Consider the following 144179-nt stretch of genomic DNA (forward strand, 5'->3'; position numbering starts at 1 on the left):
CCCTGTTTCCACATGTCCAGCTCCCCCTGTTTCCACATGTCCAGCTCCCCCTGTTTCCACATGTCCAGCTCCCCCTATGTCCACATGTCCAGCTCCCCCTGTGTCCACATGTCCAGCTCCCCCTGTTTCCACATGTCCAGCTCCCCCTGTTTCCACATGTCCAGCTCCCCCTGTGTCCACATGTCCAGCTCCCCCTGTGTCCACATGTCCAGCTCCCCCTGTGTCCACATGTCCAGCTCCCCCTATGTCCACATGTCCAGCTCCCCCTGTTTCCACATGTCCAGCTCCCCCTGTTTCCACATGTCCAGCTCCCCCTGTGTCCACATGTCCAGCTCCCCCTGTGTCCACATGTCCAGCTCCCCCTGTGTCCACATGTCCAGCTCCCCGTTTCTACATGTCCAGCTCCCCCTCTTTACCAGCTCCCCCTATGTCCACATGTCCAGCTCCCCCTGTTTCCAGCTCCCCCTGTGTCCACATGTCCAGCTCCCCCTGTTTCCACATGTCCAGCTCCCCCTGTGTCCACATGTCCAGCTCCCCGTTTCTACATGTCCAGCTCCCCCTGTGTCCACATGTCCAGCTCCCCCTGTTTCCACATGTCCAGCTCCCCCTGTTTCCACATGTCCAGCTCCCCCTGTGTCCACATGTCCAGCTCCCCCTGTGTCCACATGTCCAGCTCCCCCTGTGTCCACATGTCCAGCTCCCCCTGTGTCCACATGTCCAGCTCCCCGTTTCTACATGTCCAGCTCCCCCTCTTTACCAGCTCCCCCTATGTCCACATGTCCAGCTCCCCCTGTTTCCAGCTCCCCCTGTGTCCACATGTCCAGCTCCCCCTGTTTCCACATGTCCAGCTCCCCCTGTTTCCACATGTCCAGCTCCCCCTGTGTCCACATGTCCAGCTCCCCATTTCTACATGTCCAGCTCCCCCTGCGTCCACATGTCCAGCTCCCCCTGCGTCCACATGTCCAGCTCCCCCTGTTTCCACATGTCCAGCTCCCCCTGCGTCCACATGTCCAGCTCCCCCTGCGTCCACATGTCCAGCTCTAGTCTATTCCTAAAGATACAGACTGCCTGTGCAGTCTGTATCTTATGCTTTTACCTATAGCTGTGTAGCGGAGCGGAGCGGAGCAGTAAGGCCGGGGGCGGCCATCTTGATGACGTCACAGTGGTGCGTTCCAGCGCTGGAACGCAAGGGACGTCATCAAGATGGCGCCCGGCTTTACTGCACCGCTACAGAGGACTGGGTAAAGTATAAGATACAGACTGCACAGGCAGTCTGTATCTTCAGAAATAAACTTCATGAAGATACAGACTGCCTTTGCAGTCTGTATCTTATACTTTACCCAGTCCTCTGTAGCGGTGCAGTAAAGCCGGGCGCCATCTTGATGACGTCCCTTGCGTTCCAGCGTTGGAACGCACCACTGTGACGTCATCAAGATGGCCGCCCCCGGCCGTACTTCTCCGCTATACAGGATTAGGTAAAAGCATAAGATACAGACTGCACAGGCAGTCTGTATCTTCAGGAATAGACTTAGGGAGAGAAAATTCAATAGCGATCTGAGTGGGCCCCTGCCAGAGTGGGCCCGGGGACGGCCGCCCCCCCCTGCCCCCCATCAAATTTCGCTACTGGTCACCACGGATGCCTCGTTCTGGGCTTGGGGTGCCCATGTAGGGAAAAGGTGGATCCAGAATGCTTGGTCCTCACAAGAGAGGATGATGTCATCAAACTGGAAAGAGCTGCACGCAGTCAGATTGGCGTTACAGCATTTTCTTCCTCTGATTCGCCATAAAGAGGTCTTGGTGCAGTCAGACAACATGGCAACAGTCTTCTTTCTGAAGAAGCAAGGGGGAACGAGATCCAATTCCTTGATGTGGGAATGCAGACTACTATTCCAGTGGGCAGAGAAGAACATTCTTTCCATTTCAGCAGTTCACATAAGAGGGGTCCTGAATGTGACAGCAGATGCCCTCAGCAGGCATCGCCTGATGCCGGGCGAATGGAGCCTGAACCCCAAGATCTTCAGGGAAATAACCCAAAAGTTTGGTCTCCCAGAAGTAGACGTGATGGCCACCAGTCAGAATGCAAAACTCAAGAAGTTTTGTTCCCTGGTCCGTCATCAGAACCCCTACGTGCTGGACGGGATGTCCATGTCTTGGAAGACAACTTTTGTCTATGCCTACCCTCCGGTTCCTCTGATTCAGAAGGTTCTAGAAAAAGTCAAACAAGAGAGGGCCAAAGCCATCTTAATTCTCCCGTTCTGGCCTCGCAGGGCCTGGTTCTCGCTCGAGAGGAAGATTCTGGAAGCTACCACCTCGTCCCGACCTCCTTTCCCAGAGGGGACTATACCACCCAGATCTCGAGAGACTCCACTTAACAGCCTGGTTGGTGAACTAGATCAACTTCGCCAAGAAGGTTTCTCAGAAGAAGTCATACAAACCTTAGCGAAAGCCAGGAAACCAAACACGCTCAAGACATATGAAAGAATCTGGAAGGTCTTTAAGTCTACCATCAGCCCTTCTACCTCAGAAGTTTCCCTCCCTTCAGTTCTACACTTCTTGCAAGAAGGATTGAAAAAAGGTCTGAAACTAAATACTTTGAAGCTGCAATTCACAGCGATTAATGCACATCTTAATGGGAAATTTTCGAATAATCCGATGGTCAAGACTTTCTTCAAAGCTGTGAAGAATATAGTACCTGCAGTAAGAAGTCCCTTGCCTTCCTGGGATCTACTCCTGGTGTTAAAGCATCTGGTTCAAGAACCATTCGAACCACTTGAAACGGCAGACATAAAATATGTGTCATGGAAAACACTTTTTCTGGTCGCTATGGCTTCAGCAAGAAGGGTGAGCGAACTCCAGGCGCTGTCATCGAGGGAACCTTACCTGAGAGACCTGGGTGACTGTTTAGTATTACGTACCCTTCCGGGGTTTCGCCCCAAAGTATCATCATCCTTCAACATGAATCAGGAGATCGTCCTGCCTTCCATTGACTCTACGGATCCTGCAGTGGCACTACTGGATGTGAGGAGATCAGTCTTATGCTATCTGAGCAGAGTCAGTGCAGTAAGAAAATCTGAACACCTCTTCCTTCTTTTTTCTTCATCAACAGAAGGTAATAAAGCATCCAAGCCCACCCTGTCCAGGTGGATTAGAGACACTATAGCTTTCTGCTACAATAAAGAAGGTCTTGAAATTCCAAGTCATCTCCGAGCTCATTCGACGAGATCTACTGCCACCTCCTGGGCCGAATCCAGATACGTTCCGCTGGAAGAAATCTGCAGAGCGGCGACGTGGGCAAGTCCGGCCACCTTCATCCGACATTACAGATTAGACATGTCTACCTACTCAGCCTTCGGCAAAAAAGTGCTACAAGGGGCTGCAGAGAGTATTTCCCCCCCTTAAAAGGCTTCACAAATCCCATTGTTGTGCTGCCGGAGGACGTCCAGGAAGGAAATAAAATTTGTCACCTGTAATTTTCTTTTCCTGGAGTCCGAAGGCAGCACAAAGGCCCCCCCAATAAAGTTGTTTTTTGCTGCATACTACTCATTGTGTTGGTGGTCTCTCTGCGGTCTTATAGGAGCTTAATTATCTTTGATTGTTAATTACTGCTAATTAGTCTCTTCTGACTTGTTCCAGGGAACCTGAACTTAACCCATTGTTGTGCTGCCTTCGGACTCCAGGAAATGAAAATTACAGGTGACGAATTTTATTTCCTTCCTTTGGCGCTTGGTCGGCTGTTGCTTTTCATGGCATAGCAACCCCATTTTTTTACACATGCCCCCATTCAAATGGCATTTCTGTAGAAACAGCACGGTGGCTCAGTGGTTAGCACACTAGCCTTGCAGCGCTGTGGTCCTGGGTTCAAATCCCACTAAGGGCAACATCTGCAAAGAGTTTGAATGTTCTCTGTGTTTGTGAAGCTTTCGTCTGGGTACTCCGGTTTCCTCTAAGACCAAACATAATACATATGTATTGGATTGCATAGCATTGTGTTGGCGCAGGGGGCGGGGCCTACCGCCTTAAGCCCAGTACTGTTGGCAACATGCAATGCTTACTGCCACCTCTTCAGCAGACGCAACACTTTTTTTCTTTCGGTGCTGGGGCCGCTATTACTTCTCATGGCATTGCACTGCCATTTGTATTTTTAAACAAGCCCCCCTCAATGGGGGCGGGGCTTACCGGCATAAGCCCGGTACAGTTGGCAACATAAAGTGCATGGCATTGCGTCTGAGCCGGGGGCGGGGCTTAACGCGATGGGGGCGGGGCTTACCGGCATAAGCCCGGTACAGCTGGCAACATGCACTGCATGGCTTAGCGTCGGAGCCGGCGGCGGGGCTTACCGCGATGGGGGCGGGGCTTACCGGCATAAGCCCGATACAGCTGGCAACATGAACTGCATGGCATAGCGTCGGAGCCGGAGGCGGGGCTTACCGCGATGGGGGCGGGGCTTACCGGCTTAAGCCCGGTACTGCTGGCACTGCCATTTGTATTTTTAAACAAGCCCTCGCAATGGGGGCGGGGCTTGTTGGCATAAGCCCGGTACAGCTGGCAACATGCACTGCATGGCATAGCGTCGGAGCCGGGGGCGGGGCTTACCGGCATAAGCCAGGTACAGCTGGCAACATGCACTGCACGGCATAGCGTCGGAGCCGGGGACGGGGCTTACCGGCTTAAGCCCGCTACTGCTGGCAACATGCAATGCATTGCATAGCGCCGGCGCGGGGGGGGGCGGGGCTTACCGCTTCATGCCCGATAAAGTTTGCAACTATGGCAACATGCAATGCTATCTGCCACCTCTTCAGCACACGCAACACTTCATTTCCTTTGGCGCTTGGTCGGCTGTTGCTTCTCATGGCATAGCAACCCCAGTTTTTTTACACATGCCCCCATTCAAATGGCATTTCTGTAGAGACAGCACGGTGGCTCAGTGGTTAGCACACTAGCCTTGCAGCGCTGTGATCCTGGGTTCAATTCCCACTAAGGGCAACATCTGCAAAGAGTTTGAATGTTCTCTGTGTTTGTGAAGGTTTTGTCTGGGTTCTCCGGTTTCCTCCCAAAAACAAACATAATACATATGTATTGGATTGCATAGCATTGTGTCGGCGCAGGGGGCGGGGCCTACCGGCTTAAGCCCAGTACTGTTGGCAACATGCAATGCTTACTGCCACCTCTTCAGCAGACGCAACACTTTTTTTCTTTCGGCGCTGGGGCCGCTATTACTTCTCATGGCATTGCACTGCCATTTGTATATTTAAACAAGCCCCGCAATGGGGGCGGGGCTTACCGGCATAAGCCCGGTACAGCTGGCAACATGCACTGCATGGCATAGCGTCGGAGCCGGGCGGGCTTACCACGATGGGGGCGGGGCTTACCGGCTTAAGCCCGGTACTGCTGGCAACATGCAATGCATTGCATAGCGTCGGCGCGGGGGGGGGGGGCGGGGCTTACCGCGTCATGCCTGATAAAGTTTGCAACTATGGCAACATGCAATGCTATCTGCCACCTCTTCAGCACACGCAACACTTCATTTCCTTTGGCGCTTGGTCGGCTGTTGCTTCTCATGGCATAGCAACCCCATTTTTTTACACATCCCCCCATTCAAATGGCATTTCTGTAGAGGCAGCACGGTGGCTCAGTGGTTAGCACACTAGCCTTGCAGCGCTGTGGTCCTGGGTTCAAATCCCACTAAGGGCAACATCTGCAAAGAGTTTAAATGTTCTCTGTGTTTGTGAAGGTATGTCTGGGTACTCCAGTTTCCTCCCAAAAACAAACATATTATATATATATATATATATATATATATTGGATTACAAAGGATTGCATAGCATTGTGTCGGCGCAGGGGGTGGGGCTTACTGGCTTAAGCCCAGTACTGTTGGCAACATGCAATTCTTACTGCCACCTCTTCAGCAGACGCAACACTTTTTTTCTTTCGGCGCTGGGGCCGCTATTACTTCTCATGGCATTGCATTGCCATTTGTATTGTTAAACCAGGCCCCTCAATGGGGGCGGGGCTTACCGGCATAAGCCCGGTACAGTTGGCAACATAAAGTGCATGGCATTGCGTCGGAGCCAGGGGCGGGGCTTACCGCGATGGGGGCGGGGCTTACCGGCATAAGCCCTGTACAGCTGGCAACATGCACTGCATGGCATAGCGTCGGACCCGGAGGCGGGGCTTACCGCGATGGGGGCGGGGCTTACCGTCATAAGCCCGTTACAGCTGGCAACATGCACTGCATGGCATAGCGTCGGAGGCGGGGCCTACCGCGATGGGGGCGGGGCTTACCGGCATAAGCCCGGTACAGCTGGCAACATGCACTGCATGGCATAGCGTCGGAGCCGGGGGCGGGCTTACCGCGATGGGGGCGGGGCTTACCGGCTTAAGCCCGGTACTGCTGGCAACATTCAATGCATTGCATAGCGTCGGCGCGGGGGGGGGGGGGGGGGGGCGGGGCTTACCGCGTCATGCCCGATAAAGTTTGCAACTATGGCAACATGCAATGCTATCTGCCACCTCTTCAGCAGACGCAACACTACCCTTTAAGGGTAGCTTCACACGTACCGACTCGCAGCATTAATAACGCTCCCAGTCGGCTAGGTCCTGGCAGATCACTTTCATTACATACACACAGCGGTCTGAACGACCGCTGCGTGTATGTAATTCTGCCGGCCGCTTAACCCCCTCAGCTGCGCCTGGCGCCTGCTCTGTATACATTACCTGTCCTCGCTGCATGGGGTCCCGGCATACTGCTCTCCACACATACATAGAACAATACAGACAGATAACATCACACATACATTACACACCACACATACATAGAACAGTACAGATATCACACATACATTACACATCACACATAGAACAATACAGACAGATAACATCACACATACATTACACACCACACATACATAGAACAGTGCAGATATCACACATACATTACACACCACACATACATAGAACAGCACAGATATCACACATACATTACACATCACACATACATAGAACAATACAGACAGATAACATCACACATACATTACACACCACACATACATAGAACAGTACAGATATCACACATACATTACACATCACACATACATAGAACAGAACAGATATCACACATACATTACACATCACACATACATAGAACAATACAGACAGATAACATCACACATACATTACACACCACACATACATAGAACAGTACAGATATCACACATACATTACACATCACACATAGAACAACACAGACAGATAACATCACACATACATTACACACCACACATACATAGAACAGTACAGATATCACACATACATTACACATCACACATACATAGAACAATACAGACAGATAACATCACACATACATTACACACCACACATACATAGAACAGTACAGATATCACACATACATTACACATCACACATAGAACAATACAGACAGATAGCATCACACATACATTACACACCACACATACATAGAACAGTACAGATATCACACATACATTACACATCACACATAGAACAATACAGACAGATAACATCACACATACATTACACACCACACATACATAAAACAGTACAGATATCACACATACATTACACATCACACATAGAATACAGACATATAACATCACACATACATTACACACCACACATACATAGAACAGTACAGATATCACACATACATTACACATCACACATAGAACAACACAGACAGATAACATCACACATACATTACACACCACACATACATAGAACAGTGCAGATATCACACATACATTACACATCACACATACCACTGCACATTGTACACATACAGTACTGTACTTACTACTTGTGTACTTGGGTACTTCATTCCATAGATGACATCCTGCAACATACATTGAATTAAAATATGCTAGCAAGCATCCAAGACAAAACATGCAGGCATACCAGCTTACTCAGCTACCTTGTGCTGAAAAACAAGTGGATGGAATGCTCTCCTCAATGAGCCGTTTGTGCTGACAGACAGGTCTGCAGACTGCTGTGATACACCAACGTGCTGTCTCCTCCAAGAAAAATGCCACACAGCACCATACTGTGGGCATGTGGGGTTTAAATAGGCGTCCTTGGCACCAATGCTGTAAGCCCGTCCTGCTCCGGCTCCGTCGGGTTACACTGTTTCCCCCCAAACGGCCTGAAAAGGAAGCGGGGCACAGCACTGCTGAATACTGCTGGTACAGGGTCCCCAACCACCTGTAAACCCAGCCTGAAGTCACTTACCAGCGCGGTCTCTGCTCGGAGCGGTCGCGCACACCGGAAGTGAACCACGGACACCCGTGACGTCACTTCCACCGATACAGAGAAGACGCTGGAGATCGCTGAACACTGCAGGCTCCCCGGTAGATGCCCGCATTACCCCTGCAGAGGTCCTAGATGCAGCCGAAGCTGGTTAGTGTCATCTAGACCCTCAAGCAGGGCGCCTGAAAGTATATGAAAAAAACGCCAGGATAGGCAGCCAAAATATCCCTATGGTGGCCAAAAGAATAAAAACATCATGCACAGCCACATGCATAGCTGTGCAATCCCTCCATGCTACAGGGACAAGAAAATACCGGAGGGGGTGGAGCCTTGTTTTGTTGTGACTCATTTTGTGACCCTTGTCCAGATGGTACACAGGGGCGGAGACACCCCATTTGTGCTGCCAATATGGACGATAGGGAAACATGGCCACTTTCCTCCAGACACAGCCCCACTCTTGTCTCCAGCTTGGGCGGGGTTTTGCTGCTCAGTTCCATTGAAGTGAATGGAGCTTAATTTATATCTGCACCTGAACTGGTGACAAGAGTCGTGTTGTCTCTGAAAGAAAGTGGCCATGTTTTTGTAGTACTGGATAACCCCTTTAACCCTTTGAGGACCAGGCCCAAAATGACCCAGTGGACCGCGCAAATTTTGATCTTAGTGCTTTCGTTTTTCCCTCCTCCCCTTCTAAGAGCTCTAGCACTCTCAGTTTTCTATCTACAAGCCATGTAAGTGCTTGTTTTTTACAGGAATAGTTGTACTGTGTAATGGCGTCATTCATTTTACCATAACATGTATGATGGAATTCCAAATATATTATTTATGAAGATATAAATAGGTGAAATCGTAAGAAAGAATGCAATATGGTAACGTTTGGGGGGTTCCTGTGTCTATGTAATGCACTATATGGTAAAAGCAACATGATACCATTATTCTATAGGTCAGTCCGAACACAACCATATGCAGGTTACACAGATTCTCTAATGTTATATATATTTTTTTTTATGAAATCCTTTTTTTTGGCAATTAAATATTAATAAAATGGGCCTATTGTGACGCTTATAACGGTTTTATTTTTTCACCTACGGGGCTGTATGGGATGTCATTTTTTCCGCCATGATCTCTAGTTTTTATTAATACCATATTTGTGAAGATCGGACGTTTTGATCACTTTTTATTGATTTTTTTTTAATATATAATGTAACATAAAATCGGTAATCTGCGCACTTTTTCCCCTCTTTTCGTGTACGCCGTTTACCGGTCGCAATGACGCTTGTTATATTTTAATAGATCGGACAATTACGCACGCTACGGTATATTATATGTTTATCTATTTATTCATTTTTATATGTTTTATTTATATAATGGGAAAGGGGGGTGATTTAGACTTTTATTGGGGGAGGGGTTTGGGGGTAGTGTGTTAGTGTTTTGAACTTTTTTTTTTTACACATTTGAAGTCCCTTTGGGGGACTTGTACATACATTAGTTTGATTTATACACTGATGAATGCTATGCCATAGGCATAGCATTGATCAGTGTTATCGGCGATCTGCTCATTGAGCCTGCCTGTGCAGGCTCAGTGTAGCAGATCGCCGATCAGACCGCATGGAGGCAGGTAAGAGACCTCCAGCAGTCCGTTTCAACGATCGGGACCCCCGCAGTCACACTGTGGGGGTCCCGATCGGTAAGTGACAGGGGACTCCCCCTGTCACTTATACTTAAACGCTGCGGTCGCGCCGCGATCGCGGCGTTTAAGGGGTTAATGACACGCGGCAGCGCGATCGCTGCAGCGTGTCATTACCGGTGAGGTCCCGGCTGCTCACTGCAGCCGGCCCCCACCTCCTATGAAGCGCGCTCCGGAGCGGAGCGCGCTTCATAGCGGGAATACCACCCATGACGTAAGGTTACGTCATGGGTCGTCTGGGGACAGACTTCCATGACGTAACCCTACGTCCAGGGTCGTCTAGGGGTTAAAGAGGCTTCAGCATCTATTACTCTAGATTCCAAGTCACTCACCTTTTGTGTGTTAGCACTTATTTGGGCTATGGCTGTGGTGATAGAGGCATGAAGGAAATCAAGTTTTTTGTCAAGCAGGTGCATGATAAGCCTAGTGACCTCTTGGGCAACCGAGGTAGCTTGCAGCTCTGTCTCATCTGGGTTAGTAGGCAAGATGAGATGGCGGAATTGTGTTATATGGCAGGACTTCAGTGTCCATGGATATGTTTGGCACTGGAGGTGGATGATCTTGTTCCTTTGTGCCGGCCTTATTCCTTTTAGGCCCTTGAATGGGAGATGGTTGCTGTGTGTCACTCAGTTTGGAGCTTTGCTTTGTTCATGCCTCCTGTGGTAGTAATAATGAATTTGTCCATGACATGAATAAAAGAGTGGGTATCCCCCAGTGAAATGAGATATGACTCCAGGAAAATTGCTGTGCTGTTTTTACATCAGAGTTTTAATGTTACTATGGTAATGTGTGTGTTATACGTTGTACGGCAGCAGACACTTTGTAGGGTTCTGCAGGCATCCTCAAAAAAGAAAGTGGCCAGAGCGAAGTAATGGAGACTTATAACTTGTGAAAGGGTTTTGCTACCCTATAGTGGTAGAACAGGACTCAGCAGTAGGAGCTGTGTAATGGAGTTTTATAATTTGTGGAAGGGTTTTGCTGCCCTCCGGTGGTGGAACAGGAAATCAACAGTAGATGTTTGATCAGTCCTATAAGTAGAGATGAGCGGAACTTTCGGACTTTCAGTCCGAAAGCCGCTCACTCCAGTGCGATGCCTGCGATCCTGGGTGCATAGTTGCGCTCCCAGGAATCTGTGGCCGGGATCCTTCAGGGAATTCAAGATACATTCCCTGGAAATCCAGGGAATGTATCTTGAATTCCTTGGAAGATCCTGCCCGCAGATTCTCGGGATCGCAACTATGCACGGGATCGCAGGCATAGTAATGGAGCGAAGATGCCGTCAGACCAAAAGTCCGACGGTTCGCTCATCCCTACCTATAGGTTGCCAATGTGTGTTTTGGTGGGAATCCTGGGCGCTTCATGGGGGCCTAGCGGCGCCGCAAGAAACAGACATGTCAGTTTTCTGCGGCCGCTATTCAGTGAATAGCGGCCACAGAGAACCTTTCATTGCACACAATGAAGCGTGCGGCTCCACCATCCGAATTCAGTGGCAGTGAAGATCATCTGGCTGGCCAGTGTTTTACAACGTGGGTACATGGCCATAGTCTGTAAGCGTCATCGAGCAGGTCTCATGTCCCCTTTTTATTTTTATTTATTCTACTTATTAAATTTTCTACTATGTAAATGTAAACACTGCAGAATCTGTTGGCGCTATACAAATAAGCCCTATATGAACACATGTACCCACATGGCCACTATGTACTATGCCACCGTCTCCCCCTCATATAATGTGTTATCGTTTTATCTGTTGCAGAACTACCACTTGTGATATTACCCCACACAACAACCTGCATATTACCCCACACAACATGCTGGGGGATGTAGTTCTACAGCCTACCCTATACACCATGCTGGGGAATGTAGTCCTGCATATTACCCCACATAACATGCTGGGAGATGTAGTTCTAGAGACTAACCTATAAACCATGCTGGGAGATGTAGTTCTACTGTGCCACAGCTTCCTCCTTCCTATACGGTGTCATCCTCTAATATGTTGCAGAACTTCAACTCCCATTATGATCTGCATATAGGGCTTGATGGGGGTTGTAGTCCTGCACCTGAATGTCCACAGACTGCAAAACTACAACTCCCACCATGAACTGTTAGTTCTCTGGGGGTTATCTCACCTGTCCTAGTTCCTGCTCTGTCCTCCTCTGATCCTGTGTGGCTGTTGCCCTTGTTTGGTGGGGTGGGGGAAGGGAATGAATGGCCCTGGGACACTGTGGAAGAGGGGGCTCTGGGGACGATGGGGGAACATGCTGGGTATGCTGTGTGTGTGTGGGGGCGGGTACTGCAGGGGATGCTGTGTGGGGGGGGGTACTGCAGGGGATGTTGTGTGTGGAGAGGATGAGGGGTGCTGTAGGGCATGCTGTATGGGGGGGATGGGGTGTGCTGCAGGGGATGCTGTGTGGGGGGCTGCAGGGGATGCTGTGTGGGGGGGGCTGCAGGGGATGCTGTGTGTGTGGAGGGGGGCTGCAGGGGATGCTGTGTGTGTGGAGGGGGCTGCAGGGGATGCTGCGTGTGTTGGGGGTGCTGCAGGGGATGCTGTGTGTGTGGGTGCTGCAGGGGATACTGTGTGTGTGGGGGGGGCTGTAAGGGATGCTGCGTGTGATTTTTTTTGGGGGGGCTGCATGGGATGCTGTGTGTGTGGGGATGGGGGAGGCTGCAGGGGATTCTGTGTGTGTGGGAGGGGAGTGTGGGTACCGCTGGTGATGCTGTCTTTGTGTATTGGGGGGGTGCCGCTGACTGTCGGGGGGGGGGGGGGGAGGTAGCCGATGTGTATCTGGAGAGTGGGGGGGATGATACTGCTGTGTGTCCAGAGGGTGGGAGGATGGTGCCGCTGGGGACGTGCGGGGGGGGGGGGGGTGAGGGGGCTCCGGTGGGGATGTTTTGTGGGGGGGGGGGGGAGCATGCGGTTGGGGACATTCCAGAATGGACATGCAGCACCCGGGAGTCCCGCTTGGTGATTAGGTGCTGCAAGTGTGTGCATCAGGGGGCCCGGTCCATGGCAGGATTGGCCAACGGGCCCTCTGATGTGGCGGGCCCCGTAGCAACCGCTACAGCTGCTAAGGTGGTAGTTCCGCCACTGCAGCTGGGCAAAGTAACGCACTCTCACCAAAAGGGGATAAAGGAAAATCTATTGCGTGTTTTCCCCTATAGATGTCACTGTGGTTTTTATTGGATGTACTGTACTGAGCACAGCTAAAGGTCTCATGGGTTGACTGTGTTTTGTCACCTTGACACAAGTTATCTTGACACAATAGGGCAAAAGGCGGTCAGATCAAAAGTATCGATACGTGAGTATGAGTAGCTTCTTCTTCTGTTTTCCACTACGCCATAACAGCAGAGTACACTACTACATTGGACAGGGCCCTCAAGATGCTCCTCTACTCCATTCTACCCTGACTGCACAAAGTCTACTCCAGAGGCCGAGAGGAAGCGCTGTGATAGCATGAAACGATCGTAGCCATCCTGCTGTGATTTGTTTGTATCCATGACCATGTGAGCACAATAAATTCACCGCATGAGTGGTGCACCTTCTTTCCTTTTTGCTTTCTACAAAGTCTACTATACCTAGCTCTTGCCTGCACCTGCATGCCAAAGTCTTCTTATTATCCTGTATTGCACTGAAGATTCTAAATAAACGGCAGTTCTTCTTGTTAAGTCATTGGACTTTGGTCTATTCTTTATTGCACCTGCACCTATACACCAGTTCACATTTCGACTACCCAAACTTCAAGTGCAGTGCCCGTTCATACGGGAGTGGGTTCCAACACCCCTACTGCCCACCGTGCTTGTTATAAAAATGGTGCACCTATACAACCTTGGCTGGGACAAGAACTTCAACTCCCATTATGATCTGCCAATAGGGCTTGATGGGGGTTGTAGTCCTGCACCTGAATGTCCACATACTGCAAAACTATAACTCCCACAATAAACTGTTAGGAGGACATGGTGGGGGTTGTAGTTCTCTGGGGTTTATCTCACCTGTCCTAGTTCCTGCTCTGTCCTCTTCTGTTGCCGTGTGAGCTGCCCTTGTTTGGTGGGGTGGGGGAAGGGAGTGGATGGCCCTGGGACACTGTGAAAGAGGGAGCATAACTAGTATATAGCCATGTGGTTTTGTTTTGTTTTTTTCTTCTAGTTTTTACTGTCAACAAAAATTACATATGCCCTGTTTCCAGAAAATAAGAGATCCCCTAAAAATAAGATCTAGTGAAGGTTTTAGTAGTTTTAGTTTGAAAGCATGCCCACCGAACAGAGCACCGGGGCATGCAACTTTGATTCTTTTTTCTGTCCCCTACCTTCACCGTCCATTGCAGAGCAGCAGCATGCAGGACATAAAGAACATCACCTGCCGCCAACCCTGATGTTGCTGTCCGCGGCTGTAACTTGTAAATGTGCAGGCAAGGTATTAGGAGGCCCGTAGCCTGCCGCCATCCTTGTTGTCCCCTACTGTCAGATTTAGAGCTCCACACATAGTCTGCCGTTATCCTGTTGCCTGAAGCCATACTGTACACTGTCCCGGCTGTACTGCACTGTCCCTGTTGTACAAGTGGTCCAGGAACTGCTGTGGGAGATGGTTACAGTCTCCAGACTGTACAGTATATAATAAATGTTAATTTTTGGGTTCAACAAAAAATGTGAATTCTTCATCGTGGAAAAATAAGACATACCCTGAAAATAAGACCTAGCGTGGTGTCCCACCACGGGTGTTGCTATTAGTTACACCCTTTGTAAAAGCCTGTACTTGGTGATGTAAAAGCCTTTAAGTAATGATGTAGTAGTACCATAATTTTGCCATAAGGTGTCGTTATTGCAAGTATGTATATCTAGTTATTGCATAGCTGTAGCATTTAAGGGGTTATTGTTTGTTTGCGTGTCACATGGATCTTTCTTCTCTTCACCTATCATCTCTCTCTTTACTTTTCACATACGCACTCCTCACCCACTCACAGCACACTTTACAGGGGCTGTAGAAAGGAAGTCACGTGGGTAGAGGAAGTGTAGGGTCTTTTGACTTTGTAGAGGAAGGACACAAGCCAGAACGCTCTCTACGTCCCTGCTAGGTCCCCAGTCTAAGTTGTGCAGTCTAGACGTAGACCAGAGCACATGCAGTTTTCTACAGTTTCTTCTCAAGCAACCTCACTCAACACTATGCAGTGTTAAACCTTTACTAGAGAGGACATGTCAGGGATCACCCTAACCCACGCCATGGACAAGGAGAGACACAGTGCAGGACAGTAGCCATAAAGAAAGTAAAGGAACTGATCCGGATAGAGCAGTGCTTCTCAATTCTAGTTCTCAGACCTTACCAACAGGTCATGTTTTGAGGATTTCCCATACAAAGAACACCTGTGAAAATACCTGGTGCACTGAGTATAATTATATCACTAATACTAAGGAAATCCTCAAAACATGACCTGTTGGTGAGGCCTGAGGACTGAAATTGAGAAGCACTGGGATAGAGCAAAGTTGCTAGAAGCCTATGAACTCTTATCTTGCAGCGCAGGTGTAAGCAGGAAACCCTCAGCATTCTGCTCATCCCAGGTAACAAGGTCTGGGGCTTGTGTCACCCTCTAGGATGGGTCAAAACACAGGCACAAGTATTCTCTCTCTTCTCAAGTATTCTTCTATTTCTACCTCCGAAGTTCCGGCAGAGCACAGTACTACTTGAGTTAGGACTCTCTCGACATCCTCCTCTCTACTCACCTGATCCTCTTCTATATCTATCAGTGTCTTATCAAGTGTAAAGTATTTTATCAAGGCAAAGCTGTATTATCTCCTGCCTACCTTAAGTATCTCTTTATGCTAAAGAGATTCCTCTTCAAGCACCAACACCCAAGTAACCCCGCAACAACCCGGCAGGTCACTGTCCACAGGGGAACAAGGTATAGCCGGCCCCTTAAAATAAAAGTAGTTGTGCCACCATACCTGTGTGCCCAACCGGCACTGGCGTCATGACATAACATCACTGGGCACGGCTATATTTCGGCCACCCACCATAGAAGTGGCGTCACACCTAACCATCTGGCAAGTGACCGGCCGCACCTCCTCCCTACCACCAGAGGGGTACACCACACTAGCACATCTTTGGGAGAAAAAATTAATATAAGACACTGTATTATTTTCAAGGATATATATATATATATATATATATATATATATATATATATATATATATATATATATAACAATGCATTTGTGTTCTTTATCATGTTTATTCACCTAAGTATGGGATCACACAAAGGGGGATATTTATCAAGATGCTCCCCTGATGTATGACAACTGTATCCACCGCTTGCCTGATGGGCAGGGAGTGTGCGACAAGGCGAGGAAGAGATGTGGCCTCCTCCCACGCTAGACTTCTCATGATTTATGTCAGCTTGCAGGCGTAAATCCTGATACAGGGAGCATGTATAGATTTTTGTGCAGAGCCAGCTGGCTTTATTAAGATGTGTACACTTCTAGTAAATCTAGCTGGGGGAAAGGGGCAAGGTTTTATTTAAATTGTCACTGTCGTGCTAACTTTCAAAATCTAAATCAACAGTAGATGTGATATAAAGCAAGTTTGCAATTTACTTTTTTTTTTTTATCATGGAAAACTCGGCACTTCCTGTTTTCTGACTTTTTTTTTTCTCAAAAAACAGGAAACAGTCTGAAAACAGGAAGTCCTGTGTATTCCAGGCTGAGTGCTCACAGAGAGAAGGTAGTCATGTGGTTGACGGACACATTCTGTACTGGCAGGAATTCCTGTGTTAAAGTAGTTTTTTTTTAACCAGCACAAGTCAGAAAACCTGCCTTCTTGAGACTGGACCTGGATTTCTGGTAAGTTCAGCTTTGTTTTACAGCATGATAACAACAAAAAAAATAATGGATGTATAACTGCAGACTTGCTTTATATCACATCCAGGGGCGGGCTGGGCCGGGGGGCAGGGGGGCACATACCCCCCGGGCCGCTCTTCCCCCAGTTGTCAGGGCCGCATGGCGGCTGACAGCTGGCTGGAGTCCTCAGTGCCTCCCCTGCTTACAGCCCCGGCCCTCTTCTGTCATATTTACCTGTGGCTGTGGATCCGGACTGTGATGGAAGCGGCCGCTGAAGCCCCGCCCCCCATGATGTTAAGCCCCGCCTCCTTTATGGCCATTATGCTTTCCTATAAGCCTATGAGGCTTATGGTAAAAAGCAAACTGCTGTACGCAGTATCTTCCTCCGGCCACCAGAGTGCGCTCTCTCCTCCCAGCTGGTTCTCCTGTGTCTGGGCTAGAAGAGCCTGAAGACCGAGAAGATGGTGTCTGCAGGAAGCCAGGTACCTACACAGCAGGACTTCTACACAGCAGGCCATAGGGCAGGGGGAGGGAACCAAGGCTCTCCAGCTGTTGCAAAACTACAACTCTCATCATACCTGGGCAGCCATAGGCTTACCATAGATGATGGGAGTTGTAGTTTTGCAACAGCTGAAGAGCCAAGGTTCCCTATTCCTGACATAGAGGATACATATATACAGGAGACCTACACAGGAGGATACATATATACAGGAGGAGACATACAGAGGAGTATATAGAGGATACATATATACAAGAGGAGACATACACAGCAGTACATAGAGGATACATATATACAGGAGGAGACATACAGAGGAGTATATAGAGGATACATATATACAAGAGGAGACATACACAGCGGGTACATAGAGGATACATATATACTGGAGGAGACATATATACAAGGGTACATAGAGGATACATATATACAGGAGGAGACATACACAGGAGTATATAGAGGATACATATGTACAGGAGGATACATACAGAGGAGTATATAGAGGATACATATATACAGGAGGAGACATACACAGGAGTATATAGAGGATACATATGTACAGGAGGAGACATACAGAGGAGTATATAGAGGAGACATATATACAGAAGGAGACATACACAGCAGTACATAGAGGATACATACAGAGGAGTATATAGAGGATACATATATACAGGAGGAGACATACACAGCAGTACATAGAGGATACATATATACAGGAGGAGACATACAGAGGAGTATATAGAGGATACATATATACAGGAGGAGACATACACAGCAGTACATAGAGGATACATACAGAGGAGTATATAGAGGATACATATATACAGGAGGAGACATACACAGCAGTACATAGAGGATACATATATACAGGAGGAGACATACAGAGGAGTATATAGAGGATACATATATACAGTAGGAGACATACACAGCAGTACATAGAGGATACATATATACAGGAGGAGACATACACAGGAGTATATAGAGGATACATATGTACAGGAGGAGACATACACAGGAGTATATAGAGGATACATATATACAGGAGGAGACATACACAGCAGTACATAGAGGATACATACAGAGGAGTATATAGAGGATACATATATACAGGAGGAGACATACACAGCAGTACATAGAGGATACATATATACAGGAGGAGACATACACAGGAGTATATAGAGGATACATATGTACAGGAGGAGACATACACAGGAGTATATAGAGGATACATATATACAGGAGGAGACATACACAGCAGTACATAGAGGATACATACAGAGGAGTATATAGAGGATACATATATACAGGAGGAGACATACACAGCAGTACATAGAGGATACATATATACAGGAGGAGACATACAGAGGAGTATATAGAGGATACATATATACAGGAGGAGACATACAAAGCAGTACATAGAGGATACATATATACAGGAGGAGACATACAGAGGAGTATATAGAGGAGACATATATACAGGAGGAGACATATATACAGGGGTACATAGAGTATACATATATACAGGAGGAGACATACAGAGGAGTTAGGGCTGGGCTATTAATCAAATATATTTGCCCAGAAGGTTATTATTGATTTCGATTAAAATCATAAATTAAATTTTCACAAAAAATCACTGCAGACAGAGCAGCGTAGAGTGATGGGTTGGCGGCTGGGCTGGAGTTGCAGGTCAAGCAGGCGGCGCGGAGGTGAGGTGCATGGCGGGCGGCGGTGCGTGGAGTGTCGCGCCGGAGGTGAGGTGCAGGGCAGTCGGGCAGTCTGCCTAACAGAGCCGCGACTGACCTGCCCCAGCTATACATATCACATCCAGTTCCCCTCCCGGCCACAAGTGCAGGTCCCTGGTCTCTGGAGGAGGCTGCAGGGACTGTAGTGGTGATAGCGTCGCTTCAGGTCCTGGAGCTGAACAGCGGGATCTGCATCCCCCGATCCCGCTGTACAGCTCCAGTAATGGCAGTGACGCTATCACCACTACAGTCCCTGCGGCCAGGGCCGTATTTACCACTAGGCACCTGTGGTCCGATGCCTAGGGCAGCACCTTGCAGGGGGGCAGCACCAGGGAGCAGGGGGACAGAAAAAACTAATCCTTTTGTTTTTATTTTTTTAGTTTCCCTTCTCCCGTTCAGACTTGCCAGTAAATCTGGTGTCTTTTCCAGGGGGGTGGGGGGTATGGTGTTATTGGTCAGGTCTGGTCGCCAATAGGTGCGTGAAGATGGGGCGTCTTCAGGTTTAGTGCCTAGGGCAGCAGCAGCTGTTAATACAGCTCTGCCTGCGGCCTCTTCCAGAGACCGGGGACCTGCACGTGTGGCCGGGAGGGGAACCTGTGTGCCGGGGTGAGAGGAGGAGGGATATGTGCACTCCTGCCCCAATCACGCCCAGCTGCCCCAGTTTCCCCCAGTATGCCCCTGTCACCTCTCATTTATACCTTTATTACTACTACACCCCTCATCTTTACCTGTACTACTACTACTACTTCTACAACACCCCTCATCTATACCTGTACTACTACAGCCCACATCTATACCTGTACTACTAATTCCCCTCATCTTTACTACTAATACACCCCTCATCTTTACCTGTACTACTACTAATCCCCCTCATCTGTATTACTAATACACCCCATATCTATACCTGTACTACCTCACCCTTCATCTTTATCTCTACTACTACTACTAATGCCCCTCATCTGTATTACTAATACACCCCATATCTATATCTGTACTACTACACCCCTTATCCACTATACCTCCACTACTACACTCTACCTAGATGGAGGCACCATGTGTCCCGCTATCCCCACCCCCACCCCCACCCCCTCGCTTATCCCGGAAATGCCCCTGCCTGCATGTGTCCCTGCTACATAGAGGATACATATATACAGCAGTACATAGAGGATACATATATACAGGGGGAGGCATATATACAGTAGTACATAGAGGATACATATATATACAAGAGTACATAGAGGAGACATATTTACAGGAGTACATAGAGGAGACATATATACAGAAGTACATCGAGTGATATAAACTATTGTAAAAATACAGTAACCCCAGCTTTCCCAGCATCTTATACTCAGTATGATGGAGGTCACCCAGCTCTCCAGCATCTTATACTCAGTATGATAGAGGTCACCCAGCTTTCCTAGCATCTGTCTATGGGACCGTTTCGTGTCATCACTGAGCCGCCCAATAGACTTATACAGGAAAGTGAGTTCTGACCCTTTCACAGGGCACAGTAGGATATTTGGTCACCAATGACTGGAAGGACCGAAGATGTTATAGGTAAGAGGTTAGAGGCCAGAGTGGTCCTTTAAGGATGGGCCGCCAGCCTGCTACTCATGGGCCAGTGCTGTGTACTTGCCCCCCGGGCTAAAATTTGCCAGCCAGCCCCTGATCACATCTACTGTTAATTTAGATCTTGAAAGTTATTACAACAGTGAAACGTTAAGACTGGCGTACGAGTACGCCATTCTTTATAAATGTCCTCCAAAGTACATTGTAAATATCTAATTTGTGTGTGTAGTAAAGTAAAATTGGTCACTTAAAACTATATACAGAAGCACAGAAGGTTATTGTCAGCAATATAGGTCACTGACCATTTTGGGGAGCAGTAAAAAACAGCCATACACAAAGAAGGTACCAACATCACACCTGTGTGCTGGACTAGCACTGGCGTCTCGACAATCACCATCACTGGCCGACTACTATACCATCATCTTATAACATCCAGCCAACACATCTATTAGAGCCTTCACGATCTGCAAACTGTCCGCAAACCTTCCACTAAAAATGCTGAACACAATACAACTAGTTGAAAACACTTTACAATTTCTGGTTATCAGCAAAAAACATGGATGCTATGGATGTGCACTGCAGATGGTTTTTTTGCAGATTTCGGATGCCAAAATGCGTACACAAATTTAAGTCAGCAAAAATATACTGACATGTAAATAAGGCCTTAGGGTATGTGCACACTACGGAATCCCGGCGAATCACCTGCCGCAGATTCCGCAGCTCGCAGATGCTGGCGAAGAATGAACCCACTCATTCTTTGGGCAGATGGCGGAATCTGGCAAACCATAGAATGAAGCCTATGGACCAGTGGAAGATCTGTCGGGATTCTGTAGTGTGCACATTACCTAATCCTGGTTAAGTGCAGGACTCTGTGTTCATTTGTTGCACCTGCACCCACACACCCAGTGCTACCTTTACAAAGCCGAGTGCTAGTATAGTGCTTCATCAACGACTACCTGTTATACATGCTATCTATATATACACTACATATAAAAAATATATAATAAAATTGAATATTCTAACATGTCACACTATATATGACCAGGGATTTATAATGACACACAGTTTACACTGGACTGCATACAGTGTGGCTTTGTTCACACATAGTATTTCCCTCAGTCTTTTGGTCAATATTTTTTTCAACCAAAACCAACAGTGGGTTAAAAATCTGTGCAAATCTTTCCATTAAAATTTTGCCCTGTACAGTTCCACTCCTAATTTTGGTTGGAAAATACTATGTGGGACATTTATTAAAAGGGGTAGTGCGGCGGTAAACAATTATTCACAGAATAACACACTTTACAAAGTTATACAACTTTGTAATGTATGTTATGTCTGTGAATCTCCCCCTTCCCCGTGTTCCCCGACCCCCACCTGTGTACCCGGAAGTGTGTTGCATTATACATACCAGTCACGTGTCTCCGATCTGTCACGTGTCGACCCCCGTCAGCCGCCAATCACGGCTGAGCATCTGGTAACGCTGCAGAGGGCGGCCGGCACTAGGGACAGTCGGAGCTGTTTGGCCGGCTGGCCGGCCGAAGATGACGTCCTGGCACAAGATGGCGGACGGTTGCGACACAGATCAGGTATGTATAATGCACCACACTTCCGGGTACACGTGCGGGGGCGATTCACAGACATAATATACATTACAAAGTTGTATAACTTTGTAATGTGTGTTATTCTGTGAATAATTGTTTACCGCCGCACTACCCCTTTAAGTCTGGCCTTTTTAAAAATAGTAGTGAAAGCTACACCAAATCAGTACTGTAGTAGGTTTTACCGGACACAGGGGCTGCATCCTCTGTCCCGCCCCCTCCCCACAAGCGCGTGCAAATAAAATTATTCATCTCTGGCCCCTCTGCACCGGAAAATCACAGGCACACCAGATCATGACTGTGACTCCCCCAATGTGTGAACATAGCCTATGAGTGACCTATATCACAGAGGTCAGTAGTAAAATCAAGACAGGAAAGCTACAAGCTAAGGGTGCATTCACACTAAGTAAAATCAGGGTGATTTCTTTGGCAGAGCTCTCCACCACGGTATCCCGCCTGCCTCAGTGTCAAACAGAGCCACGGAGAGTGGAGGCGTGCCCTCCCATAGACACACTGTTTGACACTGAGGCAGGTGGGATTCCAAGGCAAAGAGCTCTGCCACAGAATTATGTAGATTTTTCTCAGTGTGAACACACCCTTAGCTTGTAGTTTCCTGTCTTGATTTTACTACTGACCTCCGTGATATAGGCTCTCTGCCGCGGAATTTCGCAGATTTTGCTCAGTGTGAACATACCCTTAGGGTACAATCCCACACACCATATACGCAGCAGATATGCAGCAAATACGCAGCAGATTTGGTGGTGCAGATTTGATGCTGAGTTCAGTTATTTAGATCTAATCTGCTGCGTATTTGCTGTGTATTTGCTGCGTATTTGCAGTAAATATGCTGCATATACGGTGTGTGGGTTTATACCCTTAGGGTGTTTAAACAGAGGAAAGTAACAATAATGGTCAGGACAGTGAAAGGACATAGAACAAATAGGGGAAGCACACATGAAAGTATTGGAAAAACACACATGGCATATACGCTGCATATTTACTGCTGCGATACGCAGCAGATATGCAGCAGATTAGATCTAAATAACTGAACACAGCATCAAATCTGCACCATCAAATCTGCTGCGTATCTGCTGCGTATACGCTGTGTGTGTTTGTACCCTGAAAGTTTTTTTTAACCATGATTGCTTCCATTGTGCGGCAACGTGTATACTGACAGAAGGGGGAGGTAAGCCACACTGGGCGGAGATAGGGCCTGTGAGAGTAGGGGGAGGGGAGCCAGCCACACTGGGCAGAGCTAATGTAACAGACTGGAATGAGGGGAACACAGGGAGGATAGAGGTTATGCTGAATAAAAAAAGAACTATTCTGTCACAGGCCGAGTGGTAATAACTCTCTCCCATTATGAGGTAAAAGCTGACACAGAGCTCAAAGAGAGGGACTGAACCGAGGTGGTTGGTGATGATGGTACTTGTAGTTCTCCCTGGGGCTTCTCTATTACTGCTGCCTGAGGTGTTAAAGGACAACTCTGGCACTGATAAAAAAAAAAATTAAAAAAACTGAACTGAACTCCAGTTGGGTGTCTTAATTTTTTCTTCACTTCCTGGTTTGGGCTTTCCCATGATGCACTTTGTTTCCTGTAATGTCTAACTGACTCTTTAGAACTGTTAGATGGCTTACAGCTTGTTCAGCCAATCAGAGCTGAGCAACCTGAGTCATCTGACAAAGGGAGGCTGGCCTAACAGGGCTTAGACCAGTTTCCCTTTTGATGATGTTATTTTCACAAAATGGCTTCCACAGAGCAGCCTGGGGTCAACAGTCACTAGGTAAGAATGAGTTTACTTCACTTCCTGGTGGGGGGTTGAGGGGGGGAAAGATAGGGAAGGGGGGCAGATAGGTGATTAAGGCATATTACAATGTTATATAACTTTGTAATGTGTTTCAATTAATGGAAAAAAGCTTTTCGCCTGAGTTGTTCTTTAATGGTGAAGCCCTTGATGGTGATGAGGTGCAGAGAAAATCAGACAACAGGGAGTCGAGGCTTTGAGGTGCAACATAGACTTTTACTTGCACATGAAGCATAGAACTAGAACAGTTCCTTCTAAGATCTCTTAAAATGGCTGACGAACAGAGATGGGTCACTGTTATTACAATGGAGATTAGTGAAGTATATTGAGTCGCCCTTTGTAATACTGGTAGTAAACCATTATCCGGTGGGATGAGAGTCCTACAGGGTATCTGGGCTGGGCTGGGCCATAAGCCACAACTTTCGGAACCCAGAAGTAAGGGCACTTTGAGAAATTATCTCTCAGCATAAAACAGTACCCAGTAGAGGGAAATGGTCAGGCTCCCTCTATGGTCAACAATAAGAATAAGTGAGATTCTTAGCTTCATAACTCCCATCTGTCACACTGACTCCGTCTTTAGTTAGGTGGCTACTAGAAATCTCCTCATGGATCTCCTCATAGGTTGGTAGGCCCCTCTGTTAGTGATGTTACTCCTACCACAGCTGCACTGGACTGACTCAGGACTTTTTGTCACAACTGCCTCTTAACTAGTTTCTCCTAACTAGTTTAGTACAGTAAGGAAGCATCTGGTGGTGCTGTTATCTAGCTCCCTGATTTGGTGTCTGTGTAAGTAAGGAATAGAGATGAGCGAACCTCGACCATGCTCGAGTCCATCCGAACCCGAACTTTCGGCATTTGATTAGCGGTGGCTGCTGAACTTGGATGGACCCGGTTCGCTCATCTCTAGTAAGGAACCATCTTTAACGCAGCTCTTCTCTGTAGTATAATACAGAATAACTAACAAAATCATAAGGCCTTATTCACACGTTCCGTAATTTACGGATCCGTATTTCCGTATCCGAGTTAGTGCACATTGAAGTCTATTGGGCTATTCACACGATCAGTAGCAGAAATGGATGAAAATCAATCCGTAAAAAAAAAAGGACATGTCCTAGTGCGGACCGGGTGCGGACCCATTTTTTTTTGCGGATCCTCTCATTGAAATCAATTGGTTACGGATTGTTTACGGATTGTAACATGTTGGCATCCGTATTTCCGCAAAAAAATCCGGATGAAGTGCATTGAAAAGCAATGAGTAGTAAAAAAAATGGAATTACGGAAATACGGATGGAATATGGATGGAATACGGATGTCCAATCTAAATCTATATCAATATAACACAGGGTCCATTCTCTGCTTAACCTTAGGGAAAACTTAAAAGGGAAGTCCAGACAAAATAATTTTAGGATATGTTATTGCCCAAAAAAGTTATGTAAATTACTTAGGGTACAAACCCACACACCGTATACGCAGCAGATACGCAACAAATATGCAGCAGATTTGCTTGTTTAGATTAGATGCTGTGTTCAGTTATTTAGATCTAATCTGCTTCGTATTTGCTGTGTATTTGCTGCGTATCGCAGCAGTAAATACGCTGTGTATACGGTGTGTGGGTTAATACCCTTATACTGCGTTTACACGGAATGTTTATCGTGCGAATTCGCACTATAAAGTTCGAATTCGAACGATAATTGTACGTCTAAACGCTGTGAACGATCAAGCGACGAGCGATAAATCGTTCATTTTGATCTTTCAACAAGTTCTCAAATCGTTGTTGATCATTCGCAAAAAATTCGCAGATCGTTCCGTGTAAACAGTTGTTCACCGATTTACCCTATGTGTGAGATGGGCTTAAGCGATCGCAAAACGAATTTTCCGTAAGATATATTGTACGCTGATCGTTATGAAAAACACAACGTTACTTCGACATCCTTAATCGTACGTTCAGGCGAATTATCGTTCTGTGTAAACGTAGCATTACACGTAGCATGTAAACTTAAAATTATTCTGCCTGGACTTCCCCTTTAACTCCCGTACACTGCACTAGGACCTGTGAGAGCAGAGGGAGATGAGCTGGCCACACTGGGCGGGGCTAGGACTTGTGAGAGCAGAGGGAGAGGAGCAGGGCAGAGCTAGGACCTGTGAGAGCAGGGGGAGGGGAGCCAGCCACACTGGGCAGAGCTAGGACCTGTGAGAGCAGGGGGAGGGGAGCCAGCCACACTGGGCAGAGCTAGGACCTGTGAGAGCAGGGGGAGGGAAGCCAGCCACACTGGGCAGAGCTAGCTGCAGCTGCTAATTCTGCATGCAAACAAAAGACTGGAAGTAAACAACAAAGCAAAGGCTTGTATAGGGGTCACAGAAGTGACAAATTAGGCAGGGTTCACCCTATGTTTTTGCAATCCGTTTTTTTTTTTTTCATCCGTTTTTTGGAATGTGTTTGCATCCATTTTGATCAGTTTTTCCATTAAAATCCATTATTTAAAAAATGGATCAAAACTGTGAGGTCAACTACGTTTTTGTGTACGTTAAAAAAATGGATTCGTTTTGAGACAGAATTCAATAGAAAAATGTATCAAAACGGATGCACACACATGCATCCATTTTTTTGCAAAAAATGGATTGCAAAAGCATAGTGTGAACCCAGCCTTACAGATTTTTTTTCACATAGTGTTTTAACAAAGTTTTTTTGGTGTTTAAGTCAAGAAAAACTCTTTAAAGCGAAGGAACTATGTAATTTTTTTTTTCAGTACCTTATCAGTTATGGTACAGGAATCCTGGTGGCCCACTCCTTTTTAAAAAAATTCGCCGAGTTCCTGCACTCAGCGGTTTTCTTTTTGTGCACTGGGCCGTTCTGTACATCGGAGGTGTGCCTAATGTCCCCAGTGTTGGCAAATTGCCTGCATTTATCCAGTTTATTTATCTTCAGTAGTATATTGTTTGTACCAATATTACAGGTTCATATATACATATCCTTTGTTTCACTTGTTTGTGGGTTATTCATTTTTCTTATAAGACAGCTCTTGGTTATTCCAACTTTTTTCCTTGGGGGTGTGTGCAAGGTTGCACATTGAGCCATATTGGGCTCTGTGCTTGATTCAGTTTATGGTTTTAGGTTTTTCTAAATAATTGTATTGTTTGGTTGTGTAAGATAAACTTTATTCATGTTCTTGCTTATCCAGGGGCGTAGCTACAGGCTAATGGGCCCTGGTGCAAAATTTTAGCTTGGGGGCCCCCCCATCTCACCCGATCAGTCAAAGTCATATCTAACGTTATATCCAATTACTCTAATGTGCCACCATGTTCTAATGCCCTGTCACTGCCTCCACCTCATGTACTGCACTACTGCCCCCTATAAATACTGGACTGTACTGTGTCATTGTCTAATCATTGTATTCCAATCTTTGACTCTCCAGCTGAAAAACTGCAACTCTCATCATGAACTGCCAGTTGGATATGATGGGGGTTGTAGTGCTGCAACCTGAAGAGCCACATGCTGCAAAACTACAACTCCCATAATAAACAGTCAGCAGGGCACAATGAAGTTTGAACTTCTGCAACCTGGAGTCAGTCACCTGATGACGCCTGCAGTCCTATGTAACACCACAGATAACACCGCAATATCCCTCTGAGTACAGATAATGTAGTAGCTGTCACCTGCAGTCCTATGTAACACCACAGATAACACAGTGGTATCTCTGAGTACAGATAATGTAGTAGCTGTCACCTGCAGTCCTATGTAACACCACAGATAACACAGTGGTATCTCTGAGTACAGATAATGTAGTAGTCACCTGCAGTCCTATGTAACACCACAGATAACACAGTGGTATCTCTGAGTACAGATAATGTAGTAGCTGTCACCTGCAGTCCTATATAACACTACAGATAATATAGTGATATCTCTAAATACAGATAATGTAGATGTCATCTGCAGTCCACTTCTTCTCTCCTCCGTGGTGTAAGTGGTTCCCGCAGGGTTGAGGCTCCTCCCCCCACCGGATCACAACATTGCTGTACTCTCTGATACTCTCTGATGTTACTTGCCGGCTGTACAGTGATGTCATCTGACCTGGGGGAGGGGCCTCAACACTGAGGAGAGGTGGATTGCAGCTCAACCCCCGTAAAGGTACGGCCATAGGACACAGCTTGGGCCGCCAATGCAGATGTCTGGAGGAGGGGGCGCTGGTACTTGCTGTCATCTGATTAGGTAAGAGGCCCAATCAGATGACAGCATGTGCCAGCAGGCGCAGCGGGACAGATTAGTGCAGTGCTTCCCAACCTTTTCCACCTCGGGGCACCCCTACTAAATGATGTTCTACAAAATAAGAAAACCGTCATACAGTGAGTCACAGGTGACGTCTTCTTTGATCTGAGGCTTCACTTTCCCTTTTCCTCTTCATCCAGTCCAGTCCTCCATGATGATTTCTTCGGGAGAAGTTTCATCTTTTCAGAACCTGCGAGACAAAAAATTTAGGCTCCGCACATTTCTAGCAACTTCCTTCCCTTCCTCCCTCCTGTAGGCTCCCAAAGTAACTGCGCTGTTTGGTGTTATGTGCAGTAAAGCGAGTAGGAATGTGGGATCCCCTGTATGTAGGATCCCCTGCTGTGCCCTCATGAGCTAAAAATGCCCCCAGAGGTGCCCAAATGATCTAATAATGCCCCCAGAGGTGCCCCCATGAGCTAATAATGCCCCCAGAGGTGCCCCCCATGAGCTAATAATGCCCCCAGAGGTGCCCCCATGAACTAATAATGCCCCAGAGGTACCCCCATGAGCTAATAAGGCCCCCAGAGGTGCCCCCATGAACTAATAATGCCCCCAGAGGTTCCCCCCATGAGCTAATAATGCCCCCAGAGGTGCCCCCATGAGCTAATAATGCCCCCAGAGGTGCCCCCATGAACTAATAATGCCCCTAGAGGGAATACTAATAATGCCCCCAAGAGGGCAAACATCCTACTCACCTAATCGGCGCTGTGTGGCTGCAGGCAGCAGCTCTCCTCCTCTTCTGGCTCTATCTTGCGAGCCGCAGGGATGGGACCTCCGGCAGGCGTGATGACGTCACATCATCACGCCTGCCGGAGAGGTCACGTCCCGGCGTCCCATAGGCTGCTGGCATGAAGTGCCGACAGCCTATGGGAGGGAATGCAGGAGCAGGATGCTGACAGGTCGTGCTCCTGTTTTCTGATCGCTTTAATGTTCAGCCCGCTCACTGTGCAATTCAATAAATAAGTTCAAGGGAGGCCTGGATGCTTTTCTTGAACAATATAATATTACAAGTTATGGGCATTAGATTTCCGGTGATACGTTGATCCAGGGATTGTTCTAGTTGCCATTGAGTCGGGGGGGGGGGGGGGGTTTCTGTGATGGGGTGGTTGTCGTCTGCCTCGTGGGGGGTTTTGCCTTCCCTGGATCAACACAGTAGGATTTCCCTAGGTTGAACCTGATGGACTCTTGTCTTCTTTCAACCTTATTTACTATGTTACTATGTTACTATGTATGTAAAGCGATCTGTGCATCCCGAGAAGCTGCGCGGCCGCAGCTTCTCGGGATGCTTAAAGAGACAAGTGGCAAGGGGGGCCGTGCGGGCCCCCCTAGCGTAGGGGCCCGGTCTCCATGGCGACCGCTGCGACCCCTATAGCTACGCCACTGTGCTTATCATATATTGAGGTGCAGCCTGTTTTTTCTATACTCATTTCTGTGTATTTGTTTAACGCCCCCAGTGTAACGATTTCCTCTTCCCTTGGTGACGCGGTCATGCTTGATTCTAATGGAGGCGTGTCAACAAGGGGAGGGGATATGGTTAAAGTAAAGGCGCTAGGCCCGCCTCCAGTTCATAGAACAGGCCGCTGCACAAGAAGACAACTGTAGCCAGCGTGGGAACCGGGCAGCATTCTGAAAAAAGAACATGCCACCAGGATCTCTGTAGTCCTGATGGTACATTTGCTTGCAGGACACATTACGTACCCATGGTCCCTAAGGGGGTACAGAAAGGGGTACAGCAATTAACCATTTAAATGCTGCTGTCAAAGCTGACAGCAGCATTTGAATGGCGCAAAACACCACTACCTGAGACAATACCCCAACCTCCCCCCCCCCCCCCCCACAAAGCCCCCGCACAGTATGATCGCAATGGGCAATCCTTCCTACTTGCCGGCGCAGGCCTCAGCAACGTAATTTTAATAATGAAAATAAATATATTTTCTATCACCACGTGCAGAATCACCTGAACTATTAAATTATCTCATTCCTGATCTCACACAGTAAAAGGCGTAAGCGTAAAAAATGCCTGGAAAAATTTGAATAAAAAGTGATAAAAAAGTCACATATACCCAAGCAAGGTACCGATAGAAAATGCAAATCATAGCCCAAAAAATTACACCAAATAGCCTCATAGACTAAAGAATAAACATCTTATAAGGATGATATAACAAAAATATATTTAAAAAAGTAGCTTCCAACTGAATTTTCTGAATTTTCAACAAAAGAAAAATAAATTTAGCCTACAATATTTTAATTTCTGGCACAAATTGGATGCAGAATTCAATTACAACATCCAAAACCAGAAGAAAACTCCCAGCATCATCCTTGGTTGTTTAAATCGCTGTGTCGGTACAGTAGCATGAAGATTTAGTTTCAGAGCTCCATCATAATAAATGATGATGCTGGGAACTTTGTACAGGCTCGGACTGGCTTACTGGGGAATTGGGGTATCCCTTGTTGGGCCCAGAGCTAGAGTGGGCCCCTTCCCAAAACGCACACAGGACCAAGTCCACAGGCAGGGACTGAACAACAGGCATCAACACCTGGCGAGAGCCCCCTGGTGAGCCCCCGGATGATGTTGTAGCGGCCGGTCACTTGATGGAAGTGTGACGCCACTACTGTGGTGGATGGCCAAGATACAGCTGGAGCTTTAGGTTTTGCCACGTGACGCTAGTGCCTGTGGGCACACAGGTGTGATGGCATGCCTGCTTTTAAGGTGTTAGGCCGGTTGTACCCTTTTCCCCTGTGATCGGTGTCCTGTCGGGTTGCTGCAGGGTCCCTTGGGATAGTATTGCCACAGGTGGTCAGAGAGGTGTAAGGACCCTCCTGGATGGTAGTAGGACCCGCCACCCACAGAAAGGGGAGATGTCCCAAGGTTGCGGTGTAGGTGCTGTGGAGGTGGTAGTGAATAATCACAGACTCAAGTGGTAACATTGACTTGGTTTACTACTACTACTACTAATAATAATAATAATAATAATTTTTATTTATATAGCGCCAACAGATTCCGCAGCACTTTACAATTCTGGGGGTACATACATAGACAAAAAATCGACATTACAGAGATACATATAATTAACCATACATAAGGAGTGAGGTCCCTGCTCGCATGCATGAGCTTACACACTATCAGGAGAGGGTGCGAGACAAAATGGCAGAGGGGCAAAGTGCATCATTGTTCTTATGGTCCGGCCATCTTTATGAATAAGGCAGTGCGGGTAAGGGGGGGTGAACCTGTCACCAGCCAATGCCTGCATGCACAGGTCTAAGTGCTTAAATGCTTGGTGTGTGTGTGCGCGTGTATGTATGTGTCTGTGTGTGTGTGCGTGTATGTATGTGTCTGTGTGCGTGGTGGAGGTGTCTGTGTGTGTGTGTGTGTGTGTGGAGGGGGGGTTGAGGGTTGAGTCAAAATAAGGGAACCTGGTAAGCCTGTTTGAACAGATGTGTTTTGAGGGCACGTTTGAAGCTTTGTGTATTGGTGGTGAGTCTGACAGTCTTGGGTAGTGCATTCCATAGAACTGGTGCAGCTCGGGTGAAGTCCTGGAGACGGGAGTGAGAGGTGCGGATCAAGGTGGAGGTTAATCGTAAGTCATTAGAAGAGCGTAGGGCACGGGTAGGGCGGTAGGCAGAGATGAGGGAGGAGATGTATGGAGGTGCAGCACTGTGGAGAGCCTTGTGGGTGAGCAGGAGGACTTTATATTGTATCCTGTGTTTAACAGGGAGCCAGTGTAGTGACTGGCACAGGGGGGAAGCATCAGTATAGCGGCTGGACATGGGGATGAGCCTGGCCGCTGTATTGAGAATGGACTGGAGAGAGGAGAGTTTAGAGGAAGGAAGGCCGATTAGTAAGGAATTGCAGTAGTCAAGACGGGAATGAATCAGAGCGACAATGAGAGTTTTAGCAGATTCGACAGGAAGGAAGGGACGGATTTTAGAGATGTTTTTTAGATGCAGATTACAGGAACGTGAAAGAGATTTAATGTGAGGAGTGAAGGACAGATCTGAGTCAAACATAACCCCAAGGCAGCGGGCTTGCTGTGTAGGGGCTATGGTCGCACCACAGACAGAGATGGAGATGTCAGGTGGAGGGTGTTTAGCAGAGGGAGGGATAACAAGAAGCTCAGTCTTAGAAAGGTTTAGTTTTAGGAATAGGGAGGACATAGCGTTAGAGACGGCAGCCAGACAGTTACTGCTGTTCTGTAGAAGAGCAGGGGTGATATCACGGGAGGAGGTATACAGCTGGGTATCATCAGCATAGAGATGGTACTGAAAACCAAACTTGCTGATGATTTGTCCGATGGGTAAAGTGTAAAGTGAGAAAAGGAGAGGGCCCAGGACTGATCCCTGAGGAACCCCAACTGTAAGGGGGAGAGAAGATGACGTGGAGCCAGAAAGTGATACACTAAAGGAGCGGTCGGAGAGATAGGAGGAGAACCAGGAAAGAGCAGAGTACTTGAGGCCGATAGAGCGGAGCGTGGAGAGGAGGAGCTGGTGGTCTACAGTGTCAAAAGCTGCAGATAGGTCCAGGAGGATGAGAAGTGAATGGTCACCTTTAGATTTGGAGGAGAGGAGATCGTTAGAGACTTTAGTAAGGGCAGTTTCTGTAGAGTGGTGAGGACGGAAACCGGACTGAAGGGGGTCAAGGAGAGAGTTGTCAGAGAGGTAGCGGGTTAGGCGGGAATAGACCAGACGTTCCAACAGTTTGGAGATAAAAGGAAGATTAGAGACAGGTCGATAGTTGGCAGCACAGGAGGGGTCTAGAGAGGGTTTTTTCAGTAATGGAGTGATAATGGAGTGTTTGAAAGCCGAGGGGAAGATGCCAGAGGAGAGGGAGAGGTTGAAGATTTTAGTAAGGTAAGTAGTGACAACAGGAGAGAGAGACTGGACAAGGTGTGAGGGAATAGGGTCACTAGGGCAGGTGGTGGGGCGAGAAGAGGAGAGGAGTCTGGAGACTTCCTCCTCTGTTACAGGTTCAAATACTGAGAGGGAAGAGGAGGAAATACAAGAGGGAATGGGATCAACACTTCTTTGGGACTGGGAGGTGATCTCCTGACGGATGGTATCTATCTTTCCATTCGTCCCTTCGGCAGCACAACAGAGGGTTAACATTATTTCTCTTTTCCTACTAACAGAAGAACCAATCATAGTAATACAAGTATACTAGCAATTAAGAGTAATTAGCACCAGGCACCTCCCCCTTAGCTATATAACACCCTAGAGAACACACATCAGCGTGTTTTTTTCTTCTGTTTTTTTCTGCTAAGAAGAACCTTCGCTTATTCAGAAACCCCTGGCATACCGAGGGGGTCCTCGGCTCAGCCGGTCCCTGCACATACCTCTGATCCTGTTGAGGTCTAGGAGGTAAGGGTATTGCTCCCGGCTCTACTCTCTGGGGAGGGTCTCCGGTGATGCAGTGGCTGGGCTCTTTCTACAGCAGGGTTGCTGATAGTCTGTCGCCCCGCAGCCATGCCGTGTATTTGCAGGGGGAGGGGTCCGGCACATGGAGTATCGCTGTGTGTGGGACATACCCTCTCCTGAACATGGCGCTGCGCCACAAACTTTTGGATACTCCTGGCTGACTATACGTGCGGTGGGCTCCGGGAGGGGGTGGGGCTTGGCTCCGGTCCCCGCACTTGTAGTATCGGCGGGTGCGGGGGTCTTTCCGGGACTAGGCTCTGCTCACTCTGGAGTTCTCTGCCCCACTTCCTGTCTCTATGGCTTCACTCTGCTGAGTGTCTGCCCCACTTCCTGTCTCCATGGCTGCACTCTGCTGAGCGTCTGCCCCACTTCCGGTCATGTGGCAACCTGACTTCCTGTGGTGACGTCATCAGGGCCGAATACCGCGGTTGGCTGGTTTTTGGCAAGTCCGGCCTCCTCATTTGCCCGGGAAGGAGATTTAAAGGTGCTGGGGACTAGGATTAGCTCCCAGCACTCTGCCAGGAGCGCCTACTTTGTGCACATTAGGTATGTCAGCAGGATTAAGGCTGATGTTTTTTTACCTGCCTTTTTATCTATCTGTGTCTTCTATCCGCTTATCCTACTGCTTGCCTCTTAGGATGGACAACCAGCGGGACCATTCCTCATCGGGGAAAAGGAGACGCAAGGACAGACACAGGATGTGTCGCAGCTGCAACCAACCTCTGCCAGACGACTGCGCTTCTGATGTCTGCCAGAATTGCGCTGCCCCGGTTCCTCACGGTAGCATGCAGTCAGAAGCCAAAGAATTCATGGGATGGTTTAAAAACCAGCTTTCCGGAATCTTCAATGAGGTACAAAAACGTCATCATGAGGTACCGATGTCTCAAGCCCTTGTCCCGGCTTCTGTTCTCTCCTCACCATGCCAGTCCTCTCAGGATGAGGAGGACTCGGTCTCTGAGGCCGACTCTGACAAAGGTACCCCGGATCGAGGTCTCCCTGATGATTATTATTTGCTGCAGAAAGATCAAGTGGCTACTCTGATCAGTGCAGTTAAAAAAACAGTGGAGGGCGAACCTAGTTCTTCCAAGCTTCCAAAAAAAGAGGCTCTTTTTTATTTTTCAGAGAGTTCCCATCACGCCCTGCCCAACCAACCGCTGTTGGACCCCCTCATGCAGGCCGAGTGGGCGAAACCAGAGAAAAAGGCGGATCTAGGTTCCAGGTTTAAGTCGGTCTATAAGTTAGACCCTGGGTGTTCAGAAGCGTGGGATTCCACTCCCAGTGTTGATTTGGCGGTCGCCAGGTTGTCCAAAAAGTCTATGTTTCCTTCTGACGAGTCTGCGCTTTTGAGAGACCAGATGGACAGGCGGGCAGATGGTTCTCTTAAGCGGATATACCAGGGGGCCGCCCAAGCTGTTAAAGCTTCTATCGCTTCTGTGTCGGTCAGTAGAGCACTCAGGGTCTGGCTGAGCCGGTTGTCCAAGGATCTCAAGGATGGGGTCCGACGGGAGGATATTCTAAAAGATATCCCTGATATGAAACTGGCTGCCGAGTTCCTGTCGGACTACCCCCTGGACATGATCCGCCTTAACGCTAAGTTGTTGGCCTCGTCCACAGCGGCAAGGAGGGCATTGTGGTTGAAGGAATGGCAAGGGGATGTTTCTTCCAAGAACCATTTTTGTTCCTTGCCATTTCAGGCTGGGAACCTTTTTGGCCCTCAACTTACCCCCATCCTGGAGGGTATGAGCTCTAAGAAAGGGGTGGATTTTCCTCAGCCCCCAAGGAAGCCTAGGTTTCGTCCGCAGCAGAAGCCCTTTCGGAGGTCTCCAGCTAGAAAAAGGTTTCAGCAAAAGTACAAGCAGAATAAGTCCAATTACCAGGCCAATACATCATCCTCATATAAGAAAAAGCCCTCTTCGGGAGGAACAAAGGGCTCATCCTTCTGACGCCAGGAGGATCGTGGGGGCCAGACTCGCTCAGTTTGCTGCAGTCTGGTTTCAAACATCATCAGACTCCTGGGTCCGCTCTGTCATCGGCAGGGGCTACTCCCTAGAGTTGGCCAGTATACCCCCAAACACCTTCTTCCGCAATCACAGCGGTCCTCATGTCCTCGGCCTTGTTCAAGATTTTGTGAAGAAGGGAGCCCTCGAGGAAGTTCCTCGACACCAAAGAGGCTTCGGCGTCTACTCACGGGTTTTCGCCGTCCCCAAAAAAGGGGGTTCTTGGAGGCTGGTAATAGACTTAACATTCCTGAACACCTTCCTGGTAAAGAAACACTTCAGGATGGAGTCAATAAGATCAGTCGCCGCAGTCCTGCATCAAGACGACTATATGGCGACCCTGGACCTCAAGGACGCCTATCTACATGTGCCGATCCTCAGAAGTCATCGGAGGTTCCTAAGGGTCGCAATTTCATCAGGAGACCAGACGCGTCACTACCAGTTTACCTGCCTCCCTTTCGGCCTGTCGTCCGCTCCCCGGGTCTTTACCAAGGTTGCGGTAATCTTGGCTGCCCACCTCAGACTCCGGGGAGTCTATATCATACCATACTTGGACGACTGGCTGGTCAAGGCCTCCTCTCCAGCAGTTTTGATTCAACATCTACGTCTGACTCAGGAGACTCTAGAGAATCATGGCTTCATCGTCAACAGACAAAAATCGTGCCTCACTCCAGCAAGAGTTTGCAGGTTCCTGGGCTTCAACATCAACTCGATCTTGATGAAACAGTTTCTCTCTTCGGAGAGATCGGAACGATTGGTGACAGAAATCTCTCACTTGCTTCGGGGACCAGAGGTGACGGTTCGCTCTGCCATGAGCGTTCTGGGGCTTATGACGTCTTCGCTAGACGCGGTTCCTTGGGCCAGAGCTCACCTCAGGCCACTGCAGCTCGACATCCTCACGCAGTGGAACAGGAGGCCTTGGGGGCTGGACAGGTTGTTGAGACTATCGCCCCCCACGAGGTCAGATCTCACATGGTGGCTCCGGCCAGACAAGATCTCGGTGGGGAAGTCTATGTCCAGTACCCCGCGTCTGGTACTGACCACAGATGCGTCAGCCATAGGTTGGGGGGCCCACTTGAACTGCAGGTGGGTCCAAAAAAGGTGGTCCAGACAAGAAGCCTCGTACTCGTCCAACCGCAGGGAACTGCGAGCGATCCGCCTAGCCCTGCGTCATTTCGCTCCTCTGGTCCATCACCAATGCATCCTAATTCAGTCGGACAACCTCCCTGCAGTGTTTTATGTGAACAAGCAGGGAGGCACCAGGTCCCCAGGTCTAATGGAGGAGTGCAGTCTCCTAATGTCGTGGGCAGAGGATCATCTCCTAGACCTTCATGCAGTTCATATCAGAGGGTCTCTCAACATTCAAGCAGACCTTCTGAGCAGAGAGCAGCTGAATCCAGCGGAATGGAGTCTTCATCCGGAGGTGTTTTCTCATCTAGTCAACATGTTCGGGGAACCTCAGCTGGACGTAATGGCGACGAGACTCAATCGCAAGACGAGAACTTTTTGCTCAATATACTGGGCAGACAAGCCAGACTTTCTGGACGGTCTATCAATCCCTTGGAGTCAAAAATTCATCTATGTCTTCCCACCATTTCCTCTGATCATGAAAGTTCTGACCAAAGTCAAAGGGGACAAGGCCTCAGTCCTGGCGATCCTACCTTACTGGCCCAGGAGGGCATGGTTTCCCCTGGCTGTGTCTCTGGCCAAGGGGCGATTCTGGGAAATCCCGTTGAGACCGGACATTCTCTTACAAGCAGGCCTTTACCATCCATGTCCGGAGAGACTGAGACTGACGGCGTGGCTACTGACAGGCTAACCCTTCAGTCTATAGGGTTATCGGAGGACGTCATGCACATCCTGTCGGCCGCACATAGGCCCGCTACGGTAAAAGTTTACAGCCGTATCCTGAAGAAATTTAACTCTTGGTGTAATCTCCGTAATATCCTCTCTCCATCTGTTTCGCATGTCTTGGAATTTCTCAAAGAAGGTTTCAACATGGGCCTCAAGTTTAACACTCCAAGAGTCCATTTTTCTGCGATTAATCATCATTTTGACGGTGCTTTCTCTAACTCGACTCTGGTCACAAAATTTTTTAGAGCTCTAAAGAATCTTCGCCCTCCGGTCAAGAGTCCTTTACCTTCCTGGGACTTGCCATTGGTGTTAGAGGCTCTGTCTCAACCTCCATTTGAGCCTTTTCAGACAGCGGACATCAGATCTATATCCTGGAAGACTCTATTTTTGGTGGCCATCACCTCAGCCAAGAGGGTAGGAGAGATACAAGCTCTCTCAGCGGAACATCCGTTTCTGAGAGTTATGCAAGACTGCCTAATCCTCCGTATGAGACCCTCTTTTCTCCCTAAGGTGGCATCCCTCACCAATATCAATCAAGAGATTTTTCTGCCAGATTTTTTTCCAGACCCCCAGAATGAGACTCATGCCAAACTCCATACCCTAGATGTTAAGCGTGCTGTCTTAGGCTATCTGGATAAAACAAAGGACTTTAGACGCTCGGACTGTCTTTTTCTCCAATATGCTGGGCCCAACAAGGGAAAATCAGCGTCCAAAGCATCATTAGCCCGGTGGATTAAGGGCACCATTGCCCAATGCTACTCGTCCTCAGGTCTATCGGCACCAGAAGGCATCAGAGCCCATTCAACCAGATCGACAGCTACTTCCTGGGCGGAACTAGCACAAGTGTCCATGGACCAAATCTGCAGAGCAGCTTCATGGTCATCAAGCACTACAGGATAGATGTCCTTCCTAACAGAGAGGCGTCCTTTGGCAGGAGTGTGCTGGAACTGGCGACTACGTAAAAACCCTCCCTCTATTTCCATTGCTTTATATGTCCCTCTGTTGTGCTGCCGAAGGGACGAATGGAAAGTTTAGATTTTACTCACCGAAATCTCTTCTTTCCATGACGTCCCAAGGCAGCACAAGCTACCCACCCTCATTAAATAATATTGCTGCATACTTCACGCTGATGTGTGTTCTCTAGGGTGTTATATAGCTAAGGGGGAGGTGCCTGGTGCTAATTACTCTTAATTGCTAGTATACTTGTATTACTATGATTGGTTCTTCTGTTAGTAGGAAAAGAGAAATAATGTTAACCCTCTGTTGTGCTGCCTTGGGACGTCATGGAAAGAAGAGATTTCGGTGAGTAAAATCTAAACTTTTCCTTGAAGTAGGATGCTAGGTCTTCAGCACAGAGGTTAGTTACGGGTGTCTGAACTTTGGGTTTGAGGATGGAGTTGAGGGTATCAAAGAGACGTTTTGGGTTATGGGATAGAGAAGAGATGAGAGAGGTAAAGTAAGATTGTTTAGCAGAATGAAGAGCGGAGTAGTAGCTTCTAAGCACAAATTTTTAATGTAGGAGGTTTGCATCAGTTTTAGACTTCCTCCACGAACATTCAGCACACCTAGAACACCGTCTAAGAAAACGAGTTGAAGGTGTGTGCCAGGGTTGTGGTCGTCTGCGTTTTGCTGATTGAGGTGTGAGGGGTGCCATTTTGTCAAGGGTTGTTTTGAGGGTGTCGTGATAGCATTTGGCAGCCAGATTGGGACAGGAGAGTGAAGAGATAGGAGGCAGTGATGACTGTACAGAGTCTATAAGTTGTTGGGTGTTGATGGCACGTAAGTTTCTGTACATGACCAAGGTTGGGGTGTCAGGAGGAGAATGAGTATTAGTGATTGAAAAGGAGAGAAGATTGTGGTCTGAGAGCCCGGTAGGAATGTTATTAAGGGGAGAAACTGGGCAAAGTCTGGAGAAGACAAGGTCCAGGGTATTCCCACCCTTGTGGGTTGGAGAGTCAGAATGCTGAGAGAGGCCAAGGGAGCAGGTTAGGGAAAGAAACTGAGAGGCCGATGGGGAAAGTGGTTTGTCAATAGGGATATTAAAATCGCCCATGATGAGGGCGGGAATGTCAGAAGATAGAAAGTAAGGAAGCCAGGTAGAAAAGTGGTCAAGAAAGCGTCGTTGTGAACCAGGGGGGCGATATATGACTGCGACTCTCAGGGAAAAGGGCCGGAAGAGTCTAATGGTGTGCACCTCAAAAGAGGAGAATGAGAGGGAGGGCTCAGGGGGAATGACCTGGTAAGTGTAGTCCTGAGAGAGAAGTACACCCACTCCTCCACCATGTCTGTTATCAGGTCTAGCAGTATGGGAAAATTGAAGACCTCCATGGGTCAGAGCAGCAGGTGAGGCTGTGTCTGACTCTTGTAGCCATGTTTCTGTGAGAGCCAGCAGGTTGAGCGATTTATTGAGGAATAAGTTGTGGGTTTCAGTGAGTTTGTTGCAGACAGATCTAGAATTCCATAGAGCACAGTTAATGGAGATGGGGTCTGGCATGCAGGGAATCTTAATCAGGTTAAAAGGGTTTCTGTAGGTGGCCGATGAAGAGAAGCTGTTAGTAAAGGTTGGAGGACCAGGGTTAGGAGAGATGTCTCCAGCAGTAATCAGGAGCAGAGATAGAGATAGCAGGTGTGAGTAAGAGAGGGAGGGAGGATGTTTGGAGGGAATGGGAAGAAATGGTTTATTGTATGGGAAAAAGACAGCAGGGGGGGTTAGATCAGCAGGTAGAAGGGAAGGAGAGATAAATGTACTATTGCTTGATATAGGAGTTGGGGGTTTGGAGCAGAGTTTGAGTATTAGGGAAGCAAAAGTGATAGCAAAGGTGAACATTTTTGGAGAGCAGGGGAGTATATGGAATGTAGTTCCCTTCAGTTCCCTTCTGGTTCAATTCTGGTTTAATTCATCTAGACACTTAGGGCCCTATTCCACCGGACGATTATCGTTAGCATAATCGTTAACGATTAACGATCTCAAACGACCGCTATTGCGAAAGACCTGAAAACGTTCACTCATTTCCATGGAACGATAATCGTTACTTATGATCGTAATTGCGATAGTTTCTTCTTCCGTATTTCTTCGCTATTGCGTTCGTATCTATTGCGAATGACCGAACGATGTCTTATTCAATGCGAACGATTTGCGAACGAGCAACGATAAAAATAGGTCCAGGTCTTATAAAGCGATCAACGATTTCTCGTTCAGTCGTTAATCGTTAACTGCATTTCAACCGAACGATTATCGTTTAGATTCGAACGATTTAACGATAATCTGAACGATAATCGTCCGGTGGAATAGGGCCCTTAGAGTGATCAGCAATGACCATGGTCAGGAATGACCAGAGCAGTTCACTATATAGTTAGATAACTAGCTAAGAAGTACTACCAGGTGTGAAACATGGGGTGGGTGGGGAAGAGATGGAAGAGGGCAGGGGTAACTGATAGAGAGAAGATTGTAAACAAACAGTTTGGGTTCACTGCTTAGAAAAGAGGGCAATAAAAGTCAATGCTGAGAAGAGTAGAGCCAGATATCATACCATGAAATTTAAACAATGCAATGGATAATGGGGGTAGGAGTAGATAGTTGAAGCCAATTCATACCATGAAGTTTAAACAATGCAATGGATAATGGGGGTAGGAGTAGATAGTTGAAGCCAATTCATACCATGAAATTTAAACAATGCAATGGATAATGGGGGTAGGAGTAGATAGTTGAAGCCAATTCATACCATGAAATTTAAACAATGCAATGGATAATGGGGGTAGGAGTAGATAGTTGAAGCCAATTCATACCATGAAATTTAAACAATGCAATGGATAATGGGGGTAGGAGTAGATAGTTGAAGCCAATTCATACCATGAAATTTAAACAATGCAATGGATAATGGGGGTAGGAGTAGATAGTTGAAGCCAATTCATACCATGAAATTTAAACAATGCAATGGATAATGGGGGTAGGAGTAGATAGTTGAAGCCAATTCATACCATGAAATTTAAACAATGCAATGGATAATGGGGGTAGGAGTAGATAGTTGAAGCCAATTCATACCATGAAATTTAAACAATGCAATGGATAATGGGGGTAGGAGTAGATAGTTGAAGCCAATTCATACCATGAAATTTAAACAATGCAATGGATAATGGGGGTAGGAGTAGATAGTTGAAGCCAATTCATACCATGAAATTTAAACAATGCAATGGATAATGGGGGTAGGAGTAGATAGTTGAAGCCAATTCATACCATGAAATTTAAACAATGCAATGGATAATGGGGGTAGGAGTAGATAGTTGAAGCCAATTCATACCATGAAATTTAAACAATGCAATGGATAATGGGGGTAGGAGTAGATAGTTGAAGCCAATTCATACCATGAAATTTAAACAATGCAATGGATAATGGGGGTAGGAGTAGATAGTTGAAGCCAATTCATACCATGAAATTTAAACAATGCAATTGATAATGGGGGTAGGAGTAGATAGTTGAAGCCAATTCATACCATGAAGTTTAAACAATGCAATGGATAATGGGGGTAGGAGTAGATAGTTGAAGCCAATTCATACCATGAAATTTAAACAATGCAATGGATAATGGGGGTAGGAGTAGATAGTTGAATCCAATTCATACCATGAAATTTAAACAATGCAATGGATAATGGGGGTAGGAGTAGATAGTTGAAGCCAATTCATACCATGAAATTTAAACAATGCAATGGATAATGGGGGTAGGAGTAGATAGTTGAAGCCAATTCATACCTGTGAATGGAAGAAGAAGATCAGGTCAGGAGATAGTGATATTCCATAATTAATTAATTCTTTCTGGTTTAATTCATCTAGACACTTTGACTGATCAGCACTTAGAGTGATCAGCAATGACCATGGTCAGGAATGTGCAGCAGAGAATACAACAGATCTTGACATACACGTGATACAGTTCCAATAAATACTCGAACATCCAAATCTGTGTGATAAGCGCTGAGTAGGATGTAGTGGAGTTGATAAGGCTGTACTGAGGTAGTGTAGTAGAGAGAAGGGTGCAGTGAGAGTCTTAACCCAAGTAGTAATGTGCTCTGCCGGGATGTTAGAGTGTAGAGAAGAATACTTGTAGAAGAAGAAGAAACAACAACCTGTGCCCATGTATTGACTTTTCCTATAGTCTTCATACCACCTTATGCCCACTAGCTTTGGCTGAACCGTACTGATGGGTGACACAGGCCCCAGACCTTGTCACCTGGGATGAGCAGAGTGCTGAGGGTTCCCTTGCTGACACTCATGTTGCGAGGTGGAGTTCCTAGACTTTCCAGTAACTTTGCTCCACCCGAATCAGTTCCTAGCTCTTTGGCTTTGTAATGGATACTGTCCTGCACTGTTTAACTACTAGTCCACGGCGTGGGTTGAGATGATCCGTTGGTTAGTCCTCTCTTGAAGGGTTTAGCACTGCATATTGCCGGTGTGGTGCTTCAAGAAAGAAGTTTGTAAGAGAGCAGTGTCTTGCGTCCAACCCATGCGGGGTACTGACTAATGGTGCTTTTACGCAGAACGATTGTTGTTCGAATTTTCGCGATAACAATCGCATTTGAGCAATAATTGGCTCATGTAAACACAGCAAACGATCAAACGACGAGCGAGAAATCGTTCATTTTGATCTTTCAACAAGTTCTCAAATCGTCAGTGGTCGTACGCAAAAAATTTGCAGATCGCTTTGTGTAAACAGTCTTTCAACGATTGTTATGTGTGAGATGGGCTTAAGCGATCTTAAAACAATTGCAATAACGATTTTTTAAACGATCTATCGTTCTGTCTAAACGCTGATCGTTATAAAAAAACATTGTTACTTCAAAATCGTTAAACAATCGATTGGGCGAATTAGTTTAGGGGGGGGGGGGACCTGGCAGAGGGCCAGGGCCGAGGGAAAAACAACTGTGGAGAACTATCTGAGCTGCGTCCCTCACCCAAGGGACTAACTTCCAATCCAGCATATAAGACGTGCTGTGGTTGGGTGGAAAGGGTGCAAAGGAAGAGCAGAAAGGGAAGTGGTGATAGGACAGAAGAAAGGAAAGATCCTATTGGTCTACAGAATCTGGCATACATAAATACAAAAACCTTTTTCAGGCCCTTCAGCTGTGCAGCTTCCACACTTCAGTTATACAATACAGTGACATCTAGTGGTCATCTTTAGTAACCCTTCAGCTGCAATAGGACTACAAAAAGTACAGACTTTTATGAAGGGTGTGGATAAAAGGAACACCCCTAGTGGGACACAAACATTCAGAAACAGCAGAATATGTGAAATTATAAGTTACTGTACAGTAATGGAGAGGATGGGAAACACAAGGGCTGACAGAGACTGCAGGGAGCATGAAGGAATGAGCAGGACATATGTGGGCACATACATACAGCACTCTCTGTCTGAGGAGCTATGAAGAGACCTCCACAGTCCTGTCCCCTGATGTAAGCCCCAGCCTGAAGTGGATCTGCTATGATTTGGAAGGTGAGGGAGACTTCCTGGGTCAGAATACAGGGCTGTAGACCCTGCTATGCAGACCAAACCCCTCCCCCACTCGCCCTCCCACCCAGTACAGGGAGCTCTTAAACCAAAGCAATGCTCTTAAACCAAGTCACAATTTTGAAAAACTGAGGGCTCTTAAACCAAAATGCTCTTAAACCAAGTTACTCTTAAACCAAGTTACACACTGTATTCTGTATTCACTGTATTCTACTTGGTAAAGCTTATAGAGGGGTGTACAATCAGGGGGCTTACTTACTTTTTGGATTCCTACTGGCTATTTGGGGGTTGGGGGCAGTGCTTACTTCTAGGAGGCTACCTATATGGGGGGATATTTACATGGGCTTTCTTGGGGGAGCACAGAGAGGCATATCTACTATATGGAAGCACCGCTGAGGGGTCTAACTATTTTATGGGGGCACAAAGGGACCTATCTACTAGATGGGAATCTACTGAATGAGGGCACTGAGGAGGCCTATCCACCAGGGTGCACAGATGGGAGCTTTTCAGGGCCTCTCTATTATATGAGGGAACAGGGGGGGCCTTAGTGCTACATTGGGGGCTCATAGGGGGCATTGTTACTGTGTGGAGGAATTCAGATGGGGACTTTGTATAAAAAGGGGGGGGGGTGATGCAGGAGTGAGTAGCTTAAAATGTTTGGCAGAATTTGTGGAGACGAGGCATCACTAAGAGAAGGCTTCATGATGGCTGTGCCAAATAGAGAAGAAAAGGAAAAGTGAACAGGGGAGAAGATGCCCCCTGTGAGTCACTATATATAATTACATTTTAATCATTTATATGGTGTTCAAAGCCTGTGTACCATTATGGGTATACCTCTTTATGGGTCAGTGTTTAAAAAGACGTCCGTTATTGCCACGATTTAACTGACTACAATGCAATAGATTGAAGTCAATGGAATGATGAACGTCCAATGCTCACAGTGTATAAAATGACGGACGTTACCTGCGTGAACGTCACAATAATGATCATGTCAATTATTTTCCGACGTCTTTTGCAAACAGTGGATGTTATTTGTTTTTGTGTTTTTTTTCTTCACAGTTTTTCACAGGTTTTTTTCTCTGTTTTTACTAATAAATTTAATAGACTTTTCAATTAAAGACACAACCCAAAGGCCAATTAGTCCACCTAAACTAAAATAATGTACCAGCAGGTGTTATTGCACTGACGGGCAATAACAGAAACTACAACCCCCAGCATACCCAGAGAGCTTTATAAGTGTATATTCTGAGAATTGTAGCTGTTGTTATTCAAAAGGAAGTTGTAGAGACAGATCCAGATTAATCCAGGATTATAGTATTGCCCCCAGAAGTTTTACAAATCGCCAATATACACTTATTACTGTAAATGCTTATAAAGTGCTTTTTTTCCCTGCACTTACTACTGCATCAAGGCTGCACTTCCTGGATTACATAGTGATGTCACTTCCTGGATAACATGGTGATGTCACTTCCTGGATAACATGGTGATGTCACTTCCTGGATAACATGGTGATGTCACTTCCTGGATAACATGGTGATGTCATGACCCGACTCCCAGAGCTGTGCGGCTGTGGCTATTGGAGAGGATGATGGCAGAGGGATGCTCAGCCACAGCCCGCACAGCTCTGGGAGTTGGGTCGTGACATCACAATGTTATCCAGGAAGTGACATCACCATGTTATCCAGGAAGTGACATCACCATTTTATCCAGGAAGTGACATCACCATTTTATCTGGGAAGTGAAGCCTTGATGCAGTCCAGGAAAAAAAGCACTTTATAGGCATTTCCCGTAATAAGTGTATATTGGTTATTTGTAGAGATTAGCGAACCTCGAGCATGCTCGAGTCCATCCGAACCCGATCGTTCGGCATTTGATTTTGGATAAAGCCCTAAGGCTGTGTGGAAAACATGGATATAGTCATTGGCTGTATCCATGTTTTCCAGACAACCTTAGAGCTTTATCCAACTTCAGCAGCCCCAGCTAATCAAATGCCAAACGATCAGATTCGGATGAAGTAGAGCATGCTCGAGGTTCGCTCATCTCTAGTTATTTGTATAACTTTTTTGGGGAAATAAAATATTTTAATAAAAAATTTTGCCGGACTTCTCCTTTAAGCCTAATTTACGGATTGTGCAATACCCTTTCTTATTTAGAGATAAACCCCAATTTTTAAAGTGCATCTATTTATTAAAATGCAAAAAGTTTCCTTTTATAATTGGAAAATACAATAAATCTATATTTATTTCTTACATTCACTTATAAACAATGTATTTCAGAACATCCATATTTTTCCAGTATCATTGATGTATTTTGTGCATGCCACCATCTATAAACTGTAGCTTCTACTTTCTTATAATTAAGGCTTCCTGTGACCTCATTTCACTGAGCTTTTATTCTGAAATGATCTGTTAAATAAAAAAAGACCATTTACTTTAAGGGGAGCAGACAAAATGGAAGCAGTTTTAATGTGTTACTGCCTCTTTAAGAGAATGTTGCTGCCGGGCTAATGGCTAGGAGTGCGCATGTGCAGAGCCCTCCTCCCCACGCATGCCTGTCTCGTTAGTTCCCGCCCTTCAAGTTCGCGCTTGCGTCCTTTCCCGGGTCTACGGACTGTACCATGACATCAATTGGAGTGGGGAGTTTCAGACCGAGTTTGTAAATGCATTGCGTGTCCTCGGGCGTGCGTTCTGCGTTCCCTGTATAATTTTTAGGCCGGTCATGTCGCTGACGGAGCCCGGCAATCACGTCTTCTAGTCATCCTGTCTAAACCGGCAGGTGTGTGAGCGCAACCTGGCAAATGTTCTCTTCCCCTGTAATTGCTATGGAACTGTCTTGACCCGCCCACCTCTCACCCCCCCTGCGGAGTGTTGCATTTGGACGGGTCCGGGGCCGACATGGCGGAGCGGCGGGATACAGAACCCGGGTTGGCCGGGGGGTAAGGACCGGTGTGCGGGGAGTGGCCTACCGGGAGGGAATTGGTGCTGTAAAAGGGCGGGATGCAAACCTGGGCTCATGTATGCAGAGCCCCGTGTGGCCGTGTGTGTGACCCGCGCTGCACTCCTCCGTGTATTCGGTGCAGCACTGGGCTCATTGAGTTGTGAGGGGAGTGTGTGCGGCTGGTCGCCTCATGTGCAGACATTGTGTGGGGCCGCAGAGAGTGCTGCACATGGAGCAGCCCCTGGGCATTGTATGTGGGGATCCCCTCCTGAGTGCCCACAGCTGTGTCCATGCCTGGCCCCTGGGCACACTCTGCCCTATTGTATTGTCAGATCATTGTTGGACAGTGACCCAGCATTGATTTCCCTAGTGATGGGGTCATCCTCCAGTCCTGTTACTATTGGCAGCTTCACATGGAGGCGTCTGCAGGATTGTAGGCTGAACGTGTATCCTAATAGCGTATATATGTATCCTGCCGTATAATAACAAGGATGCTTCTCTATAAGAAGCATTGGTCTCATTGGTGCAGAGCTCTGTTCCCAGCTTCTAATCCCTCACCCACATTTCCGGGCTTCTCACAGTAATGCCCAGTTCACATTAAAGGGGTATTCCACCCAAAGTAAACATCAGAAAGGCTTATTACCCTTCGGCGTGTCAATTCCTTGTCTGGACTATCCTGCCTCCTCTTCGGAGATGGACTCGTCTGGCGGTGACTGACTGCACAGCCAATCACTGACCGAGACGAGACAGCACTGAGGTCACTGATTGGCTGAGCGGGTTGTCACCCCCCCCCGAAGGTGGGATCGTTCAGCCGGGGACCCAAACATGATATAGGAGAACAGAGTTGTAAAAATATAGTTATGTTCTCCCCAAGGGACGCTAAATATTTAAAGGAGAAGTCCCACCAAATTGTAAAAAGGGAGGAAAGCAGTAGGGATATAGGAAAATAATAAACCTAAACTCACCCGTCCCTCCCTAGCGCTGCTCCCAGGTCCTGCTGACGGCCGCCGGAAGTCATTTTCTGCTGGACACTGGGTACGTCACATACCCGGCTCTTCCAGCTACAATGTCGTGGCCCGGCTAAGCGATTGCCAGGCGGCTGTTAACTCGAACAGGGAATGGCGTCACGGGGGCACAAGGAAGAATAAGATTACTTTGTTTATTAATTGCCTGCACCCTTTGGCTTTAATTTTTTTATTATTATTTCACGGGACTTTTTTAAAGTTTACTTTGGGTGGAATACCCCTTTAAGGCTGTCATCACACACAGCAGTTTTTTCCCCTCTGGAAGGACTTCCTGCTGGATTCCCTTCTGACTTTGGCTTAAAAAGTGCTATGTGTGACTGCAGCCTAAAGGAGTTTTCAGTGACAGGCTGGGTGGGCATGTCTTGCCAAATTAAATCTCTTGCTCCATCACTGCCTCGGTAAGGGTGCGTTTACACAGACAGATTTATCTGGCAAATTCTTGAAGCCAAAGCCAGGAACAGACTATAAACAGGGAAAAAATCATAAAGAAAAGGCTAAGATTTCTCCTCTTTTCAAATCCATTCCTGACTTTGGCTTCAAAAATCTGTCAGATAAATCTGTCCGTGTAAACGCGCATTAAGCGTTTGATTATGTGATAAGTCATCAGTTTGGCCAGTGATTGGCTGTAATTGTTATGTTCCGTATCAACACATAATTGGGGGAGCCAAGGAAGCATGGGGATGGGTAATGTGAGTATTACTCCTGTTCTATAAAATTATCAGCTGCCCGTAAAAATAAATAAATATGGAATTGGATAACCCCTTTAAGCTGACCATAGGTGTAAGGGGCATTCACATGTTCTGCACGACACAGTCCGCAATTACAGACAATGTGCAATGGAACAGACATTCTTCATTCATTATGGTGGCAGATGCTCTGAAACAGTTTTAAGATCATCGTTTTTTTTCTGTACATTACCTGGTCAGCGCCTGCGTTTAGATCCTGGTCAGGGCTCCAGACTAAAAAATTTACCTGGGAGCCATTGGCTCCTAACCTGAAAAATTTAGGCGCCAAATAGAATATTTGGTCGCCAACATTTTAAAACATGTAAAATTAATGTTATGTTAAATGGGACTTACTGTGTGCAGAGGCCACGGCAGCCTCCTCCTCCTTTAGATCCTTTCTTTTCTTAGTTTGAAAACGTTTAACATGGAAACTTGCAACTTGCAGTGTATACATACACACACACACACACTGAGGGAAGTGGTACTGTGCAGTGTATATACATACAGACACTGAGGGAAGTGGTACTGTGCAGTGTATATACATACAGACACTGAGGGAAGTGGTACTGTGCAGTGTATATACATACAGACACTGAGGGAAGTGGTACTGTGCAGTGTATATACATACAGACACTGAGGGAAGTGGTACTGTGCAGTGTATATACATACAGACACTGAGGGAAGTGGTACTGTGCAGTGTATATACATACAGACACTGAGGGAAGTGGTACTGTGCAGTGTATATACATACCCCCCCCCCCCCCCCCCCCCCCCGCACTGACTACTGCACCTGGCCGCCATCACAACAGACACTACCAATCAGCCGCCCAGGCCGCGGTCCCCCCACACAGATTAGTGGCCGGCCGCCACCCCTGCAGTCCCTCCGGTTGTACTCACACACACTATCCACAATCTTGGTGCCGCTGGGGTGCACTTGAAGAACCGCCGGGTGAGGAGAGGCGGTAGAGAAGCGCTGGAGGAGTGTGGCGCCTCTGCGGCCGTCCGTCCAATGAATGAAGGACGTGCGGGATGACGTCACTGGAGAAGCGTGTCCCCGCACACGTCATCCAGCATGTCCGTCATTCATTGGACGGACGGACGCAGAGGCGCCACGTGCTTCGGTGCAGCGTGCGGAAGTCCTTAAAGAGACAGCCGCCGGGGCCAGTCGCAAATGGCGCCCAGATTAATAAATCTGGGCGCCATTTGCAAGATATCAGTCGCATTGGCGACCATTTTGGTCGCCATCTGGAGCCCTGCTGGTGGTGCAGTCCTTTTCTCAAAACGCTGAATGGTTCCCGCGCTCATTCTCTTCTCGTGCACCATCCCAGCTCTGTTCACTGTAGTCGGGCCTGACGCCCTCCAGTGTAATGATATTCCCTCCCCTCAGCGAGGTGTCACAAAATGGAGAGGAGACTGCATCGGCGCCAACCGGATAATGTTGGGAAAAAAAAAATTATGTACCTGATGGTACATTTGCTTTAAATCTTCCTGCTACAGTAGTGTGAAGATTTAAACTGTTTCAGAACTTGATTTTGAGAGTTTCAAATTCCGATCCGTAGCACATTGTCCGTGCATGGACCGTAAGTGCGGAATGTGTGAACACCCCCTCACATAAATGTCGGCCTAACCTGCTGATTTTATGGACCAAGAACAACAGTGTAATGCGTCTGGAGACAGCCACCCAATCCAGATAGGGTGAGGCCTGTTGAATTTTTAAGTGTTTGGTGGACATGAGATGGCGGTTAGCTGGATACTCATTTGGATGTATGTGGACACAGGTTGTTATCGGAAAGTATAAGAAGATAGGTGATGGCTAGAGATTACCGAACTTGAGCTTGTGGCATTGGATTACTGGTGGCTGCAAAACTTTGAAGGGTTATCCAGCGCTCCAAAACATGGCCACTTTTCCCCCTCTCTTGTCTCCAGATTGGGGGGGTTCAAACTCAGTTCCATTGAAGTAAATGGAGCTTAACTGCAAACCCCACCTGAACCGGAGACGAGAGGGGAAAAAGTGGCCATGTTTTTGTAGCGATGGATTACCCCTTTTAATTGCAGCCCTAAGGCTGCCTGTAAAACACGGATACTGCCATAGGCCACAGGCTTTACCAAATTTTTTTACCAGATTCTCTAGGAAGGCATTCAAGTTCTGCAGTCACTGGTAATCAAATGCTGCATCGCTCTGGTTCGGCCATCTCTAATGATGGATAATCACTTGTTTTAAGAGCATTTGTCACCTTGATTTTCTTTTACTGATTTATTGCTATTTAGCGTCTTTAATTTTTTTGTTTTTACTTATTTACTTGTACATTTTTAAGGGGGCAGCCATCTTGCCTGAGCTGTTTTAAAGGGGGTGTGTCATCTAGATTTTCTTTTACTGATAAGAGTCAAATACCAAAACTTGAGTCAATATTTTCTAATTTTTCTATTTTCTGATCAATTTTTTTTTTATTGACATGCTTTACAGCAAGCCTCATAAGTATAGATGACAATAGACAGACTCTGTCCCCTTGAGATGAATGTGAAACATTACTGAGCATACTTTGTGACCTTTTAGGAGATCATTCCACTTGGAGCTGCTATTGTCTCCACTATCTACTAGTGTCACCTGATGCTGCAATGCTGTACAGATCACTTTGCAGCAGCCTCCTGTTATCACAACAGGAAGTCTCAGCTTAGGTTTTTGCCCCAGTGGTGAGAATGAAAATTGCACGATCTCAGGATTATTTTATAATATAGATAAAAGAATAAAAAAATGAGAAAAAACATCACCAAAAAAATCTTAACCTCTTAATGACCACAATAGGTCTTTTGTCTGCCGGTTAAAAGCAACCTGGCGGCGGTCTCCTGTGCAGAATATCATAGAAACTAGGATGTTGCATAACAGCAGGGCCCCTGCTCAAGCGATCAACCTTTAATCTTTGTAGTTTATCCCCTTGGATACTGTAGTCAAAATGTGATTGTGGCATGTAAGTGGTTTAAATGCAAAATATTTGTGCCTACTCAGTATTGTCCCAGCAAGGCTGGTTAGGTCACCTATCAACAGTGTAGTGACAGGATAATACACTGCACTATACTAGTAGTATATACTAGTGTATTATATTAGCTGAAGATTGAATTTTAAAGTCCCTTTGTGGGACTAAGAAAAAGTAAACATTTAAAGGGGTATTCCAACTTTAAACCCAGCTCCTTTGTTTAGAATAGAACCACTGGAATGAAACATGACACACAGCTCTATTCATTCTCTATAGAGCTGCCCGAAAATTTCCTACTTGTCACTTATCCTGGGGATAGGGAACAAGTTTGTTTAAGTTGGATTACCCCATTAAGTTTTGGAAAATGTATTTTTAAAAAAAATTCCCCGCCCTCCTCCCAAAAAATACAACTACACATTCTCCTACAAAATAATTTTAAATAAAATGTAAAAAAATAAAAACATACACATATTTGATATCATCACATCCATAACAACCTGAACTATAATATTATCTCATGGAGAATGTTAAAAAAATAAAAATGAAAACACAACACCAGTACAAACACTACTTGCTGTATTTTGTTAATTTGCTTCCAAAAAGAAAAAGTCATATGTGCCTAAACATTGAGCTAATAGAAAGTGTGATACAAAAAGTCTTCATATAGGTATGTCGACTTAAAAAAGGTTGTGGCACTTTGAAGTCAGCAATGAAAAAACTTAAGAACATTGCTTGGTCATGAAGGGTTAAACAATATGTTTAACCTAGAAACGTGATTTAGGGTGCCTTCACACACACCGGATCCGCAGCGGATTTTACATTGCGAAGTCTTAGTGAAATCCACTGCGGATCCAGTGCCTGTGAGAATACATCCCGCTGCGTGTATTTAAGTTAACCCTCCCCCCCCGCCCCCCCCCCCCCCCGCCCCCCCCCCCCCCCCCCCCCCCCCCCCCCCCCCCCCCCCCGCCAGCTTGAGCATACAATACCTGCTCCGCAAGCCAGAGTGGAGAGGAGCTAATGTATGATCCGGCCGGCGGGGGGTGTTAACTTACATACACGCAGCGGGATGTATTCTCATTGGGCACTGCATCCGAGCGGATTTCGCTGAGAATATGCAGCGTGAAATTTGCCGCGGATCTGTTGTGTGTGTGAAAGCACCTTTAACCCCTTAACGACATCGGGCGTATATTTACGCCCTGATGCCGGTAAGGACGTTCTGAACCCCGGCGGTCCCGGGTGCCGCATGTAGCCCGGGACCGTAGGTATTAGCGGGCACGGTCCGATCGCCGTGCCCGCTAATACAGTAATCACATGCAGCTGTCAAACATGACAGCTGCATCCGATTACCGGATTCAGCTGTTCCCTGGTGTCTAGTGGCGGAGATCGCTCCCCCGGGATGTTATCCCGGAGGAGCGATCTCCGTTTCTGAAGCCGGCCGGGGACCGCTCCAAGATGGCGCCGTCCCCGGCTCGGCACTCGTTTACTTCCGGCTGCAGCAGCCGGAAGTAAACGAGTGCCTATCTCATGGATCTCTGCAGCATATCTATGCTGCAGAGATCTCTATGAGAGATCAAAGCACTTATACTAGAAGTCCCCTAGGGGCGCTTCTAGTATAAGTGTAAAAGTAAAAAAAAAAATGTTGTTAATAGTAAAAAGCCCCCTCCCCTAATAAAAGTCTGAATCACCCCCCTTTTCCCAGGTTATAAATAAAAGTAAATAAATAAATAAACAAACATGTTTGCTATCGCCGCGTGCGTAATCGCCCGAACTATTAATTAATCACATTCCTGATCTCGCACGGTAAATGGCGTCAGCGCAAAAAAATCCCAAAGTGCAAAATTGCGCATTTTTGGTCGCATCAAATCCAGAAAAATTGTAATAAAAAGCGATCAAAAAGTCATATATGCGCAATCAAGGTACCGATAGAAAGAACACATCATGGCGCAAAAAATGACACCTCACACAGCCCCATAGACCAAAGGATAAAAGCGCTATAAGCCTGGGAATGGAGCGATTTTAAGTGACGTATATTTGTTGACAATGGTTTAAATTTTTTACAAGCCATCAGATACAATATAAGTTATACATGTTACATATCGTTTTAATCGTAACGACTTGAGGAACATATATAACAAGTCAGTTTTACCCCAGGGCGAATGGCGTAAAAACACATTTCCCCCAAATAAAATGCTTTTTTTTTTTTTTTTTTTCAATTTCACCACACTTTGAATTTTTTTCTGGTTTCGCAGTGTACTTTATGCAAAAATTCAGAAAAATGCAGAAAATTTCAGAAAAATGCAAGTGCTATGGCCTTTTAAGCACAAGGAGGAAAAAACTAAAACGCAAAAATCGAAATTGGCTCTGTCCTTAAGGGGTTAAACAATAGTATTCCTTCTGATGATACATTCCCTTTAAAGGGGTACTCCAGGCTGGGAGTGTTTAGTGTAACCAGGGAGGTAAGTGAACGTTGTTGCCTTCATCCATCTCCTCTCCGGACATACACGAAAAACACCCCCAGCCCCAGTACCGCTTAACCCCTTAAGGTGAAAGCCAATTTTCGTTTTTGCGCTTTTGCTTATTTCATTTTAAGTTTAAAAGTCAACAGCGCTTGCATTTTTTCACCTAGAGACGTATATGAGCGCTTATTTTTTGCGAAACCAATTGTACTTTGTCATGACAGGCATTATTTTTCCATAACATATGCTGCGAAACCGGAAAAAAATCATTTGCGCTGTCAAATTGAAAAAAAAAACTAATTTGTTTTGATTTCGGGGAGTTTTGCATTTACGCCGTTCGTCCCATGGTAAAACTGACTTGTTATGCATGTTCCTCAAGTCGTTACGATTACTATGATATATAACATGTATAACTTATATTGTATCTGATGGCCTGTAAAAAATTCAAACCGTTGTTAACAAATATACGTTCCTTAAAATCGCTCCATTCCCAGGCTTATAGCGCTTTTATCCTTTGGTCTATGGGGCTGTCTGAGGTGTCATTTTTTGCGCCATGATGTGTTCTTTCTATCGGTACCTTGATTGCGCATATACGACTTTTTGATCACTTTTTATTACATTTTTTCTGGATTTGATGCCACCAAAAATGCGCAATTTTGCACTTTGGAATTTTTTTGCGCTGACGCCGTTTACCATGCGAGATCAGGAATGTGATTAATTAATAGTTCGGGCGATTACGTGTGCGGCGATACTAAATATGTTTATTTATTTGTTTATTTTATATTTATAAAATGGGAAAAGGGGGGTGATTTGGACTTTTATTAGGGGAGGGGATTTTTTATTAATAACACTTTTTTACTTTTTTTTTTTTACATGGACTAGAAGCCCCCCTGGGGGACTTGTATATAGACAGCACTGATCTCTCATAGAGATCAATGCTGTGTATATACACAGCAAAGATCCATCAGATCGGTCATAGATTACTATGGCATGCCGCAGGCCATAGCAATCTATTGCCGAGCCGGGATCAGCGTCATTCCGACGCTGAGGCCCGGCACGGGCAGAAGAACGGATCTCCCCCCCCCCCGCGATCGCATCGCGGGGGGGAGATCCGACCCACTAGACACCAGGGATAGTGTGCATAAAGCACTTCAATGCAGCTGTCAGGTTTGACAGCTGCATTGAAGTGCTTAATTAGCCGGCGCGGCAACGGGACCCGCGCTGGCTAACAGAGGCACTGCCCGGCTGCACGTGTCAGCGCCGTTCAGAGCGGGGTCCCGGCGGGACCCCGCTCTGAACACCCCCCCGCGGCACCATGACGTATCAGATACGTCATGGGTCGCTAAGGGGTTAAACAGCATTTGGTGACATGCTTTACAGCGAGCCTCATGAACATAGATGACAATAGACAGAGCTTGTCTCCTTGAGATGTTAAACATTACTGAGCGCGCTCTGTGACCTGTGAAGAGGTCATTCCACAGCAAGCTGCTATTGTCTCCACTATCTACTGGTGTCTCCTTTCACTGTAATTCTGTACAGATCACTTTACAGCTGCCTCCTCTTATCATCACAGACAGAAGAGGAAGTCTCAGCTTAGGGCCCTATTACACCGAGTGATAATCTGCTGAATCAGGTGGATTTGGGCATATTATCGCTCGGTGTAATAAACACAACGATCAGCCGAAGAAACCATCATCGGCTGATTGTGGTCTTTTAACATGTTAAAAAATCATCAGCCACTGAGTGTGCATCTCTACGTGACGTGCGGCTGACGGCTGAAGAATGTGTAAAGTAAAATTATAACCTTAGAAGGTGTCCTTCTAACTTCTCACCACAGCCGCTGCTGTCACACCTGAAGCCATCTGTGAAGTGACAGGCCGCTTAGCTAATCACTGGCCATGGCGCTGTCTCATCTCTGTCAGTGATTGGTTGAGCTGGCTGTCATTTCTGAAAAAGCCTCAGCAGTGCCAGCTGCGGGGAGACGACAGAAGGACACCAGGAAGCGTGGACAAGTAAAGTATATACTTTATTATTCACTATATACAGCAAGGGCTGCACTTACATCGCTAACAATATAATATATATATATATATATATATATATATATATATATATATATATATATATATATATACACACACACACACAGCCCTTGCTTCACTATCATTGAGCCGTCTAATAGGCTTGGTAAGCAAGCGCCGATCTCTCGCTTACATTAAATGTCGGCCTATGTAATACAGCCCTTGGTTTCAGATCTAATGGTGAAAATGAAAACTGCAAGACTTCAAGATTATTTTATAATATAGATAGGAAAATGGAAAATTAAAAAAAAAAAAAAAAAAACAGAATATGTTTACCATAAAAATGTGATTTAAATAATAGTTCATGCAAAAACATGGACAGGCCCTAATTCACAGCTATTTTTTATATACTTGCCTAAAACATACTGAGGTTCAGGCAGTTTCTGGGTTAGACAATCCATTTTCATGTACCCTATTAGGGAATTTTATATGAACCAATTGTCAACCATCTTTTGACTGGACAGTCTGGCTGTGCAGAGAGAATGCAGGAACACTTTTTGCTGTATACACAGCACTCAGTGAGCACTTAGTAGACACCAGCAGGGGCCATAAGGCTTCCTGTTTCAATCCTAGTAATCATGTGATCCCTAAGTGCCATGTAGCTACGTAGCTACAGTGAGCAGAACTAGATCAGCTCTGCAGAGGGGGACGGGGGATTTTCTCTTTTTGGGTTTGTGCACACTGCAGAATAGCAACGTATAACCAGTCTCGCATTCCTCAGCTCGCACCTGCCGGCAGACTGTGGCGGGCGCGCGCGTCTCCGCCCGTGTCATTCTTTGGACAGGTGACGGAATCTGCCCGTGCATAGGATAGAGTCTATGACACGGGCAGAGATGCACGTGCGCCACAGTCCGCCGGCGGATGCGACCTGCGGAATGCGCAATGGGTTATTCGTCACCATTCCGCAGTGTGCACGTACATTTTCAGCTCTGGAGTAATTCAAGCAGAAAATTTTAGCGGAAAGCAGAAATTCTAAGTCTTAATGACTTCTATTGGATTTCTCTAGCGGAATCCACCCAAAGAATACATGTAAAATTAAGCACGGATTCAGCTTGAAATTCCTCGCCTATTCCTGAGTGTGAATATACCTTAATATAAATGTCATACGTGGAAACATCTATAATAGAGAGGGCACACATTTGTCGTCAGAAAATTACTTTTTGTTTAAATTTAGTTGTGGGCACTGTCATAAAGAAAGTTTTTTCACGTGTCAACAGTTTTGATCGCGCAGCGATTTCTCTCTTGGCTCTGTGTCCTTTTCCTACCTGGTCGGCCCCATAGACACATTATTCAGCTTTCCAGAAGAGGACGCACTGCACGTGGACTTCTCCAGGCTCCTTCCCCTGATTGGTTGCAGTCTGAACACTCAAACACTGACTAATCAAAACCTTTGACATATTAAAAGTTTTTTAAATATTTTTTCAGTGCTCTCTTTTTAAGTTTATATTTTGGGATTGTTTTTCATTTTACTAATTATTAATAAAAAAAATCTTGAAATCTTGCAGTTTAGACCACTAGGTCTAAAACTAAGCTGAGGGTTCCTGTTCTGTCTGGTGTGGCTGCTGTAAAGTGATCTGTGCAGCATTACAGCATCCTGTGGAATGACCTCTTCATAGGTCACAGAGTACGCTTAATTATGTTTCACATTTATCTTAATGGGACAGTTTCTGCGTATTGTCTTCTATGTCCATATAAAGCATATCACTACATGCTCTTAAAAACAGCTCAGGCAATATGGCCGCCCCATAACAAAGTACAGAAAATAAAGTAGAAAAAAAAAAAAGAAAAAAAAAAAAGAAATTGGATCTGACTCTAATACGTATAAAAAAGAAATCGAATATATTTCCTCCTAAACAAAGGATTTTAGTGGCACTTTAAGTTTTAAGTTTTATTTTTCCTCCATATTTTTTATATTATCTTGTTTAGTATTCTCCCCCTAAAAGTTTACCAATATAAAATGACATAAACATAAGCCCTGATGTATCACAGAAAAAACAGTGAAAATATTATAAGAATAACCAAAGAAGAAGAAACTTCTCTAGGACCCGATTGCATTCATTATAGAGGATGTATGTGGATGTATTCTGATACATAGGTCTTTGACTTTTGATGCATGTTAATGCATACGTGTATTCATTTTTGTTGCCATGAGGTTGGTCAGTATGGATGTTTGAGTACGTAATTTTATTTTATTTTTTGAGTGTTCCTTTATCAGTATGATGACTTCTTGCCAGCGTTTGTGCATTTAAGGAATAGTTTCTGGTGCAGGTCTCCAATTGCGGTGCAGTCGCTCTACCAAGCTACAGACATAGTGTCATGTTAGAGAAAGTGTTTTCTAATTTCTAATCTGTTTTATATGTGTTTGAGTAAAGGTATGTCTTAACCTTTTTTTGTTCCTGTAGTGATGAGTTCAGTCCAAATTGCAATGTTTGCATTGCTTATGACAAGTATAGGTAGGTAGGTCTGAAATAATTTTTCAGCAATGAAACCTATGTCAGCTGTCTAATACATGAACATATATTGGTAAATAAAGTTATTTTATTACATTTCTATAGTCTTTCATGCATTCCTTCTGATGCAAACTGCCTGCTCTGTTGTACTTTCTGTTCCTGCTGTATACACTAGCCAACTCTTCTACTTTATATGTCCTTGACTACACCCAGAGGAGCCTCCTGCATGGTTGGCTGAATTCCCATCTAGAATGTACAGCAGGAAGACCATTACAGGATTCCCACTAGACAGAAAGATTCTTAAGAAGAAGAAAAGAGACACAGAAAGTTAGGAAAATTGCCTTTTTTGTGTTTTTAGATTTTATCATTGGAAAAAACCCTTAAATTTTTAAGGACCAGACAAATTAAAATCTTTACATTTTTATTTTTCTATCTGCAAAGTCATATTAGCTTGTTTCTTGAACCTTACATTTTACCATAAAGCATACAGCTAAAATGGAAGAAGAGATATTTTTGTAGAGAAATTGTTTGTTTTTACACTGATCACCGTGTCGCAAAACTGTCATGGTATAACTATTCTTTATGTCAGGATGATTACAATGATCCTCAGTTTATATAGTTTTTATATTCCATATTATTATTACCATATTCTGATATTTATATTTTAATATTTCTGACAATCCCGCTCGCGGCTATATGAGATATGTTTATTTTTTTTATTTTTTTTAATTTGGAAAAAGTGAGTGAAGTGGAAGTTTTGTCATGTTGTGTTTATATATATATATATATATATATATATATATATATATATATATATATATATATATATATATATATATATAAAATGTTTCTTTTTATTGTATTAGATTGCTAATACAGTTCCATTGCGTAAATCATTTAGCTTAGTGCTCTGCTAGCACAATCTGACTGCAGAAGTGACCGATCTGACACCTGTGATCGGACACCTGACAGGCGCAGTACCTGTCACTTGCACATCTCAGTGCTGTGATTACCGTTGGTCAGGGCGTTTAAATGATTAAATATCTGACATTAGCGGACACTCACCGACTCCTAAACCTGCTCCATAAACCTCTTACCCCGTCTTTTAATAATGTTTTGCAGTCAGGAAGGGGTTGATAAATAAAAGAACATTAAAGCTGTTAGATATTGTCCACATACAGGCTGTACAAGGCATGGGATGACCTTATGGCATTAAATAGTCTTCCTAAAAAGGTATTGTAGTTATGTATACATTCGAAATGAACTAAACTTAAGTTGTTAGGGTACTATTACACGGCCCGATAATAACTGTAAACGAGCGACGATCTGCTAGATCGGCGCTCGTTTACTGGGCCTTTTACAAAGCTCGATAATTGTTTAACAAGGGCTGCATGGACATCGTTACCGATGTCCTTGGAGCCCTTGCTTAAATTGCATACATTACCTATCCATGGTCCAGAGCTCCTCTTGTGGTCCGCTTCCCCCCGGGTCCCGCAAGATGCAGCTTCAGAGCGGCCTGTCTTAGCTGACAGGCCGCTCAGCCAATCACTGGCCACGGCGGTCGCGGCTAGTGATTGGCTGAGCAGCCTGTCAGCCAAGACAGGCCGCGCTGGAGTGGGAGGGACCCGTGGAGAAGCGGACTGCAGGAGGAGCCCTGGACTATGGATAGTTAATGTATGCACTTTGCAAATTGTCACTTGCCGGACGCGCACCGCCATTACACGTAGCGATGTGCGGTCGGTGCCTGATAATTACAGGTCCAAACCTATATCAATGATCAGCCGATGATCGTCGTCATTGGCTGATTGTTGTTTATTACACGGAACGATAATTGGCTGGATAGGGTCGATTATTGTTCCGTGTAATAGGGCCCTTAAACAAAAAGGGTGAAGGGATATAATTAGCTAATTAGTTACTCAAAGCGCCTTTGTGTTTATGTACGTCCATGGGGCACCATTTCATAGAACGAAGTGCATTTTTAAGGACCCCTCCAGTGTTGAGCTCTAAAACAAAGGACTGTTCCCTTTTGCTGTGTTTAAAGGGAATGTGTCATCAGAATATTACTTATTGTTTAAATGATGTCTACATGTGAAACATATGTTTTTAAATAAATTTTGGTGAAATTTTTTCCATTTTTCTAACTATATTATAAAACAATCTGGAAGGGATTCATCTCAAAGGGACGGAGTCTGTCTATTTTCCTTTATGTCCATGAGTGTTGCTGTAAAGCTTGTCACTAAATGCTGTTATAAACAGGCCAGGCAATATGGCTGCCCCCATAACAATGTACAAAAAAAAAATTAAAGTCAGAAAATAGAAACAGATTAGAATAAAAGAACAAGTTTTAGTGTCTGATTCTAATCAGTAAAATAAAATTTAGGTGACACATTCCCTTTAAAAGGGGTTATCCAGAGGTCAGAGAACCTCCTACCTGCTCTCTGGTGCGGCACTTACCTCTCACTGTCTCTGGTGATACCTTCCGAGAGGGTGTGTATGTGTGTGTGGCGGGGGGGAAGCATTCTTTGGGAAATCATCAATTCTTCCCAATGTTAAGCCCCTATTCCACGGGTCGTTTAAAGGAGCAATATCGTTCGTATTCGGCCGATATCGGCCACTACGAACAATATTCGTCCCGTGGAATAGAGTGCAACGATCAGCCGACATCGTTCATGTCGGCTGATCGTTGCAGTCGCTTGTTTTTCAACATGTTGAAAAACAAGCGACTGATATAGCAGCGATCTGCTGCCGTCGCTCCGTTGAATAGGAGCGTCGGCAGCAGATGCTGCTATATCCTATGGGCTGCCCGGACGATCAGCGATCCTCCGAGCAGCCCCTCCCGCACTCGCCCGCTCGCTGCACCCGCGTTGAATAGCGGCGGCAGCGAGCGGGGAACGAGGAGCAAACGACCGCTAATAGCGCTCGTTTGCTCCTCCAAACGACTCGTGGAATAGGGGCATTAGTGATGTTGTGGTGACATTAGGCAGCTAATGGACATTGCATAAGGTGGGGGGGGGGTCCCATGCCCCTCCCCCCCACATTTCAGAAGTTAAGATGGTCAGAGGGGGAAGTAGAGAGAAGAGCTGTGTCAGTACTGTAATAAGGAGAGTTAAAAAGTTTCTGAGCTCCTGGCATCGTAATGAATGATGATGCCAGGAGCTCTGTATTCTGTTCCGTAGCACATCCTCCATATTCACGGAGCATGGGCGGAGCGCTTGAATGCACCCTAAGCAACCTGTTAGTGTAAGAACAGTAAATAATTTTATATACTAAAAGTTACAATTGTTTTTCTACCATATAGATTGAAGTATGGACGCCAACATTAACAACAGAGAAAATCCTGTGGTTTTAGCAAACTCGTACAAGAAGCAGACTACAAAGGTACCTGAAGAATCTCTACTGGATGAGAATTATTTCATGAACTCAGAGGTGCTGACGGGAATTTCAGGTATTGCTAGTGAGGATGAGCAGGATTATTTGCTGACGGGCAGCACTTCCTCCACACTACACTCCCTACAGAGTATGGAAAAAGAGAGGACTACTACAGAGCACAAAACAAAAGGTGAAAGGGAAATTCATATCAGTGACTTGAGACTAACAGATTTCCTCCCTCAGCTAAGCAGAGAGTCCATGCTACAAACAGTCTGAAAAGAATGAAAGGGGTTATCCAGCGCTACAAAAACATGGCCACTTTCTTCCAGAGACAGCATCACTCTTGTCTCCAGTTCAGGTGCGGTTTGCAATTAAGCTCCATTCACTTCAATGGAAATGAGGTACAAAACCCCACCCAAACTGGAGACAAGAGACGGTCTCTCTCTGGAAGAAAGTGGCCATTTTTGTGTAGCGCTGGATAACATGGCTGTATAGATTTAACAGCAGTCAGAGGTCTACCAAGTGACTAATCACAGCTGGGGCAGTCACTGGACAAGCTCTTTTTTTTTTTTAATCAGAATAATCTTTATTGAAAAAACTTTTTCACAAAACAGATTTTATCCCCGTACAATCGCAAAAACCCTGGAGGGTATACCCTCCAATCACCCCCTCCCTCCCCCCCCCCCCCCCAACCCCCATACCTCCCTCCCACCCCTTAAACCGTCCAACTCCACACACTATGTAAACATAAATCAAGTGCAACTTTCCGAGAACCTTATGTGCCCATGCACACCGTGAATGTTCTTGAGCTGTAGTTCAAAAAGAAAATAGTTAGAAAATTCTCTGAACTCAAATGTACAGAACGCCCACTGACAGGTGGTGAACACAGGGTAGCGATATATACCATTTCTCCCATCTACGCGCGGTTCAACGCAACCTACGTGCGGGACCCTGGGGGTGCGAGCTCAGGCACAGCCATCCACCTACCCCAAATCTTATCAAACTTTTTGCTAGCTTTTCGCTTCTCATATGCATATTTTTCTATACCAATTAACCTTTCTCACAAATTCCGATACCGAGGGAGGGGCTTCATCAAGCCAGTGTTGGGCAATAAGCTTTCGTGCCATAAACAGGATGCGAGCTACTGCAGTCTGTTCCCCCACATTCAATGCCAGATCCTCCACGTAGCCCAATATATACACCAGCGGAGATTGCTGTAATTCTACTGAATAGGCTTTATGTATGGCCGACGCCAAACATATGTAAAAGACCCCCTTCATGGACATGACACCTGGGACACATGGGTGTATCTCTGACATTAATACGGAAAAGGAATTGTGGCGTGCGATACACACGGTATAGGTGTGAGAGTCGGTGATGCTCCCCCAGGGACAGCTTAGGTGTCATTTCTAGTATTTCTTTCCATTGACCTTCTTCTATAGGGCCAACATCCGCCTCCCATTTTTCCCTCAATGTAAGTGGGCACCTATCTAAATACTTGGAGATAATGTGGCGGTATAGACAGGAAATAAGTCCCTTAGTGGAATCCGATTCCCCAACAATATTCATAGGTGGCAGATATTGTACCCCCGACACAAGAACCTCCCCCTCCGCTTCACATGCATGACGTAATTGTAGGTATTTATAAAATTGAGTATGGGGCAGAACAAATTGGCTCTGTAATTGATCAAAACGCTTCAACTGCCCTCCATCATATAACTGCATTATTTTCCGAATCCCGGCATCTCTCCAGGTGGCAAATCCCTCTAGGAAGTGTAAGTCCCCTAGCCACGGAGTGTCCCAGATGGAGGTGTACGGTGTATACCCCGTGATACCATATAGATCTCTAAGTTTCCACCACATCTTATGGATGAGCAATAATGTTGGTATTTGTGGGGAGAGCAGCAGTATCCTTTTGGCCTCCAGAGTTTCAAACAGGTAGTCAGAGTGTAGGTGATGCCTAATCAGTACTTTATTTCTCGTGCGTCTTATTGGGGGACACAGATACCATGGGTATAGGCTGCTGCCACTAGGAGGCGCTGACACTAAGAGAAACAAAGGAAGTGACTCCTCCTGAGCAGGATATACCCGCCCACAGGCACTGAGCTAAACCAGTTTAGCTTAGTGTCAGTAGGAGGCAGACACAGGTCTGGGTTCTCCAGACCAGTTTCTTCCTTTATGTTTAGTTAGTTGGTTTTTCTTTTTCCTTCCAGGTCCTATGGATTCTTGGGCACGGTGGGTTATCTAAAACTCACCCTGATCCCCCCCACTATGCGACCAGGGAACAGACCATAAATGTAAATGGGCTGTGACCCCTCGGTCGCCACCGGCCGGCAACGTGACACCAGGGCCCCAGATCAGTCTGGTCGCCTTTCTGCGGACTCTGTATCCGCACAGCCCCTTCCCGCCTCGCCCCCCAAAGCTTGGCGCGTAAGGTGAGGCACCCACCGGCTGAAGACAACAATGGTGAGTATGTGCTCCTATATGGTGAGTATATTCCCCCTGCCCTCCCTCCCAGGCCGCCATTTTACTCCACATAGGCAGCTCTCCCTCTCCAGTCACTTGCAGCCCTCCCCAGGCAGATACTCCTCTCCCCTCAGTCGGTAGCAGGCCAGCCCTCTCCACCATTTTATTTTACTGTCTCTCTCTGGGTGCCATGGGGCGCACTGTGAGGGATGTTCCTCCCCTGACTGGGTGCTGCGCAGCTTCCCGCACTTTTCCTTTAATGTGGCTCTAGAGACCATACTAAAGGATGCTCCGCCCCTTTTCCCTAAGCCCCGCCCCTTACCGGGTGCCGCGGCATCCCGCCCTTTTTTCCCTACATTGTGGCTCTCCAGAGTACACACAGGGCTACCTCCGCCCCCTCCCGATATGCCCCGCCCCCTTTCGGGCGCTGCGCGGCCCGCCTCATTTCTACTTATGTTTGGCTCTCACTGGAGCCTGCTCTGAGGATGCCCCGCCTTCTATAGGCCCCGCCCTCTATAGGCCCCGCCCCTTCCGGGTGCCGCACGGCCCGGAAAATTGCGCCTTTTTTTTTTTTTCAACTGTGGAGCCTGCACTGGAATGCTCCGCCCCCTCCCGGTAGGCCCCGCCCCCTTCGGGAGTCGGGTGGGCCGCAGCATCCCACCTTAATCTTACCTGTGGCTCTCAGTGGAGCCTTCACAGTAAGATGCTCCGCCCCCTCCCGGTAGGCCCCGCCCCTTTTCGGGTGCAGCGCGGACCGTGGCATCCCCCCTTTTGGCTCTCTCCAGAGCCTGCACTGAGGGATGCTGCTTCCTCCTCCCCCTGCCATGTGTGTGCGGTCTCCTGATGGAGCTACCACACACACTGCCCTTCTATTCCAGCAGCTTGGGACACTTGATGCACCTCTCCTGCCACCTACTGGTGGAAGTGTGTTATTACACCATTACATATATGAGAATGGCTTGCATCATGTTTTATTATGGCCAATGTTCCATATAATGTTCCAGCAACCCTTGGTCTGCAGATCCAGCATTTTTGGTGCTGGTTGACCCCTCTGTGTCAGATTTTATATATATATAAGATTACATTAATACTTATATACAGACACTCTGGTTCCCCTCCAACCACATACGCACAGACACATTCCCCATCACCATACAGTGTTTCTGTGCCCTCAGTGAGATCCTTCTGCTCCATGGTGTCACAAGTAGGACACGGCACCAGACACGTTACTTGCTACTAGACGGAGTTTACTGTGCTCTGAGCAGAACCCTCTGCTACATGGTGTCACGAGAAGTTCATGGAACCAGACACATTACCCGCTATCCAGGCGGTGTATCTGTACTCTGAGAACCCTCTGCTACATGGTGTCACGAGAAGTACATGGAACCAGACACGTTACCCGCTATCCAGGCGGTGTATCAGTGCTCTGAGCAGAACCCTCTGCTACATGGTGTCACGAGAAGTACATGGAACCAGACACGTTACCCGCTATCCAGGCGGTGTATCAGTGCTCTGAGCAGAACCCTCTGCTACATGGTGTCATGAGAAGTACATGGAACCAGACACGTTACCCGCTATCTAGGTGGTGTATCTGTGCTCTGAGCAGAACCCTCTGCTACCTGGTGTCACGAGCAGGACACGGAACCAGACACGTTACCTGTTTCCAAACAGTGTATCTGTGCTCTGAGCAGAACCCTCTGCTACACAGTGTCACGAGGAGTACATAAACCCAGACACGTTACACGTTATCAGGGCGCTGTATGTGCTCTGAGCAGAACCCTCTGCTACACAGTGTCACGGTAAGTACACGGAACCAGACACGTTACCTGTTTCCAGACAGTGTATCTGTGCTCTGAGCAGAACCCTCTGCTACACAGTGTCACGGTAAGTACACGGAACCAGACACGTTACCTGTTTCCAGGCAGTGTATCTGTGCTCTGAGCAGAACCCTCTGCTACACAGTGTCACGGTAAGTACATGGAACCAGACATGTTACTCGCTGACAAACGATCTTTGAGCAGAACCCTCTGCTACATGGTTTCACAAGCAGGACATGAGACCAGACACATTACCGTTCCTAAGGGGACTACTGTGTTCTCGAGGCAGAATCCTTTGCTAAATGGTGTCGCAAGCAGGACATGGAACCAGACACATTACCTATTACTATGCGGTGTTCCTGTGCTCTCACAACAGAACAGTCTGCTACATGGTTTGTCAGACAGGTTATGGGACCAGACTCATCACCCATTGCCAGTCGTTGTTCCGGTGTTACTCAGAGCTTCCAGTCCTGTCACTCACATCACCCATTAGCGGGCGGTGCTTCAGACCTGCCTCTCATCTTCATGACATAGATACCTTTACTACATGATGTCACGAACATAGAACTGGACATGTTACCCCCTCCCAGGTGGTGGTACAAGGTTATTCAGAGCTCTGCCCTCTGCTGCACGATATAGCTCCAACTACATTACCTGTAGTTCGGTGTGCGCAGATTGTGGTAACCTGTTACACGATGTAATACACCACCTTCAGGTCTGCTCACTATCCTGGTGATGCTGGGCAGTTCTCGTATCCAGTCCTCATTTACATAGGGACACAGTCCTGTTCTCTTCCCTGCTCCCAGAGCACACACTGTAGGCTTCTGTTTACAGGTCTGACCAGGCACGTTACCTGCTTCCAGTCCAGGTATTTGTATCTCTTGAATGCTGGTCCTCTGTTACTTACTGCTTGCAGCTACTCTGCTCGTGTTACCCTGTATATTACCTTTCATCCTCGTAGGACTTCCATGATCTGTGCCTGTCACTTCAGGAGATCATCATAGGGTAACTTGTTACTACACCATGTTGTCTTCTATATGTTTCCACTAACAAGTCTCATTACCTGCTCTCAGGCAGTGTAACCTTGTTGTATTCCTCTTGGGCTGTATCCTTTCTAAAGCCCAAGCATCCTGCTACGTGTCCCACTACACAAGGTACAGGACCCCTCATTTTACCTGCCCCCGGACTGTTGGACTCTCATACAGGGTGGTTCTTTCTGGTCCTCTGAGTGGCCGGCAGCATACAGATCCGGTCACTTTCATCCTGGTACTGTCAGGGTGGTTCTTCTGTCCTTGGTCTGGGCATAACTACCATGTTCTGGCATTTGTCTCGCTGGCCGTTCCCCAGTAGTATGGCTTGTATTGCTTAGGCCGTCCCCTCTTTGATCTGGGTGAAGTGAGGCCTCTCGGCTCCTCAGGTAAACCAGTAAAGGGTTTCTTTTACCCCTGGTGTATGTATGACATCAATTGCCTACATGTCTATCACAGTGCTACTTTAGGACTTCTCCTTCTGCATCTGCCTATGGCCAACATGGCAAGTATTTAGTCTTCTCTCTTAGGCAGCTGCAGTCTCACAGGGTGAGGATTTCCTGTTTACTGCCTGTACGGTTTCTCTACCGTCCTAAGCATAGGTGTATGGTCTCTTCGTGGTCTAGCTTCTCCAGGTGTCCTTGCTTGGCCATACGGACTATGAAGCATTGTTCTCAGTTCAGGGTTTTGCAGTGCTCCCGCTTACACCATTACTCCTTCTCCCTGGAGTAATGCACTGTTGTGCATGACCCCCCCCCCTATCCTGGGTTTGGTTTTTTACCACTCAGTCAGAAGATCTTCAAGCAGCCCTTCCCTCCTCCAGGAGGATGGAATATTTAGTATAAGTATCCTCCAGACGACTGTTATTCCGTAATTGCTTCTTCCGACAGGCGGGTGTGGGTTTCTGACCCTCACTGGCCTCTATAAGCACTCCTGCTTGACTTCCTTGTCCTTGGTCTTCTTGTTGACCGGCCATGCTCTCCAGACGGGGCTCCCAGTCCCCCTCCCTTATCTTGTCTCCCATGTGGATTCCTTGAGAACTTATTCCCTTAAAGGTTTCCTCTCCTTGGAAACAGGGTTGTTCACTGGCCCATGTCTGGCCCTACCTTTTATCGTCTCCAAACCTATCGCATTCTGGCAGGACTTACATTTGCTGTTCTGCTCTTACCAAGCAACGTCTCCGCTCACCCTTTGAGGCGTTGGTTTCTGGATCTAGTTTACATATGGACTCTAGTCTATGTATTACCTGTTGTGCCCATTGTCCTGTGACAACTCCCATGCCCATCAGCCTTACCTTGACCTCCCTTCACAGTTTTCTTCTGGGACTCCAGGCTCTCGAGTACCTCTAGGCTTGTACCTCTAGGCTTCTTGGAGCGGAGTGTTTTATATGATCGACCTCCCTTCTAAGGCTCTAACAGCCCATGGAGTTGTTTTTTCCCCGACTTACCAGCTTTTCTCTGCTCCTCTTTTCTGTTGGGCACTGCGGGATACCAGGTACTACTGTACTCCTTCCAGGACAACTTACTCAAGATTCTGATCGCGGTTTTTCCTTCCTCCAGCTCCTTCCTTCCCTGGACTGCTTTATGCTTGGACAGCTTTATTCTTCTTATTAACATGTGTTTCTCAGATGGGATAACTCATATCATAGGCCATGGCTTCTCTTGTGCTCAAGTTTTGTCTTCTCAGTGAAGACTGTACTCCTAGGCCTATGGAGTTTCCAGCCTGGCCATTCTTGCCAGCTCCATAGTCAAGGACGCAGCTTCTCCTGCATCTCATGTGGCACCTTCTATGAGAGACGCTCAGTCCTCTCTCCTTTATTTGACGCCTTAGACCTCTACGTGCCATGAAACATTTTCCAGTCTCTCCCGTCTTGGTTGTATTTGCCTTTTATTCTGTTTTACCTCAGAGTAAGTCCCTGCTGCCTGTGGTCACCCACTTGGTTGGGCGTCTGCTTTTTTCCCCCACATCTAGCCTACTAGTTCTGTTGGACTCAATGTTACATCATGTCGCTGGCTTCCAGGATGGACACAACCCACTCTTGTCTGCTGTGCAGCACATTGCTCCAGGGAATAGACACTCTTTTTTTCCTTTGCTGCGGACCTGTAGGGGTTTTCTCTGATGCATTCTGCATCATCCCTTGCTCTCTTCCTAGTTGATGGTTGTGTTGGTGCTATTCTGTGCCTTCTCGCCAAGCGCTCTTGTCTAGCGGTTATCTTTCCCACCCCATGGACTGCTTTTGGACGTCCCATGGTATCTGTGTCCCCCAATAAGACGCACGAGAAAAGAGGATTTTTTACTCACCGTAAAATCTCTTTCTCGTAGTCTTCATTGGGGGACACAGCACCCACCCATTTTCTTTTGGGGTTTTTCCTCGGTATGGTAGTTTTCTCCGTTTTTGGTGTTATTTCTACTTTACCTGTTCTTGACTTCTCCTACTGCTCTTGTACAAACTGGTTTAGCTCAGTGCCTGTGGGCGGGTATATCCTGCTCAGGAGGAGTCACTTCCTTTGTTTCTCTTAGTGTCAGCAGCCTATACCCATGGTATCTGTGTCCCCCAATGAAGACTACGAGAAAGAGATTTTACGGTGAGTAAAAAATCCTCTTTTTTGGTCCCCTCCGTCATCCAGCTCCCATCCCTTCAGGTGTTGTAGTTGAGCTGCCAGGAAGTACATGGCAGCATTAGGGATCGCCAAGCCCCCGTCAGTCTTGGATCGCTGTAATGTGTCTAATTTGATGCGTGGATGCTGGGATCCCCAGATCAGGGCGCGAAAAATAGCATGTATCTTATGGAAAAGACGAGATGGAAGCCACACAGGAGAGTTATGTAAAATATATAGTAATTGCGGCATCCAAATCATCTTCACCAAATTCGCCCTTCCCACCACAGACAAAGGCAATTTGCGCCAGACAGCTAGCTTTTGCTGAAATTTATATATCAGGGGCGTCATATTAAGTTTTTCATAGGCCCTAACATCCCTAGAAATAGTAACTCCCAGGTATTTAAAGGTGTGGACACACCTCAGTGGGATGGCAGGACCCAGCTGCAAACTATCCTCTGAGTCTATGGGCATGATAACTGATTTGTCCCAATTTACAGTAAGGCCTGAATAAGTCCCGAATTCATTTATTATGGACATTGCAGTAGAAAGGGAAGAGGAAGAATCACTAAGGTACAGCAATAAATCATCAGCGTATAACGCCAATTTATCCTCCCTCGATCCCCTCCTAAAGCCAGCCACGCCAGGGTGCGAGCGCAATAGGGAGGCCAGGGGTTCTATAGCCAGCGCAAACAGTAGCGGGGAGATCGGGCAGCCCTGCCGTGTCCCCCGGTGAAGCGGGAAAGCCGGCGACAGCCCTCCATTTATCCGCAGGCGCGCCGGACAAGCTCTTTAAAGCGACTCTGTACCCACAATCTGACCCCCCCAAACCACTTGTACCTTCGGATAGCTGCTTTTAATCCAAGATCTGTCCTGCGGTCCGTTCGGCAGGTGATGCAGTTATTGTCTTAGAAAAACAACTTTTAAACTTACAGCCGTGGCTTAGAATATCTGTGCCCTAACTTTGCACCACCCCTCCGTCCCTCCTCCCCACCCTCTTCCTCATTAGGAATGCCACTGGAACTTTTTCTCCATGCTGAACATTTGCACAGTGTCTGAACGATACAGCCCATGTGCCGGGCTGACACAGCTGACGAATAGTAGGCAATCTGCCTGGAGCATTCCTAATGATGAGGAGGGTGGGGAGGAGGGACAGGGAGGTTGTGCCAGCCTAATGCATACACAATCTAGGCCACGCCAATTTGAGTTTAAAAGTTGTTTTTTTAGTTATATAGATTTGTAATTTACTTCTGTTTAAAAATCTACAGTCTTCCAGTACTTATTAGCTGCTGTATGTCCTGCAGGAAATGGTGTTTTCTTTTCAGTCTGACACAGTGCTCTCTGCTGCCACCTCTGTCCATGACAGAGCAGAATCTGTCCAGAGCAGTAGTGAATCCTTAGAGAAAACTTCTCCTGCTCTGGACAGTTCCTGACATGGACAGAGGTGGCAGCAGAGAGCACTGTGTCAGGGTATGTGCACACTGAGGAAAAGGCGAGGAATTAGGTGAGGAATTGAAGAGGAATTTCAGCTTGAAATTCCTCCCGTAAAATATGTACAGAGCAAAGTCCCATTGTGTTCAATGGATTTTCTGCTCTGTTGCTCACGCTGCAGAATTTCGGAGCAGAATTTTCTGCTGTAGATCTGCTAGAGGAATCCTATAGAAGTCAATGGGGGGCTTAAATTCTGCTTTAATTCTGCCTGAAAACTTTCTGCTTCAATTCCTCGAGAATTGCTCAGTGTGCATATACCCTCAGAATACACCACTTCCCGCAGGACATACAGCAGCTGATAAGTACCGAAACACTTGAGCTTTTAAAATAAAATTAAAATACAAATACAAACTCTCTGACACCAGTTGATTTGAAAGAAAAACATTTTCGCCAGAGTACACCTTTAGCAACAGATGTACAATTATATCCTAGTTGCCATGTTCTTATTGCCTTAGGTTGGGTTTACACCAGCATTTAACCCTCTGCCACAATTCTGTTTCTCTTTTCCATTTTGATTACAGAACCTAGCGGATCAGTCAAACTCACCATTAATTTCAATGGATTTTTATTGTGCTCTGTTTTCATCAAATCCGTCAGTACTCAGTATTTTAGTACTGACATAAAATTTGTTCAGATTTGTTTTGCAGAAACCTTTTGTATACGTGTAAAAAAAAGAAAAAAAGATAATTCCGTTTGTCTGTTTGCAAGTTATCTGTCATCATGTTTTTTTTCACTGAGCATGTGCAGAAGAGATGAGAAACCAGGAAGGAATATAAACTGATAGGCAGACGCATTTTGCAATCAGTTTACTCTTATCCACTCATTTTAATATGGATGGATTCGTTCTTGAGTGAGACAAATGCAGGTGTGAACCTAGCCTTAGAATATAATAATGAGGTCAGTGGATGATGCTAATGTCAGTGCTATCAGCATTGGGTGCTAGCTGTAACATACAGTCAATTTCCCCAGTTGTCTCTGATCCCAGCCGTTTAATCCCCCAGGCTTATTCTTTGCCCTATGAACGTTCACAATGTGCCAAAAAATAAAAATTGTGCATCTGTAGTGTATCCATAGTGCAACCGCAATCCATATTTTCTTTTGGATCTCTAAAATCTGTACTGTACTAGTTTAAATAAAGTTAATCCATTGAAAAAAAAAAAGATGTAATCAGTGTGTCTATTGCAGCTCCACATCTTTTTGCGGATGATATGGATGCTAAAAGGTTACAATCTGTAAAAATTGCAGATCCCATTGACTTCTATTGGTGAATCTGTAAAAAAAAAAAAAAAAAAAAAAACAGATCTGCACTAGGACATGTCCCTATTTTTTCTGTACTCAAAAAAAGCAGTTTTGTAGGTTTTCGGTGTCCATTATGGTCTGTTGGGGGGTGGGGGGGGGGGGGGAAGAGCAGGTAGAGTAGAGAAACATAGTAGTAGAGTATAGGAGACAGTACAGCAGTCTTACCTAGTTCCCAGACCAGCCCTGAGCAGTCTGACCTGTGAATCCAGTGTTTTATGTGCCCAGTCTCAGTCTCCAAACTGCACAAGCTTTTTGTCTGCTCTTCCTGCTCACTCATCCCCTTTGGGCCCTCCCCCCTCCATAATTTATCACTTTGCTCCTCTGTAATGTAGACGGCTTTGCCTGATAATGAGCATATAAGAAGTTTTTTTTTGGGGGGGGGGGAGGCTGCAAAACAGCCTTTTGAGTACAGAAAGTGGCTTTTTCGCCTCATAAAACCTATTAGAGTTTCTTAAAATCGCTTGTACTATTGATTTCTGCAAAAAATATTTTAAATAACAGGTACACGTTAAACTATGCTATTCCCTGTGGCATAAAATGGCATACCAGCCATACTTACCGCCCTAATCCCCCTGCTGCTCCCTCTGTCTGTTTTTCCAGTCCTGGCTGTGTTCCTGGTTTGGTGGCTTCCACTGACTCTCTGATTGGCTGAGCAGTGAGTGGGACATCATTGGAAGCTGACAGCTGCTGCTGTTTTTGTTATCAGCACGTGTCACCTTTCGCAGCAGTGCTATACAGATCACTTTCCCATACCCCCCTTACTTTATTACAGTAGGTCATTTTCTGATGCAGTGTTCCCTTTATTTTTTTTTTCCTGGATCACCTCCTTAACTCCATAGTGCTCTAATCTGTAATATTGGACATTAATAGTAAAATATTGGTGTTGGCATACTCAGCAGGATGTGATGCTAAAGTGTTTAAAGGTGTTTGTTTCATTACTTCAAGGAAGATTTCAGGCGAAATTTATAAAGGTTTTATTTATTGTCCTTTAGGTCAAATGGACGAGTCTTCGCGAGGACAGTTGGCAGCACAAGCCCCAGATAGTAATTTTAGGGTAAGGTGTTATCTATCTTTATATATTTACTGTATCTTTTGTGTGTATACAGAAGAATTAGAAAATAGCCAACCATTTAACTCCTTAATGACCACAATACATCTTTTGTCAGCAGGGCAAAAGCAGCCTGGCTCTGGTTTCTTGTGCGTGCTGCATGACCTGAGAAACCTTCAATCCTTGTAGTTTAACCCCTTAGATGCTGTGGTCAAAGTGTAAATATGGCGTTTAAAGAGGATGTATCATCAGGTACATTCTCTTTAAAATTACACATAAATCAAACTGCGCCGGCACGGGGAAGCTGGTGGTGTGTTCCTTTTTCTTGAACCGCTGCCCAATTCCTGCGCACGGCGCCGCTCTATTCATGGCCGTGGGTGAAGCACTGGAGGGGGGCCGGCCCGCCCCCAGTGGGAGGGAACCCCCGCCCCTCCATGAAGCGGCTTTATTAGAATCAATGGAGCCGCGTCATAGAGGGGCAGGGGTTTCTTCTTCACCCCCGGCGCCGTACGCGGGAACCGGGCCACTGTTCAAAAAAAGGACCGCGGTGCTCTCGTTGTTTTAAAGAAAGTGTTACCTGACGGTACATCCTCTTTAAGTGGTTTGTGGACTTGTTACCCCATCAGCGCTGGGGTGCAGATTATTTTCTATAGCAGCAGGTGGCCTAATGAAGGTTCCCAGTTACACCAGGTATTTGTGCCTACTGGTTTTTTTTCCCCCCTCTAGCAAGGCCGGTTAGGTTGTTAATCAACATTATGCTGACAAGATAATACACTGCATTATACTAGTATTACAGTATATTATGTTAGTGTTCTGAAGTCTGCATTTCCCTTTGTGGGACTAATAATAAGTAAAAAATCAAAGGACAAGTCCGGCCATTAAAACTTCCCCCCCCCCCCCCCCAAAATGCAGGGGCATTGAGAACATAAACTATCCAGACTCGCCTCTCCAGTGTCTGATCGCTGCTCCGAAACCCCTGCCAGATCTCAACCGGAGCCAACATCACTGCTGCTGGACTTACCGCTCAGCCAGTCAGTCACTGGGGTGGGACGCCGCTGCAGTCACTGATTGGCTGAGCGGGCTGTCTATCAGTCAGGACAGGCATTCTCCCCCAAGTCATGATGTTATCACAACTTTGGCCGGGGGGTTCTGGCGGGGGTTCCGGAGCCGGTCACATGGCGGATCGCGACTGCGGGGAGAGGTTGTTATATTCGCCCATGCCCCTGACGCCTGTCAGATTTAAGCCAGGGCTAAAATTATTATTTTTTATTATTATTATAATTATTATTTTATGCCATTTTACTTAAACACTAATTCATGTGGTGATTTCTCAGAAGTGTGAACTTGTCAGTTTGTGACCAAAGGTGGTTTGCATTTTTCTTAAAGGGGTACTCCTGTGCGTGCGAATGCACCCTATAGGGTTTTTGTCACGAAGAAAACTAGGTCTATACTGATGCATTATGTTAATTGAAACATATTTCCAATGTACAAGCATTTCTTAAAATGTATCATTTGAGAGATACACACTAATCCCCCACATGCTGCTTTGTTTTGACAAACTGTTGCCCTTGGTTACGGCCCACTAGGCATCCACTCTCCTGGGTCACTCATGCTCAGTTCAGTCACAGTCACATGATCTGTCCCACTAGCACTGGCAGTTGGTTTTCACTTCACGTACAGGCAAGGGGGGTTGTGGGAAAGTGTCTGCACTGTTGCATGGCAACAGCAGGGTCACAGTTCAGAGAGGAACCAGGAAGTTATCAAATGCATAGGGAAGAAAAATGGTACATGGATGTAATCTCATTCACTGAAAACAGCACATTTGTTCTCCTTTGCATATATGTATGTGGTACACATCTGATTATACCTTCTTTGCTTCATAACATAATCCCTTTAAGGCTAAAAGCTTCCTGCTTCAGCGAATAGACCTATATCCCCTTATATTGTGCTGGTTTGTTTTGTTATAGGAACCTGGTTACAGCTTCAGTAGCAAGTCACCAATGGGGGAAAATTTGGGAAACTCGTATTCCTCAGGTGTGAGGATAAAGGAGGAGCCAATGGATGAAGACTATGATAGGGCATTGGCACCTCCACCCAGCTTTGTAGACAAGGTCAAAGATGAACCAGACAACTCTGAGGTAAATAAGACTTGAAACATTCACATTTTATGAACAAATAATGAAGTTGGCACATGTCATTACATCTGTTTGGCTTGTCTTAGCTTTTATATGCAAATATCCAATACCTCTTGGTGACGTTCATGCAATTTGACAACAGTATCGTGCAACAGCTGCAAATCGTTTAATTTGTCTATTTCAGGAATATTCTCAGCAACCAAAAACCTCTGAAGGGGAACTTAAAATAAGTGCAGTGTTTTCGGTCAGCGGCAGTCCTTTAGGTGAGTGGCATTGACAACTGTATTATAATAAGAATGGAAATACTATAATAAAAATGGAAATACTAAAAGGGCAGACTACATGGACCCAGTGGTCTTTTTCTGCCGACAATCTTCTATGTTTCTATTTCGAAAGTATGAATTTTAACATTTAAAGGGGTTATCCAGCGTTAGAAGAACATTTGGGTGCCCAAGTTTAGAGTTTAATAAATCAGTAGGTGATGTCATATCCTTACAATTAGAGATGAGCGAACTGAATCTTATAAATAGGGTCAAGTTTTGAACTACGGAACCAAATTTTTTGTAAAGTTAGTGCTACCCTGGTGTCTTTCCACTGTCTCCGGTGTCTCCAGCCGCCTCCAACCTGCTTAGCCAATCACTGACTGAGACAGGACAACACCACAGCCACTGATTGGCTGAGCAGGTGTCATTTCAGAGAAGAGAGTGACAGCCCGCTCAGCCAATCACTGTCTGCCCCTGGAGAGCACAGACCGGTAGGTAGAAATGAGCCAACAGCTAAACCGCACTGAAACGGCTAATTGCTGATAATCGTTTAGCTGTGTTAGGGTCCATTTACACAGATTATCTGACAGATGATTTGCCAAAGATTTGAAGCCAAAGCCAGGAATGGATTTGAAAAGAGGAGAAATCTCATGCTTTCCTTTTTGACCTGATCTCTGTTTATAGTCTGTTTCTGGCTTTGTCTTCAAATTTTAGGCAGATAATCTGTCAGATAATCTTTCTCTGTAAATGAAACCTAAGTGAGGTTCCTCTCTACTTAAAATATACCATAAATTTTTAGCTTTTATAGATTAATCTCTGCAGACATTTTCTTAAAACAAGACCAACTGGCAATAATGCAGATGTCAGCCAAGAGGTCTATGGGCAGTGTGTTGTACAGAGCAAACCCTGGTGGCTAGGTTTTGTACCAAACCACCATGATTTTGCTATGTAGTATTTGTCAGCACAGTATGTACAGGTGAAACCCTTGCTAAATGTGTTTAACCTTTACAAGCCAATGCAGGTGATAACCGCAACACACAACCACAGGAATTTGTGGTAAACCGCACACTGGTTTTGCCATGTGGTTTTTGCCTGTGCAGCACATGACCTCCTCCCAAACACTTATGCGGACAGGTTGTGTAAAGTTGTATGTCGCTTTTATGGAGAAAATGGCACTTCATGCTAACCGTATGGTGCTTTGTATGTCCCCTGTAGCCCCTCAACTTTCCAGTGGAGTGCAGGCTCCACAGAGCTCCCCAGGAGCAAACAAATCGGCCCCGGCAGTCCCTGCTGTCCCTCCGCCTTCTGTGAGAGTTTCCTGTTCAGGCTGCAAAAAGGTTCTCCAGAAGGGACAGACTGCATACCAGCGTAAAGGATCTACACAGCTCTTCTGTTCCACCCTTTGCCTTACTGGCTACACTGTACCGCCCGCCCCCCGGCCAGTTCCAGTTCCTGCTGCCGCCAAGAGAACCTGCTCCAGCTGCTCAAAGTAAGCTACACTTCTTATATCATATGAAGCCTTTTTCTGCTTTTAGGACATAGTTTGTTGCTTTGACAGCAAAGCAAACCAGCATTGGATTCTCATTAGGATGACCATATCAAATAGTATCATCGTGGATATATATATGTGTGTGTATGTGTGTGTGTGTATATATATATATATATATATATATATATATATATATATATTTCCCACTGAAATCAAATTTACGATTTTCCCCCAAAAATCTAATTGATTGTCAAATTCTGGGGGAATTAATCAATTTGATTAATTGCCCAGCCCTACATTGAGCCGTGACTTCCTGCATTTCATCTTTTGTTTTCAACCAGCACAAGACTAAAAAGCATCTGGAGACTGGACCTGGATACAGGTATAGCTTTGTTTTATAGCATTAGAACTAAAAAAAAAATAAAAATAAATGTAAAAAATGTTTTATATCACATCCCCTGTTGATTTAGATTTTGAAAGTTATAAACAGCAGTATATTAAAAAAAAGGCTCTTTTTGACGTTCCACTGTCATTTATGACATGAGATACTTTGCTTTATGCCACAATTTCTATTAGAATATACAAACACACACATTTTTAAAAAATTGTCAAAAATTCTTGTCATTGCCGTTTATAACTTTCAAAATCTAAATCAATACAGGATGTGATATAAAACATTTTAGAAATTTACATTTTTTTTTTTTTTTTATTTTTTAGTTCTCATGCTATGAAACAAAGCTATACTTGTATCCAGGTCCAATCCACTTGATGCTTTTTAGTCTTGTGCTGGTTGAAAACAAGAGACCAAATGCAGGAAGTCACAGCTCAATGTAGGGCTGGGTGACTAATCAAATTGTATTTATTCGCCCAAAATTTGAGAATCAATTCGATTTTTTTTTTTGTGAAAGTTGTAAATTTGATTTAGTTGGACAATGCGGGCAGGGAATGCATGGGCGGGCGATACCGGCGGCCTCCAGCTGCTAAAGCAGAGCCTAGGGAGGGAGAGCGCCCAACAGTGTCCCCTGTCCTCGCTACTGACCTGCCCCCATAGCGGGACAAGTACACGAGCTCCCCTCCTGGTCGCACATGGAAGTCCCTGGTCTCTGGAGGAGGCTTCTGGGACAGCTGAGTTTGGTTGACAGAGGTGATAGCGTTGCTGCTGGTGTTGGAGCTGCACAGTAGGATCGGGGGTCTGCACTGCAACCCCCGATCCTGCTGTACAGCTCTAGTAAGCGCAGCAACGCTGTAACACTATCCTACAGAGACCGAAGACCGAAGACCTCCGTGTGCGGCTGGGAAGGGTTCCTTGGGTGACAGGAGGAGGAGTTGTGTGCCCAGGTGGAGGGGTTGGAGGAGGGAATACTGGGTATTTGCCCTCCTGCCCTAGTCAGCCACAGTCTGCCCCAGTCAGTCACGGCCTGTTACAGTCATCCGCAGTCACCCCCAGTCTGCCACAACTTTAGATTTGGCTGTCCAGGCATGATGGGGGTTGTAGTTTTGCAACAGCTGGAGAGCCATAGTTTCCTACCCGTAGGATAGAGCAGTGCTTCTCAACTCCAGTCCTCAGGCCTCACCAACAGGTCATGTTTTGAGAATTTCCCATACAGAGAACACCTGTGATAATACCTGATCCACTGAGTATAATTATATCACCTGTGAAATTCTAAGGAAATTCTCAAAACATGACCTGTTGGTGAGGCCTGAGGACTGGAATTGAGAAGTACTGCGATAGAGGCTAGCAGATCGTAATGAACTACCCGTTTCCAGCTAGCACTCTATTTATTGCCAATGGGACCTTTAACATTCCTGAGTTGAGCGGCAAGAGGAATTTATTCTACTTCAATTTAAAAAAAAAAACTATTTTATTTTTCTACCATTTTTATATTCAAAATTTAATTAAAAGGAAAAAAAAAATCATACAAAGCAAAATATGTTCCATCTCATGTGTGTTCCCCCCTCTATGGGAATTTCTCTGACTGCTTTGTGTCCTTTCATCAGGGTTATTGCAGAACCCAAGGATGTTATTACAGCCCAGTTTGACAATCCTAGCGGCAGTAAGGACTTCTGCAGCCAGTCCTGTCTTTCATCCTACGAGTTGAAGAGAAAGGCCACAGTTACAATTCATACCAATAGCATTTCTACTAAGTGCAGTGTGTGTCTGAAAAATGCAGTGGTAAGTAGGCAACACATAATATTTTTTTAAAAAAACAGCAGAGGTGCCTAGTAGAGATGACAGTCAGATCAATCGCATTTGAATACCGGTGGCTGACAAAGTTGGATGCAGCCTGGGGAAAATTGCTGTATCCATGTTTTCCTGGACTCCCTAGGGCTGAATCCACCTTCCTCTTCCACCAGTAATCAAGTGCTGAGCAATGCGACTAAAGCATGCTCGAGTCACGCTAGTCTCCTGTGTCTGGCTTTCTAATGTTAAAGTTATTTTTTTAAGATATTTTCCTGTTTGTTTCAAACAAGCAGAATAGGACCTCCTGGGCCTTAGGTAAACAATATATAATTTGCTTTCAAGGATTAGTATGGAAATAAAACAATCTGTTTTCTGTCCAGAAACAGGATCTCCCCCCCCCCCCCCCCCCCCCCAAAGGTTATGTTTTGCATTGCAGCACAGCTCTACTTATTTTAAAGGGGTATTCCACCCAGAATTGAAGTGTCAAAAAACTTTTGACATGTTAGACACATGTCAAAAGTTTTGATCAGTCTGGGTCTGAGTATTCAGACCCTGGCTGATCGGAAAAACGAGCCTGGAAAAGTCCATGCGCAGCACATTCCTCTCCCGGATCTGTGTCTCCTGATCAGTTGGGCTCCTAATGTAAGCCTGACTGATTAGCAGGGAGCGCTCTCACGATTGATCCGGGTCTGAACACTCAGACCCGGATCAATCAAAACATTTGACGTGTCTTATTGACATGTCAATAGTGTCAGCTGTCATTTCAAAAACTTTGTTGCTGCCCAGACGCAGAACATAACAAACAGGCTCTTCTTACTCTTCTGTGCTTCCCTGATGTCGTTCTGTGACATCTTTGGTCCCCAGTTGATACTCGTCTGGTAGTGACATCCTGCCCAGTCAATCACCGGCCGCAACACTGTCCTGTTTCAGTTAGTGATTGGCTGAACAGGCTGTCATTGCCAGATGAGTCTGTCTTAGGGTGCCTTCACACGTACCATATCGCTGCATTTTTAACGCTGCGTTTTTTACATGCGCGTTTTGATTTTCACATGATTTTCATGTGAAAATCAAAACTTGCATGTAAAAATCGCACCAAAAACGCAGCAATACGGTACGTGTGAAGCTACTCTTAAAAGTAGAGGCTGGGATTGTTCAGCCGGGGAGCAAGGATGAAGTAGAACGACACCGGGTGAGCACGGAAAGGTAAGAATAGGCTGTTTTTTTACATTCTCACCATGGGCAGCAACATTAATACCACTTTTAATGAGACTGAACTACAATACACAACAACTCATGGACAAGTGCAGCCCTTTCTCTCTCTCTTGGGGTTGACGTTCTTTTTTTTCCTTTTGAAAAGTTTGCAGTGGTGCTTAAGATTCTGAATTTTTACTTTTTAGATCCGACATGAAGTAAACTACCAGAATGTAGTTCACAAGCTCTGTAGTGATGTCTGCTTTTCCAAATTCCGCTCTGCCAACAACTTGACTATGAACTGTTGTGAAAATTGTGGGGGATATTGCTATAGTGGCTCTGGACAGTGCCACCTGATGAACATTGATGGTCAGTGCAAAAAGTTCTGCAGTTCCTCTTGTGTAACCGCCTTCAAACAGGTAAATACAGCAACTTTCCCCATTCTGGTTATTTATGTCTTTAGTTCGATTTATCATAGCGCGTTTATGGGAATCAGAATATGCTGAACACCATGGTGTCAAAAGCACAGTGAAATGATTTACTAGTTAAAAGGTCAGAGACATTTATTTCGAGGTATGATACACGACAGATACCTCAAGATATAATGTATCCATACCACACAACTGTACCTCAATAGTTTTTCATTCTAACTATTAAGAATTATAGTACGATGCATTTTTGTTTTTTTATTATGACACTTTTTTCCTCACCAGAAATCTGCTAAGATCACTCCATGTGCACTATGTAAAACATTGCGTTCATCAGCAGAAATGATAGAGAACACCAACACTGTGGGCCGCACTGAGCTGTATTGCTCTGTAAATTGTTTGTCTGCTTACAGAGTCCAGACTGTCACATCATCAGGTATATGTCAACTTTTTTTCAGTCCAAATAACATGTCTAAAATTTAACTTATTGAAAATAATGTTTTACCACTTTAGGACTGGGGTAGTTTCCCCTCTTTATGACCAGACAACTTTTTATATTTAAAACATGGGGGTTTGATAGGTATAAAAAGTTATTGAAGGAAAAGTCTGGGCACAGACTTTTTTTTTTTTTTTCTCCAAAACAGCTGGGAAGGAGGTGGGTGAACTAAACAACGCAAATTTAACTCCCCGGCTCCATCGCTGGAGTCCGCTATCCTCTGTCCCTGTTCCTGGCCGTTTCCTGGTCTAGAGAGGGGACTTGGGACGTGTCAAGCTCACTCAGCCAGTTAGCAGCAGAGGCGGGACCCCGCTATGGCCACTGACTGGCTAAGCGGGCTTGGAAAGTTACTTCCCAAGTTCCCTTTCTAGACCAGGAAGCATCCAGGGACCGTAACAGAGGACAGCGGACCCCAGCGATGGAGCCGGGAAGGTAAGTTTGTGTTGTTTAGTTCACCCATCTCCTCCCCAGCGGTTTTGAAAAAAAAAAGTCTGTCCCTTTTTTATTTCCGGTAATTGGTTAAAATTTGTAAAAAAAACTGTAAAGGGGAGTACAGCCTTATATTTACTGCTGGGCTGATCTAGCTACCAGACATTCGGAAATCACGTGATCGCTGGGAGAAAGGGCTGTCCGCCGGGAAGGCAGTAATGGTAGCAAACAGTCTCTGCTTTCACTTTAGAGAGTCTAGGTATTGTAAACAGGACACTTTCCCCTCGTGCAGCTGCACAATTTTCATGCAGCTGGAGATGCATGAATGCCTTGAAATGGCCTTGCTAGAGTCACACACAAACCAGCCAGATGGTTTTTAGTTGTTCGGCATTGTACAAGTGATTATGCCTAAGGTAGGCATAAGTTTTCTTCCTCGTTACGTGAGGTGAGAGACTTCCTGAAAATATATTTTTGCTTACTTTAAAATATTTACTTTTTCCCCTTGGAGACATTGGAGGAATTTGTCATTGTTTGTTTAAAGCGATTTTTCACCCTGTTTTGTCACTTGTATATCAGCACCATATTTTTACAGAATGGTACATGCTCTTCATAAGTAGCTCAGGCTGGGTTCACACTTTGTTTCCATTTAACGTATACTTAAAAAGTATAAAAACTGAGACATTAATGGATGGTAAAAACAGATGTTGTTGCAGAATCTGTTTCCTATTGACTTGACTTGCATTATACAAAAAAACATATATATTGAAACAAATCTTTTTGACGTACACAAAGATCTGGTTGACCACCTTTTTCTGTACAATGAAATTAAACCGTAAAATAGACAGAAAATGCAGTGTGATTCTATCCGGAGGGCAGGGACACATCAGCATTCTACCCTTTGCCACAATTTTGTTTCTCTTTTCTGTTTTGATAACTGAGGAACTGAACCTGGCAGATTCATTAAACTCCCCATTAATTTCAGTGGGTTTTATTGTACTTCATTTTCCCTTAAATCTGTCAGTGTTCTGGTTTTTGGACTGACATAAAATATGTTCATGCACTAATTTTTTTGTTCATCATAAAAGAACGGAACACGAACGGAAAGTGCACATCCATTATTATATATATATATATATATATATATATATATATATATATATATATTTTTTTTTTTTACAGTATAGTCATTGATGACTGATCTATATGGAAGGTGTTTTCGTTCACGTCCGTTTGCAAGTTGTCCGTCTTTACCAGTTTGAGCATGCAGAGAAGAAGTGAGGAACCGGGAAGCAATATAAACTGATGTGCAAACTGATGTACAAGAGTCAGGTTTTTTTTAAAAGCTAAAATGCCAGACCATAAAAAAAAAAAAACGTGATCATTTTGCGATCAGTTTGTGCTTTTCCGTTCATTTAGCAAAATTGTTGCATTTCACAAATCAACCTATAAAATGTCCAGAAAACTACAGAAAGCACATGAGAATAATAGTATCGTTTTATATCCTCTGTGTTTACAATCTTTATATTATGATAAAAGTGCAACTAAAGTGATTACAGTGGTCCTTTTATTTCTAATTTAAAGGCATACAGATCCAGTGTAACAGCTGTAAAATGATGGCTGTGCCCCAGTATCATTTGGCAATGTCTGATGGGAGCATCCGGAATTTCTGCACCTACAACTGTGTGGTGTCATTTCAGGTGAGCCTTGCCAAAAAAAAAAAAAAAAAAAAAATTTTTTAAATGCTTTGCCATTTGGTGATAAATCCACAAGACTACCATACATTATTATTATTATTCAGCTTGTATTTCATTCATCCTAACAGAACCTATTCAGCAAGCCTACAGGCATGAATTCCTCTGTAGTCCCCCTGTCCCAAGGCCAAGTGATTATGAGCGTCAATGCTGGGACAGCAACGCAAGCTGGGAATAGCACGCCATCTGTAGTCTCGGCTACATCCACGGCCTCCTCCTCTACAGTTAGCAGTTCGGCAGCTGTGGGTCTGCAGAGACTAGCTGCAGCACAGTCACAGTCCCAGCAACAAAATGCCTTCTCGCGTATGTCTGTGAAGCTGAGGTGCCTGCAGTGCAGTCGACTATTTGCCAATAAGCCTGAACTTTTGGATTACAAGGTAAAAAGCAGTGTATAAAACCAGTGATCAAACAGATTTGTACATCCACTGTCATGTTGGTGATGGGGAAATACACTGGTTGTATCAGCCCTTTCTCTACTCTTACCTCTGCCTCCGCATTATGTGGTGGAGGAATTCGTTCAGACCTTCTCACCCCCAAAATGTATCACTGTTTTCAAAATTTTCCCAGTGCATATTCAAAACCCAGAACTTTACCTTTTTGCTCTATGGACTTTTTAGACCTAGCTTTCTGGATTATGATGTTTGTCCAGTGGTATTAATGACTGTGGTCCATACCGATATTTGGTCTTTTCTCTGTTAAAAAAAAAAAAAGACCAAACTCAGTGCCAGTCTTTTGTGCACTCACGCAAGGAAATACATCTGTTCATTATGCAGGTTGTATATCAACTGAGGTTTTGGCATTGTGTGCGACAGAAGAGCTGACCATACAATGCAAGCACCCCTAGGATTCTCTGTTACTGAATGTGGAAGCGCAGCATTTGTACAGACAAGCGCAGTGAAGATAGACACCTAGTGGCCATTTGAATGAACTTGATTTAAAAAAATATGTGTGGGGATGTGTGTAAACTAAAGCAAGAAGGGAATTCTAGCAGAAAACAACCAGCGGGTAGGTAAAAGTGGGAATCTGAATGTTAATCTGATCCACCTTCCCTCAAACACATGACTGCAGTGAGGAGGAATTTGAATAGGACAATGGTTAAGTGTGCTTGTCTGACTGCCACTTCATTCAAACTCCCTTATTTATCCCTTATGCAGTGGATAGGTTATAAAAGTTTGTGCCTGGAATAACTTTAAAAGTGTAGATTCAGACTGTCTGACATTTAAATTTGCCCATTGCTTATCACTTGCTACTTGGCAACACAATGCTGAATCAGCTGCTGTATATCCTGCAGGAAGTGGTGTATTCTTTTCAGTCTGCCACAGTGCTCTCTGCTGCCACCTCTGTCCGAGATAGGAATTGTTCAGAGCAGGAGAAGTTTCCTATGGGGATTTGCTGCTGCTCTGGACAGTTCCTGGCATTGACAGAGGTGGCAGCAGAGGGCACTTTGTCAGAATGGAAAGAATACACCACTTCCTGCAGGATATACAGCAGCTGATAAGTATGGGAAGAATTGAGATTTTTAAGTAGAAGTAAATTACAAATCTATATAACCTTCTGAAACCAGTTGATTTAAAGGAAAAAGATTTTCGCTGGATAACCCCTGTAAAGATGGCTTGGTGGTAGGGAAGCCAGAAACATCCGATGTGCAAGAGTTGTGTAATTAGTGTAACTTCCTTTGACTTTAGGCTACACAGTTTGCGCAACGCCCATTGAAGTCCATGGAGGTTACACAAAAAGAATTTAACCTAACTTATAAATAAACCAGGTTATAAATATAATAATGAGTTAGTGGTAACCCGAGTATACTATTTTTATTATAAAAAAATTATATTTAATTATAAAAAAGTTATTTAAAAGTTAATTTATGTTGTATTTTATTTTTAGGGTAAAATGCATCAGTTTTGTGGCAAAGCATGCTGTGATGAGTACAAAAAAATTAACTTGGTTATGGCCATGTGTGAGTATTGCAAGATAGAGAAGACCATCAAAGAGGTTGTACGCTTCTCAGGGGTTGAGAAGGTGTTCTGCAGTGAAGGTGAGTCTAGACGATAACATATATTTTTTTTTAGTACAATCATTTTTGTAATCACTTTTTGATTTGTCTTCAGACATGTCAAAAGTTATTGATCACAGCAGGTCTCTTCCCATCTGTCAATCAAATTCAACTTTTTTCCTTAATTACAGTCTATGAAGCAAAAGAGTTGGATTTTTAGTTGGCAGGGGACTGGAACACACTGCCACACTCTCTCAGAATTACAGTGGGTCTCAGCAGTGAAACCCACTGCGATCTGTAAGTTTTGACATGTCTGGTGACACAAAAGTAATTACACACAACAGTAACACTTTATTCCTATTCTCCATATTAGAGTTTGAATTTAATGACATTTTTACCAATTGTTTCTGCAGGTTGCAAGCTTCTGTATAAGCATGACCTTTCTAAGAAGTGGGGCAATTACTGCAAAATGTGTAGTTATTGCTGCCAGACATCCTCTAAATTGGTGCGGAACCATTTCGGGGGGAAATTGGAGGAGTTCTGCGGGGAAGAATGCATGTCCAAGTATACAGTGTTGTTTTACCAGGTTAGAGTTTAACCAAAAAGTTTTATATTCTTTACTCGGGTTGCAACCTCAATGATTTAGTAGCATCTCAGGCTTCCCAAAGAATTAAAAAAAACTCATATATTATAAAGTTGATATGTCATGTGTCTGTTATAGATGGGGAAATGTGAAAGCTGCAAGCGACAAGGCAAGCTCAACGAGTCTCTGAAATGGAGAGGGGAGATGAAACACTTTTGCAATCTGATGTGTGTCCTAGTTTTCTGCAGTCAGCAAACCACGGCGGAGCCAACACCAGTCAATAATACAGGTTTGTTTGATAAGCACAGCGAACTTTATTATTCAGAGGTTTATACCATGTAACTACTAAAATACGCATGGTTACAAAATGGATGGTAAAATGACTCAATGTTATTGTTGGGCTGAGAGGAATTAGTGTAGCAGCACCTTCTTGATAAATCTGGCACATATTGCACCTTATTGCTTGTGGCCATAGGTAGCAGAGCTGTAATGCATATAGATTCCAGATGGATAACTGGCTTATTCTGGAAACAGAAGATTGCAGCATTTCATATAATATATGTGTAGACTTGCACCAATGTAGTTGTGTTATGAAGCGTTTTAGTGAGGTAATGCTGTGTTCCTTTCAGCATCAAATGTCCCCATGGTCCAAGCAGTACCAGCCTCCACGGGCTCCTCTGGAGCTAAGGATTCCACTCCAGTCATTGCCAATGTAGTGTCCCTTGCAAGTGCTCCTGCAGCACAACCCACAGCAAACTCTAATACTGTTTTACAAGGTAAGTGCACAACGTGTATATTGTTCCAGATATATTTGCAAGTCGCTCATTATTTCAGTAAAATATATACATATGCCAGGATAAGATTTGTTTAGCAGGATTAGCTTGTCTCCTTTAAAACAAAACTCTTTGGCTCCAGACTTTGTTAATCTTTTATAGAGGCACTATGGAACTGAGACGAGTCTGTGATGACACTGTTCTGTGTTCGCCGGGCCTTGTCCCTCCCCCTCCTCCCCCCGTTCCCCCCTCTTTATTTCTCTTTTCTTCCTTCTTCCTCGTTCACTTCTCTCTATCTTTGATTTTCTCCTCTCTTCTTGCCCTTGTTGTATTGCCTTTGGGCTCTTTGTACATTGGCTATATCCTAATGGCCTACCAAGGGCACTCTGCTCTTCCATACTTTTCTTTATAAAAATTATAGCACCTAAGGGTGCTTTGGTTTGCATATTTCTACAGTGCTGATGTGTAGCTATAGTGTGTTACATTATTCGTTTTACTCTGTTTCATATGTTATGGAAAACATGTTGTGCTATGTATCGAGGTTGTACTTTATGCCTTTGTAACGTACCTTCTGTTCATTGATTTGAGTTGTCAAATTTATTTGCTGGCTTTCTACTAATAAATTCTGAGTAAACATAAAACAAAACTCTTCATCTAATCCCAGTTTTCATGTAGCACAGGATTAGGGAACATTAGCTCTCCAGTTATTGCGAAACTACAATTCCCATCATGCCTGGACAGCCAAAGCTTTGGCTGCCCAGGCACGATGGGAGTTGTAGTTTTGCAACAGCTGGAGAGCCAAGGTTCCCCACCCCTGATGTAGCAGGTATGAAATTCTGATTTCCAATATTTCCAGCTGTGATTTTATGCTTTTACAATTCCCAGGTGCTGTTCCAACAGTGACACCAAAAATAATTGGAGATGTAAGTTTTTGTTTTTACTCCCACTTCCTGTTTGTATATGCTTAGTTGCCAATTTTATCTGCTTTGTCATTAACCATAATTTATTTGGGGGTTATCTTCCAGGCAAGCACTCAGACAGACGCCCTGAAACTTCCTCCCTCACAGCCCCCGCGCCTCCTGAAGAATAAGGCCCTGCTCTGCAAACCTATCACACAAACCAAGGCAACCTCGTGTAAACCACATACCCAACACAAGGAGTGTCAGACAGGTAGTCTCAGGGGTTGGGCTTTTGAGTCATTTAAGTGCCCCAACTTTCAAAATCTAAATAAACAGTAGAATTAAAGAAAGTCTGCAATTTACATTCATTATTAATATTTTTTTTTATTATGCTGTAAAACAAGGCTATACTTACCTGTATCCAGGTCCAGTCTCCAGAAGCTTTTTAGTCTTGAGCTGGTTTATAAAAAGGGACTAAACACATAAGTCTTGGCCGGTACAGAGTGTTGCGGCTTAATGCGTCCATCAATCACAACTGCCTTCTCTGTGAGCGCAGATGACCTGGGAAACACAGGACTTCCTGTGTTGAGACTCTTTGAAAAAGAAAAAAGAGTCAGAACACAGGAAGTGCTGTGGGGTTTTCTATGATAACTAGAAAAAAATTATGTAAATTGTAAACTTGCTTTATTTCACACCTACTGCTAATTTATTTCTATCGGTTGTATAGTGGGGGTCCAAAGACCCTAGAAATGCTACAAAGAGCAGCTTTGTCTTTGCAGAAACCAATAGGCAATGAAAGTGACTCTATGTAAATGGTAGAAGTTTTGGGGAATATTTCCATGTCTTTTTGTTCATTTTTTTTTCAATTTAAGTATTTTTATTTATTATTTAACCTGTAGAAGATGATGGGAAGCCACAGATTTTGGTGCTACCTGTACCCGTGCCAGTGTTTATTCCTGTTCCCATGCACTTGTATACTCAGTTTGCCCCAGTTCCACTAAGCGTACCACTCCCGGTAAGTTTTCATTTTTAAAGTTTTTTTTCCCCTCTCAATAATTTATTTTAATTTAACTTAATTTAATTTTGTTTTTTCTACTTGTAATTGAAAAGGTCCCTGTCCCAATGCTGATCCCCACCACCCTTGACAATGCTGATAAGATTATAGATGCAATTGAAGACCTCAAGGAAAAAGTCCCATCTGATCCTTTTGAGGCAGATATACTTCAAATGGCAGAAATGATTGCTGAAGATGAGGAAAAGGAGAAGACACTATCTCATGGAGGTCAGCAAAGGCAGCAGTCTTCCATTCTCTGTATCATAATCTATTATGTATTGGTCATTTTATTTCTTTTGAGTTTTGACTATAAAGAAGAACAGAGAAGTCTATTTTCACCTAGCAGTTCTGTCTTTACAGTGTCTTAACCATCACATGATTACCAGAATTAATAAAATACAATGCACGTCTACATCCAGTATTGTATACAGATAGTTTATTGCACACTAATGCTGAATATGCATTGCATGCAGCTAGTCACTGTCCACTTTTCACCTCTACTACTAACTGCATAGAATATATGTATACATGCTTACAGAGTTATATGCAGGCTACTAAGATTTGTGTGTGTTTTACAGATCAGGGGAGCACTTATAGTGGAGACCTGGAATCTGAAGCTGTATCTACACCACATAGTTGGGAAGATGAATTAAACCACTACACTTTAAGATCCAACAACCTGCAAGAACAAGACACAGAGATCCGGCAGATTTCTAGAGTGGGAATTGAGCAAGATCTGGAATTAGACTTCCCAACAGGTTGGTGTTTTTTATCAGTAGTATCATCCAGTTTAAAATATTGGTATAAGTACAAGTAATCTGCCTGTAACGATACTGTATATAGGTCATGTAAAGGTCTACATTGCCTTTACACGGCACAACACACTGAGCTGCCAGGCTGCAGGAACAATCTTTCTATGGTTCCATGTGGCCATGGAATCTGACAGCACAGATATATATTTGTATATATGCGTGCTGTCAGTTTTCAGACCACAAGCAGTGCATACATACCTTCTACGCGGCTTGTGATCTGGCATCCCTCTCTCCAGTCCAGCTCCGGCCTGACGATTCAGTGGCAGCCGGAAGATGGGAGGACCGGATGCCGGATCACAAGCAGCACAGAAGGTTTATATGCACTGCTTGTGATGTGGAAACTGAAAGCATGGTTATATGCATATCTGTGCTGTTAGTTTCCCTTTGCTATTGGCCGCATAGCCCCAGTTTACACAGTAAGATGTGTGGCGGATAAATGATACATTTTGAAGCCTGCTCTAAAGATGCAATTACGCGAACAGGCTCTTCATCTGATGGCCGTCACTTTAACATTGGCCGATTATCGGCCGCAGAAGTGTTCTTAGCAACACTCGCAGCTTGATAATCAGCCTGTGTAAGAGGCCTTAAGTCATGTAAATTACCAATCATTTCACCAGAAGATGTGTTAATGACATGAAATTTGTAGTGTGGGCTTTTTGAACGTTTTTAGGTATCTTAATTTGTTTACTTGTTTAATTTTTTAAATATTGTAGAACAGGGGTGGGGAACCTTTTCCATGTCGAGGGCCGGTCGGGCATTAATAAAATCATTCGAGGGCCGCATACCGTGCGCGGCAGTTAGCGGGGGTTTGCAGCACCCAGGACAAGGCATAGTATTGTTCCCCTAGTGCCCCTGCTATTGTAGTTAACCCCCAGTGATGCCCCTTGTAGTCTAGTTAACCCCCAAGTCATGTCCCTGGTAGCCTAGTTAACCCCCATCAGGCATGCCCCTGGTAGCCTAGTTATTCCCCCCCCATCAGTCATGTCTCTGGTAGCCTAGTTGTCCCCCCCATCAGTCATGTCCCTGGTAGCCTAGTTGTCCCCCCCCATCAGTCATGTCTCTGGTAGCCTAGTTGTCCCCCCCATCAGTCATGTCCCTGGTAGCCTAGTTGTGCCCCCCCATCAGTCATGTCCCTGGTAGCCTAGTTATTCCCCCCCATCAGTCATGTCCCTGGTAGCCTAGTTATTCCCCCCCCATCAGTCATGTCTCTGGTAGCCTAGTTGTCTCCCCCATCAGTCATGTCCCTGGTGGCCTAGTTATCCCCCCATCAGTCATGTCCCTGGTAGCCTAGTTGTCCCCCCCCATCAGTCATGTCTCTGGTAGCCTAGTTGTCCCCCCCATCAGTCATGTCCCTGGTGGCCTAGTTGTCCCCCCCCCCCCATCAGGCATGTCCCTGGTAGCCTAGTTATTCCCCCCCCCCCCATCAGGCATGTCCCTGGTAGCCTAGTTAACCCCCATCAGGCATGTCCCTGGTAGCCTAGTTGTCCCCCCCCCCATCAGTCATGTCCCTGGTAGCCTAGTTATCCCCCCCCCCCCCCCATCAGTCATGTCTCTGGTAGCCTAGTTATTCCCCCCCCCCCCCATCAGTCATGTCTCTGGTAGCCTAGTTATTCCCCCCCATCAGGCATGTCCCTGGTAGCCTAGTTATTCCCCCCCCCCATCAGTCATGTCTCTGGTTGCCTAGTTATTCCCCCCCCCCCCCCCCATCAGGCATGTCCCTGGTAGCCTAGTTATTCCCCCCCCATCAGTGTCATGTCTCTGGTAGCCTAGTTATTCCCCCCCCCCCCCCCCCATCAGGCATGTCCCTGGTAGCCTAGTTGTCCCCCCCATCAGTCATGTCCCTGGTAGCCTAGTTGTCCCCCCCCCATCAGTCAAGTCCCTGGTAGCCTAGTTGTCCCCCCCATCAGTCATGTCCCTGGTAGCCTAGTTGTCCCCCCCCCCCCCATCAGTCATGTCCCTGGTAGCCTAGTTGTCCCCCCCATCAGTCATGTCCCTGGTAGCCTAGTTGTCCCCCCCCATCAGTCATGTCCCTGGTAGCCTAGTTGTCCCCCCCCCCCCCATCAGTCATGTCCCTGGTAGCCTAGTTGTCCCCCCCCCCCCCCCCCATCAATCATGTCCCTGGGATCCTAGTTAACCCCCAAATAAAAAAATAAACATCCCACTCACCTTACCTCCGCTCCCACGCAGTCCAGGTCCTCTTCTCTCCCAGGTCCTCTGTGCCGGTCTTCTCCTGCAGGCGGCGCGCGATGAAATGACGTCATCGCGCGCGGCCCGCAAGAGACTAAAGACACGTGCTGGGGAAGAAGCCGGCACAGACAGCATCCTCCGGTGTCCGCCAGCTGTCACAGACAACGGAGGATGCGGTGTATGCCGGCTTCTTCCCCAGCAGAGCGGCGCGCATCACAGGGGAGCTGCGGGCCGCATCGGGAGGTCTCAGGGGCCGGATGCGGCCCGCGGGCCGGAGGTTCCCCACCCCTGTTGTAGAAGATCATTTTAAAACCTGTATGTTTTTGCCAATCACAGAAGCATTTGACCCGTTAAGTAAAGGTTCAAGTTTCTTTGGTCGAACCCGAGGAAGACGAAAACACCGTGATGGTTTTCCACCGCCGAAGCGCAGGGTAAGTGAGAAGTTTAGTTTTATTACAGAGTTATGGTATAAAACAAGAACAGTTAGGCCTCATTCTAATGTTTGCAAGATTTGTCAATAACTGTGGAATGATTTAGATCCCACTGGTTTCTGCGTGCCTTTTAATACATTTGCAATTTTTTTGCATCCGCAAAAAAAAGGATATGTTCTAGTGTGGACTGCAACTGCGGCATAGACACGCCAAAAGAAGTCTATGGGATCCACCTTTTTCCGGATATCACAGACCTCCGTAACGTCCGCAGAAAATGCAGATCTGCAAAAATATACTGACGTTTGAATGTTCAGTAACTTTTCAGGTCCGAAATTCACGTTCAGTAACTTTTCAGGTCCGAAATTCACAAAAAAAATTCTTCCGTAGAGCCACTGCGATCTGTACTTTTTGCGGATTCGCTGATAGCTTTAAATTAAGTTGATCTTTATTTTTTTGCGGACGTTAGATTTGTAACGTCAGCAAAACTGTGGATCCCATAGACTTATATTGGCTAATCAGTTCAGCAGTTATGGTTACAGATAGTGTGAATAGCCCTAAAGAAATCAGTGGGCTGGATCCGCAATTTCGGATAAATTTAGGTACTGACTTCTCAACTGTATATGATTTTATTATCATAAATTTAATAAATATGTCTATTGCTATGCTAATGTTGGTGATTGACAGTCAACTTTTTGTAGAAATACACTTATTAGTACATGATAATAGCCATATATCAGGCTGGTAGATGAAAACCCCAATTGCTACATTTCATGTATTTTATAAAACAAATGATTATCTTTTTTTTTTTTTTTTTTTAAGGGTCGCAAAAAGTCAGTAGTAGCTGTGGAGCCACGAAATCTTATGCAAGGATCTTACCCTGGATGTTCTGCTTTGGGTTCCACATTAAAATTCATGTATGGGGTCAACGCCTGGAAAAATTGGGTACGATGGAAAAACTCACAAGATGAACCTGAAGACCTCAAATTTGGAGGTAAACTTTATTTGTAACAAAAATCTTAAAGAAAGGAAAGTAGCTTCATCACACCGACTTGGGAAGGTGGCTTTTCCTTCAAGTCTTTAAGTCAAGTATTTAATTTCAGCTCGGAGTCTTAGGACATTGACTATATTCAGAGCCTAAAATCTCTCCAAAAGGAATAGCTATCCATCTGCAGACAGCTGTTTCCGAGACAATTTCCTATTGTCAGTTCAGAGAAGGGTGTTGGCTGGTTATTGAGAGACTTATTATCGTGGGACAGGAGGGATGGATTTAAGTGTTTTAAGAAGTTGGTGTGGGGGATCTATTTTGAATATGCTTTCTTCTTAGGATACAAACAGTTTTTCCAATTGGCAGTGGCCATTTAAAGGGGTATTCTGAAAACGCGAAAATTTTTTAATTTCATTTCTTTTGGTAAAACATTGCTTTAATAAAATACCTAAAGAAAGCCGCATCTAAAATTAAATGGACCGCCTACAAATCAAGAAAAAAATGTGGCATATTCACAATCCTATTAAAAATACAATTTTTATTAAATATATGACAATCAATAACTTATATTATATACCCATAAAAACAAGGAAGGAATATATATAGAATCACTGGTGAGGAAGCATATATAACAAATATCAGTTACAGAAATATGCTGCATATGTAGGGAATAACCAAACAATATAAAAAAATCCCACATGTGGTACTTAAAGGGAAAATATCAGCAGGTTAGAAAAATCTAACCTGCTTATATTTCCCTATAGTGCATGGGGTCCTGAGTAGGAAGGTAAGTTTGTTACTTTCATTCTCACCACCGTTTCTTTGCTATTAATTTAAAGCGACCCAAACCACATGTACCTTCAGATAGCTGCTTTTAATCCAAGATCTGTCCTGGGGTCCGTTCGGCAGGGGATGCAGTTATTGTCATAAAAACAATTTTTAATCCAGCAGCGCTGTGTCTTACGGCCGGGGCTTACATTTTTATATGCATTAGGCTGGCACAGCCACTCTGTCTTTCCTCCCCACCCTCCTCATGATTAGGAATGCTCCAGGCAGATTGCTTCCTATTCCCCACCTGTGTGTATAATGAACATGGTCTGGATCGTTAATACACCTGTGCAAAGCTCAAACAGCAGTAAATGTTCCTGGAGCATTCCTAATGATGAGGAGGGTGGGGAGGAAGGACGGAGAGGTGGTGCCAGCCTAATGCATATACAAATGTAAGCCCTCGGCCGTTAGACACAGCGCTGTAGGATTAAAAGTTGTTTTTTAGGACAATAACTGCATCACCTGCCGAATGGACCCCAGGACAGGTCTTGGATTAAAAGCAGCTATCTGAAGGTACAAGTGGTTCGGGGGGGGGGGGGTCAGATTGTGGGTACAGAGTCACTTTAACTTCTATGCTTATAAGTCATTTTAGCGCACTGGGAGACAGGGCTACCCCGCGCACATTTCGCATGTAGTTTTTTTTAATGGAATTTAAAATAGATTTACAAATATATAAAGTTTATATAGATTTATGTCTATTTGAAAATCTCAAGTCTTCTCTTACGTATGATACTTATGTCCTGCAGGAAGTGGTGTATTCTTTCCAGTCTGATACAGTGCTCTCTGGTGCCACCTCTGTCCGAGACAAGAACTGTCCAGAGCACCAGCAAAGCCCCATAGAAAACCGTTCCTGTCTCAGACAAAGATGTCAGCAGAGAGCACTGTGTGAGACTGAAAAGAAAACAACACTTCCTGCAGGACATACAGCAGCTGATAAGTACTGGAAGACTGGAGATTTTTAAATAGAAGTAAATTACAAATCTACATAACTTCAAGCCCCTTCAATTTTGTATTGCTTACTTCATTGTTTTTATGTGTATGTACTATATTGAGTTGATTATCATATATTAAATAAAGTTTATATTCCTAATGGAATTGTGCTTGTCCAGCATTTATTCTTGCTTTGTATATCATTTCTTTTAATAAAGGTGTATTACTCTCTAATATAACTGTATTAAAATGTATAGCTTTTTTTTTAGCTACCATTCAATTTTTGTTGTGTGAGAGCAGTAAGGGGCGACACAGGCCTATCTGCTGCCACAAACATTTATATACAGTGAGCAGTGATTGCAATCGCCACTTGCTTAGATATCCCCGTAGTTCCCAACACAAATGTTTGTGGCAGCAGGGGGGCCCGTGCCGCCCCTTACTTCTGTCACTCAACAAAAGTTTTATGGTAGCTAAATAACAATTCATTTATTTAAAAAAAAAAAATTGTAATGATAAACCTTAAAACATGTTTTCATGCTTATTTTCTTACTAATGACCCTGATCTCTCCTAGTGCGACCTGTAAAGCTGAAAGAAGATATTCTATCATGCACCTTCGCTGAACTTAGTTATGGCCTGTGTCAGTTTATTCAGGAAGTACGTCGACCAAATGGAGAGAATTACAGTGCAGATAGCATACTGTACCTGTGCCTTGGAGTTCAACAGGTAAATAGAATAGAAGATTGTGCAAAGATTAATGCCTGATCCTTCATGGCCTAAACACACTGTTGTTTTTCAGACATTTGCTTAATAGTTAAAATCATACAGTTACAGGAAGGATGAGGCATATATTCTCAGCAACACATGCTCTGCTCCTTCATCTCCGCTCTATACTTCGAGCAGTTTACGGAATTATAATGGAGGCCTTTGGAACTTCCAGCAGTTCTGTATACTGGAAGTCTCATAGGCTTCCATTTTAACATAGAGCGCTCATATTAGCAGTTTAGAGTGGAGACGAAAGGGTAGAGCACATTCTGCTGAGCACATCTGCCGCTTCGTTCTCATGATTGGTGGGGGTCTTAAGCAGGAATAAGAGAACTGCTGGATTCTAAGTACCATTTACATTTTAACATTTCTGAACCCAGCATAGTTCTATATTCACACATTGTCTCTTTCTGTTTTTCTAGTATCTGTTTGAGAATGGAAGGATAGATAATATTTTTACAGAACCCTATTCCAGATTTATGGTGGAACTAACAAAGCTGTTGAAGAGCTGGCACCCGCCTGTATTACCCAATGGTAAATCAGTATGAGTGTGTGAAAATATGACACATAAGGCCGGGTTCACACTGAGCAAAACTAGCGGAATGCCGTTAGCCTCCCTCTCATAATGGGAGTCTATAGGAGGTGCGCGCTGCTGTTCTCACAGCGTATCTCCGCGCTAAGGAATGAACATGTTCATTCTTCAGCGCGGACAGAGCAGGAGCACGCGCCATTATGAGAGGGAGGCTAACGGCGTTCCGCGGCAAAATTCGGCTAGTTTTGCTCAGTGTGAACTCGGCCTAAGGGTGCGTTAAGTACAGGAGCCGCAGTAGATTTGATGCTGTGTTCAGTTATTTAGTAAAATCTGCTGCAGATCCTGTACGTGTGAAGCTACCCTAAATGTACTATTAAAGCATGTCTGCCTCAGCTGACTGTTACACTTGTGTTCTAGGTTTCATGTTTTCAAGGATTGAAGAGGAACATTTATGGGAGTGCAAGCAGCTGGGTGCCTACTCGCCTAGCATCCTTCTCAATACCCTGCTCTTCTTCACCACCAAATTTTTCCAACTGAAGACCGTGGCTGAGCACCAGCAACTGTCCTTTGCCTATGTCATGAGACGTACAAAGACTCTAAAATACAACACCAAGACAACATATCTGCGTTTCATGCCTCCTTTCCCAAAGTCAGAACTGGAGCATGGTGCGTCCTAAATGAAGAGGTTTTAATGCCTATTTATAATGCAGTCCCGTGGAGGTTTCTTTTATTGTACCTAAGGCAATTATTTAAAAAATTATATGGATAAAATACTAATCAATCCCCACAAAAACACAAATAGCCTTCAGAGTCACTAGGCTCTCATGGTGACACTCAATATCAACCAACGGGGATAGGAAACAAAATCTGATCTCACCCATCCAGTTGTGGAGTCGTCATGGTTAAAGGTCACTCCAGTGGTCAAGCAGGGAGTAAATGCATCACATATATAAGAGGTGACAACCTTGCTCGATCAATCCCTAAGCCACGTGTCATCTTTTGGGCAGTCTCATTGTTAACAACTTTAAATTGTAATGCAGTTGACATGGTCTTACAACTGTATTTTAGTCAGAAATATCTGAAATTGTGCTCAGGCAGGTGGAAAACAAGTCACAGTGCACATAGATGGATGTGTTTGGGTTGGTACTTCCCTCTCAGCCAGTCATCAGCTGCAGCCCAGTGTCCCACCTTGCACTATATCACCAAACACAGCAAGTGCTGTGTGTCAAAATTTTCTCCTTGAGAATGGTGGAGAGAGCAAAGAGGGTGAGTATATTTTTTATTTTTCCACCTGCCTGAGCACAATTTCAGATCAAAGTTCATGCTTGGTATATGCCTTTAATCCACTGGTAGACTGGAGATTTCAATAGGTATGTAATTCTCACAGCTCTCTTAGTAAGGGTCAGCATTAGGTCATAATTTTTTTTATTAAATTAGACAAGATAAAACCTAATTGGACACATTTGCTTTTTGCGTCGCTAACAGAACTGGTTAGATACCCATTGTGTTTCGGTGGCAAATTGAAAGACATGGAGCAGAAATAGTAAAATTTTACAGCAATTGAATTTATTGTCCTTTTTATACATTCTGGAATAATATGTAAATAAATGTTTTACAGAAAAATCATCAGGCGGGAAGAGGAAAAGATTAGAGGACGAAGATGGACAATTTGTAATGGAAATGGCTGAAAACACAGATAACCCACTCAGGTGCCCAGTCAGGCTTTACGAATTTTACTTGTCTAAATGGTAAGTGACTTCTTTGCAACATCTGAACTACACCTCCATACGAATCACTTTAGATCCATCAACTTTATTTGAAAGAGAATCAAACTATGTCCTATGTTGACAATTGTGCAAAGTGGCTAATAGAAAAGATATGCAGCCTTATACGGCCAATAATCGCTTGGTGTAATAGCATTTAACGATAACGAGGGTCTGCTGGCCATTGCTCCGAGTATCTCCTATGGTCTTAAGATCTTAAGGTCTTACAGGGAGCCCCTCCCGCAGCTCCCCATTACAGGCGCTGACAGCAAGCTTGGAACGAGGAGCAAGCGAGAGCTTGTTCTACTGTAGTCCGGTATATTCTTTAATTGCCATATGTGCCTTAGCTTAAGGGAAAATATTATTTGTACCGTTTATAGGAGAGCACTGACCTGCTATTTTTTATAGCATGTAGATAGGAAAATACAGTTAAGTACAGGGAATCGATTCATACCACTGCAAAAATGCTTTGTGTGTGATGCAAAGCTGACAGCTCAAATCATGCTTTTTCGCTGTCCTACATGGTTTTCAACCCCCTTTACAACATATATGTTCGTCATGGCTGCTTGAGCCTTCAGGTCATGTGATGTTACATGTATGTCATAGTGCTGCAGTTAGTCTGTGAGCGCGGGACTTTAGAAATGTAAGATTACGGTGTAATCAAGAAGGGCACAGAGGGTACAGATGTACCAGCACGTTTCCTTATCATTAGGGGCATTTTCGCTGTGATTCGTTCCCTTTAAAAATAAAGCTATACTTACCTGAAATCCAGGTCCAGTCTCCTGAAGCTTTTTAGTCTTGTGCTGGTTGAAGAGAGTAAACACAGAAAGTCACGGCTCAGTGTGTCCATCAATCACATGACTGCCTTCTCTGTGAGCGCTTATCAACTGCTGTGTGTCCCACAGGAAGTAGCGTTTTTTCCCCCCAGTCTGACACAGTGCTCTCTGCTGCCACCTCTGTCCATGTCAGGAACTGTCCGGAGTGATACGGTAGCAAATCACAATAGAAAACCTCTTCTGCTTTGGTCAGTTCCTGACATGGACAGAGCAATGCGTGCTTTGCCCTTTCATCGAAAAAAGCTGGAATTATAATGAAGACTATGGAACTTCCGGTAGACGTGAATATAATTATAATTCTATCTTTTGCTACTTTAGCTTGAAGAGAGCGGGGATTAGGTGGCAGAGCATGCGCTGCTAAACTCTTCTGCCCCTTCATTCTAAGGATTGGCGGGGGTCTTCACACCCAGACCCCCACTGACACTTCTGACATGTCGCTATTACATGTCAGAAGTTTGTAATGACAGGCACTTAAAAGCCAAGTCTTTACTAGGTTTGAATCTAATTCTGTATATTTTAAACATCAAGTCTTTATTTAAACTTTTTTTTAGCATACGAATTATGTAACTATAAAATTTAAAAAATTTAAGATGAAGTGCTTACAGTTGTTGCTGACAGTATTAGGACAAATCCGGCTACAGGACATTTTCTTTCAAGTCTCAGAGCAGACAGGGAACTTAACAAAGAATACTAACTTACCTCTCCCTGTGCCTCTCCAGCGATGGATCGCTGCTCCGGCACCCTTGCTGGGCTCTGGAATATGCAGCAGAGCCAACTTCCCATCCTGGCTGATGGACTAGCCCCTAAGCCAGTCAGTGACTAAGTCAGAATGCCTCTCCAGTCACTGATTGGCTAAGCGCCCAGTCCATCAGGCAGGACAGGCATATCCCCCCGGAGTCGTGACGTCATCACAACTTAAGAGAAAATGCCTTCCAACGGGGGTCTGTCGCGGATGGGGGAGACGTAAGGAATACATGATTGTTATTTCTCCCCTGCCGCCTGTCAGAAGTTAGCTGGGGCCAAACTTTTCCTTTAAATGATGGTTTTCCAATCACGTATGACAGCAAATTCTGATTATTGCTATTGTACAATAAGTTGATTATCTCCTTTGTTCTCCCACATACAGTTCTGAAAGTGTGAAGCAGCGGAGTGACGTCTTTTACCTTCAACCAGAACGTTCTTGTGTACCCAATAGCCCCATGTGGTTCTCCACAATGCCCATTGACCCAGGCACATTGGACAGCATGCTGACTCGTATTCTCATGGTTAGAGAAGTTCATGAAGAGCTGACCAAAGCAAAAGAGGACTCAGAAGGGGAGCTTTCTGATTAAAGCGTCACAAGATGCCCAACTATATAACTTCAAAAAACGTTCAAATGGGGCAAGAGCGAAACTGTGAATATAACATTTTTTTCACTTCAGACTTGTGCACTGCCCTCCTTTGCCGCTAGAGCCCATCATCGTGTATAAATGGACACAGGAAGTCTTGAACTGCTGGGACTGATGGGAACGTATACTATACAGTCCAAGATTTCTATGCCTAAAGATTGGGGCCCAGCGATGAGCAAATGACTCTTATGTTCATACACCTAAAATTAGGTGTTATACCCACAATAGAAACTGTAATTTCTTTTTAACTGGAGAAAAGGGGAGATTAGCTCTTTCTAACTTGTCTGATAATGCTATGTAGGAAACGGCAGAAAGGGGTTTACAAAAAAGTCTCTTCTATACTCGTGTTGAATGACACTGAAAATGGGTGCGTTAAGGTGCCGCCTACATTATAATATTGAAAATTATGTATAAACCGTGTTGAAAGCCCTTGGACCTTCTTTCTTCCACTCGGAACAAAATGTTACGTTAGAAAGAAGCCTGATAATTTGTAGGATCGAGTAAACCATTCACCACATTGAAGTCCTTCCTTTGGTTTCTTCCACTATCCAGAGCAGGCCACACAGCACTAAATATAGTGGACATTTCTTTAAGCCCAGATTAGACCACAGAAGCAGTATCACACCTGACGTAGTGGACGTGCACAGGCACTTGTGTGTATTTTAAGTCAAGAGGCCTTTTTTTTTTTCATTTGAGTAGTTAGAATCCTTTGTTGTGACTCATTGTGGAACTCTCTTCCATAATGTACAATACACACAGTTGCGGAGTTGGGTCAAGATATCAGCTGGAGAGATTTGTTTCTCTTCCCTGTACCCAGTAGTGTGCAGTGTTCGACCCCACTAGTTACTGCTGCATCAATAGGGTCAGATAAAATCCAGTAACAATGTACATTTAGTGTTTTTAACATGACGACGGTTTGAGTAGTGATGTACTAAAAAGAAAAATTTTGAAGTTAACAAACATCATCTAGTGTTGAGGTGACTGTTAGAATGAAAGAAAAAATACCACTATAGCGGTTTATTTTAATGTATCGTGGTCTGCTTTCAAATAATATCTTCCATCTTAGAAAGGACCTTCTCAAAACCTTATCTAGACCTTTTGATCCAGAGAAGAAAAAGTAACCTAGAATTCGATCTGCTTTGTAGGATTGAAGGAAAAACTGTGGACTTTATAATGTTTATAAATACCAGAAAACCGTATCCCTCCAAGCACAGGTCACTCGAGAGTAATATGTGACTGGGGTAAAGCAAGAACTCTGTATGTTACTGTTAATTCATTACACTCTTTTCTATCAGAGGGGACCCAGACATGTTTGTAGTGTTTTAAGTTCCTATCCCCTTGTATTTTAAAGGGTAGTAAGGATTATCATTTTCCTTTTTTTTTTTTTTTTTTTTTTTTTTTTTTTTTACTTTTTTCCCTTTTTTCTTGTTTTAGCAGTTACAGTTTAATATTAAAGACAAAGTAGTCCCATTTTGTGTATTTGTTCTTATCCTGCTTGTACAATAAATCACTGATTTGTGTTTTTAATGTTCAGTGATTTGTGTGGCTACCCTGGGAAAAAAAAACATAGGTACTTTGGGAAGTTATGGTGACCTTGTGTATGACATGAAAATAACGTGAACATATTGTTAGATTCTAGGCCCCTTATAAAGAAATTTTATATGATGGTCAAATGTAGATCAGATGTAAAACACAATCTGCATAAGCAAGCATGTATAAAGGAAGCTGTACCTCACACATCGCAATAAATACATCTTTACTAAAGGAGAAGCCTGTTAATTTTTAAAATTTGTCAGCTGGCAGTGAGGAGCATAATAAACAGTCACTACTTAACTATCTCCGTGCCCCCAAAGCGCTGGGTCATAGGCTCCGGGACACCCGCTGGAAGGCATTTTCCCATGAGTCCAAAACTCAGGGGTAAATCCCCGACCTGGCTGATGGATTACCGCATCAGCCAATCAGTGACTGCAGCGGTGTCCCACCCCAGTGACAGACTGTCTGAGCGGGCAGTCCATCAACTGGGTTATGACGTTCTGGCTGAATGAGATCTGGAAGCTTGGGGGGCTAGAGTGGCATGACAACGATGCAGAGGCACAGGGAGAGGTAAGTACTGATTGTATACTATGTTCCCTCTGGCCCTTGCCAGCTGGAAAATTTTATAAATCACTAGACTTCTCCTTTAAACAATACATGAAGATAAATATTTCTGTTTATACAAGAAAACAGGAATGGACTAGAACTACACACACATTATACACCATATACAAGTGTAGACAAGGACAGATAAAAAAATAAGCTTATTTGGGATAGGCTCCCAAATACTGTGTTTGACTTCTCCCCAGTCATGGCTTAACGTGTTGGCTTAAGTGTCTTTGACTATGGGAAAATTGTTGGAAGCCAGAGGTGTGGTGTCTGTATTATTGAAATAGCCGCACTTGGAGTAGAAAGAGTACCAAGACTGGATAAACCATGGACATCCGAAAAAAGATCCCACAGTGGCAGGCGTCATGTGGTTGATCAATAAGGAAAGCGTTGTGTGGCACATTTGGTATATCGACCAAAATTTACCACAGTGAAACATAGAAGATTGTCGGTAGATAAACACCACCTGGTCTATCTAATTTGCCCTTTTAGTATTTCCTTTCTTATTATCTTAGGATAGATATATGTTTATCCCAGGCAGGTTTAAATTCTGTTATTGTAGATTTTCCAACCACATCTGCTGGAAGTTTGTTCCAAATATCTACTACTCTTTCAGTAAAAATAACCCAGTAGTACAACAGCAAGTAAGGCAAACTTCTACAGTAAAGGTATGTTTACACTGAGAAATAGAGGAAGTTTTCTGCTTGCAATTTCCTCTTTCTTGTGCCTGTCATTGGGGGACACAGCACCAGTGGGTATAGGCTACTGCCACTAGGAGGCGACACTAGACAGAAGAAGTGACTCCGCCTGGCAGGCTATACCCCCTACTACAGACACCAGGCTAACTCCGTTTTAGTCTAGTGTCCGTAGGAGGTAGACACAGGTGCCATGCACCTCTTTATTATTTTAGTTTTATTTTTCTCTTCCTTCCTAGGTTATCAGGGGGGCCATCGGCGTGGGCTGCCACACCAGACGTAGCTTCCCCCTGAGGGTGCACTGGAAGTTTTTAGCTTCCCATGCGCCGGTCACCCGTCCCCCAATGCCCGCTCCCTGCGGCAGGATACCCGTGCCCCACCAGGGTGTGAGGTGACCGAAGGGGTGACCCTGCGCGCACCTGAAGACGCCAGACAGGTGAGTATTCCTGTCCTTAGCCTCCTTTGGGTCTCTTAGGGGGGGGGGAATCATCCTACCAGGGCACCCAAGTATTCCCTGCAGCACAGCTCTCCATCCCTCCCTGCCTCTCCCCTTCCTTCCCTGCCTCAGCTCCAGCGTGCTCCTCTCCCTCCCGGCCTTCCCTCTCAGGCAGCTTAGGCAAGCCCCTCTGTCTTCAGGGAGAGGGGGTGGAGGACGTCTCTGTGAGCTCCTGCACGCAAGCAGCAGCTCCATAGGGGACGGCTGGGGGGGTTACCAGGCTCTTCCTATAAATTTAGCCCCCGGCTTCTGCCGAAGCTAGGCAGCGTTGGCGCTCGCGAGTGATGTCACAGGGGCGGAGCCGGCCCGTTTTCGCCCCATTCCCGCCCGCTGGCTTGCCTCCCATTGGCTACTCCTGTAGCCCCCACCTTTCCTCCCTGTGCCCTCTTCTCTGCAGCGCAGCAGCTTGTGGCCACCTGCTGTTCTCACTGCTTGTCAGCCCCACACCAGTACAGCAGCCTCAGCTCCCTGTGCCAAAGCAGCAGCTCAGCAAGCATCCAGTGCAGCTCCAGCGTGGTCCAGCATCCAGTGTAGCTCCAGCATCCAGTGCAGCTCCAGCATCCAGCAACAGCCTTAGCCACCATGTCTGGTCCCCGGGACGACCCCCCTAGGCAGCTCGCTCCCGTGGCTGTGGCGACACACTTTGTGTGTGCTCGTTGCAATAAGAAGTTTCCCTGCGGTCAGCCAGGCCCCCTCTGCCTGCTATGCCATAACCCTGGTGCCACCTCCCAGGAGGGCCCCCCTCTAAGTTCAGATGTAGCCTCTCCTGACTGGGCTAGGTCCCTGTCCCAAGCGATCAGTGACCTCTCTAAGCTGTCTCAGGTTTCATGATTCATGACATTGAGCGGTTGCCCTCCCAGGCACCTCCAGTAGCAGGACCCTCCAGGGTATCTCCTGACCCCTCTTCCAGAGGACGGTCTCATAAGAGATCTAGACTCTCTGTCTCACGGTCACCCTCTAGGTGTTCCTCAGACCTCCCAGATCCACTGCAGGCGGTTCCGCTTCCCAGCGCTACCTCGGGGTACCCCTTTGACTCTGCCTCTGAGTTTGACAGGGAGGATCAGCTGGCCTCTGCAGGGCAAGCCTTGATCCATGCAGTGCGGGACACCTTACATATTGAGGAAGAGTCCCCTTCTACTTCCAAGAGTGAAGTCTCCTTCAGTCGCCATAAGTGACAGCCCTTGGTTTTTCCCAGCCATAAGGATTTTGAGGATCTTCTAGCCAAGCAGTGGAAACACCCTGACAGGCGGATTCCATCCTCTAAGCGTGCCGAGGCTTTGTTTCCCTTCTCACCTGACTTGGCCTCTACATGGATTGTGCCTCTATCTGTGGACCCTCCGGTTTCACGACTTTACAGATGGCAGATGGTGCTTCACTCACTGACCCAGTAGATAAGAAAATTTACGCTTTTTCGAACTCAATCTTTATTGCAGCTGGTTCGGCCCTGCGTCCTACCTTTGCTGCATCCTGGGTCAGCAAGGCTTGTTCCTCTTGGGCCAGGCAGTTAGTCCATGACCTCTCCCTGGACACCCAGCGTGAGGATCTCCTGTCTCTAGCCTCGCAGATTCTGCATGCGTCCAAGTGCTTGTGCAACGCTTTTCAGGAAGCCGCTTTGTTGTCTGCGCGGGCCCTGGCAAACTCTGTAGCCATCCGACGCTCTGTCTGGTTAAAATCCTGGTCAGCTGATGCCGCCTCCAAGAAGGCCCTGACCTCTCTTCCCTTTGCAGGAAACAGACTTTTTGGGGAGCGGCTGGATAAAATAATCTCGGACGCTACAGGGGGGGAAGAGCTCCTTGCTCCCTCAAAACCGGTCCCGGCGCCCTCAGCCTCCCAGGCGTTCCAGCCGTTTCCGCTCCTTTGAGCCTCTGGCACGTCGTCGCCTCGCTAAGGATACGCCTCCAGCTTCTTCTAGGAAGCTCTCCTTCAAACCCTGCCCCTCCTGGCAGCCCCGTTCTCGCCCTTCTTAGGGTCCGGCCCCCAAGTCGTCTTCCTGAGGGTCCTTCCCCACTCGGGTCTCTCCCTTTTTTTCATTAAATCTCCCACGCTCTTCGAAACAGCTTTCCGAGCTTTTTCGGGCGGTTCAGAATCTCTTAGCTCAAGGAGTTGTGGTCCCAGTTCCTTCCTCCAAGCGCCTCCAGGGATTCTATTCCAACCTGTTCACAGTTCCAAAAAAGGACGGTTTGGTCCGCCCTATCCTGGATTTGAAGCGGCTGAACAGGTTTGTTCGCCTTCGGCGGTTCCGCATGGAATCCTTATGATCGGTGGTCGCGTCTCTAGAGCAGGACGAATTTCTTGCGTCTATAGACATCCGTGGCGCCTATCTGCATGTCCCCATCGCAGCCAGTCATCAACGTTTCCTAAGTTTCGCCGTCTGTTCTGGACATTTCCAGTCCATTGCCCTGCCCTTCGGGCTCACCACGGCGCCTCGGGTCTTTACCAAGATCCTTGCGCCTTTGATGGCTCAGCTTCGTTCAAAGGGCTTGGCTATCTTGCCATACCTGGACGACTTCTTGGTAGAGAACCGCTCCAAACAGGACACTCTGTCCAGTCTCCAGATCACACTTGATCTCCTGACCAATTTTGGTTGGGTGATCAATTACCAAAAATCTTCCCTAACTCCCTCCCGCTCTATGGAGTTTCTCAGGATGCTATTCAATACCGTGACGGCCCGCATTCTCCTTCCTCCCAACAAGGTTGCCTCCCTGCGCTCGGCAGTCGCTCTGCTCCATTCAGGCTCCCCCTGTTCGATTCGCCTTTGAACGCGAGTCCTGGGCAGGATGGTCTCCTCCTTCGAGGCGATCCCCTTCGCTCATTTTCATTCCCGCCCTCTGCAGCGAGCAATTCTGTCTCAATGGGACAGTTCCCCTCTGTCTCTCTACAAGAAGATCCTCCTGTCCCCTGCTGTTCGCAGGGAGCTTCTTTGGTGGTTGACGTCTCCGGTGGTCCTTCTTGGCCGCTCGTTTCTCCCCCTCAATTGGCTGGTCCATCTCTACGGATGCCAGCCTGTCCGAGTGGGGGGCTGTCTTTGGGAGCCACACGGCTCAGGGCTCTTGGTCGCCGATGGAGGCTCGGCTTCACATCAATATCCTGGAGCTCCGGGCCATATTCCTCGCCCTGTCTCAGTGGACCGACCTCCTGAGGGGTTACCCGGTCTGTGTTCAGACCGACAACGTCACTGCCGTTGCTTATCCCAACCGTCAAGGCGGCACCAGGAGCTGCTCTGTCATGACCAGGCCGCTCGCATTCTCCATTGGGTGGAGCGGTTTGTTCCGGCTCTCTCGGCAGTCCACGTTCCCGGGGTGGACAATTGGGCGGCGGACTATCTCAGCCGCGAAAGACTGGATCAAGGCGAATGGTCTCTACATCCCGGGGTGTTTCTTTAAATCTGTCGGCGTTGGGGATTCCCAGACGTGGATCTCTTTGCCTCCAGGCTGAACCACAAACTCCCCACCTATGTGACTCGAGCCCGGGATCCTCGCATGTTCATGGTGTACGCCTTGGTGACCCCATGGGAGCAGTTCTCCCTGGTTTACGCCTTTCCTCCTCTGCCCATTCTCCCACGAGTCCTGAAGTGCATCAAGGCACTTGGCGTTCCCGCCATTCTTGTCGCTCCAGACTGGCCGCGCCACTCCTGGTACGCTGACGTAGTACACCTCCTGGCTGACGCCCCCTGGCGTCTTCCCCTGCGGGCTGACCTCCTTTCACAAGGGCCAATATTCCACCCCAATTTACCTCAGCTGAGTTTAACGGCATGGCTGTTGAAGCCGCGGTATTGAGATTTCGTGGGTTCTCAGAACCAGTCATCCAAACCATGCTTAACCCCTTCGTGCTGCAGCTAGTTTGGGCCTTAATGACCAGGCTAATTTTTCAAAATCTAACCTGTCTCACTTTATGCTCTTATAGCTCAGTGATGCTTTAACGCATGCTAGCGATTCTGAGATTTTTTTTTTTCGTGACATATGGCACTTTATGTTAGTGGCAAAATTTGGTCACTACTTTGTGTGTTTTTTGTGAAAAACATCAAAATATCATGAAAAATTTAAAAAATTTGCATTTTATGAACCTTGAAATTCTCTGCTTCTAAAAAAAGAAAGTCGTAGCACATAAATTAGTTACTAAGTCACATTACCAATATGTCTTCTTTATTCTGGCATAATTTGGTAAACATATTTTACTTTTTTAGGGTGTTATGGGGCTTAGAAATTTATCAGCAAATTATCACATTTTCGTGAAACTGATTTTTTTAGGGACCAGTTCTTTTTTTAAATGGATTTAGAAGTCTGGTATCCTGAAAACCCCCATAAGTGACCCCATTTTGGAAACTACACACCTTAAAGAATTAATCTAGGGGTATAATGAGCATTTTAACCCTACAGGGGCTGGAGGAAAGTATTTACAATTAGGCAGTAAAAAAATGGAAAATTTAAATTTTCCAATAATGTATACGTTTAGATTAAAGTTTCTCATTTTCAAAAGGAATATGAGACAAAAAGCACCCCAAAATTTGTAATGCAGGTTCTCTTGAGTACAACGGTACCCCATATGTGGGCGTAAACCACTGTATGGGCACACAGCGGGGCTCAGAAGGAAGGGAGCGCCAATTAGCTTTTCCAATGCAAATTTTGCTGAAGAAGTTTCTGAGCGCCAGGTGCTTTGCAGTGCCCCTGTAGTGTCAGCAGAGAGAAAAACCCCCATAAGTCACCCCATTTTGGAAAGTGCACCCCTCAAAGAATTCATCTTGGTGTGTGGTGACCATTTTGACCCCACAGGTATTACAGGAAAGTATTCAAAAGAAGACAGTAAAAATGAAAAACTCGAATTCTTCCAATAATATGTTCGTTTAGTTTGAAATTTCTCAATTTCACGAGGAACAAGAGGAAAAAAGTACCCCAAAATTTGTAACGCAGGTTCTCCTAAGTGAAAAGGTACCTCATATGTGGGCATAAACCACTGCATGGGCACACAGGAGGGCTCAGAAGGAAAGGAGCGCCAATTAGCTTTTTCAATGCAGATTTTGCTGAAGAAGTTTCCGAGCGCCAGGTGCGTTTGCAGAGCCCCTGTAGTGTCCGCAGAGTAAAATCTCCCAATAAGTCACCCCATTTTGGAAAGTGCACCCCTCAAAGAATTTATTTTGGGGTGTGGTGAGCATTTTGACCCCACAGGTATTTGAGGAAAGTATTCAAAAGTAGACAGTAAAAATGAAAAACTCGATTTTTTCCAATAATATGTTCCTTTAGTTTGAAATTTCTCAATTTCACGAGGAACAGGAGAGAAATGTCACCCCAATATATGTAAAGCAGGTTCTCCTGAGTAGAACGGTACCCCATATGTGGGCATAAACCACTGCATGGGCACACAGCCGGGCTCAGAAGGGAAGGAGCGCCAATTAGCATTTTCAGTGCAGATTTTTCTGAAGAAGTTTCTGAGCGCCAGGTGCGTTTGCAGAGCCCCTGTAGTATCATCAGAATAGATTCCCCCCAAAAGTCACCCCATTTTGCAAAGTGCACCCCTCAAAGAATTCATCTTGGGGTGTGGTGACCATTTTTACCCCACAGGTATTAGAGGAAAGTATTCAAAATTGGCCAGTAAAAATGAAAAACTCGAATTTTACCAATAATATGTTGGTTTAGTTTGAAATTTCTCAATTTGACGAGGAACAGGAGAGAAAACTTACCCCAAAATCTGTAACGCAGGTTCTCCTGAGTACAACGGTACCCCATATGTGGGCATAAACCACTGTATGGGCACACAGCAGGGCTCAGAAGGGAAGGAGCGCCAATTTACAGGAGCAAAACCGCAGCTAGTAATGGTTATTAGAATAGCGCAGTTACTAAAATAAAATAAAAAAAATGAGAATACAGGTAATGTGGGGTGGTTACGGACAGCCTGGGGTGGTTATGGGCAACCTGAGGTGGTTACAGGTAATCTGGGGTGGTTACGGACAACATGGGGTGGTCACGGGCAACCTGCTGTGGTTACGGCAACCTGGGGTGGTTACAGGCAACGTAGGGTGGTTACGGGCAACGTGGGGTGGTCACGGGCAACCTGCTGTGGTTACGGCAACGTGGGGTGGTTACAGGCAATGTGGGCTGGTTACAGGCAACGTGGGCTGGTTACGGGCAACCTGCTGTGCTTACAGACAATCTGGGATGGTTACGGGAAACGTGGGGTGGCTACGGGCAACCTGCAGTGCTTACAGACAATCTGGGGTGGATACGGGCAACGTGGTGTGGTTACGGGCAACCTGCAGTGCTTACTGACAATCTGGGGTGGTTACGGGCAACGTGGGGTGGTTACGGGCAATGTGGGGTGGTTACGGATAAACTGAAGTTCTTATAGGCAATCTGGGGTGGATACCTGTAATCTGGCATGGGCACCGCAATCTGGAGGGGGTCATTGGCAATTTGGGGTGGTCAGAGGCGCCGTGGCGTGGTCAGAGGCGACGTGTGGTGGTCAGAGGCGACGTGTGGTGGTCAGAGGCGACGTGGGGTGGTCAGAGGCGACGTGGGGTGGTCAGAGGCGATGTGCGGTGGTCAGAGGCTACGTGCGGTGGTCAGAGGCAACGTGCGGTGGTCAGAGGCATTGTGGCGTGGTCAGAGGCAACGCGCGGTGGTTACGTGCAATCTGGGGGGGTTACATGTAATCTGGCATGATTACGGGGAACCTGGGGGGGTTATGTGCAACCTGGAAGGGTTACAGACAATCTGGGATTGTTACTGATAAACTGAAGTGCTTATAGGTAATCTGGGGTGGGTACATGTAATTTGGGGTGGTTACGGGCAATCGGGAGGGGGTCACTGGCAACGTGCGGTGGTTACGGGCAACGTGCGGTGGTTACGGGTAATCTGGGGAGGGGTTAGGGGTAATTTGGGAGTAAACTGCAATTATTACTATAATAAAAAGTGTGTGTTTTATTTTTTTGTATGTTTGTCACTTTTTGTACTTTACATATTCATTTTCACTGTATTACTATGATTACTGTGATATTTTCTATCTCAGTAATCATATTTCAGTGACAGAGACCAAATTGGTCTCTGTCACTTTAAATTTTCAGAGTTGGCTGGTTGTGAAGCGCATGCGCACTTCATAACCAGCCAGGACGTCGAGGAGGACGGAGCTCCAGGATCAGGTGAGTATATGGGGAAGGGGGGGATGACTGGGGGACGGGGGTGACGGGGGGTGGGGAGCGACTTGGGGGGTGGGGGGACATCACTTTTTATCCCCTGTCACCAATCATTCATGGTGACAGGGGATAAAAAGTGCCAGGAGCACATGGTACAAGCGATCAGCGGTATATAGTATATACCGCTGATCGCTTGTACCGGGACCCCACAGGGGGGTCCCCGATGACTGCCCCATGCTCTCCGCTACCTCCGGTGGCGGAGAGCATGGGGCTTTCATTCATTTTAACTTTTCCATCGCTGTGAACAGACATTAGTCGGTTCACAGCGATGGCGGCGGCCATCTTGGAAATGATGGCCGCCGGGGGAGGGGGGTTAGTGATCGCCCTACTAGGGGGGGCTGATCTGAGGTCTGGGGGACACTTATTTCATCTCCCCCCGCCGTGGATTCACAGCGGGGGGAGATGAAAGGCGGCGGCAGCAGCACCGGTAATCCCCTTTACCGACGGCCGCCGCTATAACGTTAATAACGGCGATCGTCGGTAAGGGGGGGGGGGGGGCCGGGACGAACCCCACACACTGCCCCAACCCCTCAGCTACCTCCGGTAGCCGGGGGCATGGGGTGGGGGCCGTCCCGGCCCCCGCAGCCTTACTCTCTGCCATCGCCGTAAAAAGCTGATGGCAGCAGAATAAGGACCCTTAGTGACCGCCTTAAAAAGCCGTATCGGCGGTCACTAAGGGGTTAAAGAGAACCAATCATGGATGAAAATCAAAAAATTTTTTTTCCCTAATTAGATGTATTTAATTATTTTATTAAAATTTGTAAATATATTTGATTATTTTTTCGGCCGCGTTTTTTAAATATTTACTTTTTAATTTCCTGTCTCGTGCCGGCTCTTTTCAAAAGAGCCGATGCGAGACAGGAAGCTCCCATCATGCAGAGCGGCAAGGCCGGGCGCCGCCATCTTGATGACGTCACTTGCGTTCCACCGCTGAAACGCAAGAGACTTGCTACAGCGGACGAGAGGATTAGGTAAAGTATAAGATACAGACTGCAAAGGCAGTCTGTGTCTTCATACAGGGCCGTTTCCAGGCTTTATGCCGCCTGAGACAAAACCTGGGCTGACGCCGCCTCCCCCCCCCGAGGGCCCATGCTTGCAAACTCCCCCCCCCCCCCCCGCACACCCTTGATTACAAACACATAACCGGCCCCCGCGCCACTCAACACCGCACCGTCATGCACCACCCCCTCCCCCGGCACTTACCAGAGCGCAGGGAAACACTTCCTGGAGAGTGGAGCTGCGTAGCGCCGTGGCGGACGGCTGCAGTGCGCGCGCGCGCACACGCAACCAATCAGGGACAAGGCTGCTGGGTGACATCAGGAAGAGAACCCGGCGGTACGTGGGGATGCCGGGGAGCGCGCGCGGCAAGATGTGTGGGCCGTGACTGCTGCTGTCATTTTAGCTAAGTTAAACTTAACTAAAATGACAGTGGTGAAGATCTTGCCGCCCCCTGCAGGGACGCAGAATCTGCCGCCTGAGGCGGAATACTCATTCCGCCTCATGGCAGAAGCGGCCCTGCTTCATAAATAGACAAAATGAAGATACACACTGCCTTTGCAGTCTGTATCTTATACTTTACCTGATCCTCTTGCTTGGTGCAGGAAGGTCGGGCGGCGCCATCTTGATTACGTCACTTGCGTTTCAGCGGTGGAACGCAAGTAGCATAATCAAGATGGCGGCGCCAGCCTTTGCAGTCTGTATCTTTATAAATATACAAAATGAAGATACAGACTGCCTTTGCAGTCTGTATCTAAAACTTTACCTGCTCCTTTGTTCTGGTGCAGTAATGCCGGCCACCTCCATCTTGTTGACGTCACGCTGGAACGCACGTGACGTTATCAAGATGGCGGCGGCCGGCATTGCTGCACCGGAACAAAGGAGCAGGTAAAGTATAAGATACAGACTGCAAAGGCAGTCTATATCTTCATAAATAGACTTCATAAAGATACAGACTGCATTTGCCTGTATCTTATACTTTACCTGCTCCTTTGGTCCGGTGCATTAATGCCATCCGCCAGCGTGACGTCAGCGTGACGTCATCAAGATGGCGGCGCCCGGTGTTACTGCACAGAAGAAGAGGAATTAGGTAAAGAATAAGATACAGATACAGGGAGAGAGGACCTTTGATAATAGGGATAGTGAATTTTAGGTGATTGGTTCTCTTTGAGGCCCGTAAGCCTCAGTCGGCTCGGATCACCCATCGCGTGTGGAAGGCCTTATTTTCTTTGTGTGAACAGAATAATTTTCACCCCTTGGAGTGTTCCACGCCCAAGATTCTTTCCTTTTTGCAATCCGGTCTGGATAATGGCCTCAGTCATTCCACCTTGCGTTCGCAGGTTTCCGCCCTGTCTGTTCTTTTTCAGCGGGCTCTTGCTTTTCGTCCTCAGGTAAAGACTTTTCCTCAGGGGGTGGTCCTTTTGGCCCCTCCTTTTCGACAGCCTGTAGAGCCCTGGGACCTTAATTTAATCCTCGAGGTTCTGCAAGGTCCTCCCTTTGAGCTTCTAAGGGAGGTGTTTCTTTGTTTCCTTTCTTGGAAAGTCGCCTTCTTGGTGGCGAATACGTCCATCCGTAGGGTGTCTGAACTGGCAGTGCTCTCTTGTTGCTCCCCTTATCTGATCCTTCACAGAGACAAGGTGGTGCTTCGTCCTCTTCCTTCCTGCCAAAGGTCGTGTCTGCATTCCACCTTAATGAGGACATCATTCTCCCCTCTTTTTGGCCTGCACCCTCCCATCCTAGAGAACGGTCCCTGCATTGTTTGGACCTTGTCCTGGCCATACGGATCTACTTGTCTGTCACTGCTTCCTTCCGCCGATCGGATTCCCTATTCGTGGTCCCGTCGGGTCCGCGCAAGGGGCTGGCTGCCTCCAAGACCACCATTGGGCGTTGGATCAGGGCGGCCATCACAGAGGCCTAACGCGTTCGTGGCAGGGCTCCTCCTCCTTTTCGTGTCACCGCTCATTCTGCTCGGGCTGTGGGGGCCTCTTGGGCGGTTCGTCATTAGGCCTCAGTGTCCCAGGTCTGCAAGGCTGCCACCTGGGCTTCAGTTCACACTTTTTCAAAGTTTTATCAGGTCCATATCCTGGCTTCCTCTGACGCCAGTCTGGGCCGCAAGGTTCTGCAAGCCGCCATGCGTTAGGCAGGCCGCATGGGGATTGTCATTTCCTTTCCCCACCCTCTGGGACTGCTTTTGTACGTCCCACTGGTGCTGTGTCCCCCAATGACAGGCACAAGAGGATTTTTTTGTACTCACCTTAAAATCCCTTTCTTGTGGCTTCATTGGGGGACACAGCTCCCACCCTGTCGTTTTGAGGTTGTTGCTCCCGGGGCTTGTTCTGTTCTTGGGTTTTCGTTCCCGGGACCAGCCTGTTTTTTTGCCTGTTGTCTTCTTTATTTTTCCTACTGCTTGTGACTAAACTGAGTTAGCCTGGTGTCTGTAGGAGGGGTATAGCCTGCCAGGCGGAGTCACTTCTTCTGTCTAGTGTCGCCTCCTAGTGGCAGTAGCCTATACCCACTGGTGCTGTGTCCCCCAATGAAGCCACAAGAATGGGATTTTACGGTGAGTACAAAAAAATCCTCTTTCTTCAGCTGTGGCAGAATGCAAGCAAAAGGCGGAAATTCAAAAACGCGGGTCCGCTCCAAATTCCTAACCTATTACTCAGTATGTACATAACCTGTGGTATACTTTGCATCAATTGGGGTTAAATAACTGAAGATTGTAATGGGTGCCCTGGCGACCCACATCATCACGAATAATGCCAAGCACTGCTATAGAAACGTAAGGTTCTTAGCAAACCATTTGATCATATCACCACGTGTCGGCTTAGTATTAGCCCCAGAGAGGCTATTGTCAGTGTAGGAACCATCTCTCTGAGGTCACCTAAACTTGGTGAGATGGTACACACTATTTGATTAAATGGTTTGCTAAGAACCTTCTCTTTCTATAGCAGTTTTACCATTCTAAATATCTATGTTATGTCTTTGCAGGTTGCTGCTGCACTCTACTATTTTTACATGACAGAAGGTCACCTGCAGTGACAAGTCCTGTTTCCTGATACCTGAACCATATTGACAGCCAGGTCTGCGGCTCATAAACAGGAAGCCTTAGGCCCCGTGCACACAGAGCAAGAGCGGCGGAATTGTCCACTGCGGATTGCCGCCAGCCTCTGTGTCATAATGACACTGTATGGGAGGCTCACGCGCTGCATCTCTTAGCGCTGAAAAATGAACATGTTAATTCTTCAGCACGGAGAGAGGAGCCATGCGCGCCTCCCATAGAGTGTAATTATGACACGGAGGCTGGCGGCATTCCGCGACAGACAATTTTGTTGCTTTGTGTGCATGGGGGCCTTTTGCCGATGGTGCACCATTGGGATTCACCAGGCTGGCAGTGGAGTTGGGCTGGTTTATAAAGCACTTCCCTAGCATGCGCTAGGACTGTTGGCCATCCATTCTTAGTTTTATATTGCAATAAAAAAAATCTTGACCTGTCAATTTTTTTAACCCTAAAAACCGCTTTAGGCTATGTTCCCACTATGGGAACGGGCTGTCATTTAACAGCAAAACGCAGTTGTCTATTGATGACGGCTGCAAATAAAACCCCATGGGCTTCATCTCGTAATTTGCATAAAACTTCCAGTATTATGACCTGCATTTTAACCAAAACCAAGAGTGGGTTGAAACCAGATAAAAAGGTGCAAGTTTTTCCAGTGTAGTTTTTTCATTTTAGATTCCTTTCCTGGTTTTAACTATAATACTACCCCAAATACTATGTCTAATGGCCCTAATCCACGGGCCGTCTAGAGGAGCAAACGAGCGCTCTCAGCGCTCGTTTGCTCCTCGTTCCCCTTTCGCTGCTGACGCTACTCGACGCGGCAGCCGCAAGTGGGTGAGTGCGGGAGGGGTGTCGGGGAGCTGCGGGGGGGCTGCCCGGGTGATCGCTGATCGTCCGGGCAGCCTATGGGATGCAGCAGCGTCTGCTGCCGACGCTCCTATTCAACGGAGCAATGGCAGAAGATCGTTGCTGTATTTGTCTCTTGTTTTTCAACATGTTAAAAAACAAGCGAGTGACATGAACGATGTCGGCTGATCGTTGCACTCTATTCCACGGGACGATTATCGTCCGTAGCGGCCGATAATCGTTCCGTAGAAAAGGGCTTTATTACACCAACAGATTATCTGACAAAGCCAAAAGCCAGGAATGGACTTTAAACAGAAAACAGGTAATAAAGGAAAGAATGAGATTTCTCCTCTTCTCAAAACTATTCCTGGCTTTGGCTCAAAAAAAATCTGTCAGATAATCTGTTGGTGTAATAGGGCCCTAAGGTGTTTACACGTACAGGATCTCCAGTGGATTTGATGGCACAGATATCAATGTAACTAAATAACGGAACACAGCATTAGAGATGAGCGAATTTGTCGAAGTTCGGGTTCGTCTGAACCTGAACTATCGGCTTCTGACTGCAGCCTCCGTAAACAGGGTCGATACAGCGTAAGGACTGCCTGGAAAACTGGGATACGGCCTATGCCAATGTGTGTATCCCAGTTTTCCAGGCGGTCCGTAAGGCTGTATCCACCCTGTTCACGGAGGCTGCAGACAGCGGCGATCAGAAGCCGATAGTTCAGGTTCAGACGAACCCGAACTTCGGCAAATTCGCTCATCTCTACACAGCATCAAATCTGCTGCAGATTCTGTACATGTGAATGGCTCCTATTACACACACAGACATCTGACAGATTTCTGAGACCAAAGCCAGGAATGGATTTAAGAAGAGGAGAAATCTCGGTCTTTCCTTTATGACCTGTTCTCTGTTTATATTCTGTTCCTGGCTTTGTCTTTAAAAAAAATCTGTGTGGGTAAAAGGACCCTGCGCTTATATCTCGGTACTGGTGAGACAGTCTGAAATAAGGGTATGTGCACACTGAAGAATTCTCGAGAAATTGTAGAGGAAAGTTTTCTGCTTGAAATTCCTTGCCTATTCAGCTCTGGCAGAATTTGAGAAGAATGCAAGCGGAATTTAAGCCTCCATTGACTTCTATAAAATTCCTCTAGCAGAATCCGCCTAAAGAATTGACACGTCAATTCTTTGGGCAGAAAGACGATCTGCGGCAAATATTTCTGCTCTTAAAGGGGTTGTCCGGCGATAAAAAATTATTCACAGAATAACACACATTACAAAGTTATACAACTTTGTAATGTATGTTATGTCTGTGAATGGCCCCCTTCCCCGTGTTTCCCCCCACCCACGCTAGACCCGGAAGTGTGGTGCATTATACTCACCGCATCTCGTGTCGTCCACGGTCTCCGATCGTCAGCAGTGACGTCTTCTTCGGGAGGCCGGCGGATCTTCCCGAGTGTCGGCCACCCTCTGCAGCGTCATCCGAAGCTCAGCCGCGATTGGCTGAGCATAACTGTGCTCAGCCAATCGCGGCTGAGCAGCTGATGACGCGGCCACGTCATCAGCTGCTCAGCCGCGATTGGCTGAGCACAGTTATGCTCAGCCAATCGCGGCTGAGCTTCGGATGACGCTGCAGAGGGCGGCCGGCACTCGGGAAGATCCGCCGGCCTCCCGAAGAAGACGTCACTGCTGACGATCGGAGACCGTGGTCGGCACGTGACAGGTAATGTATAGCGCACCACACTTCCGGGTACACGGGTGGGGGTGGTGGGACACGGGGAAGGGGGCCATTCACAGACATAACATACATTACAAAGTTGTATAACTTTGTAATGTGTGTTATTCTGTGAATAATTTTTTATCGCCGGACAACCCCTTTAAATTCTGCAGTGTGAACAACAGAGTGGAAATCCCATTGAACACAATGGGACATTGCTCTATTTATATTTTACGGGAGGAATTTCAAGAAATTAAGTGGATTCCTCACCTTTTTTCTCAGTGTGCACATACCCAAAGGGCTCATGCACACTTAGCAAAAGGCGAGGAATTGAAGAGGAATCTGCTCTTAAATTCTGCTTGAAATTCCCAGCGTAAAGGAATGAACAGGGCAATGTCTCATTGTGTTCAATGGGATTTCTGCTCTGTTGTTCACACTGCAGAATTTCCAAGCAGAATTTTCTGCTGCAGATCTGCTTTCCGCCCTTTTGGCAGAATCAAGTCAATGGGGCTTTAAATTCTGCTTGCATTCCGCTTGAATTCCTCTCGAATTCAGCTCCTATTCTGCTCGGAGCAGAATAGAAGAGGAATTTTAAGCAGAAATCTTTGCTCAGTGTGCATGAGCCCCAAGAGTTATCTCCCTATTGATCACTTTGTGGTGCTAGTCAGAATTAGGGTATGTTCACACCGAGGAATCCAGGTGGATCACCCGTCGCTCGCCCCCACTCATGGCTGTGTGCATTTCCACCCGTGCCATAGACTCTGTTCTATGGTTGGGTGGATTATGACCTCCATCCAAAGAATGAACCTATTCGTTCTTTGGACGGATGGTGGAATCCACTGGACCATAGAATGAAGTCTATGGCACAGGAGGAAATGTGCACGGGGGCGAGTGGCGGAATCTGCCAAGATTTGTCAGGATTACCATACCCTTAGGGTATGTGCACACTGAGTTATTTAGACAGAAAGTCCACCACGTAATCCGTCCCTCGCGTCTCCCTGCCCGCGTCATAGACTCCATTCTATGCATGGGCGGATTCCGACCTCTGTCCAAAGAATGATCAAGTTCATTCTTTGGACGGAGGAAGGAATCCGCCCATGCATAGAAAGGAGTCTATGACACGGGCGGAGCTGCGAGGGACGGATTACGCGGTGGACTTTCCGTCTAAATAACTGCATGTGCGCATACCCTTAAAGGGAAAGTCTGTTGCCCTTTTATATTTTTTTTTTTACCAAATTGCCAGGGAGGCAACAACATAACAACATGCACCTACCTCCCTGGCTCCAGCACAGGGGTCTGCTGTCCCGTTCCCTTTGACTGTCTAAGCATGATGGGGATTGTAGTTTTGCAACAGCTGTAGGGTCGTAGATTCCCCATCCCTGATCTAGACCTTTATTATATTTTAACATTCATCAACTGCATTAATGACAATCCGGACTCCAGACTCCTCTAGCATCGCGCGGCGAGTTTCAAGTACACGGTCCCTTTAAGTCACGTGTCCTGTGAGACTGCGCACGCGCGCTCGTTGCCTGGTGACGGTCCAGGCCGCCTCTGGGTAGGAAGTGGCGTAGTGCTGAAACTAGAAGGAGCCGGAAAAAAGCGGATGTGAGCGCCGCCTGCGTGTCGCGACACCGCGTGACTGGTCTGTCGTGACAGAAGAGGTGCAGAGGGCGGCCGGTGGTGTCTGGAGCGTGAAGAGCGGTATGTGGGGCCGTTGCGGGGTGTAATACAGAGATGCTGCCTCCGCCAGAGCTCCCGGTATAAGCCGGCACACCGGAGGAGGGCGGGAAGGGTCGCTGGATGATGGTGACTGGCGTGTACAACCCGTGTTACCGGGAGCGGGTGTATCCGCAGTGCTCAGCCCCAGGAAGGCGGACATTGCACTGTGTGTACTGCGCATGCGCCCCCCGCATCATCTGGCGCTGTGCCTCCTGACCCTGGGGATGGATGGGGCTGTACACAGCAGACCAGGGGGTTATACTGTAGTCATGGAGACTAATATGGCTGTGTGTTGTGTCTCCTGTCAGAACCGCTACCATGGCTCGTGGGCAGCAGAAGATCCAGGCTCAGCAGAAGAACGCCAAGAAGCAGGCGGAGAAGAAGAAGCATGGAAGTGACCAGAAAGCCGCAGCTAAAGCCGCCCTGGTCTTCACGTGTCCTGTGTGCAGGGTAAGTATGGCCGCCCTCGCTTCAGGCTTCACCTCATTCACTGGTGTCCTGGTGATGCCATACTGGTAGGGAGCAACTCTGGGGACAAGTAATCCAGCTGGTAGGCAGGTGGAGCAACGTATGGAGGGTGGGGGGCGTTATTGTAGGGAAGATTTGGGATAGGCACATGAAGTATTTAGTTGAGGGGGGGGGGGGGGGGGGGGGGGAAGAAAGTCAAGAATTGGCCAAAAATTAAAAAAAGGATTGGACAATTTTTTTTTTTTTTTAAGAACATCTGTATTTTAATTGTTTGGCCACATCACCCAGCCCTACCTTTTTTACACAGCAAAGGAGTGCGCACTTATTATAGTCAAATATAGCACCACCAGCTTCAGCATAGTGTATAGGCGGCATACATATTTAAACCAGTAGATGAATGTCAGTTTGCTGGTCCATAGAAGTAAGGGTTAATCATTTAACCCCTTAAGGACACAGTGGATTTTCACCTTTAGGGTGCGTTCACACCTACAGGATCCGCAGCAGATTTGATGGTGCAGATTTGATGCTGTGTTCAGCTATTTAAATGAAATCTGCTGCAGATCCGCAGCAGAAAATACGCTGCGGATCCGGTAAGTGTGAACGTACCCTTAGGGTGCCTTCACACGTACCGGATCCGCAGCAGATTTCATGGCGCAGATTTGAAGCAGTAGATTAAAAGCAAATCTGCAGCTTCAAATCAGCACCATCAACTGTCAGCAGGTTATACTAATCTAACCTGCTGATACCCCCTATTGCGCCGTTCTAGTGCTGTAAGCAGTGTAACCCTTGGTCAGGAGCCTTCCCCCATTGCACAAGTCAGCCCACTCCTTCTAATGATAATCAATGGAGCATGCAGACTTGTGCGATGGGGTAGGGACGTGCTCCTAACAGTAGCTGCCTGGGGGCTGATTTTTGTGCCACAATCTGTACTTTTATCTGTAACAGTTTTGCACAGATGACTTTTTGATCAATGGTATGTTATGTGACTAAAAATCTGACATTTTGGTGTCTATTTGTTTACACCATTTACTGTGTGGTATCAGTGTAAAAACTTACATTATAAGCTGTGTGTTTCATGTGAATCAAAGTGTTGCGTTTTTGTGTACATATATGCATGACCTAAGGCATCCCAATTGTACATGTTTGACTTTCAAATATGTTTATTTTTATTTATTCATTTTTATATTTCAGACACAGATGCCAGACCCAAAGACTTTCAAGCAGCATTTTGAAAGCAAGCACCCCAAGTCTCCAATGCCTCCAGAACTGGCAGACGTGCAGGCATAACAGAAAATAACGGTAAATCACTCTGTTTCTTACTGAGCTGTCACTATTATACTTAAAGCGTAACTGTCATATTTTTTTTTTATTGCAGAAATCAGTAGTATAAGCGATTTTAAGAAACTCTGTAATAGGTTTTATCAACCAAAAAAGCCTCTTTCTGTACTCAAGAAGCAATCTCCCAGCCTCCCCCCTCCCTTCTTATCTGTGCATTATCAGGCAAACACGTCTGTATTACAGAGAAGCCAGTGAAGACTGGTTCTGCTTTCTCCATTCTATCCTTATGGAGGGGGGAGGGGCTGAAGGAGATGAGGCAGCAGAAAGAGGTGACATGAAGGTCAGCTGTTTGTAGACTCTCTGGGCACCTAAACCGCAGGATTCTGGAGTCAGAAAGGTCAGTGCTTATCTATGAGCTTACTGAGAGAAGATTGCAGGGTGTTGTGCTTTGCAAGACTGCTCCGTGCTCAGTCACTCCTAACAGCCCCTCCCCTCCTCATAGCCACATAATGGAGACAGAAATCCTGCTGCTTCTGAAGTCAGGGGGGAGGCTGGGAGATTGCTTTTTCAGTCCAGAAGGAAACTCTTTTGGTTTATAAAACCTATTACAAAGTTTCTTAAAATCGCTTGAACTGTTGATATTTAATGTTTTCAGAAAAATGAGCCTGAAATGACAGTTACGCTTTAAATTGGACAGAGTTGTAAGGAGCTTGCAATGGTGGGTTCTACTGGTTCTAATTTCTGTGAGGGTGCTGAATAATTGCACTCTTGCACATATGTCTACTTAAAAGAGAAGTCCGGCAAAATTTTTTATTAAAGCTTTGTATTCCCAACCAACCCAACTCCCCCCCGACCCCCCCCCCCCCCCCCCCCCACAAAAAAAACAAAAAAAAGTTCCAATATACTCTTATTACGGGAAATGCTTAGAAAGTGCTTTTTTCCTGCACTTACTACTGCATCAAGGCTTCATTTCCTGGATAACATGGTGACGTCACTTCCTGGATAACATGGTGATGTCACAACCCGACTCCCAGAGCTGTGCGGGCTGTGGCTGCTGGAGAGGATGATGGCAGGGGGACACTGAGGGACACAGGGCACTGGAGCGACACTGAGCATCCCTCTGCCATTATCTTCTCCAGCAGCCACAGCCTGCACAGCTCTGGGAGTCCGGTTGTGACAAAAAAGCACTTTATAAGCATTTCCCGTATTAAGTGTATATTGGTGATTTGTATAACTTTTGGGGGGGAAATACAATACTTTAATAAAAATCTTCGCCGGACTTCTCCTTTAAATAATAGAGGAAAAAAGGAATATGCTATATGTAAGAAAGGATTGTCTAAGGGTCTATTCACACGTAAGTATGTTTTTCACTCCGCAAATTTGAGTCCGCTATTTTTCATTAGCATTCTGCAAATTTCCATCTTTTTTGCATTCGTAGTTTTTGCTGATCTGAGAAATTGAAAAAGTGTGGTTAATTATAATCTAGTCACTATTTGCAGATTGCAGATCCCATAGGGTTCTATTGGGGTGTTCGTGGAGGAAATTAAGTCTGCACTATTTTTATTTATTTATTTTTTATTTTTTTGGAAAGGGGGGGGGGGCGGTATGGATGACAGCCCTGTACACAACTACGGATGTGTGAATGGGGGCCATTGAAATACATTGATCCTATTGTCTGCAATTGCGGACGTGTTATTAGACCCTAATTCTTAGAAGCCCCTCTACCTAAACTCCATTAGTTCCAGGACGTTGTAAGAATAGTCTTACCTGGTCCACAATCTTAAGGAATTGGTGAAGGCTTGCTCATCGGCTGATTGAATCTTTTTTTGGGTGACCAATAACAATGTAGTTATTTGTTACCTGAACAGTACACAATTAGCTCCGGCTAGTGAAGTCACTAATAAGAGAATGGAGAGCGGTTAAAAAAAGGCTTCTATTTGAGGAAGGAGAATCAGCTAAGGCTGGGTTCACACTGCGTTGTTGCTGTCCATTTAAGGGGTCCATTTGTGTTTTAATCTTGACGTACAGAAAATTGTGGTCAACCGTGATTCTTTGTATGCTAAAAAAGAAAAAAAAATTGAAATGGATACTTTTTCTTTCTTTTTAAGATAATGGAAAATGAATCCTTGTGGGTGTCAGCCAGCTCTATCTATTTTTACTTGCCACTGGAACATTTTCTCCTGTCTGAACATTGCATGGGTGCTTTAACGATCCAGCCCATGTTCAGTATTCACACAGCTGATGAATAGGAGACTATCTGCCTGGAGCATTCCTAATGATAAGGGTGGGGAGGAGGGACAGAGAGGGTGTGCCAGCCTAATGCATACACAATCTATGTCCCGACCGTTGGGCACGGGGCTGCAAGTTTAAAAGTTGTTTTTTTAGGACAATAACTGCCGAACGAGGTACAAGCGGTTTGGGGGGGGGGGGGGTCACATTGTGGGCACAGAGTAGGGCTGGGCGGTATACCGTCAAAATAACGATACCGTCACTGGCGTCGGTTAACCGACCTCAACTCTGCCAGGACGGTATCTGCGGTATTTCACCCCCCTCACCCGGCGGCCGCATGCTCTGCATCCCTCAGATCTCTCTCCCTGATCCTCCGATTTACCTCCCAATACCAGCCAGGGCACACATATGCAAGATATGGAAGATCCTGCTGCGGGGGGCTGAAGAGAGAGAGAGCGGTGCTCGGGGGAGCACGGAGGTGCCGACCCATACCTGACCCCAACTGTGTGTGTGTGGGGGGGGGGGGGGGGGAGATGGGGGGGACAGAACAGCATGTGACAGTGACTGGGGGTAGAGAGATGGATAGATAGGAGGTAGATAAAGAGATAGATAGGAGATAAATAGATAGGAGTCCTATCTCTCTCTCTCCTCTCTATCACCTCTCTATCTATCTATCACCTCTCTATCTATCTATCACCTCTCTATCTATCTATCTCCTCTCTATCTATCTATCTCCTCTCTATCTATCTATCTCCTCTCTATCTATCTATCTCCTCTCTATCTATCTATCTCCTCTCTATCTATCTATCTATCTATCTATCTATCTATCTATCTATCTATCTATCTATCTATCTATCTATCTCCTTCCTATCTGTCTGTCTATGCTGTATAGATAGATAGATATAGCTAACAATATAGGCAACACACTAAACGAACTGTGTGTGCCAGCAGACGAATCCCAGACCTTGGACCAAGTCAGCTTGTAAAAAAATACTCTGCAGCACTCTGATGGTAATACAAACGTGAAAATGTGAATTTATTCCATATAACAATGTGCAGCAAACTTCACAAGTAATATATGACATTTTGGCGTCTCCTATGCCATTTTCAAGTGCCACTTGAAAATGGCGTAGGAGATGCCAAAACATTGTATTACTTTTGAAGTTTGCTGCACATTGTTATATGGAATAAATTCACGTTTGTATTACCTTTGGAAAATAGGGTTTTCAAAAGGGGTGTGGCTTTTAAAAGGGGCGTGTCATAATTATCGTTCAATTTATCGTCACCGCGACGACATGTACGACAAACCGCGATATTCATTTAGGCCATTATCGCCCAGCCCTAGCACAGAGTCACTTTAAATGGAGTTGCAGGAATGGATGGGTTCTGCAACCTGTTACCTAATGTACATGTTCCACTCTCAGACAGACATTTGATTACAGATCAAGCCCATTTTGGTGAGATCCGTAAAAAACCTGTTTGACGTGCAGTAGAGATTAGGTCAACAGATCTTGGCAAATTTGTCCATATTTGCCAACTGCTGGGGCTTAGATTGGTCACTGCTGTCGTTCTATATACAGAAAATGCTTCCTGCAGGCCAGGTACCACTGGGATGTGTGCCGGGGAGATCAAGGCAAATTTGTTGGTGGAATTTCTGTTTGTGTATTTTTTTTGTACCAGAAAGGTATATGTACCAATAAAAAGTACAACTTGACCAGTAAGAAGCAAGTTTTTGTTATGACTCCCTGAAAGCACACTTTCTGTGGCCCCAAAGGCAACTAATAGGCCTGGTCTAAGGCTGGGTTCACACTACGTATATTTCAGTCAGCTTCAAAAATCTGTCAAGATAAATCTCTGTGTAAATGCACCATTAGGGATTAAATGTGTAGTGTCTTAGGCTGGGTTCACATTGTTTTTGTGTACTTTTCTTATTTTATTTTATTTTAAATCTGTTTTTATTTGAATTCTTTATAACATAGCATGGAACATACTAAGGGTGGAATATATGTGACGCTATTTGGATGAGGCATTGCAAACATTTGACAATATGGTGTGTCAGCATAATTTAACTTTTCATTGCTATTAACACTTGAACATTATTAACCCTTTCATGACCGAGGTCATTGCTGCCCGGATATCCAGGACAAATTAAAGCAATGTTCCTCCCCGCCTTCTAAGAGCCATAGAATGCATAGATGCATTTATGTGCCAACATCTGTCCTGCTCATTCCTTCATGCTCCCTGCAGTCTCTGTCAGCCCTTGTGTTTCCCATCCTCTCTATTACTGTACAGTAACTTATAATATCACATTCTGCTGTTTCTGAATGTTTGTTTCATTTGTTTTACATGTTGTTCAGAATAATAAATTGTTTTTGGGGTGTGGAGCCAATTTTCTGCATTTCTATGACTTCTTATGGGAAAATTTGCTTTGGTTTAAGAGTGGATTTGGATTACAAATCCAAGGCACCACTGTATATAATTAAAAAAAAATTGCCATCTTGGTGTGTGTGTTTTTTTCCCGCTTTTCATTTCCGCTGTTCAACGTGCAGGAACGATATTTTGATAGATTGGATAATTCTGCACGCTAGGATATGTTGGATGTTTATTTTTTTATATATTTTTTTATATTTTTACTTTTATAATGGGAAAGGGGGTAATATTAATGTTTATCGGGGCATTTTTAGTAAAATATTTTTTTTAAACTCCTTTAGGGGTTAAAAAGTCCTTTAGGGGAGTTATATATACAATGATCTGGTTGCATACACTAATGAATGCTATGCCATAGCATAACATTCATCAGTATTATCGGCGATCTGTACAGAGTCTGCCTGAGAGCAGACTGTATGAACAGATCGAAGATCCGACAGGACCGAGGTAAGTGGCTGGTTCAAGTGATCAGGACTAGAGATGAGTGATCCGGGTTCGAGTCCATCCGAACCCGAACTTTTGGCATTTGATTAGTGGTGGCTGCTGAACTTGGATAAAGCTCCAAGGTTGTCTGGAAAACATGGATACAGCCAATGACTATATCCATGTTTTCCACATAGCCTTAGGGCTTTATCCAACTTCAGCAGACACCGCTAATCAAATGCCGAAAGTTCGGGTTCGGATGGACTCGAGCATGCTCGAGGTTCGCTCATCTCTAATCAGGATCCGTCCCGATCAGTCAGTGGCAGGTGCTTGTTCTGTCACTTACTACCTTTTAAATGCTGCAATCAATGTGCATTGCGGCATTTAAGAGGGTTAAAACAACTCTGTACCCACAGTTTGACCCTCCCAAACCGCTTGTACCTTTGGATAGCTGCTTTTAATCCAAGATCTGTCCTGTGGTCCGTTTGGCAGGTGATGCAGTTATTGTCATAAAAAAATTACTTTTAAAATTGCAGCTCCAACGCCCTACGGGCGTATCTGTGCCCCAACTTTGCACCACCCTCTCCTCCCCGCCCTCCTCATCATTAGGAATGCTCCAGGCAGATTGCCCCCTATGCACCAACTGTGTTACCACAGCACATGGGCTGGATCATTAACCCTTTCAGGACCAAGGCAAATTTTATGAATATGACCTGTGTCACTTTATTCATCAATAACTTGGAAATGCTTTTACCAATCCTTCTGATTCCAAGATTGTTTTTTTGTTACATATTCTACTTTATGTTAGTGGTAAATTTGAGTTGATAGCTTTAGAATTTTTTTGTGAATAACTCCAAAATTTTGTTAAAAATGTAAAAAAAAGCACATTCTCTACATTTGAAAGTCTCTGCCAATAAGGAAAATAGTAATGCTACATTCATTATTTTTTAATTCATATCTATAATATGTCTACTTTATTTTAAAAGCATTTGGTGAACATGCTTTTACTTATTTAGGATGTTAGAGGCCGTAAATGTTTAGTAGCAATTTTCAAAATGTTCGTGAAAATTTCAAACTCTGAAATTCTTTAGGCACCAGTTCAGTTTAGCAGGAGACACCTGAGTGCACATGGTTTTAATCCCTCCTGTTTTTTCCCATTCTGTTTGCTGCAGCTATGGTGAGCGCAATACCTTATCCAGACTTGTGCTGCTTGGGGGCGACCTTCTCCACCGGCGGTGCTGGCCGGGTTCTGGTGTGGTGTTTTTGGGTCTGGTCCTGTGGCATGGGGGTCGCAGGGCCGTCCCATGGCCCCCATTCCCTGGCTGTGCACGCCTGCGGGGTTGGTGGCCACTGACTGGCACGGTGTGGACTTAGTGTAGGGACCCATGTGTATCAGATACCGGCACGAGGTACATGGGGCAGTATGGCTTGATCAATTCATACACAAAATTCTGATGTGTTTTTTATTTAGCCAAGCGGCACTAGTATCAGCCATAGGTGTGAGGTGCAGCACTCTGTTTCTTCCCTGAACCGCATTCAGTTTTGGAGTATATTTTAGAGGCCTGTATACTAAAACCCCCACAATTTAACCCATTTTGAAATCTTCACTCTTTCAAGTATTTAAATTTACATTCATTCAGTTATTTAACCCTTTCTGCATTTCACAGGAATAACTGCAAAGTAAGAGTGAAAAGTTAAAATTTGCATTTTCTTTCCAGAGATTCCAATGTAATCCTATGTGTTTTTTACAAAACCAATTACCGTTACTGATCCACCAAAGCCAGCAATTGCCGATGCTGGACCCCCTTTGGGGGTCCAGTGGTGGTTACACTAAACTGTCAGCTATCAGCTGAAAGTTTAGTTGCAGCTCCCGGTCAACAAATGCAAGTCTATAGAAAATGATTTCTGCTGTATGGCATATAACAGCGTTTATTTTCATATGCATTTTTAACCTTTTCAACAGTATAAACATACATTAAAAAAAGGTGCACAATATACCATAAGCACCTAACACTCACTGTACCTTATGCTACTGTTCCCTAAATACTCCCCCCCCCCCCCCTCCACACACCATCATCCTTCACTCTCCTACCCACCCCAACTAACCTATCTGCTTTCTTAAACCCCTTCACGTCAGCCATACGGCTATCTACGTTCCTGCTTTACATACCCGCGAAGCAGAAATACACATAAACGTTCATGACTTTGAAGGGGTTTTAATGTGTGCAGGACTGTTTCAATGCGATCGGCCCTGCACACATTACTGTCCCAGACCAGGGCATAATGACAGTCATTAAAGCAACTCTGTACCCACAATCTGACCCCCCCCCCCCCCCCCCCCAAACCACTTGTACCTTTGGATAGCTGCTTTTCATCCAGGATCTGTCCTGGGGTCAGTTCGGCAAATGATGCAGTTATTGTCATAAAAAATTACTTATAAAATTGCAGCCCCGTGCCCTACGTGCGTATCTGTGCCCTAACTTTGCACCACCCCCTCCGTCCTTCCTCCCCGCCCTCCTCATCATTAGGAATGCCGCTGGAACATTTACTCCTGTTTGAACATTGCACAGGTGTGTTAAAAAAATCAGTCTGAAGTGTACACAAGCGCAGTGTGAATCCAGCTCGCTTTTATCTGTATCTGACCTGTAGCTGATTGCAGTAGCAATTATTTTGCAGCCTGTATTTAGCTGAAGTTTCTGTATTCTTACCGATCGCTAGCTAAGAGTTTTGCTCCGCACCGTGGTCTATGAATAGGTTTGCATGTGATGCCGGAAATATCGGGCTACATCCATTTATTCCTCTTTCTTTCCTCTTCCAGGTATATCCTCAGCTGATGAATGCACTGAATGGAATGGGTTGAGCATCTCTATAAAACACGACTTCGATAAATCTGAATGCAACTACTTATTTTATGTTGAGTCTGAGATGAGTAACATGACTTTGCAGCAACCAGTTATTCCCAATGTGGACTTTATTTTCTGTTTCGGTTATGTGTCAGATTTTATTCGTCACCAAAAAGAGCAGTTCTAACCATTGTCAATACAGTTCAGTGATTGCTACCCCTTTCCCCCATGTAGATGGGCCACGATTGAAAAATAAACCAGTTATATCATGCAATGTTATAAACACTAAGTGACTGGTGAAACTGAGAGCATCTTTAACTATTCCTGTTTCTTTGCTCATGGTGGAGCCTTCCATTCACCCAATGAGGCAGAGCAATATATTTTCTTTTATTTGCATTCCAGTGCAGACATTGGTAGTTTAACTTGTTTATATCTTTGACCTTTATATAACATCACATGTACAGATAATTGTGAAATATCACTTGCTATACTGTGCCAGCGCCAAACACTTTGCACATTTTCTTGATCTTACCAGCCCTACCTGAGGTGAAAACCACTCGAGAAAATCTATCGTGATCATCTTTAGTATTATATTGTCTTTTTTTTTTTTTTTTTTTTTTTTTTTTTTTTTTTTTTTTCTTTTAGCAGAATTTTTGTTATTTCTGTCTTCAGGCCTAAGTTATAAAATAATTTTCAGGTAATAGCGGAATATTCTGTTTGTCTCTCTGTAACAAATGGGAAAAAACAGATTTGGCCATTAAAGGGGTAGTACAGCAGAAAAAAATAATTTCAAATGAACTGGTGTCAGAAAGATATAAGTTATATAGATAAGTAAATTACTTCTATTTAAAAATGTTCAATTTAAAAATGTTCACTCTTCCAGTACTTATGAGCTGCTGTATGTCCTGCAGGAAGTGGTGTATTCTTTCCAGTCTGACATAGTGCTCTCTGTTGCCACCTCTGTCCATGTCAGGAACTTTCCATAGCAGGAAAGGTTTTCTATGGGGATTTGCTACTGATCTGCCACGGCGGCAGCAGCAGAGAGCACTGTATCAGACTGGAGAGAATACACCACTTCCTGCAGGACACACAGCAGCTGATAAGTACTGGGAGACTTCATATTTTTAAAAAGAAGTAAATTAGAACTCTATATAACTTTCTGAAATCAGTTAATTTGAAAGAAATTGTTTTGTTGGAGTACCCCTTTAACTCTAGTTATCTGGACCCTTTTTATTACCAGTACTAAATATTGTGTTTCTAATCCTACCAAGTAAAAGGTAGTAAAAAAAAAGTGGGGTAATAACATCCATGCACCAGTGGGTAACTTATTAATGAGTCCCCCACCCCCCCTCCTGTGTTTGTTTTAACTCTTGAGACATGAAGAATTAAAACAGTGCCTGAAATAGAGTTGGTCCAATTTGCAGACACATACATGCCAAACCATATTCTTGGGGTTAAGATGGTAACTTACCTTACAATTTTCTTGTGTATGATTATGTTAAGAAAGTATTTTGTGTAACAAACTTTAATAAAAATTTCATTTGGAATTTGTTTTTAAGATCTGTGAGCATCTTCGTGTGATTTATCAATGTATAAAGGTCAACACCATTTAAAGTGACACTCACATTTTTGCATTTTGAATTAACACATATGTAAAGGGTACATTTAGCAGATTTCATACACTATTTTATGTCATCCATCATAATGCTTGTTCCAGTAAAAAGTAAACTTTTACTGTAGGTGAATTGCGCCACCTGGGCAGAGCTTCTCCGCCGAAGTGGCACTTAGCTCCGCCCACATCGCCGTTGTCCCACCCCTTTGTGATTTCATTGCTGGCAGCCGCTCTGCTGTTAAAGGAGTTCATCCTAGGTGGCCCTCTCAGCCTGTGGTTTCATCCGTCCCAGCGTGGGAGCAGTCACATTGCCGTGTGTGTACTGCTTTGTCAGCGCAGGCGCAGTTAGGCATTGAAGCTGCACTGCTCCTACTTTTGTTGTGCGTGCGCCCGTGGTCGTCCAGGGAGGGGGCGACGTGGTCGGGCAGTAATGCTGCCCTCCTACTGCTTGGCCGTCCCTCCCCCCGTACAGCTTGCGATTTCACCAGGTGTGGGGCAGGGATGCTACATTTAGCAGGTACATGAAGGAGGCCTCCTTCACTGAGTGGCTGAACAGACCTGAGACGTCACGTCTCGGGCCAGCGTCAGACACCCGGAAAGTGATCCCGCCTCCTTCACTGAGTCGCTGAGTGGATCTGAGACGTCACATCTCCGGCCCGCATCAGACCCCCGGAAGCGGCCGGGAACCGGGCACCAGAGCGCTGAAACCGTTGAGGTGAGTGGATGTCTTTTTTTTTTTTTTTTTTTTTTCAGCCACCTCCTCCCCAGATAGATCTAAAAATAGCCCCTGCTGGATAACCCATTTAAGGAAGCAGTCAGGGCGGTCTGCCACTATGTCTCCGGATTAGAAGACTCATGCACTTTTTAGCAAGATTTTTTTTCTTATAAGCTTTAGAAGATTTACTATATTTTCCACTTAATATTTGGACACTGGAGCAATGGATTGAAATAAGTTCTATCTCCTGATTCAGAGTTTAAAGCCCTGATATACATTGCATTTACTTACTGCCGACAGGTCCTGGTTGTAGTTGCTGCACTGTGATGCAGAGAAGGATTTTTGAACCATATTACCCGGATCAAAATGTGTGAAATTGATTGCTGTGTTCAGTTTAGACTTATTTACATCCTTTTCCTATTTTACACAGTTGGATAAGTCTTACAAAGAGCACAGTATGAATTTTTTAAATGCAATCTGATCCAAACATGCAATGAATCCAGATGAGGCATCGTTGATCCATGCAGCATCCTTGTTGACCAAGCGGCGGTGGTCGCTTCAGGTTATTTGATGCAGAGCCTTATCTGCTCAGTTGCGGCTGGTTGAAGGGGACCAAATCCTGTGTAGGGTCGATGTGGTTCCTTTTCACCAGCTGCAACCAGGCAAGGACTGGCGTTTTTCTTCTCACTGTAAGTGAATTCTGTAAGCAATCTAACATTATCTAATCTAATCATTATTTCCTATACAAATGGCAGTTTCCTATTTAAAGTCTCACTGTCGTTTAAATTGTTTTTGCAGAAATCAATAGTAAAGCCATTTTAAGAGACCTTGTAATTGGGTTTATTAGCCGAAAAATGCATTTTTATCATGAAAAAGCAGTTGGATGCGCTCCCCCTGTCTTCATGGTTTTCTTTGAAGAGGGGGGGTGGAGGGAGATGAGGCACTAAAACAGGACAACAAAGAGTTAATTTATAGCTACATCACCGGCTATCTCCTTTAAAGTCAGCACTGACCTCTGAATACCGGCTTTCACACAGCTCACACTGTGTAATCCTTTGTTCTCTGCCGGCGACTAATCTCTCTCCCCTCTCCATAGATTAGAAAGGGCACTTCTGATGTAAAACAGTCGAGATTTTCTGATAATGAGCAGTGAATGAGAGAGAGGAGGAAGGGGGGACCTCGGGAAAGTCTTTTTGAATGCAGATAATGGCATATTTGCCTAATAAACCCAATTACAAAGTTTCTTACAATCGCCTGGACTATTGATTTCTGCAAAAAAAAAAAAAAAAAAGACAGTGACGCTTCAAGGGTGACAAATATACAGTTCTCCAAAGTATTGCTAATGCTAAGAACCATGTTTACTAAGATCCAAACCCATATTTGAACATTTGTGAGGTATCCGGAAAAAGGGCTGGGCTTTTAAGAAACCTTTCACCGTGATGTGGGTGGAGAAAGGACCCGTGAGTGGAGTATAGGATGAAAAAATAAGGAGATCTCCCCCCCCCCCCCCCCCCAAACCATCTGAATTATTCAGGGGTTTGTTTTTCCTCACTCCATTACTGGTCTTAGGGTCTGTCTCCTGGGGTGATATTTGGGGTATAAACAACTTTTACTCTGGCGGCACAGTGTTATGAGGTGGGGCTTAGAGCATCTGTGCCCTAGGCCTGCTAAAGATAAAGATCCCGCCCAGGGGCGTGATGAAAGGCAGAGAGAGACGCCGCAGGCCTAGGGCACAGAAGCTCTAGTCCCCACCTCAGTGACTTGCTGCCAAAATAAAAGTCAAAGGCATAGATTGAGCAAGATTGAACAGAACGGTACTGGCAATTTGGGGGGGGGGGGGGGGACTTAAAGTTTATGTTCACTAATGCCAGAAGTCTAGCCAGCAAAATGGGGAATTTTGAATGTCTGGTTCTGTTGGAACACATTCTAGTTGGTGTCACTGAGACATGGCTAGACTGAAGATTTAAACATATTCCCTGCTCCTGGCATCATATTGATACATGATGCCAGGCAATGAGTCATTCCATATTAGCGCTTGCCTGTGGTTCTGTGTTTAACAGAAGTTTGTAAATAAGCTCTTAGGCTATTTTCATGCATCATCAACCTGACGCCGATTTTTATTGGATTTTGACGATGTGTGAACATAATCTTACACTGTTTTGAAGGGACAGGGTGAGCATTAAGGGAGGAGGAGTATGTCTGTGTTATAGGTAGTATGAAAGTGAGTGTGAATTATTAAATGGCGGGTAATGATTGTAAGGGTGTGGAATCCTTGCGGTGTAGCTATAAAGTGAGGTAAGCACTGAAAAGAAAAAAAAATGGTTGTCTATAGACCCCTCAACATCACTGAGGCGACTGATGGTCAGCTGCATACACAAATAGAGCGAGGTTGCGCAGAAGGAGAGTGGGGGTAATGGGAGATAATCTCTATCCCGATATATGCATGCTAAAAATGCAAAGGGGAGAACATTTTTAATTAATTGCAGGATATTTCATGGCCTCTTTGTTGAGAAGCCAAGAGGAAGTTATGGTCATTCTAATAATGCAGAGCTAATTGAGAATATAGCTATCCACGAAAACCTTGGTAATTGTGACCACAATATAATTACATCAGTAATTAGTGCTGAGATAAAAGTCTTTTTATCATCATTAGTAAGCTCCAAAAGCCCAGGGAGTGTTCCCCCTTGACACAAAGACCATCTCATGTAATATCCCAACGTTTGCCTGCAACAACCCTGTACCCACTTATATCTGCCTCCATTTAGTAGGTCAGGCATAAGCAGAAGGGCTACTCTAGTGAGAACAAAAATCAAATCAACTGGTGTCAGAAAGTTATACAGATTTGTAAATTACTTCTATTTAAAAATCTTAAGTCTTCCAGTACTTATCAGCTGCTCTAAGTGATGCAGTAAGTGGTGTATTCTTTTCAGTCTGACACAGTGCTCTCTGCTGCCACCTCTGTCAATGTCAGGAACTGTCCAGAGCAGGAGCAAATCCCCATGCTCTGGACAGTTCCTGACATGGACAGAGGTGACTGGAAAAAATACACCACTTCCTGCAAGACATATAGCAGCTGATAAGTACCAGAAGACGTGAGACAAAATAGGCTGTGGAGTCAGGTGGCTAAAGAGGTAAAGGGGCCTCTGGGCCCCCCTGATTTCTGTGCCATGTCGCAGCTGCAACTCCTGCATCCCCTGTAGATACGCCACAGCCTGGATAACCCCTTTAAGTTTGAAGGTCATAATGAATTTTGCACTATACACTGGAAGAAGTAGAAGACCTACCAATAATATGGACTGGCTACAGGTTGTATGACCTAGAACATTGTACTAATTCCCCTGGACCCATGTTATTAGGCCTCTCTTTAGCCGGCAACATCCTGATCTGCACTGAAGAGGGACAACAACCCCGAAACAGCTGTCTGCAGATGGGAAGTCTTTCCTTTTGGGGAGATTTTTGGCTTGGCATAAAATCCCCAGTCAATGTTCTAAGATTTCTAGCTAGAGTGAGGCTTGCCTTGAATTTTGCATATCCTTTCTTCCTAGGATATTGTAATCCTAGTGATCTATGATTCTGTTAGATAAGGTCTCTATGATCCAATGCTTCTGATTTGAAGCTTTTTTGTTTGCTTTTTAACTTTTGATTTACTAGATGATCATGTATTACAGGGATGGGAAACCTTTGGCCCTCCAGCTGTTGCAAGACTAAAATTCCTGTTATGTCTGGACCACAAAAGCTATATAGGCCTGCACCCTGCATTGTTCTCACATGGATGATTGTATGCCGCCTGCTCTAGAGCTGGTAAAGGTCCATATGTCTCTGCACCTGACAATAAAACTGCCAGTGGCGGAACTACCGCCGTAGCAGCCGTATCGGGGGCCCGTGGCGCGGGCCCCCGGAGCTCACATAGCCTGTAGCACCCGGCGGCCGAGCAGGCCTCCCGGGTGCTACAGCTGTTTGGGGTCCAGGGGTGTCCCGGGGATTCCGGGGCATCACAGGTGACAGGCTCGGAGTGGCTTGGTGTCTGCCAGGGGCCGGCGCAAGTACTTCCGGCGCAGGGACTTCCAGCACTAACAAGCGCTCCTGTGTACAGGCTATGGGCGGACGCTGAGCTCACTGGTACCTGTGCTGTCGGGGATGCTGCCCCCTCTTGCCACCGTATTGCCGTCCCGGCAGCACAGGTACCAGTGAGCTCAGCGTCCGCTCCCAGCCTGTACTTCCGGCACAGGAGCGCTTGTTAGAGATGCACCCTGCGCCGGAAGTACTTGCCCCGGCGGACACTGAGCCACTCTGAGCCCTACACCTGTGCTGCCCAGGAATCCCCAGGACGCCCCCCTGGAGAAGAGGAGAAGACAGACGACGGGGGAGTTAGGTGAGTTGTGTTTTTTTTTATTTTCTATCTGCTTTGCAAAGGGGGATAATACAGGATGGGGCCATCTATGGGGGATAATACAGGGTGGGGGCATCTATGGGGGGATATACAGGGGGACATCTATGGGGGATTTACAGGGGACCATCTATGGGGGATAATACAGGATGGGGCCATCTATGGGGGATATACAGGGGGCCATCTATGGGGGATAATACAGGATGGGGCCATCTATGGGGGATATACAGGGGACCATCTATGGGGGATATACAGGGGGCCATCTATGGTGGATATACAGGGGGACATCTATGGGGGATATAAAGGGGAAGCATCTATTGGGAATATACAGAGGGCCATCTATGGGGGATATACAGGGGGGACATCTATGGGGGATAATATAGGGGGGCCAATCTATGGGGGATATACAGGGGGCATCTATGGGGGATATACAGGGGGCCATCTATGGGGGATAATATAGGGGGGGCAATCTATGGTGGATTATACAGGGAGGTATATATAGGGGGATAATACAGGAGGCATTTATAAGGGGACCAAATGATAGGGCATCTATAAGGGGGATGGACAACACGGGGGGTAATTTATAAGGGGCCAACAAGGGTGGCATCAGTAAAGGGGAATACACAGAGGGGCATATACAATAAGGGGATCACATAGTGTCAGGGCTATCCACTAAACAAGGGTGTAAAGGGGCCAATACAGATGTGCAGTGTGTATAGAGATGAGGATGGTGCCAGAGTGAAGAGCCTAATATGTTTCTCTGGCAGATTCTGTGGATTCGTGGCTCAGAGAAGTTCTAATGGCCCAGGAAGGATGAAGAAGAAAAGGAAAAGGAAACAACTCCGATCAGAGAAGACGTCCCTTGTGAGCCACTTAATATAACTGTACTGTAATTTATATGGTGTACAGAACCTGTGTAGAGCTGAGTGTGTTGATGGCGTAGTGGTCGATTGAGGGGGTGGGGGCCCCAATCAAAAGTTTGCTATGGGGCCCAGCCATTTCTAGTTACGCCCCTGAAAACTGCCAATGTTTCTTAGTAAAGGGGGACTCCAACATCATGTAAAAAACAAACATTGCTCACATATCTGCCACAGTTGTAAAACCATCAAAAATCTATTTGTTTTGTAAATCTAAAGGACCTTATACATTAGACAGTTTCTTGGCCACAGGTCACCACAAAGAAGCGAGATTGGCGCTCCTTTGCATTGCCTTTACAGAAATCGAGCAGCCACTTTGTGGTTCTACTTCCTGGCTGAGCACTGCATTCTGGGAAAGTAATGCAGTCCCTGAATGCATGGCTTTCTATCAGCTCCTCATCACAGCTCTTCCACCCTGCCTACTCCCCTCCCACAGCACTCCTGAGACTTACCTGCAGAACTTCTCATTTCACTGAAAATGAGTTTGTAGCATCTGCTGCATATATTCCCAGACTGCTCTTTCTGTTTCTGTAGTATTGCTCAGCCCAAGGCAGCATACTCTAATCACACCAAAAAAATCTTTAGGACGCATCAGCACATAATATTGTTTTTAGATTTTAATGCAACCTCATTTGTTAAGAAGATAGAGTGTAGTGCTCTGATGTCCAGCTGGCATCCCACCTTCAGGTTACATACTTCTTAACATTCCATAGCCACTTGATTCAATATGGGCATATAAAGAAGTATGTTTCCTAAAGGTGAAAGTGGGAGGTAGTTGACAAGAAATTATTCTTCGTGCTTGGCTTATTCTGTAAAGAAGAACAGAAAATATCCATAAAGGCAGGGCAACTTCTGTTTGACAAATAGCCACTTCAATTGTCTTCATAAGAATAGAATTAGTTCACAATCCTGATAGTTTCTGGACATGTGTGCCAAAGAAAAGGGAACCTCTGGCAGCACTTATCTTCCAGGGCCACAAATGATTGGTCATGTAGCAGTCTAACATGCCCAGTCATCTCCTGGACATTCTCCAAAGGAAAAAATAGAAAATGAACTCAAGCCAGAGCCAATGTTATACAGATTTGTAATTTACTTCTAATTAAAAATCTAAAGTCATGTACTTATCAGCTGCTGTATGTCCTGCAGGAAGTGGTGTATACTTTCCAGTCTGACACAGTGCTCTCTGCTGCCACCTCTGTCCATGTCAGGAACTGTCCAGAGCAGTAGCAAAATCCCCATAGAAAACCTTTCCTGCTCTGGACAGTTCCTGACATGGACAGAGGTGGCAGCAGAGAGCACTGTGTCAGACTGGAAAGAATACACCACTTTCTGCAGGACATACAGCAGTTGACAAGTACTAGAAGACCGGACCTTTTTAAAGACAAGTAATCTTTAAATTTGTATGACATTCTGGCACTATTCTGGCTCAATTGATGTTATTTTTCCCTTTGCAGTATCCCTTTAACAGTAGATGACTGGGCACGTTAGACTGCTACGTGGCCAATCATTTGTGCCCCGTTTCTACCTGGTCGTATACACTTATTGGCTAGATTTATTGATCCTGATTGATAATTCAGAGATAATATATTTTAGTCAGGATGGGTGACAGATTTATTATTTGTACTTAGAGATTCATACAAAATATTGTGAACAAAGGAAATAAAATAAGAAAAGTTCTATATATATATATATATATATATATATATATATATATATAAGCATTATATGTTTCTATTCACACATTTCTGATCATAGAATCATAGAAAGCACAACGTGAAAGACCTGGACCCCAATGCAATGCCTGCAATAAAGTCCCCATCTACCATGATCCAATTTTAATAGTCGAATTAACCAAGTAACCACATTAAAGAAGTCTCGTGAAAATTTTTATTTAAGTATTGCATTGCCCCCCCAACAAATCATACAAATCACCAATATACAGTGGGGAAAAAAAAGCATTTAGTCAGTCACCAATAGTGCAAGTTCCACCACTTAAAAAGATGAGAGGTGTCTGTAATTGACATCATATGTAGACCTCAACTATGGGAGACAAAATGAGAAAACAAATCCAGAAAATCACATTGTCTGATTTTGTAAGAATTTATTTGCAAATTATGGTGGAAAATAAGTATTTGGTCAGTAACAAAATTTCATCTCAATATTTTGTTATATATCCTTTGTTGGCAATGACAGAGGTCGTTTTCTGTAAGTTTTCACAAGGTTGGCACACACTGTTGTTGGTATGTTGGCCCATTCCTCCATGCAGATCTCCTCTAGAGCAGTGATGTTTTGGGGCTGTCGCTTGGCAACACGGACTTTCAACTCCCTCCAAAGGTTTTCTATAGGGTTGAGACCTGGAGACTAGCTAGGCCACTCCAGGACCTTGAAATGCTTCTTACGAAGCCACTCCTTCGTTGCCCTGGCGGTGTGCTTTGGATCATTGTCATGTTGAAAGACCCAGCCACATTTCATCTTCAATGCCCTTGCTGATGGAAGGAGGTTTGCACTCAAAATCTCACGATACAAGGCCCCATTCATTCTTTCATGTACCCGGATCAGTCGTCCTGGCCCCTTTGCAGAGAAACAGACCTAAAGCATGATGTTTCCACCCCCATGCTTTACAGTAGGTATGGTGTTTGATGGATGCAACTCAGTATTCTTTTTCCTCCAAACACGACAAGTTGTGTTTCTACCAAACAGTTCCACTTTGGTTTCATCAGACCATAGGACATTCTCCCAATACTCTTCTGGATCATTCAAATGCTCTCTAGCAAACTTCAGATTGGCCCGGACATGTACTGGCTTAAGCAGTGGGACACGTCTGGCACTGCAGGATCTGAGTCCCTGGCGGCGTAGTGTGTTACTGATGGCAGGCTTTGTTACATTGGTCCCAGGTCTCTGCAGTTCATTCACTAGGTCCCCCCGCGTGGTTTTGGGATTGTTGCTCACCGTTCTTGTAATCATTTTGACCCCACGGGGTGAGATTTTGCATGGAGCCCCAGATCGAGGGAGATTATCAGTGGTCTTGTATGTCTTCCATTTTCTAATTATTGCTCCCACAGTTCATTTCTTTACTCCAAGCTGGTTGCCTATTGCAGATTCAGTCTTCCTAGCCTGGTGCAGGGCTACAATTTTGTTTCTGGTGTCCTTTGACAGCTCTTTGGTCTTCACTAGAGATGAGCGAACCGGGTTCGAGTCGATCCGAACCCAAACGATCGGCATTTGATTAGCGGGGGCTGCTGAACTTGGATAAAGCTCTAAGGTTGTCTGGAAAACATGGATACAGCCAATGACTATATCCATGTTTTCCACATAGCCTTAGAACTTTATCCAACTTCAGCAGCCACCGCTAATCAAATGCCAAAAGTTCGGGTTCGGATCGACTCGAGCATGCTTGAGTTTCGCTCCTCTCTAGTCTTCACCATAGTGGAGTTTGGAGTCTGACTGTTTGAGGGTGTGCACAGGTGTCTTTTTATACTGATAACAAGTTTAAACAGGTGCCATTACTACAGGTAATGAGTGGAGGAAAGAGGAGACTCTTAAAGAAGAAGTTACAGGTCTGTGAGAGCCAGAAATCTTGATTGTTTGTAGGTGACCAAATACTTATTTTCCACCATAATTTGCAAATAAATTCTTACAAAATCTGACAATGTGATTTTCGGGATTTGTTTTCTCATTTTGTCTCTCATAGTTGAGGTCTACCTATGATGTAAATTACAGACGCCTCTCATCTTTTTAAGTAGGAGAACTTGCACTATTGGTGACTGACTAAATACTTTTTCCCCCCACTGTACACTTATTATGGGAAATGCACATAAATTGCTTTTTTCCCTGTACTTACTACTGCATCAAGGCTTCACTTCCTGGATAAAATGGTGATGTCACGACCCGACTCCCAGAGCTGTGCAGGCTGTGGCTGCTGGAGAGGATGATGGCAGAGGGATGCTCAGTGTCCCTCCAGTGCCCTGTGTCCCTCAGTGTCCCCCTGCCATCATCCTCTCCAGCAGCCACAGCCCGCACACCTCTGGGAGTCGGGTCGTGACATCTCCATTTTAAACAGGAAGTGACATCACCATATTATCCTGGAAGTGAAGCCTTGATGCAGTAGTAAGTGCAGGGAAAAAAGCACTTTATGTGCATTTCCCGTAATAAGTGTATATTGGTGATTTGTATAACTTTTGAGGGGCAATGCAATACTTTGGTAAAATTTTTTACCGGATTTCTCCTTTAACCCTTTGAGGACCAGGCCCAAAATGACCCAGTGGACCACGCAAATTTTGCACTTTCGTTTTTCCCTCCTCCCCTTCTAAGAGCTCTAGCACTTTCAGCACTTTCTATCTACAAGGCCATGTAAGTGCTTGTTTTTTACAGGAATAGTTGTACTGTGTAATGGCGTCTTTCATTTTACCATAATGTCACCATGTATGACAGAATCCCAAATATATTATTTATGAAGATATAAATAGGTGAAATCGTAAAAAAGAATCCAATATGGTAACGTTTGAGGGGTTCCTACTTAATGCACTATATGGTAAAAGCGACATGATAATATTACTCTATAGGTCAGCCCGAACACAACCATATGCAGGTTACACAGATTCTCTAATGTTATATATATTCTTTTAATAAAAAACCTTTTTTTGGGCAATTAATTATAAATAAAATGGGCCTATTGTGACGCTTATAACAGTTTTATTTTTTTACCTATGGGGCTGTGTGAGGTGTCATTTTTTTCCGCCATGATCTCTAGTTTTTATTAATACCATATTTGTGTAGATCGGACGTTTTGATCACTTTTTATTAATTTTTTAAATTATAATGTAACATAACATCGGTAATCCGCACATTTTTTTCCCCTGTTTTCGTCTATGCTGTTCACCGTTCGCAATGACGCTTGTTATATTTTAACCGATCGGACAATTGCGCACGCTACGGTATACCGAGGCAGGTGAGAGACCTCCGGCGGTCCGTTTTACCGATCGGGACCCCCGCAGTCACACTGCAGGGGTCCCGATCGGTAAGTGACAGGGGACTCCCCCTGTCACTTACACTTAAATGCCGCGTTTAAGGAGTTAATGTCACGCTGCAGCATGATCGCTGCAGCATGTCATTAACGGTAAGGTGCCGGCTGCTGATTGCAGCCAGCCCCCCCTCCGCTCCAGAGCGCGCTTCATAGCTCAGGACGTACCGGTACGTCCAGGGTCGTCTATGGGTTAAACTACTATGGAAATATACAGTACAACATGTACAGTACAACGGTTTTGACAAGCGGCAACAGATGTGGATCATAAAGAGAGAGAGGCCCAGATTTATGAATGTTGTCTAACAGCTAGATAGTGTATACTAAGGATTAAGCAAGTATATAACAGTGTATCATGCTGTTTGTCAGCAATTTTTCTTTCCTTTCAAATCAGCTGGTTTCACAGAGCTGCCACCTCTGTCCTTGTCAGGAACTGTTCAGAACAGTAGCAAACCCCCATAGAAAACCTCTCCTGCTCTGGACAGAGATGGCAGCAGAGAGCAGACTGGAAAGAATACACAACTTCCTGCAGGACACACAGCAGCTGATAAGTATGGGTGGACTTGAGATTTTTAAATTGAAGTAAATTAATAATCTGTATAACTTTCTGACACCAGGTAATTTGAAAGGAAAAAATATATATTTTTGACAAAGTACCCCTTTAACTCATTCAAGACTGAGCTCATTTAAATTTTTTGCCTGCTCGTCTTCTAGAAGCTATAACTCTTTTAATTTTCCATCTACAGACCAATAGAAGGCCTTTTTTGTGGCACCAAGTGTACTTTGTAGTATCACTTTGCATTTTAACATATAATGCGAAACAAAGAAAACATATTTGTATGGTAAAAAAAACTACAACTTTGGGGGCTTCCATTTTTTATGCAGTGCACTTTATGGTAAAAAATTACATAATATCTGTGAGTGTGTGAGTAGCTTTAATTTGTTCTATTCTAAGGGTATATCCACACTACGGAATCTCGGCAGATCGCACGGCGCAGCTCGGCCGTGTGCATCTCCGCTGGTTCCATAGGCTTCATTTTATGGTTTGGCAGATTCCGACGCCCACCCTAAGAATAAACCAGCTCATTCATCGGGCAAACGGCGGAATCTGTCAAACCATAGAATGGAGCCTATGGGACCAACGGAGATGTGCGCAGCCGAGCTGCGGAATCTGCGTCAGGTGATCTGATGAGATTCTGTAGGGTGGACATACCCTGACACCTATAAGTTTTTTGTTTTTCTGGCTATGAGGAGGGCTCATTTTTTGTGCAGGGATCTGTAGTTTTTGTTGGCACCACATTTGTGAAGATGTGACTTTTTGATCACTTTTTATTCCATTTTATTTGCAGTGTGATGTGGAGTTTGCGTTTTTACCATTAAGCGTGTGATATCAATAATGTGATTAAATAGTTTGGACAGTTTTGCATGCGGGGATGCCAAATATGTTTATATTTACTTTTGTTTAAAAAAATTTATTTGGAAAGGGGGGGGGGTCATGTAAATTCTTTCAACAGGGAGCAAAGACGCGCGAACGATCCCATAGAGACACTGTGTGATACTGAGGCAGACAGGATTCCGCGATGGGGAGCTCCGGCGTGGAATTCCGTCTGTTTTGCTCAGTGTGAACATACCCTAAGGGAATATTATAATTAGTGTTGAGCGGACTTACCGAACTGTTGGTGTTTAGCAACGTTCTCTGAACTCGAACACTCAGTATTTGAGAAGTTGGATGCCGCCCTAGAACTGCCAGGAAAACATGGATACTGTATTTATGTTTTCCAGGACTCCCTAGGGCGGCATCCAACTTCTCAAATGATGAGTGTTCGAGTTCAGAGAATGTTGCTGTACACCAACAGTTCGGTAAGTCCACTTAAAGGTGCTATACAGCGCTACAAAAACATGGCCGCTTTCTTCCAGAGACAGCACCACTCTTGTCTCCAGTTTGGGTGGGGTTTGCCAATTAGTTCCATTGAAGTGAATGGAGCTTGATTGCAAACCACACCTGAACTGGAGACAAGAATTGTGTGGTCTCTGTAAGCAAGTGGCTATCTTTTTGTAGCACTGGATAATCCCTTTAACACTAATTATAAGCAAGCACCAGATTTCTTATACTGA

The 144179-nt window shown here is 45.4% G+C and overlaps 2 protein-coding genes across 9 annotated transcripts; both read left to right on the forward strand.

Moving 5' to 3' along the window:
• Positions 1-16766: 16766 nt before the first annotated feature.
• On the forward strand, positions 16767-102662 carry ZMYM4 (zinc finger MYM-type containing 4). Of its 8 annotated transcripts, XM_069971545.1 has the most exons (28): positions 34052-34215; positions 34307-34520; positions 61961-62221; positions 73722-73783; positions 75745-75915; positions 76097-76175; positions 77391-77664; positions 79663-79837; positions 81244-81456; positions 81751-81901; positions 83972-84087; positions 84213-84518; positions 86026-86176; positions 86548-86720; positions 86856-87006; positions 87347-87493; positions 88376-88413; positions 88516-88660; positions 89289-89404; positions 89500-89671; positions 90022-90201; positions 92779-92873; positions 93693-93864; positions 96189-96340; positions 96802-96913; positions 97329-97577; positions 98530-98659; positions 100637-102662. In XM_069971545.1, exons 3-28 carry the CDS (start codon positions 61969-61971, stop codon positions 100839-100841), a joined length of 4188 nt encoding a protein of 1395 aa, XP_069827646.1. In that variant the 5' UTR covers positions 34052-34215; positions 34307-34520; positions 61961-61968; the 3' UTR covers positions 100842-102662. The 8 variants fall into 8 exon arrangements, with proteins under 8 accessions (XP_069827649.1, XP_069827647.1, XP_069827646.1 ...); XM_069971548.1 differs by lacking the exons at positions 34052-34215; positions 34307-34520 and adding an exon at positions 16767-16786; XM_069971546.1 differs by lacking the exons at positions 34052-34215; positions 34307-34520 and adding an exon at positions 23895-23972.
• Positions 102663-119545: 16883 nt separating this feature from the next.
• On the forward strand, positions 119546-130971 carry LOC138793181 (zinc finger protein 706-like). The gene is made up of 4 exons (XM_069971563.1): positions 119546-119727; positions 120054-120195; positions 121405-121512; positions 129389-130971. Exons 2-3 carry the CDS (start codon positions 120064-120066, stop codon positions 121498-121500), a joined length of 228 nt encoding a protein of 75 aa, XP_069827664.1. The 5' UTR covers positions 119546-119727; positions 120054-120063; the 3' UTR covers positions 121501-121512; positions 129389-130971.
• Positions 130972-144179: the final 13208 nt, after the last annotated feature.

Source organism: Dendropsophus ebraccatus, chromosome 5 (assembly GCF_027789765.1).
Source record: "Dendropsophus ebraccatus isolate aDenEbr1 chromosome 5, aDenEbr1.pat, whole genome shotgun sequence".
Taxonomy (NCBI): domain Eukaryota; kingdom Metazoa; phylum Chordata; class Amphibia; order Anura; family Hylidae; genus Dendropsophus; species Dendropsophus ebraccatus.

Bases quoted from the DNA above. Each gene is read 5' to 3' on its own strand.
- LOC138793181 (XM_069971563.1), top strand. From the start codon at position 120,064: ATGGCTCGTGGGCAGCAGAAGATCCAGGCTCAGCAGAAGAACGCCAAG. The intron at 120,196-121,404 runs GTAAGTATGGCC...TTTATATTTCAG, and splicing joins TCACGTGTCCTGTGTGCAGG to ACACAGATGCCAGACCCAAA.
- ZMYM4 (XM_069971548.1), top strand. From the start codon at position 61,969: ATGGACGCCAACATTAACAACAGAGAAAATCCTGTGGTTTTAGCAAAC. The intron at 84,088-84,212 runs GTGAGCCTTGCC...TCATCCTAACAG, and splicing joins ACTGTGTGGTGTCATTTCAG to AACCTATTCAGCAAGCCTAC. The intron at 84,519-86,025 runs GTAAAAAGCAGT...TTTTATTTTTAG, and splicing joins CTGAACTTTTGGATTACAAG to GGTAAAATGCATCAGTTTTG.